The sequence below is a fragment of the Orcinus orca genome, chromosome 16, assembly GCF_937001465.1.
Source record: "Orcinus orca chromosome 16, mOrcOrc1.1, whole genome shotgun sequence".
In the NCBI taxonomy this organism is placed as follows: Eukaryota; Metazoa; Chordata; class Mammalia; order Artiodactyla; family Delphinidae; genus Orcinus; species Orcinus orca.
Genome location: NC_064574.1, coordinates 77,834,577 through 77,970,522, shown reverse-complemented (window position 1 = coordinate 77,970,522; position 135,946 = coordinate 77,834,577). Strand labels below are relative to the sequence as shown.

Below are 135,946 nucleotides of genomic sequence, written 5' to 3'. Positions count from 1 at the left end.
TTTTGGCTGTGTTGGGTCTTCATTGCTGTGCACAGGCTTTCTCTAGTTGCGGTGAGTGGGGACTACTCTTCATTGCACCGTGCAGGCTTCTCATTGCGGTGGCTTCTCTTGTGGCAGAGCACGGGCTCTAGGCGCACAGGCTTCAGTAACTGTGGCTCTCAGGCCCAATAGTTGTGGCTCGTGGGCTCTAGAGTGCAGGCTCAGTAGTTGTGGCGCGTGGGCTTAGCTGCTCTGCGGCATGTGGGATCTTCCCGGACCAGGGCTCGAACCTGTTTCCCCTGGATTGGCAGGTGGATTCTTAACCACTGTGCCACCAGGGAAACCCAAACCTCAGTTTCTTGATGGTTGTTGGACAGCAGCTTCAGTTTCCCAGCACATAGGCCTCACCTTAGGACTGCTGACAACGTGGCAGCATGCTTCCCCCAGAAAGAGTGATTCAAGAGAGAAAATGAGCACCAAAGACAGAAGCGTCAGGCTTTTTAATCCCCTGAGATCATCACTTCTGCCTTCTGCTGCTGATCACACAGCACACCTAGTACAACTTAAGAGGACTACACAGGGTGTGAATCCCTGGAGGCAGGGAACGTTGGGGTCCATGTTCCCCCAGTGGCTGGCTACCAACTTATCTGTTTTTTCTCTTGTTGCTTTAGTTGTCATATCTAAGAAACCACTGCCTAATCCGAGGTCACAAAGATTTACGCTCTTCTGAGACTGAGTTTTAAGCTCTTACATTTAGGTTGATGTCCCATTTTGAGTTAATTTTTGTACATGGTGTGAAATAGGCATCTAATTTCATTCTTTTGCATGTATATATAAAACTCTACCAGGGCTTCCCTGGTGGCGCAGTGGTTGAGAGTCCGCCTGCCGATGCAGGGAACACGGGTTTGTGCCCCGGTCCGGGAAGATCCCACGTGCTGCGGAGCGGCTAGGCCCGTGAGCCATGGCCACTGAGCCTGCGCGTCCGGAGCCTGTGCTCCGCAATGGGAGAGGCCACAATAGTGAGAGGCCCGTGTACAGCAAAAAACAAAAAAACAAAAACAAAAACAAAACTCTACCAGTCCCATTTGTTGACAGGACAATTTTTTCCCCATTGATTGGTCTTGGCACACTTGTCAAAGATCGATTGACTAGAAGTGAGAGTTTATTTCTGGGCTGTCAATGCTGTCCCACTGATACAGGTATCTCTCCTCATGCCAGTACTGCACTCTATTATAGAAGTTTTGAAATCAGGAAGTAGTGAGTCCTCCAACTTTGTTCTCCTTTTTCAAGATTGTTTTGGCTATTCTGGGTCTTTTATATTTCCATATAAATCTTAGGATCAGCTTCTTAATTTCTGCTCAAAAAAGCTAGTTAGGATTTTGATAGGGATCACTTGGAATCTATAAATCAATTTGGGGAGTATTATCATCTTAATAACATTGTCTTCTAATCCATGAACATGGGATGTCTTTACATTAATTGAGGTCTTCCTTAATTTCTTTTTTTAATTAACTAAGTTATTTATAACTTTATTTATTTACTTTTGGCTGCGTTGGGTCTTTGTTGCTGTGCACGGGCTTTCTCTAGTTGCGGTGAGTGGGGGCTAGTCTTCGTTGTAGCATGAGGGCTTCTCATTGCAGTGGCTTCTCTTGTTGCAGAGCACGGGCTCTAGGCCTGTGGGCTTCAGTAGCTGTGGTACTCAGGCTCAGTAGTTGTGGCTCGCGGGCTCTAAAGCGCAGGCTCAGTAGTTGTGGTGCACAGGCTTTCTTGCTCTGCAGCATGTGGGATCTAACCCCATGCAAGGCTGGACCAGGGCTTAAACCCATGTTCCCCGCATTGGCAAGCAGACTCTTAACCACTGTGCCACCAGGGAAGTCCCATTCCTTAATTTCTTTAATAATGTTTTATAGTCTTCAGTGTACAAATCTTACATTACTTTTTAAACTGTTATTCCTAAATATTGTATTATTTTTGAGTTTGTTATAAGTAGAATTCTTTTTTTTTCACATCTTTATTGGAGTATAAATGCTTTACAATGTTGTGTTAGTTTCTTCTGTACAACAAAGTGAAACAGCTATATGTATACATATATCCCCATATCGCCTCCCTCCCACCCTCCCTATCCCATCCCTCTAGGTCGTCACAAAGCATCGAGTTGATCTCCTTGTGCTACGCAGCAGCTTCCCACTAGCCCTCTATCTTACATTTGGTAGTGTATATATGTCAGTTCTACTCTCTCACTTCATCCCAGCTTCCCCCTCCCCTGCTGTGCCCTCAAGTCCATTCTCTATGTCTGCATCTTTATTCCTGCCCTGCCACTACATTCATTAGTAACACTTTTTAAAATTCCATATATGTGTGTTAGCGTTATAAGCAGAATTGTTTTCTTAATACCATTTTTGGATTGAAATGCAATTGATGTTTTTTGTATACTGGTCTTGTATCCTACAACCTTGCTAAGTTCATTCATTTGCTCTAATTGTGTGTGTGTGTGTGTGTGTGTGTGTGTGTGTGTGTGTGTAATGGCTTCCTTAGGTTTTATATATACATGATCATGTCATCTGCAAGTAGAAGTAATTTAGTTCTTTCATTCTGACCTGGAAGCCTTTTATTTCTTCTTGCTTAATTGTCCTGGCTTGAACGTCCAGTACAAAGTTGAACAGCGGGACTTCCCTGGTGGTCCAGGGGAACACCCAATGCAGGGGGCCCAGTTCAATCCCTGGGCGGGGCATCCCAGATGCATGCCGCAACTAAGAGTTCGCATGCCACAACTAAAGATCCCACATGCCACAACTAAGAAATGGCACACCCAAAATAAATTAATTAGTTAATTAACAAAAAAACAACCAAAGTTGAATAGCAATGGTGAGAATTGCCGTTGTCATCTTGTTCCTGATTTTAGCTTTTTAGTCTCTGACTATTACGTGTGATGTTAGCTGTGGGGGGTTTTGTAGATGTTCTTTATCAGGTTGTGAACCATAACTTACACTTAAACGGTAATTTTCATATAAAGTCATTGGTACAGTGTTTGGCACAGAGTAAGCCATGAAGAATGTTGGTTATCATTCTCATCATCAGCATCTAGTTAACTATCCTCCTACTGTGGGACATTTAGATATTTCCTCTATTTGACCATTATAAATAACCCAGCAATGAACATCTGTGCTGATCCCTCTGCCCTTTAAAAACCAAATAATATTTCACAATATATGTAAGTCAAATCATTATGCTGTACACCTTAAACTTATACAGTGCTCTATGTCAATTATATCTCAGTAAAACTGCGAAAAAAATAGTAGCCCCCAAATCTTAAATACTATATCACATTGGCTTCAACTTCACCCACAAAGGTTAAGAATATAGCAATTCTACCAATCCTCTAACAGTAATATCTTCAAATCTTCTCCATAACTGTTATGGGTTGAATTGTGTCCTCCCAAAAAAGATATGTTGAAATCTTCATCCCTAGTACCTTAGAATGTGACCTTATTGGGAAATAGGGTCATCACAGAGGTAATTAAGTTAAAATGATGTCATTAGGGTTGGCTGTAATTCAGTATGACTAATGTCCTTATAAAAAGCGGAAATTTGGACACAGAAACAGACAAGCACAGGGGAGGACAATGTGAAGAGACACAGGGAGAATGCCACGTGAAAGCAAAGGAATTCCAAAGACCACTGGTAAACCACAGGAAGCTAGGAGAGAGACCTGTAACAGATGCTCCCTCCTCACCCTCAGAAGGAACCAACTCTGCTGACACCTTGATCTTGGACTTCTAGCCTCCAGAACTGAGACAATAAATTTCTGATATTTTTATTTTTAGTTTATGGTATTTTATCACGGCAGCCCTAGGAAATTAACTAAAACAGAGGGGAATATGGAGATATGGGGAGGCAACTGGAGGTATCTGCAGCTCAGGGTCTGGAAAGGAAGCGTTTCTTCCCACGCTGGGCTTCTGACCCAGATGCGTTACCATCATGTGCACAGGTTCTGTTCTGGGCTGCGTGTTAGCTGATGTCAACTTTGCGTGCCTGATGGGACTTCCCTGGTGGCGCAGTAGATAATACTTCGTGATCCCAATGCAGGAGGCCCGGGTTCGATCCCTGGTCAAGGAACTAGAGCCCACACACATGCCACAACTAAGAGTTTGCATGCCACAACTAAGGAGGCCGCCTGCCACAAGTAAGACCCAATGCAACAAAACAAACAAATAAATAAATATTAAAAAAAAAAAAATGAACTTTGTGTGCCTGAGGCTGCCTGGAGCTTGCCCTCTCCTAAGCCTGGTGTAATGTATACAAGTTAGAACTAGACTTGGAATGGGGGGCTAGAACATGCCCGGGCAGGGGAGAGAGAGCTCCGGCCCCAGCGCACACACACTCCCTCAGAGATCACCATTGTGACAATATTTGTGTGGAAAATGAGCTTTTAAACATCTCATTTGTGCACACCTGCATTCACCAAACACAACTGAGCACTGCTTGACTCACTTTGTTCTAAATGGAAGAATCAGAGATGCAAAAGGCCTGTGCTTGGGAGAGACAGACCTGCACATGGGGTATTACAATGTGGACAGTAGCAATGAGAGTTCACACTTCCAGAGGGTTGCCTCTGTGCCAGGCCCTGTTCTAAGCGCGTGACGGCTATTAGCTCATTGAAGGCTTATAATAACCCTTTGAGGTAAGACTATAATTATCTTCCTTTTGCGCCAGAGAAAACTTGCTCACGGCTCCACAGCTAGTAATAGGCAAAGCCAGGATTTGAACCCGGAGTGGGAGCTCTCAGCTCTCACACTATTCATTCCCTCTACAAAATTATGACAGTAAAAGGAATAAAGTGCTACAGCAGTAAATATGGTAACAGTAAATATGACCCTAGCAGTGGGCACAATTTCCTGTGGAAACAAAGAGGGAAACATGACCCACTCTGCCTGGATGAGCTGAAGGATGTTTCCACGGAGGAGCCATTCCTTAGCTGAGCTTTGAAAAAAGAATTCACCCGAACCCAATGCTGGGAAGGTCATTTCACGTATGTGCAAGACCAGGCAGGCATGAGCTACAGAGAACACATTTCATCATTAGGTCCTCTCTGCTCATTTCAACTACAACTGAAATAATATTTATTTTAAAAAGAACTATTTATAAATTAAAAAATTTTACATTTAAAATATTTTAAGAATAAGTATTATTACTTAATAGCTAATCCCATTGTTTCTATGATATGCTAACCATTTTCGAAGCGACCTCAAAGGATATAAAAGCTGCAGTTGGGTCTTCCCTGGTGGCGCAGTGGTTGAGAGTCCGCCTGCCGATACAGGGGACGCGGGTTCGTGCCCCGGTCCGGGAGGATCCCACATGCCGCGGAGCGGCTGGGCCCGTGAGCCATGGCCGCTGAGCCTGCGTGTCCGGAGCCTGTGCTCCGCAACGGGAGAGGCCACAACAGTGAGAGGCCCGCGTACCGCAAAAAAAAAAAAAAGCTGCAGTTGGCAGGCCAAAGATTCCCAGGGGTTTTGGTCCCAGGGAGTGTTACACAGTAGCAGTGACTAGAAGGCCTTAGAAGACAGCAAACATGGATTCTTGCCTAAACTGGAAGTTTATAAAAATTTTCCGTGAGGTGGCAGCAGTTCTTCAAGTAGTTGTGGAAAATAATCTTGCTTGAAAATTTTTAAAAAAATTTTGCCAATAAAGTGATCTCTTTCCTACCCTTGAATTTTGCCTGCCTTGAAATAAAAGCTGTGATTTACAAGTCCTTCAGCTTAAAAATGGAAACTGTTCAAGTGTCGCTATTCTCTTGACAGTATTTTCTACCAAAGAACAAAAGTTGAGGTTCTTCTATCTTTCAAGGTCATTTCCAAAGCGTCTAACGAAAGATGCAAAAATTTAATTCCCATCCCAGCTACTGGAAAGCAGTATTTAATTTTAGCCCTGCCAAAGAAAGTGAAGCGGGCAGTAAGTGATTTGGGCATCTGGAAGTGTTTCATGCTTCAAGACCGACCAACTGTGTCCCTTACTTTTCACTCTCAGGATGGCTGCCCTGTTAATTTCTAGTTTCTCAGAAATTAACACTGATCTCAATTTACACTGTAAGAAAAAGAATAAGAAAAGAACTAAGCTAGCTGGATTGCAGCAGAGAACAAAAAGTAGAATGGATGGGCCCTTACAGAAGAGAATTGTTTCAGCCTCAGAACAAAGGGGCAGATGGATTAAGCCAGTCTGAGCCCTAGCTCCGCCTCTTGCCAGCTGGGCCCCTCACCTGATCTCTCTACACCAGTTTTTTTCAACCATAAACATAATGACAACAATATCTATTCACGGGATTGTAGAGTGCAAAGCAGAGAACATCTTTGAAAACACTTTAAAAACTCTTCACGTGCCATACGCATTAGCTGGAGCTAGAGCAGACATTTACCAGGTCACCAAAATATTTTATCCGCTGGCTTTTTCTTCTTCGCTAGTCTCCCATGCAGGACAGACAATGGAAGTAAGACCAAAGTCATCATCCTCTTGTCAGTCAATTCTTGGCTGGTTTTCATCCCCAGCTGCACATCAGAGTCACCAGGGAGCCCTCACCCCAGCCTGGGGCAATCACCACAGGCCCTCTGGGGTGGGGCGGGCGTGGACATGAAGCAGACACTTCATAAACCTCTGAATGTCCTTGAAGGGACTTGGCCTTACCCTGAGTGGTCACATGGTTTCCTTGCTGAGGACACTGCCAGCCAAGAAACCAAAGCTTTTGCTTAAATGAGTCTGTTAAACAGCTGCTTCAAATTCAACCTAACAGATCCCTTGGGGGCTAAAGCCAGCCTGACCTCACTGAGTTAAATGGACATCCTTTCGTTCATTTTAAATAGCATCTTTATAGAATTATTCAACATTGAAAGTGGATATCTGTGGCCTATAATTTGAAAGATCTTTACTATAATTATAGAGACACTTCTGAAATTAATGTCCAAATAACCAAAGGCACTAGATGACTACCCTCATACATTATTATTATTATTTTGTCTACATTAATTTTTTAAAATATATTTATTTATTTACTTAGGCTGTGCCGGGTCTTAGTTGTGGCACACGGGATCTTCATTGTGGCATGAGGGATCTTTAGTTGCAGCATGCGTGCGGGATCGAACCTGGGCCCCCTGCATTGGAAGCGCAGTCTTACCCACTGGACTACCAGGGAAGTCCTGTTCATACATTATTTTAACACCTTCCTTCCTCCATTCCCCATCTCTTCTGCAAAACGATACTTAAATTCAGAGTTTTTAACTAATTTTAAGTACTTCATTTATTGCGACCAAGTTTATTAAGCCCCTCTAGTGAAAATATTAGCAGTTTCTGGTTAGTTTTAAATCAGAGGGACTTCCCTGGTGGCACAGTGGTTGAGAATCCGCCTGCCAAGGCAGGGGACACGGGTTCGAGCCCTGGTCTGGGAAGATCCCACATGCCGTGGAGCAACTAAGCCAGTGCACCGCAACTACTGAGCCTGTGCTCTAGAGCCTGTGAGCCACAACTACTGAGCCCACGTGCCACAACTACTGAAGCCCACACGCCTAGAGCCCGTGCTCTGCAATGAGAGAAGCCACCGCAATAAGAAGCCTGCGCATCACAACAAAGAGTAGCCCCCGCTCACTGCAACTAGAGAAAGCCCACACGCAGCAATGAAGACCCAACACAGCCATAAATAAATAAATAAATAAAATCAGAGGCATTCATTAATAATCTTCAAATATGAATATTCCAGGGAATTCCCTGGCAGTCCAGTGGTTAGGAATTCACACTTCCACTGCAGGGAGCACGGGTTTGATTCCTGGTCGGGGAACTAAGATCGCGCATGCTGCAATGCACAGCCAAAAAAAAAACAAAAAAAAGAATATTCCAGAAAATTTCTCCATGCTATCTGATCAAGATTAATTTGCTATAAAATTACCTTTCTTTGGAAGGTATCAGCACACATTTGAATTCAACTCATCATTTTTCAAAATAAGTCCTAAATTTAAAAAAAGAAAAACTATTCTGTAATAAAACCAGAATAATTTCATACAACTTTCCTTTCCAGGAATCATAGCAAATGAAACAAGGCCTTGTAAAATGTGGTCCTGACATGCCATGGTGGAAAACAAATGTGCAATGAGCTTCACCTCTTCAAAATAAACTCTGTCTTGCAGACTTGGAAACCAAGGAAGGGCAGTAACTTCTGGCCAAATGCAAAATTCAGGCTGCTGGGGTCCAGGTATTTCTCTATTAGGGGCCACACATCCACTGGGATGTAGCCAGATTGCATATCTCTAACGCCTTCATTACATCATCCTAACCACAGCCATGGCCCATCATAACTACTTCTTTTTTTTTTTTTTTGTGCGGAACGCAGGCCTCTCACTGTTGTGGCCTCTCCCGTTGCGGAGCACAGGCTCCAGACGCGCAGGCTCAGCGGCCATGGCTTACGGGCCCAGCCACTCCCCAGCATGTGGGATCTTCCCGGACCAGGGCACAAACCCGTGTCCCCTGCATCGGCAGGCGGACTCTCAACCACTGCGCCACCAGGGAAGCCCTTCTTTCTTTTTTTTTATTAAAATATAGTTGACATACTTTTATGTTAGTTTCAGATGTACTACATAGTGATTTGACATTTGCATACAGCATGCAATGATCACCACGATAAGTCTAGTAACCATCTGTCCCCATACAAAGTTATTACAATATTATTGACCATATTTCTTATGCTGTATATAAATAAGCCACATCCCTGTGGCTTATTTATTTTATAACTGGAGGTTTGTGCCTGTTAATCCCCTTCACCTATTTTGCTCCCCTTCCCCCCAACATCATAACTTCTGATTCATACTCTGGGCCTGCAAAGTGCTTATATCTGACAACTCTCACTATACATAAAGCCATCCACTCTTGGGTCTTACAAAGCCATAAAATATTCATGATCTTCTGTAGGCCAAGTAAATTGAAAACAAAATTTTTATTGAAGTATAGTTGATTTACAATGTTGTGTTAATTTCTGCTGTACAGCAAAGTGATTCAGTTACACATATATATATATTCTTTTTCATATTCTTTTCCATTGTGGTTTATCATAGGATACTGACTATAGTTCCCTGTGCTATACAATAGGACCTGTCATTTATCCATCCTATACATAATGGTTTGCATCTGCTAATCCCAAACTCCCAATCCTTCCCTCTCCCACTCCCCGCAAATTGTTTTTTAATTGTGGTAAAATGCACATAACATCAAATGCATCGTCATAATCATTTTTAAGTGTACAGTTCAGTAGTGTTAAGTATATTCACGGTATTGTGCAATCCAGCTCCAGAACTGTTTTCATCTTGCAAAACTGAAACTCTATACCCATTCAACAACTCCTCTTTCCCTCTACCTCTCAGCCCCTGGCAACCACCATTCTATTTTCTGTCTCTATGAATGTGACTAGTCTAAGTAGTGCATACAAGTGGAATCATACAGTATTTGTCTTTTCGTGCAAGCAAATGTTTTTAACCGTAATTGTGTCTGTCCCATCGAATTCATAGCCAGAAAGCAGAAGATCTGAAAACTTGAACTTTATGAATAAGTATGTAAAACACACTACACATACACACAGACTCCAGACACATGCTTCCCACAGCACTGACCTTGGGACAAAGTCCATCTGTGGGGGCCACCGAAGGCCTGTTGTGCAAGACTGCTGCCCCAGGTGTTTCATCTGAGTGAGCAGAAAAGAAAGGTGTGCTTGTGGCAGCCGGGAAGGGTCAAGGTCTTTCAAGTTATACAAGAATGGACATGCAGGGGCTTCTCTGGTGGCACAGTGGATAGGAATCTGCCTGCCAATGCAGGGGACATGGGTTCGAGCCCTGGTCCAGGAAGATCCCACATGCCACGGAGCAACTAAGCCCGTGTGCCGCAACTACTGAGCCTGCGCTCTAGAGCCTGCAAGCCACAACTACTGAAGCCCACGCACCTAGAGCCCATGCTCCACAACAAGGGAAGCCACCGCAGTGAGAAGCCCGCACACTGCAACAAAGAGTAGCCCCCGCTCACCACAACTAGAGAAAGCCCGCACGCAGCAACGAAGACCCAACACAGCCACAAAAAAAAAATTCATACTGCTGAAAAGGCTCCCTCACACACACACACAAAGAATGGACATGCAGAGAGGGTTCTCAGGACACCACCTATAGCTGAAAGTTGACATGAAACCAGTGGCAATGGCAGGAGGGAACAGCAGCCGCCTCTGAGATCAAACCCAGGGCCAGGCGTGCAAAGAGGCCTTGGGGCTCAGAGCTCTGGCCTGGGAATTTCACAGAAGCCTCATCTGGTTCTGCAGTTTTGGCTTTGAGGCTGTGTTCCTAGGCCTCCCAATGCTATTTGCATCTCCTGGGCCAACTTGGCCCAGCGTCAAGGTAGGCTGGATCCAGGAGAAACCAGAGAGCAGGTGCCCTGACTATGGAGCCAGGAAGCCCATTGGGAGCACTTCTTACTGCCTCCACGCTGAAAACCACTGTGTTCTTGCTTCATAAAAGGTTCTGGCAAATTTGCTCAGGGGTGGAAGCCATTGCTGGCTGCTCTGCTGGTGACAGGGTCAGAGTGGGGCGCAGAGGCCGGCAGCCTTGCCAGGGACGCGGTGCAGTGCGCCCGGCCTGTGGCTTCTCCCGCTTCCCAAGGTGAGGCGTCAGGAATGCGGGTGGGGAGGGGCCTTCACTAAGGGCTCTGCACTGTTATTCTTTCCCCCTCCCTTTGCTGCAGTTGGATCTCTCCGGAGAGTTCCTCCATCTTGAAGCGCTTGCAGAGAGTGGCCGCCTGTGCTGGCCGCCAGGTGGGCCTGAGCAGGCCGCTCCCGGGGCCTGGCAGGTGGGCTCACGGGACAGGCGCTTCCTCCGGCCTCAGGGCCTCCATCCTCATGCCTTTAGGGGGCCTCGGGAAGACCGGGTGGGCACCGCCTCGCCTCTCCACGAATCCCACCCTGCCAGCCCTCCAAGGCCTTAATCCCCGGGGTCCAGCCCGCCTCCGCTCCCAACTGCACGTGGTCTCAGGCTTCCGGGGACTCCTGGCGGCACCCGCTCTGGCTCTTTCATGGGGGCGCCTCGGGTTCCATGTACTATTCCGTGTGGCTTTACGTGTTGGGAGGAGAAGGGGCTTCCTCCGGCCGCTGCGGTGGCCATGCTGGTGGGGCCGGGACACAGATGTGGATGCGGGGCCGCCCTGCACGTGCCTCCCCCGGCCCCTCCCAAATAATCCGGCTGCTGCTTTCTAATCTTAATTCCCCCGCTGGCTTGAGAAGCTCGCACTGTCTCCTCTCTCTCTTTTTTTTTTTTTTTTTTGGCAGCGGCCAGGGCCATGCAGGATCTTAGTTCCCCTAGCAGGGATCCATTGACGCCTCCTCCCCTGCAACGGAAGAAAGAGTCTTAACCACTGGTCCACCAGGGAAGTCCCGCTCTCTTATCTGTATCTCTCTGCCCCCTACTTACCTCCTTCTCTTCTCTCTCTCTCTAACAGTTCCGCAGTTTCTAAGTTAAACGCGCAAATTACAAATACATACAATAGCATGAATTAATCTCCAAAATGCTAGGCTGAGTGAGTGAAATAAGCCTGACACAAAAACTACATGTTGGATGACTCCATTTCTATGAAGTTCTGGAACAGGAAGACTAGTGACAGAAAGCAGATCAGGTGAGGCCATGCCTGGAGTGGGTGTGGGTGGGATCAATGCATGCAGATGGGCAGGAGGCAACTTTTTAAGGTGATGGAAACGTGCTATATCTTGATGGTGGCAGGGGGTTATGTGGGTAAACACATTTGTCAAAACTCATTTAACTAAACACACAAAAAGGAATCATTTTATTCTGTGTAAATAAAATACTTGAATGAAGGTTTTGTTATTTGTTTAAAACCACTTAGTCCAGCTTCCCTGAGTGGGTGGCACAATTTTGCCTGGAAATGGAAGCTGGAATGACAGGCATCCTGACTAACGTGTCCAGCACAAACTTCTTAGGTGGCACAGAAGGCCCATTGTGATCAGACACAAGTCCCTCTGCAGCCTGGCCTGCTCCTGGCCCCAAGCCCCTGCCACCAGCACCCCCTCTGTGAGCCGTGTACATTGACACTTCCGTATCTTTTTTTTTTTTTTTTTGCCGTACGCGGGCCTCTCACTGCTGTGGCCTCTCCTGCTGCGGAGCACAGGCTCCGGACGCGCAGGCTCAGCGGCCATGGCTCACGGGCCCAGCCGCTCCGCGACATGTGGGATTTTCCCGGACCGGGGCACGAACCCGTGTCCCCTGCATCGGCAGGCGGACTCTCAACCACTGCGCCACCAGGGAAGCCCAACACTTCCGTGTCTTTGACACGCTCTTCTCTTTGCCTTCAATACCCTCCACCCTCCATCTTCTCTGCTAGAAACTTCCATGCATCCTTCAAAGCCTGACTCAAGGGTCCCTTCCCCACCTCCTCAGGGCCTCATGACAGTGTACCTGTCATACTGTGTGATTACCTGTTGATTACTCTGTCCTTTCACAAGTCTGTAGACTCCCTGAGGTCAAGGACAGGGCCATATTCCTTCCTGCATCCTCCAAAGCAGCTAGCACATTCCCTTGAATGCCTGTTAGGCAATATGGTAGGCCTAAATAAATTTGCTAAATAAACTCTCACAGCCTCCCGAAGAAATCGATGCTATTCTCCTCAACACACAGATGAGAAAAATGCAGTTCAGAGAGTTTAGGCAACGATGCTGAATATCTCAGAGGCAGGATGTGGTGGAGTTAAATCTAAGGCTTCGAAGCCTGTGCTCTTTACCTTCACTCAGTCAAAAAAAGCCAAAGGGGGCTTCCCTGGTGGCGCAGTGGTTGAGAGTCCGCCTGCCGATGCAGGGTACACGGGTTTGTGCCCTGGTCCGGGAAGATCCTACATGCCGCGGAGCGGCTGGGCCCGTGAGCCACAGCTGCTGAGCCTGCGCGTCCGGAGCCTGTGCTCCGCAACGGGAGAGGCCACAACAGTGAGAGGCCCGCGTTCCGCAAAAAAAAAAAAAAAAAAAAAGCCAAAGGCCTACTGTGTGTGTGAGGCACTGTCCTAGACCCAGAGGGTGGGAAAATAAATGAAGCTCAGAGAGGAGAAAAGTTCACAGAGAGTGCAAACATATATTCAAACATTGAATAAATGAATGAGTGAATACAAGCTACCTTTCCTCCTCTTTGCTGTCCGCACCCGCACGCACCAATATGTACAGCAGGGGCCCACCATTTCTTCTCTATGCACACCTCCACACACACCCTGAGGGACCTAATCCATGGAACCTTTGCACGCTCCCTCTCAAGGGCAGCCAGCTATGGATCTAAGGGTTTGGTTTGGCTAATGGATTTATAGTTCTTTGGTGGGCTTATAGTCACTGCTGTGTTGTGAAGAATCTGGTTGGTTTTATTCACTAGGTTGATGCTGACACTGCTTTTGCATTTTTGCTAGAATTTGAGTTTGGAGTATGTGGTCACCACACATGTAAGAGACCGAACATAACTTTCCCTGTCCATTTATAAACTTAATGGCTTTTCTGGTGCCTTGAACAGTGCTGAAATGGACTAAATGTCCAGATATTTGTTATAAGTTTTGTCCATTTCATTTGCTGAAACTTGATTTTGAGAGAGTGAACTTTCCTAGTCAGATTTCGAAAAAAAAAAAAAAAAGAAAAAATCTTTCATTTCCTATGTCTGCAGTATGTCAGGAAATAGCTCAGAGATCATTTCACTTTACTTGAAACAAAGTTAACCTCTGATTGGGGGCCGAGTGTTACTTGTTTTCACCTGCTTTCCAATTCCTTGGTGGAACAGATACATTTGTGCTAAATATTTTGCTACATGGTCCCACCGAGAATAATGCAATTTAGAAATTAGTGCCTATATTTTACTTTATGTTTTTATAAAAATTAAACCTATCATCAAGATATGATGAAACTAAAGTATTGCTACTTAGAACAACATGGATGAATCTCATAATATTGACGGAGGAAAAAGAATACAAAAGAGTATATACATGTCATGATTCCTCAAAAAGAGGCAAAATGGATCTGTAGGAAAGGAAGTAAGGGCTGTGGTTCTCACTGGGGGTAGTAACTGTGAAGGGGGTCCAGGGGGCCTCCTGGGATGCTGTCACTGTGCTATTTCTTTTTTTTTTTTTTAATTTTATTTATTTTTGGCTGTGTTGGGTCTTCTTTGCTGCGTGTGGGCTTTCTCTAGTCGCAGCGAACGGGGGCTACTCTTCGTTGCAGGCTTCTCATTGTGGTGGCTTCTCTTGTTGCGGAGCACGGGCTCTAGGCACGCAGGCTTCAGTAGTTGTGGCTCGCGGGCTCCAGAGCGCAGGCTCAGTAGCTGTGGTGCACGGGCTCAGCTGCTCTGCGGCATGTGGGATCCTCCCGGACCAGGGCTCAAACCCGTGTCCCCTGCATTGGTAGGCAGATTCTTAACCACTGTGCCACCAGGGAAGTCCCACTGTGCTATTTCTTGATCTGATTACACAGGTGTGCTCACTGTGAAAGTTTATAAAACTATTCAACATTTGTGCTCCTGTCTGTATGCATGGCATATGTCAACAAAAATGAAAAATGTGTTGAAACCAAATTTCAGCACCTTTTCTAGATAAAATGAGGGATTTTCCTCCCATTGCCCTTTATCTTCTGTAAACCAAGAAGTAGTGACAATAAGGTAAAATTTGTTTTGAGTTCTTAATTCTACTTCATTGAATTAACAGTTTCATTCAATTTAGTCAACATTTTGGACCTTTGTTCTAAGATAATCTATAAGATTATCCATATCTATCTTAATTGATTTATTTCTCAGGATTTTGCCCAATATGACCACTCCTTTTTTCTTTCTTTTTTTTTTTTTTGATGGCTTCAATGTATTCTTACTTTAAAAAAAAATTTTTATTGGAGTATAGTTGATTTTCAATGTTGTGTTAGTTTCAGGTGTACAGCAAAGTGAATCAGTTATACATATACATATATCCACTCTTTTTCAGATTCTTTTCCCATATAGGCCATTACAGAGTATTGAGTAGAGTTCCCTGAGGTATACAGTAGGTCCTTATTAATTATCTATTTTATATATAGTAGTGGGTATATGTCAATCCCATTCTTCCAATTTAACCCTCCCCTCCCTTACCCCCTGGTAACCATAAGTTTGTTTTCTACATCTGTAACTCTTTTTCTGTTTTGTAGATAAGTTCATTTGTACCCATTTTTTTGATTCCACATGTGAGCAATATCATATGATATTTGTCTTTGTCTGATTTACTTCACTCAGTATGACAATCTCTAGGTCCATCCATGTTGCTGGAAATGGCATAATTTCATTCTTTTTGATGGCTGAGTAATATTCCATACATTATTGTTTCATAAAGAAATAAATACCTTTAAAAAGGTACATGATGGGGCTTCCCTGGTGGTACAGTGGTTAAGAATCCACCTGCCAATGCAGGGGACAAGGGTTCGAGCCCTGGTCCGGGAAGATACCACATGCCGCAGAGCAACTAAGCCCGTGCACCACAACTACTGAGCCTGCACTCTAGAGCCTGCGAGCCACAACTACTGAAGCCTGCGTGCCTAGAGCCCATGCTCTGCAACAAGAGAAGCCACCGCAATGAGGAGACCGTGCACCGCAACGAAGAGTAGCCCCCGCTTGCCGCAACTAGAGAAAGCCCGAGCGCAGCAAAGAAGACCCAACGTAGCCAAAAATAAATAAATAAAATAAATAAATTTAAACAAACAAACAAAAGGTACATGATGTCCAGAAATAAAATTTTCCCCATAGTTCATTCCTACTTAGCACACCTCCTGATTTGTTTTGTTGTTTAGTAAGCGATGCTTAGGTGCTAAATGTGACAAGGTGAACACACATGAAAATGCCACTTTGGTAAATGAAGCCCAGGGACATTTTCAGGTTCCAGAGACCCCACAGCAGCCAATTCTGTAAGCTAAGCAGCTAGCACTATTCCAATACTAATGATGCTCATTTGAAAACTCCTTCCTCTTGTATTTATTTAATTTTTTTCCCTTTGAACTCTGAATATTTATATGATTAAAAAATCAATGGAGTTCCACCAAAATTCAAATTGTCTGGTTTCTCTTAATCAGAAAATTCGGTCACAAGAGACCTACGTTCCTGATTGGCAGCAACTGGCTGATTCACATTTATTTTGTCAGGTATCTGACATGTGACAGGCATTTGCACTGTGCCAGGATTGGGATCAAAAAATGAATGAGATGAGATCTTTGTTTTCAAGAAATCAGAATCGAAAATGTAAGAGAGGTATGCAGATAGTTATAATACAAACTAGAATGTGGTATGTGTCCTAAGAGATTTATAGAAAGCTATAAAATTCCAAAGAAGGGAGAAATCACATATCAATAGAGAGCTCACCAAGGCCTTTACCATGTTTTTCCAATTATAAATAAAATATTCTTATCGTAGAAAAATTAGAAGATTCAAACATATAAATGACTATTTAAAAAACACTCAACCAGGAGTTCCCTGGTGGTCCAGTGGTTAGGACTCAGTGCTTTCACTGCCGTGGCCTGGGTTCAATCCCTGGTTGGGGAACTAAGATCCCTCAAACCACGTGGCAGGGCCAAAAAACAAACAAATGAAAACAAAACTCAACCATAATACCTCCACACATTTTGGTATATTTCTTCCAATCTTATTTTTTTGTGTGTATATCTTAATAAAAATGACATATCATATTTATAGGCTGCTTTTAGTTGCCCAAGATATGGTGTGAGCATTTTCCATGTCATTATTGTTTCAGAATCCTGTTTTTTTTTCTTTAGAATTTTAAAAAATTAATTAATTAATTTATTTATTTTTGGCTGCATTGGGTCTTCATTGCTGCGCGTGGACTTTCTTTTTAGTTGCAGCAAGCGGGGGCTACTCTTCATTGCGGTGCGCAGGCTTCTCATTGCGGTGGCCTCTCTTGTTGCGGAGCGTGGGCTCTAGGCGTGCAGGCTTCAGTAGTTGTGGCGCACAGGCTCAGTAGTTGTGGCTCATGGACTCTAGAGTGCAGGCTCAGTAGTTGTGGCGCACGGGCTTAGTTGCTCCACGACATGTGGGATCTTCCCAGACCATGGCTCAAACCTGTGTCCCCTGCATTGGCAGGTAGATTCTTTTTTATTTTTTTTGGCAGGTAGATTCTTAACCACTGCACCACCAGGGAAGTCCCCAGAATCCTAGCTAAAATCCTGAGGCATTTTATCTCATAATATATAGATGCACCAACATCATTTTATCTAGTGCTCTATTATTCAGCATTTAGATGGTTTTTACTTTTCTGCTATTATGAATAATGCTAAGGTAAATCTATTTATTCGAAAATATATGTCCCAGCTACAGAAAATTATTTGAAGCAAGTGTCATTTGGACTTTGCAAAAGTTGGTAGAAGTTTTTACAATGATGCAGAGTATTACTTGAGGATAACCACTGAGATAGGTCACCAAAGGAAGATACCTTGAGAATTAACTAATACTATTTAGGGAATGGTTTTGTCCTAAAGCTTTTCAGGTATTTGTGTTCAGTATTTATAATTTTTGCAATATCTTTGTACCAATTGCACAGATTTATATATAAATATTATATATAAGTATTCATATAAAATATTAAGAATATTTATAATATATTCTAAATATTTATTAAATGACATATAAATATGATAACATAATTATATAAATTATTATAAATAAATGAGCATATTTAAGTTGATTTTTTTTAATTCCATTCTATTCTTAGCATACACACAGAGGTAACTATGTGAGGTGATGAATGTGTTAACTGACCTTATTATGGTAATCACCTCACAATATATACATAGATCAAATCATCATGTTGTATACCTTAAGCTTACACAATATTATATGTCATGTATATCTCAATAAAGCTGGGAAAAACATAAAAAATAAATTCTTATGACCAAAAAAAAAAAAAAGTCCATTCCAGTGTCACACAAGATGGTGGAGTAGGAAGCTCTGGGGATTAGTCCCTCCTCCATTGAAGCAAACTTTGAGCTGGAAAGAACGACTGTAATCCACTATTTCCAAACTCTGGAACCTGATCAAACACTTATAACAACCAGGAGAGAGCTTGATGAGGGAGAGGTGCTGATTCTTCACAACCGGTGTGCACAAACCAGCTACTATTGCCAATTCCTCAGTTCCACCATGACTGTAGGGATCGCAGCCTATGTTCCTGGAGCAGCTAGATTTGTGCCAGGGTGGGTAGTGGGGATCTTTGGGGTTGTGCGTTTTGGCTGGTCTGATGGTACCCTAAGGGACTAGTGCATATACTTGCCTTGGATTTGCCCCCCTTGAGCTACTGCAGGTTCCCTGGCAGTACTTATTGGAAGATTTGAGGGACCAGAACATTTTTTTGTGGAGGGGGGGGAGGTGGGACTCTTTCTAGGTCACTGGTTTTGTGTGTGTGTGTGTGTGTGTGTCCCTTAACTATTTATTGTGGATATAAATGCTTTTACTCCTTTTGTCTTCTTTATAAAATTATTTATTTATTTATTTATTATTTATTTTTGGCTGCGTTGGGTCTTAGATGCGGCACACGGGATCCTATTGCGGCATGCGGGATCTTTTTTTTTTTTTTTTTTTTTTTTTTTTTTGCGGTACGCAGCCCTCTCACTGCTGTGGTCTCTCCCGTTGCGGAGCACAGGCTCCAGACGCGCAGGCTCAGTGGCCATGGCTCACGGGCCTAGCCGCTCCATAGCATGTGGGATCTTCCCGGACCGGGGCACGAACCCGTATCCCCTGCATCGGCAGGCGGACTCTCAACCACTGCACCACCAGGGAAGCCCATGCGGGATCTTTTGTTGCAGTGCGTGGTCTCTTCATTGTGGCGTGTGGGCTTCTCTCTCTAGTTGTGGTGGGCGGGCTCAGTAGTTGCGGTGTGCGGGCTTAGTTGCCCTGCGGCATGTGGGATCTTAGTTCCCCCACCAGGGATCAAACGCGCATCCCCTGCATTGGAAGGTGGATTCTTAACCACTGGACCACCAGGGAAGTCCCTAGGTCACTGGTTGACTGCAGAGATAATGGAATATAAACTTCAGTGACCACATACAATAAATACATCTTATGAAAACAGTTTGGAAAAGACAGACAGTCCCAGCCCTCAACAAGCAAAATCAGCAATCCCTGAGGACTGAGAGAATCAGATTTTCTTGAGCTACCACATTATAATACTTAGAACGCCCAGGGCTCAACAAAAAATTACAAAGCATGTAAAGAAACAGGAAAGTATGACCCATTCATAGGAAGAAAAGAATTTGACAGAAATCATCCCTGAAGAAGCAAAGACACTGGAATTACTAGTTAAGATATTAAGTCACTATTTTAAATATGCCCAACATGCTAAAGGAAACTATGGACAGAGAACTAAAAGCAATCAGGGAAACAATGTATGAGCAAAATGAGAATATCAATAAAAGAGATAGAAATTATCAAAAAGAACCAACCAAATTCTGTAATGGAAAAAACACAACAACTGAAATGAAAATTTCACTAAAGGGGTTTAACATATACATACAGAGCCCCAGAATACATGAAGCAAAAATTGGCAGAACTGAAGGGAGAAAGACTGTTCTACAATAGGAGACTCCAATACCTGACTTTTAATAATTGATAGAACAACCAGATAGAAGATCAATAAGGAAACAGAGGACTTGAACAACAACACAAACCAATTAGACCTGATAGATATAAGTAACACTTCACTCAACAACAGATTTTCTCAAGTAAACATGGGTCATTCTTGAGAATAGACCACAAGTCTTAACAAAGTTGGAAAGATTGAAATCATGCAAAGTATCTTTCCTGGTCCCAATGGGGGTGAAACTAGAAATCAATTACAGAAGGAAAATTGGAAAATTCACAAATATGTGGCTATTACACAACATGTTCTTAAACAGCTAATGAGTCAAAGAAGAAATCATAAGGGAAATTAGAAAATACTTTGAGATGAATGAAAATAAAACATAACATACTAAAACTAACAGGATGCAGGACTTCCCTGGTGGCGCAGTGGTTAAGAATCCATCTGCCGGGCTTCCCTGGTGGCGCAGTGGTTGGGAGTCCGCCTGCCGATGCAGGGGACGCAGGTTCGTGACCCGGTCCAGGAGGATCCCACATGCTGCAGAGCGGCTGGGCCCGTGAGCCATGGCCGCTGAGCCTGCGCGTCCAGAGCCTGTGCTCCACAACGGGAGAGGCCACAGCAGTGAGAGGCCCACGTACCGCAAAAAAAAAAAAGAATCCATCTGCCAATGCAGGGGACACAGATTTGGGCCCTGGTCCGGGAAGATCCTACATGCCACGGAGCAACTAAGCCCATGAGCCACAACTAGTGAGCCTGCGCTCTAGAGCCCGAGAGCCACAACTAATGAGCCTGCGTGCCACAACTACTGAAGCCCACATGCCTAGAGCCCATGCTCCGCAATAAGAGAAGCCACTGCACTGAGAAGCCCGTGCACCGCAACGAAGGGTAGCCCCCGCTCGCTGCAACTAGAGAAAGCCTGTGCACAGCAACAAAGACCCAGTGCAGCCAAAAATAAAAAGATAAATAAATAAATAAAATTTTTAAATAAATAAATAAAACTAATACAATGCAGTGAAAACAGTGCTAAGAGGAAAATTTATAACTGTAAATATCCATACTAAAGAAGAAGAAAAATGTCTATAACCTAATTGTACAATTCAAGGGACTAGAAAAAGAAGAGCAAACTAAACCTAAGGCTAATAGAAGGAAGGAAATATTAAAGAATTGAGTGGAGTTAAAATAGAGAACAGAAAAACAATAGAGAAAATCAATGAAACCAACAGTTGGTTCTTTGAAAAGTTCAACAAAATTGACAAATCTTAGCTAGACTGACTAAGAAAAAAGAGAGGACTTAAATTACTAAAATCAGAAATGAAAGTAGAGACATTACTATCAACTCTACAGAAATAAAAAGGATTATAAGAGAATACTGTGAACAATTATATGCCAACAAGTTGGATAACCTAGATGAAATGCACAAGTTTCTAAAAACACACAAGCTACCAAAACTGACTCGAAAAGAAAAAATCACACACAAAAAAAAGAAAAAATCTCAACAGACCTTTAACAAGGAAGAAGATTAAACCGGAAATCAGAAACCTATCAACAAAGAAAATCTCAGGACTGGATGGCTTAACTGGTGGATTCTACCAAACATTTAAAGAATAATTGACACTAATCTTTCTCAAACTTGTCCAGGGTACTGGAGAGGAGAGAACACCTTTTACCCTATGTGATCAGCATTACCCTGATTTCAAAGTCAGACAAAGACACTGCAAGAAAAGAAAACTACTGGACAATATCCCCTATGGGTACACACAGATGCAAAAATTTGCAACAAAATACTGCCAAACTGAATTCAGCAGCATGTTAAAAGGAATATAGGGAATTCTCTGGTGGTCCAGCGTGGTTAGGACTCCACGCTTTCACTGCTGAGGACCCGGGTTCAGTCCCTGCTGGGGGAACTAGGATCCCACAAGCCGCATAATGTGGCCAAATTTTTTTTTAAAAAAAGGATTATATTCTATGACCAAGTGGGATATATCCCTATATCCCTGTATGTAAGGTTAGTTCAACATACAAATATCAATGTAACACACAGCATTAATAGAAGGAAGGGGAAAAAACTACACGATTATCTCAATTGATGGAGAGAAATAATTTGACAAAATCCAACACCCTTTCATAATAAAAACATGCAACAAACTAGGAATAGAAGAAAACTTCCTGAGCATGATAAAGGCCATATATGAAAAACCCACAGCAAACATCATACTCAGTGATGAAAGGTTGAAAGCCTTTCCCCTGAGATCAGGAACAAAACTAGTATGTTAACTTTTGTCACTTCTATGCAACGTAGTACCAGAAACGTTAGCCTGATCAATAGGCAAGAAAAGGGACTTCCCTGGTGGTGCAGTGGTTAAGAACCCACCTGCCAATGCAGGGAACACGGGTTTGAGCCCTGGTCCGGGAAGATCCCACATGCCAAGGAGCAACTAAGCCTGAGTGCCGCAACTACTGAAGCACACGCACCTAGAGCCTGTGCTCTGCAACAAAGAGAAGCCACTGCAATGAGAAGGCTGGGGCACCGCAAGGAAGAATAGTCCCCGCTTGACGCAACTAGAGAAAGCCTGCATGCAGCAACCAAGACCCAATGCAGCCAAAAATAAATAAATAAATATTTTTAAAAAGTTAAACATATTATTACCGTAAGACCCAACAAGTCCACTTCTAGGTCTATATCTAAAATAAACGAAAACAGGGACTCAAACAAATACTTGTACATGAATGGTCATAGCAGCATTATTCACAACAGCCGACGGGTGGAAATGATCCAACTGATGAAGAGGTAAAGCAAACATGGTGTGTACCTACAATGGAATATCATTCAGCCATAAAAGCGAATGAATTTCTGATGCGTACAACAGCATGTAATCTTAAAAACATGCTAAATGAAATAAGCCAGTAACAAAAGGACAAATGTTGTATGATTCCAGTTTTATGAGGTATCTAAAATAGGCAAATTCAGAGACACAAGGTAGAATAGAGGTTACCAGGAGAGGGGGGAGAGAAGAGAGTGGGGGTTGTTGCTTAATCGATACAGTTTTTTGGGTGATGACAAAAGTTCTGGAAACAGTGATGATGGTTACACAACATTGTGAATGCATGTAATACCATTGAATTTTACACTTAAAATGGTAAATTTCATGTTATACATATTTTACTGCAATAAAACAAAACCAAAATCCGGACCAAACTGAGACTGTCCCTTCAACTTACTTATAAAGATCAAAAGGACATGTTAAAGGGAAACCTTTTTCACCGTTTAGGTAACGTTGCCATCTGGCTGAACAGGACTCAGACGAGGATTGCGAAGGCTAACCCGTGCTAAGCAAGCTCCCGTAAACGGAACTATAAAACCAAAATACCTGTTTACCTATTCACAGTTTATAATGAGAAACAGAAATGTCCGACGGACCAAAGGGGCTTTTGTTCTAAGCTGTTTATGTTCTGTCTGCAAGCTATATGGAGAGGGAAATCCCTCCCTAGTTGGGGATTTTCCCGTTGCTCGGCAGCTGCCCGAGAGCGACTGCGGCAGGATTCAGCGGTATCCTTGGCCCTTTCTCCCACTTCCTCACCCAGGACCTAAGTACTCTACGAGACTTTCCTTCGGCCACGTGCTTCTGGGATTCGCAGGGACGCTCACAACCAGCGTGCTCGGGACCACCGTGGAAGCAGATAAGCCAGTGATGCGAGCCTAAGGGAACAGAAGGTCGACTTCCGCTGTGCCAGGAGAATGATGGCCTGGGGCCGCAAGGGAAGTGACGAGCCTGCGGGGTCGCCGGAGCCCTGGAGGCGGCCCCACGCCGAGAGGGGCGCGGGAAAGGATGACTCCAGGCTCCAACGCAGCCCACCTGGACCCGCGGGACCCAGAGGGAGAGGCTTAAAAGAGACCATGAAATGGAAAGCCCCAGACAGGCCAAGCAAAGGAAGGAAAAGATGAAAGAGACAGAGAAGTATAGAAATCTTGCTGTGGAGAGACTATGTGTGTGTATGTACACATCTCTCTCTCTCTCACACACACACACACACACCTATCTTGATGTGGTGGAGGCTTCTCTTACCATTGATTTATAACACTGACGACATGGAGAAAAAAATGGCTAACTTTGACCATGTAAAAATGAAACTTCAGTATGACAGCAACACACAAAAAATGTCACAAAGACAATCTGGGGAAATACTTGTTAACACTTTAAACAAAAGGAGAATTTCTTTCATTTAAAAACCACTTAAGGAGTGGGGAGCGATAAATTAGGAGTTTGGGATTAGCAGATAGAAACTACTATATATAAAATAGATAATCAACAAGGACCTGCTATATAGCACAGGGAACTATGCTCAATATTTTGTAATAACCTATAAGAGAAAAGAATCTGAAAAAGAATATATATTATATATTCATACCTATATCTATATCTGAATCACTTTGCTGTATACCTGAAACTAACACTGCATTGTAAATCAGCTATACTTCAATTAAAAATAAATAAATAAATAGCACTCATATAATAAGGGGAGAAAAAAGAGCAAAGACCTAATTGCAAAAATGCAAATGATTAGTTTGCAAAAACATAAATGTAAATGGCTAATAAAAATATGAAAAGATGCCCAACTTCGTTCACAATGTGTGCATTAGGACCACTAAAATAAAAAGTTACTTTCCACCAAAATTGGGCAGGTGTGGAGGAAATGGGCATTTTCACACCTTGTATGTATAGCAGTGCTATCTTTTTGGAGGGCAAACTGACAATGCGTATCAAAGTTTTAGGTGCACAGGTTTGTATTTTTTTAACATTTAAAAAGTCAGGGACTTCCCTGGTGGTGCAGTGGTTAAGACTGCGCTCCTAATGCAGAGGGCCTGGGTTCGATCCCTTGTCAGTGAACTAGATCCCACATGCATGTCGCAACTAAGAGTTCACATGCCACAACTAAGGATCCCGCCAGCCGCAACCAAGACATGGTGCAACCAAATAAATAAATTTTAAAAACTAAAATAAAAAGTCATTTAAAATTTTTATTGTGGTAAGAACACTTGACATGAGATCTGTGGTCTTGACAAAGTTTTCTTTTTTTTTTTTTTGCGGTACGCGGGCCTCTCACCGTTGTGGCCTCTCCCGTTGTGGAGCACAGGCTCCGGACGCGCAGGCTTAGCAGCCATGGCTCACGGGCCTAGTCGCTCTGCGGCATGTGGGATCTTCCCAGACGGGGGCATGAACCCGTGTCCCCTGCATCGGCAGGCGGACTCTCAACCACTGCGCCACCAGGGAGACCCTTGACAAAGTTTTAAGTGTACATCATTATTGACTACAGGTAGAGTATTGTACAGCAGATTTCTAGAACCTAGTCATCTTGCTTAACAAACTTCATGCCTGTTGATTAATAACTCCCATTTCCCCTTTTCCCCAACCCCTGACAACCCCCATTCTACTCTTTGAGTCTGTGAGTGTGTATTTTATCTCTTCTACTTTTTTTCTCATATTTTGGAATTAATTTCTTGGAAATTTCTTTACACGGACCTCTCACTGCTGTGGCCTCTCCCGTTGCGGAGCACAGGCTCCGGACGCGCAGGCTCAGCGGCCATGGCTCACGGGCCCAGCCGCTCCGCAGCATGTGGGATCTTCCCGGACCGGGTAACGAACCCGTATCCCCTGCATCGGCAGGCGGACTCTCAACCACTGCGCCACCAGGGAAGCCCTCGAGTGTGTATTTTAGATACCTCATATTCGTGAAATCATGTTGTATTTGTCTTTCTGTGACTGGCTTACTTCACTTAGCATAATGTTCTCAAGGTTCATCCATGTTGTTCCATACTGCAGAATTTCCTTCTTTTTTAAGGCTGAATAGTATTCCATATATATATATATGGATCACATTTTTTTATTTATCCATTTATCTGTGGATGACAAGTTTAGGTTGTTTCCACATCTGAGCTACTGTGAATAGTGCTGCAATGAACATAGGAGGGTGCACAGATCCTTTTACGTGATCATTTTGCTGCCAAGAATTTGCTTTAAAAACATGCCAATATAAGAAACAACCTAAAGGTCCATCGTTAAGGAATTGATTAGAAGAATATTCATAGTATGATCTCATCTCTATACATTTTTAAGCGATGTGTATACACCACTATAGGCTTCCATGCCCCCCCCCCCACCAGGATGACTTTGATTAGAAGTCTTAGAAGTGTCAATGAAAAATTAACCAGTCAATCTAACAAGGAAATGGAAAATTTTATTCGAGCTGTATTTGAGGATTATAACCTGGGAAGATCATCTCAGAAAGCTCTGAGAACTGTTCTGCCTGTTAGAAGTCAAGGCACAGTTATATAAGTTTTTTCAGGTGGACGGCTGTACATCAAATAATGTATTTTTTTAAGTTATTTTATTATTATTGAAGTAGAGTTGATTTATAATGTGTTAATTTCTGCTGTACAGCAAAGTGATTCCATTATACATATATACACATTCTTTTTCATATTGTTTTCCATTATGGTTTATCACAGGATATTGAATATAGTTCCCTGTGCTATACAGTAGGACCTTGTTGTTTATCCATTCTATATATAATACTTTGCATCTGCTAAACCAAGCTCCCAACCCATCCCTCAGGAATGTTATCTTTTAAGTAGTTGTCTTGTCCATGTGGGGAGAATGTTGTTGTTTATGGTTGAGCAGGTATTCCTGAGGATGGGGGAGGTCTGGTCGATGCATAATGCAAATACAAAATGCACACGATGGGGGGAGAGGAGGCCAAAGGGCAGAGAAGAATTTTTATGTTTAAATTTTTCTTGTCTTGCCATAAAATATGAATTTCATTTCACAGAAGGCTAAGAGAGTTCCTCCCCCTTTAAAAAAATTCATGTTATTATTATTTTTAAAATTCTATCCATCCTTTAATATTCATTGCAAATGCTGCCTCCTCCATTTAAAATTGCATGCTTTATCTCCACCCATCTTGTACTATCTGATGGTGTTTACTGGAGTGTACTTTGTATTTGATTCATGTGTCACATCAACCTGGATGAGATGACTGTAGCCTACAAATAAATAGACAACAATAGTTAAAAATTTAGACTTGGACACAGGCTGATTTAGATGAGAATCTGGATTTTTGCCATCTGTGTATCATTGGCCAAGTAACTTAACCTTTCAGAGCCTTTTTAGCATATGAGAAGGTGTTAAGCACCTACCACAGGGGGTAGTTGTCAGTGCAGTGAGATAACCTAAGTGTTGAGCAAAGCAAGTGGCATGGAGGGAATGCTCAATAAATGTTAGCCTTTATTATACATTTCTGGAGGACAGAAGCAGTCTCTCAGGCTTTCCAGAATTTAGTCGGTGCTCAGTCTCTTCCCTGTTGCTCACTTTGGGGTTAATCCGAGTTCACTGGGGATTGGACCACATAGTTTGCTGGAATGAAGTCAGAGGCGCCAGGTACAACACAGAGCCTGCCCAACCCCTCTCCTTAGATTCAGGGGGAAGAGAAAAGATGGTTAGCATACCTTCCCACTGCTGGGAAAACAATTTAAAGTAGTACTTGACTACTTGATGATGGCTAACTTCACATTTGAACAGCATCATTATTTTTGGCTTCTTTTTTCCTCCCTCTAACCCGTTGTTCAAAATTTCCCTTTATTCTTAGATGAAAACTTTCCCAATGTATTTACCTTAATTATAATAAACACAGGGCCAGGAGGGGGTTAAAAAGTTGTTTTGATTCACCAGAAAAAGAGTAAAGGCTTGGTAAATGCAAAGATAATAATCAAGCACCTGGACATAAGTTGATATTGGAAACAAAAATAGAAAAGGGAAAGAGGGACTTCTGTGGTGGTCCAGTGGCTAAGACTCCTCGCTCCCAATGCAGGGGGCCCGGATTTGATCCCTGGTCAGGGAACTAGATCCCGCATACTGCAACTAAAAGTCCGCATGCCGCAAGGAAGATCCTGAGTGCCGCAACTAAGACCAGATGCAGCCGAATAAATAAATAAATATTAAAATAAATAAAGGGAAAGAATGGGGCTATTTGTTTTCAGCATTAAGTCCAAATTATCCTTTCCTTGATTTTAGGAATGAAACGTTGCATGGCTATCGATTATGCATTTCGTTTGGAAGTAACTTTCCTTGATTCGATTTTGTACTCAAAGGTTTCTGAGTATGATATTCTTGGCAGAGATATATTCTGAAAGGATGTGTTGCTTATAATGCCAGTTATTTTATTAGTTGCATCACCTGATCAGTCAGATATGATAACAAGTCCACCTGAATCCAGTGATAAGTGTATCTGTAAATATATTTTCTTAAATCTTAGAACAAAAAGCATTTTTAAAATTCTTTAGTTAGAAAAGAAACATGAACATTTTGTTCATAAGATATTTTAAAATACTGTTTTGAATGCTAAATTATACCATTTAATATTTATAGAACACTTAACTAAGAGTCTATAAAGTATTTTCATTTACATATTGCCTGATTTCCCCAAATCCCTGAGGGAGGCAGAGAAAATACTATAGAGATTCTTATGTTTTAAAAATGAACTTACACAACAATTACAGCAATAGTAACAAAATACTAAATAGAAGATAACATTCATTTAAATCCTGTTAAAACAACAAATAAAACTGTTTATTTCAATTGACGTTACATGAATATTAGATTTACTGCATAGGGCAGATGTTTGCACAAAAAGGCATAGCAAGAGCTAGAAGGTCTGTTTCGGTTACATCTACATTATTAATTATTATGAATAAATTATAACTTGGATTTAGTTGTTTTTTTTTTCCGCCTTTGGAAGAGTTCTCTAAAAGGTAATTTACTCAGGATTCGAAATATTCAAATTGTCCAAACAAAAACCTGCTCAAAAAGAGTGTTTTATAAGCAGTTAAAAAAGCATCCTTGTAATAACAAAGGAGTTATCTGTTACAGGGCAGACACCCATGCAGAAGCTAAAGATGTCGTTTTTGGCCCTACCCATGTGATCTGGACTAGGTATGCAATTCCCAACTGGGATCCCAGATCTAAAAGATCAAACTGTTATTTTACACATGATAGATATGTTACATCCCATTCTCTCTCTATACTGTACTATGTATATACTGTAAAGAAAAACCAAGAAATTGGACCCAGAAGTTTGGGTCCTGCATGAAGCAGAGTCATGGGGAAAAAAAGACCTTTGTTTAGTGTTCATCAAAAGACTGATGTACTTCGGAAAAAAGGGTGTGTCAAGAGCGTTTCAGCTTGAGGACTTCCCCGGTGGTCCAGTGGGTAAGACTCGAACTCGCAACGCAGGGGGCCTGGGTTCGATCTCTGGTCGGGAACTAGATCCCTCATGCCACAACTAAGACCCGGTACAGCCAAAATAAATAGGTAAATTAAAAAAAATGTTAATGAAAAAGAGTATCTCAGTTTTCGCTAGAGTTACGGTTTTGAGCAACCTAAAATATACGACAGGGTCACAAAAAGATTAATTATTCAGTTTGGATTTCAAAGAGCATCTTTTTAACACTAGGGAATTCCTTGGTGGTCCAGTAGTTAGGACTCGGTGCTTTCACTGTTGGTACAGTTTCGATCTCTGGTTGGGGAACTAAGATCACAGCATAACCCGCACTCCTCCCCGAAAAAAACCCCAAAAAACCCCACTAAATAATCTCAACCACAGTGACCTTGACCAAGTGGTGTAAGTGTGGTTCTGTCAGCATAGGTAGCTGATAGGGGTTTCCTATGGGGGTGGGTCCCATGATAATGGAGAGAGCAGACTCCTGATACCAGTATTAAAAATCCAAGAAGAAGGTGATTATTTTTCAGGACTAGTGAAGACATTCAAACATTGCCACATCACTTGCTATTTAAAAGCAATTAACAAGTCTGTAAGTGCTCAGAGACTGTATGAAGATGCATTTAAGTTGGTGGAAGAGCTCACACTTGGTTTAGATCCTTATCTATCCTGGCTGTGGCCCTTCTGACTTGGCTTTTGTCTCCCACAGTACAGTAGACCCCCTTATCTGCGGTTTCACTTTCCACGGTTTCAGTTACAGGCATTTGGAAAATATTACAGCCGTCCCTTGGTCTCGAAGGGGGATTGGTTCCAGGACCGCCCCGCCCCCCTCAATACTCCCCAGATGCCAAAGTCTGCAGATGCTCAAGTCCCTTATATAAAATGGCTGTAGTATTAGCATGCAACCTACACACATCCTCCCCATTTACTTTTAATCACCTCTGAATTTCTAATACCTAATACAATGTAACTGCTATGCAAATAATTGTAAACCAATGTAAATGCTATGTAAATAGTTGCCGGGCACCCAGCCAGCAAATTCAAGTTTTGCTTTTTGAAAGTTTCTGGCATTTTTTTGTTTGTTTGTTTTAGAATATTTTCCATCCATGGTTTGCTGAATCCGCAGATGCAGAACCCGCGGATACGGAGGGCTGACTGCAGATGGAAAATTCCAGAAATAAACAATTCATAAGTTTTAAATTTCACGCCCGCCCGCTCCGTCCTGCCTGGGTCGTGAATCATCCCTTTGTCCAGCGTATCCTGCCCGGTAGTCACTTAGTAGCCGCCTGGGTTATCAGATCAACTGCCAGGTATCGCAGTGCTTGTGCTCAAGTAACCCTTATTTTACTTAATAATGGCCCCAAAGCGCAAGAGTAGTGATGCTGGCAGTTCGGATATGCCAAAGAGAAGCCGTAAAGTGCTTCCTTTAATTGAAAAAGTGAAAGTTCTCGACTTAGTAAGGAAAGAAAAAAAATCGTATGCTGAGGTTGCTAAGATCTACGGTAAGAACGAATCTTCTATCCGTGAAATTGTGAAGAAGGAAAAAGAAATCCGTGCTAGTTTTGCTGTAGCGCCTCAAACTGCAAAAGTTACAGCCACAGTGCGTGATAAGTGCATAGTTAAGATGGAAGAGGCATTAAATTTGTGGGTGGAAGACATGAACAGAAAACGTGTTCCCATTGACAGCAATGTGTTGCGCCAGAAAGCACTGAGCCTGTACGAAGACTTCAGCCAGGGATCCCCAGAAACGGGTGATACCAAGCCATTTACTGCAAGTAAGGGATGGTTACACAGATTCAGGAATAGGTTTGGACTGAAGAATATAAAAATTACTGGAAAGGCTGTGTCTGCTAAGGAAGAAACTGCTGCCACACTTCCAGCAGAGTTGAAGAAGTTGATTAAGGACAGAGAATATTATCCAAAGCAAGTCTTCAATTGTGATGAAACTGGGCTCTTCTGGAAGAAGATGCCCAATAGAACCTACATTCATAAAAGTGCAAAGGAGGCACCAGGGCATAAAACATGGAAGGACAGATTAACTCTGGTGCTACCTGGCATCTCACATCATCACAAGAAGGGTAAGTACAGTATAATAAGACATTTTGAATTTTTTTTTAATTTTATTTTTTGGCCTCACCGCTCAGCATGTGGGATACTAGCTCCTCAAACAGGGGTCGAACCAGCACCCCCTGCATTGGAAAAATGAAGTCCTAACCACTGGACCACCAGGGAAGTCCTAATAAGATATTTTGAGAGAGACCACATTCACATAACTTTTATTTATTTATTTTAATTTTTATTAATTTTATTTATTTTTGGCTGCATTGGGTCTTTGTTGCTGTGCGCCGGCTTCCTCTAGTTGGGGTGAGCGCAGGCTACTCTTCGTTGCGGTGCGCAGGCTTCTCATTGCATTGGCCTCTCTTGTTGTGGAGCACGGGCTCTAGGTGCGCGGGCTCAGTAGCTGTGGTGCACTGGGCTCAGTAGTTGTGGCTCACGGGCTCTAGAGCGCAGGCTCAGTAGTTGTGGCGCACGGGCTTAGTTGGTCTGTGGCATGTGTGATCTTCCCGGACCAGGGCTCGAACCTGTGTCCCCTGCATTGGCAGGCAGATTCTTAACCACTGCGCCACCAGGGAAGTCCCCACATAACTTTTATTGCAATATATATAGTTATAATTATTCTATGTCATTTTATTTTATTTTTTTAAGAAGATGTTGGGGGTAGGAGTTTATTTATTTTTGCTGTGTTGCATCTTCATTGCTGTGTTGCGTCTTCGTTTCTGTGAGAGGGCTTTCTCTAGTTGTGGCAAGTGGGGGCCACTCACTATCGCGGCCTCTCTTGTTGTGGAGCACAGGCTCCAGACGCGCAGGCTCAGTAGTTGTGGCTCACGGACCTAGTTGCTCCGCGGCATGTGGGATCCTCCCAGACCAGGGCTCGAACCCGTGTCCCCTGCATTAGCAGGCAGATTCTCAAACACTGCGCCACCAGGGAACCCTCTATGTTATTTTTTAATGAATACTTTATCTCATTGGAAATTTCTAGGACATGATCTTTTTATTTTTTACATATTTATTTATTTGGCTTCGCTGGCTCTTAGTTGCGGCATGCAGGATCTTGGTTGTGGCATGTGGATCTAGTTCCCTGACCAGGGCCCCCTGAATTGGGAGCACGGAGTCTTAGCCACTGGACCACCAGGGAAGTCCCTATTCTATGTTATTATTAATCTCTTACTGTGCCTAATTTATAAATTAAACTTTATCATAGGTATGTACATATAGGCATATAGGAAAAAACATAGTATATTGAGGGTTCAGTATTATCTTTGGTTTCAGGCACCCACTTAGGGGTCTTGGAATGTATCCCCCGCGGATAAGGAGGGGTTACTGTATGCAGTAGAATGGAGTGTCATGTTATTTGGACACTCATCTGCAGGACTGCATCCACTAAGTTAAAGATTAAAAAGAGAGAAATATTTAAAATAATTTGAAATAAGCTGCAAGATTCTGCCAACTGTTGGCCTCCGTGTACTCATGTCTCACGTGAGCTGGAGCCAAGAGCTGGGAATCTTCTTTTCCTGCAATCTCGGTCTCGGTACACACATCTTGTTATGTTGAATGTCATTCTAAACAAAGTTGAGTGTGATTTAAACAAAGGATTCCACACGAAATCATCCCTAAATACAAATCAATGATTTTTTTTTTTTTTTAAATTTCTTGCTCAACCCAAAAAACAGCAGTGCAATCCTGTGCTGGAAAAACAACTGGCTGTACTGAGCTGGTATCCAAGTGGCTTGTAACTCTGGTCACCGTTAACATAGCATCTGTACCAATGAGGTGAGGGAGAAACTGGCTAACAAGCAGCAACAAGTGTATCACTAGCAGCCGAGGTGGCAAGCCAGGCCTCAGGGAAAACTGAAATTGCGTGAGATTTATGACTGTGAGACATGAATTTGAGGGTTACACCTGCCAACAGCCATACACTGGGCAAAAAGCTTGGTCTCTACACACTGTTCACACCACATACCCTTCCACACACTGTTCATTGTCCCCAAAGGGCCAGCTTTCTGTCCAGAGGCAATTCAAAGCCAGCTAAAGTTTTGGGACCTGCGTTAGGATTTGATAGTTTTAGGAACAGCTTCAACCTCCAAGGAAGCTGGAGTTGTTCATGAAGCAGCAGCAAAATTTCACACTGAGCTGTTCAATTCATAAAAAGTGAAGGGACTATCTCCTAAATAAGTCAATGGCAAGGGTAATCTCGACTAAGTGAACTTTTGCTTTACTAACTCACTTTGTGACACCCTTCCAATGCTACTCCATGGCTCCACCATACCCAGTGCATCCTCCCTTCACTGTCCTCAACCTCCCAGTCTTCCCAAGAATCCGTTCAGGACTCCAGTCCCTCTATAAAACATACTCACTGATGCTCACAGCAGCTGAGTTTGCAGCTCGTAGGCTGGCTGCTCTTAGCAGCTGAGTTGTAGGCTTCTCAAGAGTTAATGTTTGTTCCTAAATATGTCAGTTGTACTTGGTATTGGGAAGACGGAATTTAATTAAATATTCCAAAATGTTAAGAAATATGAGGGCAAAAATTGTCCTTAGGGAAAACTAAACGCTGCGGAGAGACTTGACAAAGGAGAGTTCTAATCGATTTAGGCGAAGACAAAATTACTGTAAAAGATTGCAAGGGAAATGGGAAAAATGTGGAAGTCTTCTGTAATCAGATTGCTTCGCAGGGACCTTTAAATTCTCCATCTATTTTAAAGAAATCCAACATGGACATTCTAGACGAGGCATTATGGGTGCGGTCGGTGGAAGAAAGAAGATGGGGAACGCCAATCTGTGAACCCAAATTCAAAGGAAAGGTTTTGGACCTACATCAAAAGACTAGCTGCTCGGAAAGTTTTCTTGCGAGCGACAAAGGCTGGAAAAAGCGCCGTGGTCGCCACCTACCGAGGAGGAGGGGGAGGGGGAGGATGGCCGGCGGGCCCCGAATCTCCGGTGGGGAGAAACATCACAAAATCACTCGATTTTGTTCTTTACATAAACATCTAAAATCTCTGGGCTCGAGTTTTTTGAACTTCTAACTTGGGTGAACAGTAACGTCTCACCATTTTCGAAATTCACGAGCTAATGAAAGTTGAGATGCAAAAAATTATCGGGGGGAGGGGCTTGAGTGAAATTGCCTAGCGGTTGACAGAACAAAACGGGCTGCAAACCACGTTTTCTGTTCCCCTCCATGGCTTTTCCACTTTAACTTTCTAAATGTTGAGTGAAAGTGAGCAAAGCCTGGGGGTTGGAAGGTGAATAAAAACAGAAGGGTGCCTTTCCCTCGCCCGTGCAAAGTTGGGGCAATAGTCTCTTTTGGCCGATTTTGAGGCAAGCTTTCAAAACTAACAGGAGTTCTTTGTGTTCCGGAGGGTGGTGCAGGGCGGAGGAGGTCCCTTGGCGGAGCATGGAAGGCGGCAGGCCGTCCTGGGACTCTCCGGCCTTTGCAGTGGTCCGGCCTCTCAATTTGCAAGGAATCTCGGGTGCAAGAGTGAGTGCGAGCCTTGGACCGTGGCTGAGGCCAGCTGCAGAGCGGCAGGGAGCAGGCTGGAGCTCTCCTGGCCTGGATTTTCATCCCTGCGCCCCGGCTCCCCTCCCCCACCCGAGCAGCAGCGCAGGCCCCAGGTGCAGCCATGTTCCTCGCTCCCACCACCCGCGCCTCCATTGACAGTCCTTGCCCGAGAGGGCCGGGCGCCGCGCTCGCCGCGTCTTCGGGCTCTGGGCTTGTTGGCGCGAGGCTTCCTGGGAGTCGTAGTCCACTGCCCCCGCCGTCGCGTTGGTGGGGACGAATCAGAGACTACAACTCCCGCTGGGCGGTGTTGCGGGTGCGCACGCGCAGCGCGCCTTCGAGGAACAAAAAAAAAAAAAAAAAAAAGAGGAGGAGGGTGAGAGAGAAGCTCGGAGAGCAGAGGAAAGGGGCCGCCGATCGCCCCCCCGCTTTCCCGCACGCGCTCTCTAGCCGTGGCTGCCCGCCTGCCGCGGTTACCCCGGCCTATCCCTCGGTCCCCTGTGAGCGGATCTAGGCGCTGAGCGAGGCCCTGCCGGGGCGGCCATGCGGCGGTGACAGGAGCTCGGCCGAGACGCTCGGGCCCCTCGCCCTCTCACCTCCTGCCCGCTCGCCAGCCAGCCTCAGCCCGAGGGTGCTCCGCCGCAGCCGCAGTTCGCGCGCGGCCCACACTCGCTTCCCTTCAGCACCCCCGGCCCCGGCGCTGCCTGGAGGCGGCTGCACTCGGGTGAGTCCCTGTCGCCTCATCTCCGGTCCCCCGCCCCGGTTGCCATCGCGAGCACGGTCTTTATTTGAGACTCGCTCCCTCCGGGGCCTGCACTGACAGGGGTCCGGGGACCGTCGGCGGCCGTGTTGGGGGCCACAGGTCCCCCCCATCCCGGCCCGCCGGCGTTGGGGGTGGGGCAGGAGCAGACGCGGTCGCGGGGGACGACAGTTGCACGCGCGCGCCTGGGTGCGTGGGGGAGGGGCGCGCGCGCCGGCGCGGCGTGGGGGGGCCCCTCACGCGTGAGGCCCGCGCGCGAGCGAGCCTGCGGGCTGCGCATGCCCGGCCGCTGATTGGCCGGCTTCGGCGATGCGGGTGCGCGCGCGGTGCCAGGCCCGAGCCGTGGGGTCGCGCTCGGCCTGGTGTCTCCGGGGCTCGTGCGCCCGGGCAGCAGACGCGCCGGATTGGCCGGCGGGCGGCGGGGGCGGTGCCGCGCTGCCTGGTAACTGCGCGCCGGCGGGCGGGCCCCGGAGCACCGCCCCTCCTCGCCGCTGCCCCTGCCCGCCCCTACCCGCGCCCAGGTGGAGCCCGGAGTGGGCTTTGTCCCCGGCCCGGCCGGCGCGCCTGCCCCACGGGGCCTGCTCTTTTGGGGAAATAAACACAATGACCGGAAGGAAAACCTCAGCCTGCAGGCTGTGAAAATAAGCCGTCTGGATTCTACCAGCACCCGGTCGGGGGTTCAGGGAAGAAGACAAAACTGCCCTCTTTCCCCGCTACTTGTGCTTATCCAAGTTTTGCCTTTTAATAGCGAGTTTCTTTTTTGTGTTTAATGTTACGGTTTTGCGCTCATTTGCGTCTGAGAATGTTCAGATGTTGGGTCCTGTTGGTGTGGTGCTCACTCTTCGGAATGCGGGGCTCCGGTCAGACTTCTCACCTTCCTGCATTCAACTTTGCTGCAGACAATGGCTTGATCGTCCACTGCATAAAAGTGGTCTCCGGGAGTTAAGGAAACAAAAGGGGAAGTTTGCAAATGAGAGTGCCGTAGAGTGCCCTGAGGAGGCCGGGTGTTCCCCCCGCACTCCTCCCCGCTAAGCCCTAGGATTTGGGATATCCGATTTTATTTCCTACTACATATTTTTGCTTTGTCCGTTTTCCAGCCACTGTAGTCTACTGCCTTGCACTTCAGTTTCTCCCGCTTCTTGGGATCTTGGCTCACACCTGTAGGCTGGAATGACTTTTTTTTCGCTTGAGGCTGTGGAACTCTTTTGCTCACATGCAATTACTTTAAAGCCATATCTTTTAACGTTGGGTCAGAATTTGTTGCTTCTTCATACAATCAACTTGTTTGCCCCTCCTAGGCTGGCGTCTTTATTTCCTCTTGGAGTGTGTTTGGTTATGCTTTAGATACACGTGTCTGACCTAGACACTAGGTATTAAACTCCTGGAGCGGGTAGGGATGAAGCCTTTTCCGTCTTTGTCTTTCTCCCCCTTCCAGTCTACAGCCGTCAAAGTGCTTTGTTTATATTACTAGCGACAGCTAACGCTTGAATAATGTTTATATGCCTGGCATCGCTCTTAAGCACTTAAGGTATGTTTTTCTTATTTAATATTCATAACAACCCCGTTCCTATAGATGAGGAACAAGACTAGAGAAGCTGTGTAATTACCTCTTGGTTACCCAGCAAGTAAACCTTGAATCGAATATTTGAACCTAGGCAGTATGACTCTTCACCCCTGAGCCAGTGGTTCTGAAAACCCAAGCAAGCATCATCCTCCCCTGGAGGGCTTGTTAAAACACAATAGCTGGGTCCCACCCCAGACATTCTGATTCTGCAGGTCTGGGGTGGGGCCGGAAAATTTGCGTTTCTAACGAGTTCCCAGGTGCTGCTGCTGCTCCCAGGACAGACGCTTTGAGAGCTGTTCACTACCGGAGGAAGTTAAGTTCTGAGGGAAGTTTATTCTAGATGCTTGCTCTTCATTACTTTAAAATGAGATCTTAAAGAACCAAAAGTAATTCGTACTGCTTACTGTAGATTGCTTGGAAAACTGAGAGGTAAGAATTTTTCATAGTGTTGGTTACAAAATTAAACAGGTCTCCAGTTTATAAAGGAGCCATGGATTTGAGTACAGAATACAATTAGAAATCTAATCTCGGCTTTTTCTCCCTCTCATTCATTTATTTTTTCATGGCACAGGCATTTATGTCTTTCAAGTGATGCCTAAAGCATCCTATCCCCACCAGAGTCTAAAGATAGGGCCTGAGCTTGGAACTGAGGTAGGCTGGGCCAGGCCGGGGCAGGCAGAGCAGCTGGGGCTCCCTAACTCCACCCTCCCGCCAGTTCCATGCACCAAGGATTTGGCTAAGTTTTAAGAAAATGGCTACAAAGACTTTGTCATTAAAATGTAGGCTTTGGGCTTCTTTTTCTTGGGGCACAAGTCTTGGTGAGAATGATTTTTAGTTTTTTTGGTGTAATGGATTTCTGTCGGAGGAAAGTGAGTAAGCTCAAATCAGGTAGGAGTGGGATTAGCTTACGGTAATCTATCATTTTTAAAATTTTGTTTATTTATTTTTTGGCTGCGTTGGGTCTTCGTTGTGGTGCGCAGCTTCTCATTGCGGTGGCTTCTCTTGTGGGGCGCGGGCTCTAGGTGCGCGAGCTTCAGTAGTTGCAGTAGGCGGGCTCTAGGGCGCGCGTGGTTTCAGTCGTTGTGGCACACGGACTTAGTTGTTCCGCGGCATGTGATCCTGGACCAGGGATCGAACCCGTGTCCCCTGCATTGGCAGGTGGATTCTTAACCCCTGCGCTACCAGGGAAGTCTCTCATATCATTTTTTTGATGATCCATAGATCAGTGGTGTGTTCCAAAACATAAAATATAAAAGACGAGGTCCCTGCTCCGGGTTGTTATTATCTGAAGGAGCAGTAAATAAAACACTTAAGCTTTTCTGTTATTACTGGTGTGTAGCTATTTGCATTGCATTCTACCTAATTCAGTTCTACCATTGTTTCTTTCTTCATTGAAAACATGAATTTTTAAAATATTGCAATCCTTTTCATATAACTGCTGTGGTATAATTAACATGAACTTGTCTTAATCACTGGCTTAAACAGATGCTGATAAGTAATTTTTATGTATATCTAAGGGAAAGCATTTTTTGAAGAGTTGTTTGAGAAGTAATACCCTTTGAGCATGGTATTTCACTTTTCCCGAAATGCATTAGAGGTAATCTACCTGAAAGATAAATACCATGAATTTTATTAATAGCAGTTTACCAAAGGTCATTGGTACCATTTTTCTTCAAAAGTTGTCTACATTTATTTGGGTTAAGCTTATTCATTGTTACTAACTGAAAGAAAGTAGGAAATGCAATTAATCAGTTGTTCATTATAATTGTAGAGTTGAGTTTCCTTGTAATCAATGGGCTTTAAATGGCAGCAGAGCAATATGAAGAATAAAATTTGGTTAAACAAAGTGTAACTGAGGCTACCTGCCTGGGAGAGTAAAATTAAGAATTAGTATTTTAGAGGATGTACTAAAAATTATGGGAAAATTACAGAAAAAATCACGTGGATAGATCAGAAGCGCTGAAGGTATTATCTTAATATTCTTCATTTTCCATTCTTTCCTCTTTCTTCCTTTACTATTTACCCTCTTTCTTGTCTTTCCTTTACTGGAATGCTCAACGATGCAGTTTCCCTGTTTTTTCTTTTTTCCTCTTTGTTTCTACAATCCTTGTCTTCATATCCCATGCCTGTCTCTGGCACTACTCCTTTGCTTTAAACACTTAGACCTAGTGGGAAAGTAAGAAAGTTCCATATAACCAGGGACTGTCAGAGTTGATGGCGGATTGACTCATGTTCCTTGGTTTAACTTGATGAAAAATTATAGAGGATTTTAAAAGAATTAGTTTATTTAAAAAGCAACTTGACGCAAAATGAATTTATAATTGAGAGAGAGGGAGTATGGCTTAGTGGGTATAGACATGGGTTCTTTTTTTTTAATATTTATTTATTTGGTTGCGCTGGGTTTTAGTTGCGGTAGGCGGACCCCTCAGTTGTCGCTCACCGGCTCCTTAGTTGCGGCACGCGTGTGGGATCTAGTTCCCTGACCAGGGATTGAACCCGGACCCCTGCATTGGGAGGGTGGATTCTTATCCACTGCGCCACATGGGAAGTCCCTTTATAGTGATGTTTTAAAAATTGTGGTAGGGACTTCCCTGGTAGTCCAGTGGTTAACACTCCGCGCTTCCACTGCAGGGGCCGCGCACACCATGTGGCACGGTCAAAAAAAAAAAAGTAGCAAAAAATTGGTAAAATATACATAACACAAAACTTAACACAGTGTTAAGTGCACAGTTTGTACAGTCACATTGTTGAGCAGCCATCCCACCATCCATCTCCAGGACTTTTTCATATTCCTAAACTGAAATTGCCCGTTAAAGAGTAATTCCCATTCCCTCTTCCCTCCAGCCCCTGGCACCTGCTGTGAGGCATGTGGGATCTTAGTTCCCTGACCAGGGATGGAACTGGTGCCCCTTACACTGCAAGCGTGAAGTCTTAACCACTGGACCACCAGGGAAGTCCCAAATTTGACTGTTTTAGGTACCTCATACAAGTGGAATTATTTGGACAGTATTTGTCGTTTTGTGATTGGTTTATTTCATTTAGCGTAATGTCCTCATGGTTCATCCACGTTTTAGGATGTGTCAGAATTTCCATCCTTTTTGATTGTTATAGTGATTTTTAAAGTTTTTGTTTTTATAGTATGGCAAAGGAGGTAATTTGTTTAAAGTACTGTGTATGACTGTATCATGGTATAATTATAGAAGTGGAGAGTAATGAAGAGTTTGATCCTATTTAGGGTATTTGGTTAAAATCAGCCCTCGTTAGACTGAGCCTGTGAAGATTTCTGATTGTATAGGTCCCATACTTTTGAAAATTGATGTGTGTTTTGATTCCATTTGCATACACTGTCTCTAGAGACCATAGTATTTTTTATTATATGTTAAAAATTATTTTCTGATTATGTATTTTTGTTGTGTTGATTGCTTCTGTAAAGCTTTTAGAGTACTTTTTCTTAGGGTATGTTGTAAGTGGGGTAGTCACTTTACCCAACTAGATACTCACTTCATAATTTTTTTCTTTATTTGTAGTCTTACCTATAGGAAAATTAGTTTTCTTTATAATAACAAAATGAGTCTTTGAACTATTGTTCACTATTCATTGTCTATGTTTTAAGCTTTGGAAAAGAAGAGATCCCTTACCACATTTGGAACAGTACTCATTTATCTACTTACCCAACATATTGAAGGCCTTCTGGGTGGGTTAGGTATTGTGTGATGCCCTCAGAACACAACCCCCAGAACACAGTCTATTTCTAGGAGAATGCTGGTATGGGCAAATTCTGTTGTTTGTTGAGAGCTTCACAATAAAGACTCCTTAGTTCAGTTTGTATATTCAGTCTAGTTTACTTTTTTTGGTATTTAGCGCAAGGTGACTTTTAAACTTAAATTGTAAAGCAATCTTTGAGGAGTAGGTTTGATACAAGCAAATTTTTATGCTTGTTGGATGTATGCTTTAAAAGGTGCACATACTATATTTCAAAGCAGTGATTTGTTGTTTATCTTAAATTTACACAATATTATAGGTCAATTATATCTCAAAAATAGCTGGGAAAAAAATAAAAATAAATGGTTAAAAAAAAAGCAGTGATTTATTTTGACAACTTATTATTTTTCCTGCCCCATCAGAAAATAGGTTATTTTATTTAGCAGTATTAATTAAAGCAGCTAGTTGGGAAATTTTCATTTGTCAGGCTTGGATTTGGAGAGTTTATTGGTAGATAAATAGGTATTACATATATGTGTATTTTAAAAATAAGTAACTAAAAATTTTTTAAATTTACTTTATTTAAATTTTTGGCTGCGTCAGGTCTTTGTTGCTGTGCGTGGGATTTCTCTAGTTGCGGCGAGTGGGGGCTACTCTTTGTGGCGGAGCACAGGCTGTAGGTGCACAGGCTTCAGTAGTTGTGGCGCATGGGCTCGGTAGTTGTGGCCTGCAGGCTCTAGAGCACAAGCTCAGTAGTTGTGGCGCACGGGCTTAGTTGCTCCGTGGCATGTGGGATCTTCCTGGACCAAGGGTCGAGCCCATGTCCCCTGCGCTGGCAGGTGGATTCTTAACCACTCTGCCACCAGGGAAATCCCTAATTAAATTTAAAGTTAAGTGCTGGGACTTCCCTGGTGGTTCAGTGGCTAAGACTCCACGCTCCCAGTGCAGGGGGCCCAGGTTCAATCTCTGGTCAGGGAATTAGATCCCACATGCCGCAACTAAGAGTTTGCATACTGCAACTAAAAATCCCACATGCTGCAACTGTGGATCCCGCATGGATCAACTAAAGATCCTGCATGCTGCAACGAAGATCCCGTGTGCCTCAACTAAGACCCGACGCAGCCAAATAAATAAATATTTAAAAAACGAAAATTAAATGCTTACTCAATTTATTGAATGCTTGTGTTAAGCGCTCTGCCAGGTACTTAATAGCTTCTCATACCAACTTGTGAGGTAAGAACACATATTATTGTCATTTTCCGGATTAGTATATTTGGGATTAAAGAATCCCACAGTCAACCATATCTAATATTGGAGCTAGGACTTGAATTCAGAATTTGGCATGATTCCAAAGCTGCCATTCATAATAGCTTTGCTCTGTTGCCTGCTTTCTGTACACAATACATTAAAAAGATAAAGATGGAACTTTTAGGTCACAGTTACTTGATTTTCATTTCCTCTTCCAATTCATACAAAGTTAGAAAAAGAACAAGTGAGCCAGCTTATCAACTACCAAATGTTTTTTAAATTTGAAGTAAGGACAAAGGGGCACATTCTTTGTGTATTGGCAGAGAAAGCTGCTACTTTTAAAAAATCTGCACTATCAATTTAAAAGTATAACTTACACATTTGTGAAAAATTTCAAACTAGTGCCAAGAAAAGTTGTGGGTCTTCCTGAATAGTTGATAAGGTGTTTGTTTGTTTGTTTGTTTCAGAGACAGTGTTTTGGCTACTGTGACACTCAGTATTGAACTTCTTTGATCCACCTTTGGGCAGATTCTCTTTCCATGCCTTCATTTTAAAAATTTTATCATTCTTCCCTTCACCTGGCTTTTTAAAAAAAGATAAAATTTAGCTATTTTTGTTAGCTGTCTCAACAGTATTTTGGAAATGGGGTGGAGAGGGTATAAAGTTTTAAGTATAAAAATAAACACACTTGGAGATCATTTCAAATCTTAACCTTTCAAATGTATTTTGTTTCTTCTCGAGAGATCACTTGGTGTTTACTGATAAAATTACCAGCTTTATTTCAGCAGAAAGAAAAATTTTAGTATCTTAAAATGTAAGCATAGCCTGCTATGAAAACTTAAAAGCCTTGACTTTTAAAAATCAATCTTGATCAAAGGTTTGTTTTAGGGATTTCTAATTTTCTTTCTAAATGGTCTCTTTGGCTCTATTTCTCTTGTTTGCTGAGGTGTATATGTTAAATATATGTGTTACCATATTAATATAAATTGTGATACTTTGTATTCTTTTATTAAATGTTTGTAAAATGGAACCTCTGACGAAACACCAACCTAATTTATTCCCTTTGAAAATTCCTATTAAGCCTATAGAGATAAACTCTTAGAGATGCGTATTAAAATATTCCTCTGTGTTAATAGGCAAGGAATAAGGAAATTCTGGGAGTTACAGGTTCTAGTGTAGTCTCTGGCAAACTGATCTTATCCAAAATATTCTGTCCACTTCTGGGACATTGCCTGGACAAACTAGAGAATATCTTGAGAATGGTGCCGCTGAGGAATATTTTGGAAATCGTGTTACAGGTAAAGCACAGGACAAACTGGGGATGCTTGGTTTGGAGAAGAGAATTATGGACCACGATGCATTGAAAGGGCTCTTGTAGAAGAAGGCTCTTTTAGGAGGCAGCAGTGGCTGAGACAGATTTGTTTATTTGTTTTTAATATTTATTTATTTGGTTGCACCGGGGCTTAGTTGCTTCAGGTGGGCTCCTTAGGTGCGACATGCAGGCTTCTTAGTTGTGGCATGCGAACTCTTGGTTTTGGCATGCATGTGGGATCTGTTTCCCTGACCAGGGATCGAACCCAGCCCCCTGCATTGGGAGCGTGGAGGCTTAACCACTGTGCCACCAGGGAAATCCCTTGAATTTTCTTCTTTATCTAAGATTGTAAGTTTTGAGATTGAAATGGAGAAATGTTTGTTGCAAATAACAAAATAATAACACAAAAAAGAAATAAGACATAAATGGAATAAAAGAAGCAAGATCAGTGTTATGGGTCCCCACCCACCCCCACCTCCCACGGACTGAAGTCTGACCTGAACCTTAATTTGAAGCAGAAACACGTTGAAAATTTAGAATATTTTAGAAATCAACATAATCAGAAATATTGAGAATCTCAATTTTTTGTTAGAGTGATGATGGCCTGTGTGAAAGTGTTCTAATTTATTTATCTATTTTTGGCTCCCTTGGGTCTTCGTTGCTGCACGTGGGCTTTCTCTAGTTGTGGCGAGCCAGGGCTACTCTTCATTGTGGTGCATGGGCTTCTCCTTGCGGTGCCTTCTCTTGTTGCGGAGCACGGGCTCTAGGTGCGCGGGCTTCAGTAGTTGTGGCTTGGGGGCTCTAGAGTGCAGGCCCTGTAGTTGTGGCGCATGGGCTTAGTTGCTCTGCAGCATGTGGGATCTTCCCGGACTGGGGCTCGAACCTGTGCCCCCCTGCATTGGCAGGCGGATTCTTAACAACTGCGCCACCAGGAAGGTCCCTGAAAGTATTTTAGAGTTCTCTTTGACTCACTGTAAAATTTCTTTTTATTGTTTTGCTGTTCAGCATTAACGGCAAGGATCAATAAATTAAAAGCAAAAGTGTGGTCAAATAAAAACACTTACGTGGAATTAATTATGGGCTTATTTTGAGGTAGAATGGATCAGTGCAGTAAGGACACAGATGAACCTAATTCCTGAAATGGATCTCCAATAAGAAACACAAGAGGATTTTAAAGAATGGCTGGAGTCTGTTTTCAGAGACATAAAAGAAGGCATTGCTTCTATTAAACAGTAGCTGACAGGATAAAAGATAAAAAGATGAAACAGCAACAGGCCAATTAAGTTCAGCTTTGAACTTAAAGGAGAATTAAAATCAAATCAGGGAGACAAAAGATGAAGTCAAAAAAAAGTTCAGAATTGAAGAATTAAGGAAATTGAAAAAATGGGAAAGAAAATGGAACGGACTCTGGTAGCTATTATTTTTGTGTACTGGCACACTTTATCAACCCTTTTCTCCTGATAACAGTGTCCTGCTTTGCCTTTTAACTGCTTACCTTCCTATTCCACGTGGTTCTGGCTAGACTGCCAATAACAGTGTATCCCAGGTAATCTTGTTCTGACTAGCCACGTGGGCTTGGGATAGGCTCGTGGCACAAATCCCCAGAACTTTTGTGCAAAAAATATTAGGAAGATATGATAGTACGCTGCCTCTAGGATCACAGTATAGGTGTGTGGTAAGCATAAAGATGCGTGTGGCCATCATTGTCTTAGGAAAGAAACCCATCTGCTCAAGAAGTGAGGCCTGCAGGGAGGGAATAGAGAGAACTCTTAAGGATATCTCTTGTGTTCCTTGATCCAGCTGTGTATAGAATCAGTGCAATGTTTAGGCTGAATAGTTAAATAAAACAATAAAAATTCCTTTGTTCACTTGCGGTGGTTTGAATTGCGTATTTGTAACCTTGCAGTGTAAGATAGTTCTGGCTAATTCATAAATTGTTCTTGCAAATAGAAGACTATTATAAGTCAGTTGTGGTTCCCAGAGTTGGTGGGACTAATAAGAATGTTCTAGAATTATAAAACAAAACTTTTGTAAAAATACCAAGAAGTTGATAAGATAGGAATTTTGAAGAGCTATTATGAGAAGCTAATATTAAAAGGAAAATGAGGGAGTTCCCTGGTGGTCCTGTGGTTAGGACGCCTCACTTTTCTGCTGCAGGGGGCATGGCTTTGGCCAGGAACTAAGATCCTGCAAGTCCTGCGGCGCAGGCAAAATTAAAAAAAAAAAAAAAAGGAAAATGAGAACTAATGGTAGAAGTGGGAATCTCTTTTGCCCTAAGGGCATCTGCCAATTTCACCATATGAACTTGAGTTTTGAAAACCATGTGAGATGAGAGGCTGAAATCAAAGCCCAGAATCTGCACAAAATTCAGGGGACAGATAGACCCTTCCCCTCAATAAGTTGAGACCTCAAATTGGTTAAGGCTGATTAAGAAATAAGCCAGCTTGCATCCCTATTTGTGGTCTGGGTTACCATTTCTGGGTGATTCGAGGAAACTGAAGCTTTGGATTATGGTGATCCCAGGCAGGTATTGTTCCCAGATAATAGGTCTCATATTTAAAACAGTGTTTTAATGTAAAACGACCAGCATACAGTAAAAGACAATCAGGCATACATGGGAACGAGAACCGTGAGTTTGAGCTAGAACTATGAGAAACATCAGAAATACACCTGCAAAGACTTGAGATTTTTGAATTATCATAGACTGTAAAACAACTACCCATACTATGTTTAAAGAAATATGTCAAGCTTGAAAATCTTTAGGGAGTAGGAAACTTTAAATGTGACGTGGCAACAAATAGAAATTGTATAAATGAAAATTATAAACAAAATAAAAAACCTGATGGGTGGTTTTAACCACAGAAGAAGGAATTAGTGAAATGGAAGATAAGTCAGAAGAAAGATAAGTCAAGAAGGAAAAATGAGAAAAATTCAGAAGAGGGTCAGAGATTTAAGGATTAGCATACATTTAGTCTGCGTCTCTGTGTAGGATAGGAGGTAGACAATGGGACAGAGACAATACCTGAAGAGATAATAGCTGAGAATTTGCCACTACTGAAAGATGACAATCCTTAGCCCAGTGAATGATAAATGTACTGAATAAAAGGAAATGTACACTACACACACACTATACAGAGTGAAACTGTAGAAAGCCATAGACAAAGAAAACATCTTAAAAACAGCAAGGATGAGGATTGGGATTTCCTTTAAAAGAGATTCTAGATGACTTCTGACTAGCAACAATGGAAGCCAAAAGATAATGAAATAACCTCAGTGTGCTGACAGGAAGTATTTGTCAACCCAGATTCTTATCCTAGTTGAAAGTATCTTCCAACAATAAAGAATTTTTAGCAAACAGTAAGTTTGCCATTAGAAAGAAACTGTAAAGGATTAACTTTAGGCAGAAGGAAAATCTGAGGTGCAAGAAAGAATGAGCAAAGAATTTCATAAATATGTATGTGGTTAAATCAAAATGAAAATTAAATTGTTCGAAACAAATAATATTGCATTTAAGAATACAGAATTAAAATACACATACACAAAAGCTGAATAATTAAGGAGCTATATCCACATAATAATTATCAGAATTCTGACAGTTTATGCAATGTGTAGTCATCATCAGAGGTCAGTTTAGTAATGGGCATAGGACCCTAAGCAGATGAGTCACTCAGGAAGAAATACAGATGATAAAACTATGAAAAGTGTTTCTTTAGTAAGCAAAGAATTTCAGCTGTTTTAGTAATAATGAGGTATTCATAGTGATTAGGTCATAGTTCTCCAATATGTTGGTGAGACTGATGAATTTAGTGTTTTTAAACATTTCTGGTAGCAATGGGAAAATTTTAGCATTATGTATTAAGAGGTATAAAGATTTTCATGCTATATTTCAGTATTAAATTTTTAAAATACAGAAATAAAAAGGCAAAAGCCAATTTTATGAAGATGTTGAGAGAAATTGTATGATTCCATTTCGATGGGCTATTATGCAGCTATTTAAAGAACTTGTTCTGTAAGAATATGTAACATGACAGGTAGATGATGCTAGTTGATCATTAAGGCAAGGTCACTGTACTCATAGTGGGTTAGGCTCTTTGTAATTTTACTAATTTATTCTGAGAATCTGCATCCCAGATGTCTTGTGTATGCATTTTAACTTTACTATATCATAAAACTGTACTTCTCTGTTCCTTTTCTGTGTTCTTTTTCTCAGGCAGGCTACATTGGTACTCTGTTCTATGGGGATACTCTTGTAGCAATAATCCTTGGAGATTGGGACTTCCCTGGTGGTGCAGTGGTTAGGAATCTGTCTGCCAGTGTGGGGGACACGGGTTCAAGCCCATGTGGTCCGGTTGGATCCCACATGCCGCGGAGCAGCTGGGCCTGTGCGCCACACTACTGAGCCTGCGCTCTGGAGCCCGCGCGCCACAACTACTGAAGCCTGCGTGCCTAGAGCCCGTACTCCTCCGCAACAAGAGAAGCCACCGCAATGAGAAGGCTGCACCCCGCAATGAAGAGTAGCCCCTGCTCGCAGTAACTAGAGAAAGCCTGCGCACAACAACGAAGACCCAACGCAGCCAAATGAATAAATTAATTAAAAAAAAGAATCCTTGGAGATTGGCAGTGAAGAATGCACACACAGTTGGGATTGGCCTTTGTATCCTGGCTCATGTTCCCTTAAGTTTCTTTTCCATTTATTAGTTCATTCTTTTGCTATAGCTGCTACCGTGGTGGCTCAAGAGGTCATGAGAATTTAAAAGTTTACTCAACATAGTTTAATTTCTATAGCAATATAGTTTTTGTGATAATGGAAAAGTTCTGTATCTGTGATTCTTCACTACAAAAGTCGCTAACTACATGTGGTTGCTAAACACTTGAACTGTGGCTAAGACTACTGAGGAACTGAATTTTCAATTTTACTTAATCTCGATTAATTTCAATTTAAGTAACTACCTGTGGTTATTGGCTACCATGTTGGATAGCACATCTCTGGAGGGATACCTTCCAGCTGTTTCCTTGACTGCGGATTTTCTGCCTTGGATTATGGCCTCCTTCCTTACAAAGAGAGATCCCCATTTCTTTCCACACCACCCCTCCTTTACCAAGACAGCATCAGAGATAAGAAAATCGGGAATAAATACATTGTGGTACAAATCCCAGAAGTCGTTTTCTTGTCTAACATTGGGCTCATCTTTTTTTTTTTTTAAGTTAGTTTCCTGTAGTGCGTGTGTGTGTGTGTTTCTTTAGTATTTACTTATTTGTTCATTTTTATTTGTTTTGGCTGCAGTAGATCTTAGTTGCGGCACACAGGATCTTTGTTGGGGCACGCAGGATCTTTGTTGCAGCACGTGGGGTCTTTTTTTTTTTTTAACTGTGGCATGCGGACTCTTAGTTGCGGCATGCAGACTCTTAGTTGAGGCATGCATGTGGGATCTAGTTCCCCAAACAGGGATCAAACCCGGGCTCCCTGCATTGGGAGTGCGGAGTCTTACCCACTGGACCGCCAGGGAAGTCCCTGGGTTCACCTTCTGAATTGTCTCAGTTCAGTTTTTCTTCCTTCTCTGTGTTTAAAAAGATTAAAAGGGATCTACCATTTTTATATTTACTGTTTTATGAAGGACATGATCATTTTGGTCATTTTCCTTTTTGTTCTAAAGAACTAACTGTCCCATTTTAGGTACTTTACATTTTTGTTTCATGGTCACTTTATTTTTATTTTTTTTTATTTTTTATTTTTGGCTGTGCCGCGTGGCGTGCGGGATCTTAGTTCCCCAACCAGGGATTGAACCCGGACCCTGGGCAGTGAAAGCGTGGAGTCCTAACCACTGGACTGCCAGGGAGTTCCCCATGATCTATCTTTCTTTTCTTTTCTCTTCTCTTCTCTTTTCTTTTCTTTCTTTTCCTTCTTTTCTTTCTTTCTTTTTTTTCTTTCTTTCTACCTACCTGCCTATCTATCTGTCGCTGCATTGGGTCTCAGTTGTGGCACGTAGGATTTTCATTGAGGCAGGTGGGATCTTTCATTGAGGCGCATGTGGGCTCTCTGTTGTGGCACGCGGGCTCTAGTCGAGGCCCGCGAGCTCAGTAGTTGTGGAAGTGAAGGTTATTATGGAAAAATAATACGCCTTGTCCATTTTGACTGAGCCACATTTTACTATAAGTTTACTTAAAACTTATTTATCCAAGAGAAAAGAATAGGACCTAGGCTGTTACGGAAAATAATTTCTATCATCTAACCATTCTCTTGCTTGATACTGCCTTTTCTGTTTTGGGAAACAAAATTCTTTTTGTTAACAGATACGGGGATGTGTCAATTTTTTTTATTATAAAATTTTATTTCCTAAGTATGTATACTTCATTAGTTTTTTGCGGTACACGGGCCTCTCACTGTTGTGGCCTCTCCCGTTGCAGAGCACAGGCTTCGAACGCGCAAGCTCTGCGGCATGTGAGATCTTCCCAGACCGGGGCATGAACCCGTGTCCACTGTATTGGCAGGCGGACTCTCAACCACTGCACCACCAGGGAAGCCCACTTCATTAGTTTTTGATGCCCAAATCTAGCCTAGCAGTTAATTCACATGCTAACACATGGTGGAGCTAGATCACAGTTTCATTTATTTATTTATCTATCTATCTATCTATTTATTTATTTATGGCTGTGTCGGGTCTTCGTTTCTGCGCGAGGGCTTTCTCTAGTTGTGGGAAGCGGGGAACACTCTTCATCTCGGTGCGCCGGCCTCTCACTATCGCGGCTTCTCTTGTTGCGGAGCACAGGCTCCAGACGCGCAGGCTCAGTAGTTGTGGCTCACGGGCCCAGTTGTTCCGCGGCGTGTGGGATCTTACCAGACCAGGGCTCGAACCCGTGTCCCCTGCATTGGTAGGCAGATTCTCAACCACTGTGCCACCAGGGAAGCCCCACAGTTTTTAATAATAGGGAAATCATCCTCTTTTTTTTTTAATTGAAATTTAGTTGATTTACAGTACTATATTAATTTCAGGTGTACAACATAGTGATTCAGTATTTTTATAGCTTATACTCCATTTAAAGTTATTATAAAATATTGACAATATTCTCCTGCGCTGTACAATATATCCTTGTAGCTTATTTAATATAGTAGTTGGTACCTTATAATCCCTTATCCGTATCTTGCCCCTCCTCCTTTCCCTGATGATCTTTAATAATAGGGAAAAGGGGGCTTCCCTGGTGTTGCAGTGGTTGGGAGTCCACCTGCCGATGCGGGGGATGCGGGTTCTTGCCCCGGTCCGGGAGGATCCCATGTGCCGTGGCGCGGCTGGGCCCGTGGGCCATGGCCGCTGGGCCTGCATGTCTGGAGCTTGTGCTCCGCAACGGGAGAGGCCACACCAGTGAAAGGCCCACGTACCACAAAAAAAAAAAAAAAATAATAGGGAAAAGATTTACATACATTTTTAGCCAAAACGATTTTTCATGCTAACAGCTCAGCATGTTCTCTAATATTGGGCCTTCAGTTAAGGAACACCCAGATGTCTTTAGTAACTTAACTTATATACACAGATTTATTTTTAGAATTTCTGTTTATGCTTCCAGTCATTAATTTTTTAGTCATCCTTTCATATTAGTTTCATTTGATTATTTGGTCTCTTGCTAAAACCTAGAATTAACCAAATTGAAAAGGGGTACTTTTTAATAGGCATCTAATTTGCATGCTATTTATAGAAAGACAGTTCTTTTAGTATTAGAATTTTTAAAAATTTGCTTTAGGGGCTTCCCTGTTGGCGCAGTGGTTGAGAGTCTGCCTGCCGATGCAGGGGACGCGGGTTCTTGCCCCGGTCCGGGAGGATCCCACGTGCCGTGGAGCGGCTGGGCCCGTGGGCCATGGCCGCTGGGCCTGCGCGTCTGGAGCCTGTGCTCCGCAACGGGAAAGGCCACAACAGTGAGGGGCCCGCGTACCGCAAACAAACAAACAAACAAAAAATTTGCTTTAGGTTTTAGCTTCTTAGAATGTCTTTATGGGATGTATTTTTGCCTTTTAATTTTTAAATTTTGATGAAATATATATGACATAAAATTTACCATTTTAACCATTTAAAAATGTACAGTCCCCCTGGCATTGAGTACATTCACATTGTGGGTTTTTTTTATTCTATTAAAAAAAATTTTTATACATCTTTATTGGAGTATAATTGCTTCACAATGCAGTCTTAGTTTCTGTTGTACAACAAAGTGGATCAGCCATATGCATACATATATCCCCATATCCCTTCCCTCTTGAGCCTCCCTCCCACACTCCCTGTCCCACCCCTCTAGGTCATCGAAAAGCACCGAGCAGATCTCCCTGTGCTATGCTGCTGCTTCCCACTAGCTAGCTCTTTTACATTTGGTAGTGTATATACATCAATGCTACTCTCACTTCACCCCAGCTTCCCCCCCACCCCTTGTCCTCAAGTCCATTCTGTATGTCTGTGTCTTTATTCCTGCCCTGCCACTAGGTTCATCAGTACCATTTTTTTTAAGACTCCATATATATGCGTTAGCATACGGTATTTGTTTTTCTCTTTCTGACTTCACTCTGTATGACAGACTCTAGGTCCATCCACCTCACTACAAGTAACTCAATTTCGTTTCTTTTTATATCTGAGTAATATTCCATTGTATATATATATGCCGCATCTTCTTTATCCATTCATCTAGGTTGTTTCCATGTCCTGGCCACCATAAATTGTGCTGCAGTGAACATTGTGGTACATGTCTCTTTTTGACATTCACGTTGTTGTGTGACCATCATCACTATCTATCTCCGGAACTTTTTTGTCATCCCAAACTAAAACTCTGTATACGTTAAATAATAAATTGTCATTGCTCCCTCCTTCTAGACCCTGGCAACCATCATTCTACGTTCTGTCTCTATGAATTTGATTATTATAGGTAATCTCATGTGAGTGGATTACACAGCATTTATCCATTTGTGTCTGGATTATCTCATTTAGAATAATATTTTTAAGGTTCATCTATATTGTAGTATGTATCAGGACTTCATTCCTTTTTAAGGCTGAATTACATTCCATTGTATGGTTAATATATTTTGTTTATTCATCTGACAGTGGACACTTTGGTTTCTACCTTTTGGCTGTTATGAATAATGCTACTGTGAACTTGAGTGTTCAAATATCTGTTCAAGTCCCTGCTTTCAGTTCTCTTGAGTATATACCCGGAAGTAGAATTGCTGCATCATGGTAAATCTGTTTAATTTTTTAGAGAGCTACCAAACTGTTTTCCACAGTGGATGTACCATTTTACACTCCTAAGAGCAGTGCACAGGGGTTCTCATTTCTCCACATCCTTGCCAGCACTTACTATTGAATGGTCTATGTGTTTGTATTTTTATAGTGCTTGAAATTCAGCTGAGCCTCTTTGCTGATGCAAAAGTATCAGACAGTCTTTTCCAAAGAGAATGTATTATAAAGGAATCTTAGCTCTTATTTGTCCTGTAGCCTATTTACTTCTTAATAAGAAAGGAGGAATTCTCTTCACCCAACCTCAGTCTACTTAACCCACTCTTGAGTAATCAGTGTGCGCATGGGAGAAAGGGGAGGTTGTGTCTATTTCCTATGTGGAACTGTGATAAACTATCACTGGATTGTGAAGTGCATCACCTCTTCCTCATTGGGAAATTTTTAAACTGGTTCTGGGTGACACCTAAATTTATTTTGGGAGGTGATGCTGACCTAGTTTTATGGAACTAAAACTAGATGGAAAGTTGGGGGTTAGATTCTCTATCTTATAGGATAACAGGAGTTTGGGGCAAATATTGATAGATTACTTGGTTTTTAAGTCTTATTTTTTCTCTTAAGCAAGAAAACTGTAAATTAGGCAATTGATGGAGGACCCTCACAGCTCTAAACATATGTTGAGCAAGACACTGAATTTCTACCACTCACTTTCCTAATACTTCTCTTTCCTAGGGATCATGGCCCAAGTAGCAATGTCTACCCTGCCCGTCGAAGATGAGGAGTCCTCGGAGAGCAGGATGGTGGTGACATTCCTTATGTCTGCTCTTGAGTCCATGGTGAGATGGCTTTGCAGTTCTATAAAGTTTTCCGTAGTTGGATAAGATTGGGCTTGTGAATGAGATTGATTTGTTTTTGGAAAACACACACTGTGTCTATTATTTTTAATAAATACATACTGTTTTTGCTTGAGTAATAGTTATGGATTTAAGCCTTTCAAATTTTATTGCATGTTTCAGAATGTTCTTAACTTATCCGAATGTGTAATTTTTTACATTTAATTTCAATTTTTTACCTCCCAGTATCTTAGGCAATCCCTTGTTTTGTAAGCATTAACTTTGAATTTAAGTGTAATATTTGAAGTTACTCAGAATGAGTTTGTATGTTATAGTGTGGTGCTGGTGTCTTATTGTATCTCTGTAAAGAACATTACCACAATTTTGGGCCGTAAGAGCACATTCACTATTTTACATCTATTCTTTATTTTATTGTGCTGTGCTTCACAATTGTCTGAATTCTGTGACCTTCTACCCAATATGTAGTGTGTTAACTCTTTATTTTTAAAAAAACTTATACACATAATTGCAAAATATTAAGTAGTATTCTTTTGCTGTACTTTTATATTACTATCATGGTAGTAATTCAGTTGGCTTATCATGTTTTTCTGAATATGTATTTGAACTCATAGCTTTAAGAAACATCAGACTTAAGTATTTTCTGACACAATGAAATTATATATTCTAATATATAGAATTATATATTCTAATAGAAATAATATATTCTATTATATATTCTAATTATACATTCTAAGGAGGATGCTGTGTATTTCCTGTCTTAAGCATTGACTAGTATTATATAGCATCTAACCTCACAGTTCTCAATATGACATAGGTCGTGGAATCTTTTTTGTTTTTCTGTTAGGGCATTTTTTTTTCTTCTTTCTGCTGTATAAGAATTAAAAAAATTATCTCCTTAAAGAAAGAAATTTTAGAATGGTTAGTGGCTATATATACTATTACTTTTTTTTTTTTTTAAGTATTTGTTTATTTGGCTGCACCAAGTCTTAGTTTCATCATGTGGGCTCTTAGTTGCGGCATGTGGGATCTAGTTCCCCGACCAGGGATCGAACCCAGGCCCCCTGCATTGGGAGCATGGAGTCTTAACCACTGGACGACCAGGGAAGTCCCTACTATTACTTTTTTGTTTTTTTTTTCCTACTATAACTTTCTGACTGTGACTTATTTCTTGCTTTTGGTCATAAAGTTAGCCAAAATTTGTGGCTGTAACGTTAAATAATTCAGAGATTAAATCCTATTCTGTTGATATTAAATAATTTTCTTTAATACTACTCTCTATGTAGAATGAAATAGGGTCACATAGGACCCATTCCCTTGCTTAGAATGTCTTTATAGTTTCTCATCTTTGGCAGAAGTAAGAGGATCTCTCCTCCTGTTCCCAGTTGTATACTGTGAAGTATAATTTATAGGTGTATAGGTCAGCTTCATCCTTCTTCCTTTGGCCCATAGATTTCTTTGATCTAATCCTTAGACAGTACATGAATCTTGCTTTACTGTTTCGTAAATACTGCCTTTGGAGACAGGGTTGTCCAACTAAGAGTGTGGATAGTGCAGCAAGAATGCACTGTCATTTATCACAAGGTAAGTAAATAATAGTTCCTTACAAGTGAGCAGCCATGGTACATCTCAAAGGTATGTACCGTATAACATATCATAGAAACGTCATATAACAAAATTACAGTACAGCATTGTTTGCCATGCTGGGAACGATTGTTGGCTCACCTCGGTCACAAGTTTTCTACTGTGGCTTTATTACAGTTCAAAAGATTTCTGATCGTGACAGTAGGTATAAAATTATTTATTTGAGATACTGTTTTTAAGCGATATTATTCAAGTAATTTCCATGTAAGAAATTAGGGGCTTCCCTGGTGGCGCAGTGGTTGAGAGTCCGCCTGCCGATGCAGGGGACACGGGTTTGTGCCCTGGTCCGGGAAGATCCCACATGCCGCAGAGCGGCTGGGCCCGTGAGCCATGCCGCTGAGCCTGCGCGTCCAGAGCCTGTGCTTTGCAACGGGAGAGGCCACAACAGGCCTCTTTACGCGTACCGCAAAAAAAAAAAAAAAAAGAAAGAAATTAGAGGGTGGTAATTGTACAAATCAAAAACAAATGGAGGGGGCTTCCCTGGGTGGCGCAGTGGTTAAGAATCTGCCTTCCAATGCAGGGGACACGGGTTCGAGCCCTGGTCCGGGAAGATCCTACATGCCGCGGAGCAACTAAGCCCGTGCGCCACAACCACTAAGCCTGCGCTCTAGAGCCCGTGAGCCACAACTACTGAGCCTGCGCTCTAGAGCCCACGAGCCACAACTACTGAGGCCCGCGTGCCTAGAGCCCGTGCTCTGCAACAAGAGAAGCCACCGCAATGAGGAGCCCACGCACCGCAATGAACAGTAGCTCCCGCCCACCGCAGCTAGAGAAAGCCCGCGCACAGCAACCAAGACCCAACGCAGCCAAAAATAAATAAATTAAATAAATTAAAAAAACAAAAAACAAATGGAGGAAGCTGTAGTTTTCAACAAATGATGCTGAGAACATAGGTTCTTTGGGGGGGAAAGTCTTTATTGTGCAAGTTAAACTCGAGTAAACATTTTTTAAAATTGTCATATTAAGATAAACTAAAAGACCAGAAGAAAATATGTATAATTATGTATTTAATTATGTATTCCATAAACAGCTTTTCTATGCCTAAAATCAGTGAGGCACTGTTATGCATTAATAGAGAAACACTTAACATAGTAGAAAAATAAGCTAAAGTTAGCCTAATTTACAAAAAACTGTCCAAGGTACAACACTCTAATTTATTTTATTTATTTTTATTTATGGCTGTGTTGGGTCTTTGTTGCTGCACACAGGCTTTCTCTAGTCGTGGCGAGCAGGGGCTACTCTTCGTTGCAGTGCGTGGGCTTCTCATTGCAGTGGCTTCTCTTGTTGCAGAGCATGGGCTCTAGGCACGTGGGTTTCAGTAATTGTGGCACGCGGGCTCAGTAGTTGTGGCTCGCGGGCTCTAGAGTACAGGCTCAGTAGTTGTGGCGCACGGGCTTAGTTGCTCCGCGGCTTGCGGGTGGATTCTTAACTACTGTGCCACCAGGGAAGTCCTAAAGTATCCTTTTTAAATGGTTCTGGGAAAGTTGCACAATAACATTTGCTAGGATATTGTGAGTTAGCTCTTCTAGAAGTGCAGATGGGAGTATCAACTGATAGAAACTTCTTAGAAAGCAATTTTTAGTAGGTTTTGAGAACCCTAAAAGTATTTACTTTCAGAGTCAGAGTTTTTTTGGCTATGTTGTTTCATGTCTCTGACTCTGTTCTGAGAAAGTCACTCAAGATACACGTTGTTCCCAGATTAGTATTTCATTGTTATTCTTAGGAGTGATAATTAGAATCAGCAACATTTTCAGTAAGGTTTGCACTAAATGAATTATTGTTTATCCATAAAATGGAATGGTATATACTCTATTAAGAGTTTAAAGAATATTTAATCTCATAGGAATATACTCAGTAAAAGTAAACTCATCTAAATGGAATTCCTGGTGTACACATATGGAGATACTTCTGGAGGTGGGATTATGTGATGGAAGTTGTAGTGTGTCTTCCAGACCCCACCTCCCCCATTCAGGACTGATGGCACTAATCCCCCAGTTTCTATGAGTGTCAGAGGCTCCCTTGCCCAGGGTCTTTCCCTTTCCTTGGGGAGGCCTGTCCCAGCTCCAGAATTTCTGCGGTGCATCTGTGGCAGCTGTTGATTCCCCCTTTGCAGAATCCTGCCCCCTCACAGCGCACAGCTGTTGTTATTGGGAGTGCTTGCCATAAGCCTGTGTGCAACTCTGAGTCTGTTTCTTAGGTATTTGACCTATAACAGATTACAAAGGATTTCTGCCTTTTTTCTTATAAATTGTGTGATTTCTTCTGTTTAAAATCAGGGTTGTTGGGACTTCCCTGGTCGTCCAGTGGGTAAGACTCCATGCTCCCAATGCAGGTGGCCTGGGTTCGATCCCTGGTTGGGGAACTAGATCCAGCACGCATGCCACAACTAAGAAGCCCCACATACCACAACTAAAAGCCCTCATGCCGCAACTAAAGGATCCCAGATGCTGCAACGAAGATCATGCATGCCGCAACTAAGACCCGGTGCAGCCAAAATAAATAAATAATAAATATCAAAAAATAAAATAAAATCAGGGTTGTAAACTATCTGTTAGAAAAGAGAGGTGCCTTAAAAAAAATGGGGACTCTGTTGTGTATATGATAACTTAAGGTCAAAACTAGGAACTTCACCTCGTCCACATTAGGTATTAATGCAGGTCAAGTGATAAGATTTTTTATTCATCCAGCAGAAACAGTGCTTTTAAACATCTGTACATAACATAAGATTTCCTATTTGTGTGTTTCAGTGTAAAGAACTGGCCAAGTCCAAGGCGGAAGTGGCCTGCATCGCAGTGTATGAAACAGACGTATTTGTTGTTGGAACAGAGAGAGGACGCGCTTTTGTCAACACCAGAAAGGATTTTCAGAAAGATTTCGTAAAATACTGTAAGTATTGTATTTTTATCTTTGGTATTTCATAAATATTAAACCTAAATATTTATAGATAGCACATCGTATTTTCTTCTAAAGCTGAATGAGATTTATACCCAAAAAGACTTTCTGAAGTCCATGGAGACATTTCAGAATGCTCAAAGTGAATCACTGACATGGTAACGTATTAGGGGAAATACTGAAGAGCTTAAGAAAAATGGTAAATGTTTATTGTACTGTGCTCTTAGCTTGACATTACTCTGGATTAGTGAAACATGTTAGAAGGTAGAGAAATGTCAAACTTATTAAAATTTCTTATTCAGATAAGCAGGTCTTTCCCTGATAGATGTTTGGTGGGTTGGGGAAAAAAAAAGTTTTTGTCTGTGCATTAAATTTGAGTAAGCATGAAGCAAAGTTAAACAGGTCTTCTTGACTCCCTCAGTGGAATCATCTTATCCTCTGTCCTCAGTCAGTTTTGTGATCCTCCATCAGGAGTTCATCCAAGTAGTGTACTTATTTGATACCAGAACAAATGCAGTAGAGAAATTTACTGTAGGGTGTTAATACCTAGGACTTCTCGCAGTGTGACAGTTTTCGTATCTGTGTTTAACCTAACACTCTCCATAGGTTTTATGTTAACTCAGTGATACAGCATTTTCTTAAACATGTCTATCAGCATATAATATGTATGTCTTTAAGATCCAAACTTAAATTTCCATTATCCAGTTAGATCCAATTCATAATACAACAAGCAGATAATGGGTGAATAAAACTAGTTTACTTAATTCATTAATTTCAATTCTCAATTGTATTTTTTTTCAATTTTTTTTTTTTTGCGGTACGCGGGCCTCTCACTGTTGTGGCCTCTCCCGTTGCGGAGCACAGGCTCCAGATGTGCAGGCTCAGCGGCCATGGCTGAAGGGCGCAGCCGCTCCGCGGCATGTGGGATCTTCCCAGACCAGGGCACGAACCAGTGTCCCCTGCATCAGCAGGCGGACTCCCAACCACTGCACCACCAGGGAAGCCCTTCAATTGTATTTTTAAAAAACATATTCCCTCCACTGTGAAACATCCCTCCTCCCCGCCTCCCCACCCCCCCCCCCCCCCGCTATAATCTTTTAAGCTTTATGGTAGCAATCTGTTTAAATTTTTTCCATTATTTCTTATCATTTTGAGAATTTTTAAGACTTTGATTATGTTTATGTATTTAAATTTATATTAATAATGTTGCTTTGATTATGTGTATATCAGTTGCCATCTGTCCTATGAATACTGTAATCCAACTGGCAGCTGTGTTTACATTTCAGTTCCCTATACTGTCTTGCTAATGTGGTTCTTCAGTGGTTAGAACTAAGCATTAGGGGAATTGTCCTCAGTTGCAAATTGTAGTCCCTGCCTATTAGTATTCATTCTTTTTTTTGTTACCAATAATTTGATGCCACAGAGAATAATCTTTGGATATAATTCTTAAGTTCCTAATATTTGTTTCTATAAATTATTCTGCAGACAAGGATCAGTAGTTGTCTCCTGCAACTAAATCAATAGGTGTATAAGTCAGTTGTTTTTTTTTAAAATTTATTTATTTATTTTTGGCTGCATTGGGTCTTCGTTGCTGCACGCAGGCTTTCTCTAGTTGTGGTGAGCAGGGGGGCTACTCTTCATTGCAGTGCGCGGGCTTCTCGTTGCAGTGGCTTCTCTTGTTGTGGAGCCTGGGCTCTAGGCGCGTGGGCTTCAGTAGTTGTGGCACGTGGGCTCAGTAGTTGTGGCTCACGGGCTCTAGAGCGCAGGCTCTGTAGTTGTGGCACACGGGCTTAGTTGCTCCGTGGCATGTGGGATCTTCCCGGACCAGGGCTCAAACCCGTGTCCCCTGCATTGGCAGGCGGATTCTTAACTACTGTACCACCAGGGAAGTCCCTATGAGTCAGTTTTAGAAATTCTTGGAAGAAAATTCTAAGCTCTCTTTCAGAGTTTTGAAAAGCACTGTCCAATAGAAATAATGTAATGTAAATCACTTAGGTAATTTAAAATTTTCTAATAAAAAGTAAGGAGAAACAAATAATTCATTTTAGTCGTTGTATTTTAAACTGGTGTCTAAAACATCATTCAACATGTAATCAATATAAAAAAATTATCAGTGGGGTATTTTGCACACTATTTTTTGTACTGAGTCTTCAAAATCTAGTGTATATTGTAAACTTACAACACATCTTAATTCGGACTGGTCACATTTCAAGTGCTCAGTAACCACAGGTGTTCAGTGGCTATTGTGTTAAACTTTGCAACAAGAATGTTTTTTGTGGTGATAATCTCCCCATATTTAAGTTTGTAGTTAGTCTTAAGGTATCTTTCTATTTTAAAACTACTGTTACCTAATTTTTACTTTGTAGAATGGTTATAGCTACTCTTATTTCAGAGATAATCACCGTTTCTTATTATTTCCATTCAAGTCATTTATGTCTTTTAGGTGTTTATTTATGTTTTATATTTTAATTTTTTTTAAATTTTATTTATTTTTGTTTTGGCTGCGTTGGGTCTTCGTTGCTGTGTGCGGGCTTTTTCTAGTTGCGGCGAGTGGGGGCTACTCTTCGTTGTGGTGCATGGGCTTCTCATTGCGGTGGCCTCTCCCGCTTCGGAGCACAGGCTCTAGGTGTGCGGGCCTCAGCAGTTGCTTGCTGGTGGGCTCCAGAGTGCAGGCTCAGTAGTTGTGACGCATGGGTTTAGTTGCTCCGTGGTACGTGGGATCTTCTCAGACCAGGGATCGAACGCGTTTCCCCTGCATTGGCAGGTGAGCTCCCACCCACTGCGCCACCAGGGAAGCCCCTAGGTGTTTATATTATTTATTTATTTATTTATTTTGCGGTATGCGGGCCTCTCACTGTTGTGGCCTCTCCCGTTGCGGAGCACAGGCTCCAGACGCGCAGGCTCAGCCGCTATGGCTCACGAGCCTAGCCGCTCCGTGGCATGTGGGATCTTCCCGGACCGGGGCTCGAACCCGTGTCCCCTGCATCGGCAGGCGGACTCTCAACCACTGCGCCACCAGGGAAGCCCTTGGTGTTTATTTTTAAAGTTCCTCCTCCTCCCTTTCCTTTCTGTCAAATCATAAATGTTAGTATTAGGAAAAAATATTCTTAGTAAAAAATCAAATATTGAGATAATGGATATGGACCTTATATATCATTAATATTTTACAGGTGTTGAAGAAGAAGAAAAGGCTGCAGAGATGCATAAAATGAAATCAACAACCCAGGCGAATCGGATGAATGTCGATGCTGTAGAGATTGAAACACTCAGAAAAACAGTTGAGGACTATTTCTGCTTTTGCTATGGTAGGGTTATACACTTGAATTTTCTAAAAGATATGTTATACAGTTGACTTTTCTAAAGGGCAGATCACATAATTGACTTAACATTCATGTAACATACTTTTACAAATGAATGGGTTAATTCCCAAATATTGGGTTAACATTACAAATGACCTTTCTTCCTTTTTTTTTTTTTGGATAATGTAGATTTCATGGAAATGACCTTACTTTCTAGTTCCAGTTTGTGGGAGCCCAGAAATAAATGTAGCTGTTAGAGGTTTTGTTTTGTTTTTAATTAAAGAGCAGTTTTAAGGTTCATAGCAAAATTAAGAGGAGGGTACAGAGATTTCCCACATGACCCTGCCCGGCACATGCATAGCTTCCCCACTGTCAGCATCCCCACCAGAGAAACTACAGGACACATCACAGTCACCTAAAGACGGTGGTTTATGTTTGACATGCGTGCTGGTCTTACCAAATCCCTGGGAAAAACCACCTTTTGTTAGTCTAATTATGCAGTAAACAGCTCTTTTTAAGAATAAGGGAAAGAGCGGGAGGATATAGGTTGCACTGTGAGATTGTAGGTAAAACTCAACTCTGGGGAACGGAGTTTCTAGCATGTGTGGGCTCACTGATACAGACAGCTGACAGGATATATTCATTTGTGAATGTAGCATGTGTTTATCTAATAAGTTTTCAATGAGAATATTAGCCAAAAACTGCCTGGTATGTTATGGTAACACTTGGGTTTGTCAGGGTTGCATGTTCTGAGGCTGAATTGCATATGAAAAGATTGTGTTATACCAGGGTGGGGCCGTTGTTCCTTTCCTTTTGCATGGATTTTATATAAGTGTTTTATATCTTTTTCATTTTGGCCTTTTGAATTCATTTCAGGTTTAGACTTCTGCTAACATGGGAATAGGGCCCTATAGTATTTGAATGTAGTTTTGAAATCAGATATTACAAAAATATGAATGCCGGGGAATTCCCTGGTGGCCTAGTGGTTAGGACTTCGGGCTTTCACTGTCGTGGCCTGGGTTCAATCCCTGGTTGGGGAACTGAGATCTTGTAAGCCACGTGGCCAAAAAACCCCCAAAAACCAAAAACAAAACCCACGAATGCCATCTATTAAGCCATGATAACTAATGTTGGTTTAGTTTTTTCAAATCTTAACCATTTAATGATTATCCTTTTTTTTTTTTTACCTCATCCCTGTCTCTTAACCTCAGGGAAAGCTTTAGGCAAATCGACAGTGGTACCTGTTCCATATGAAAAGATGCTACGAGATCAGTCAGCTGTGGTGGTGCAGGGGCTTCCAGAAGGAGTATCCTTTAAACATCCTGAAAACTATGATCTTGCAACCCTGAAGTGGATTTTGGAGAACAAAGCAGGGATTTCATTTATCATTAAGAGGTGAAGTACTTTTTCCCTTGCCCTCAACAGTTTATTCCTATAAAGTTGAATATTTAAGTTATGTTAATATGTTTTAAAAATTCTTCTTTACTGTAGAAGCCATTTAAATTTATGCTTTATGATAATTTTGTATATTTACGTATAGTTTTTTGTTTTGTTTTAATGCAGACCTTTCCTAGAGCCAAAGAAGCTCCTAGGTAAGTGATTGTTTTGCTTACATGATAACAGGATGGATTCCTAAACCTGTTGTGTCAAATTTAATACATTTTAATGATTTCTCCTTTATTTTCTTTTTTTTTTTTTTTTTTTGCGGTACGCGGGCCTCTCACTGTTGTGGCCTCTCCCGTTGCGGAGCACAGGCTCCGGACGCGCAGGCTCAGCGGCCATGGCTCACGGGCCCAGCCGCTCCGCGGCATGTGGGATCTTCCCGGACCGGGGCACGAACCCGTGTCCCCTGCATCGGCAGGCGGACTCTCAACCACTGCGCCACCAGGGAAACCCTCCTTTATTTTCTTTGAGAATATGTTGTAAGGCGTTTTGGAGTGGAGTGTTATGGTGTTTATATAAAACCAGTGAAAAGTCATTGAGCTGAAAAACCAGAGACTTGTTTTTTGTTTTCAACTCAGCTGCTTGCTTTATGATGTATTCAAGGTTTTATGTTTGCAATGTGTAAGGTCATATCCTGGATCTGCCCTCATTTCCCAGAATTATGAGTGATTTAATTTACATAGTGTTCACTGAGCAGGCACGGAAATATTGGGGATAAGATTGGGTGAAGAGGGGATACAAAACCATGTATAAGCATTAAAGCTTTTTAGTGCTGGTAGTCTAGTGGTGGAGATAAAAACCTGTAAAGTCACCACAAGGAGAGCACAGCGTACACATTGTAGGAATGGTTAGTGGAAGTTCGTTGGAGGAAGCCCAGGAAGATGTTTATGGGGAAGAGTGCACTTAAGATGGGTCCTTGAAGAAAGAAGAGAATTTCAATAGGACTTCCTTCTGGGAAGGCCAGACATTCCATTTGAAGGGAAAAGGGATATTTAGAAGACTAGTACCCTTTGGAGCCAGGGTTATTTGAGACTTTTAAAAGGAAATAACCGTTGTCATTGGCAACCCCTTAAGCAACGTAAACATGAAAGGGCAAAATAATATATAAACACCCAAGTGTATATTGTTTTCTGATAAGTAACCTTTGTTATTTTCACCATGATGGAAAGATTTATATATATATATATATTTTTAATAAATTTATTTAATTTTTGGCTGCATTGGGTCTTCGCTGCTGCACGTGGGCTTTCTCTAGTTGCAGTGAGCGAGGGCTACTCTTTGTTGCGGTGTGCAGGCTTCTCATTGTGGTGGCTTCTCTTGTTGCAGAGCACAGGCTCTAGGCGCGCAGGCTTCAGTAGTTATGGCACACGGGCTTCAGTAGTTGTGGCTCGCGGGCTCTAGAGCACAGGCTCAGTAGTTGTGGCGCACGGGCTTAGTTGCTCTGTGGCATGTGGGATCTTCCCGGACCAGGGCTCGAACCCATGTCCCCTGCATTGGCAGGCGGATTCTTAACCACTGCGCCACCAGGGAAGCCTGAAAAGATTAATAGTTTAGAAGCTTTGTTGAGGTATAGTTGACATGCCATAAAATTCACACATTTTAAGTATATAGTCCCTGTAGTATATGGAATTGCTTTGGCAACTTAGTTGACCCTGTTTATTTCTGGACTTTCTACACAGTGAGTCATGTTGTATGTAAATCAAGATAGTTCACTTTGCAATCTGAATGCTTTTTATTTTTCAATTTTGTTGCTCTGGCAAGGATGTCCAATGCAGTATTGAGTAGAAGTGGCCATAGCATATATTGCCTTGTTCTTGATACTAGGTGGAAGGCATTCAGGCTTTCACCATTCTGATGTTAGCTGTTGGTTTTTGTATATGCCCGTTTTAAGATTGAAAAAGCGTAGATTTATTTGTCATATTTAAATTAAAATTCACTTTTTTGTGATCAGTATTTTTTTCCCTGAAGTACTCTAAGTATACTAAGTAAACTAAGTATCCTTAGTTTGCTGTTTGTATTTTATGAGGTCTTTGATTCTAGAAACTTGTTCTGAAACACTGGGGCCTGGTGGTTAATTAAAGAATATTTCTATAGGGTGTTTTATAATAATGAGTTGTCCAAGTGGGTGGGTTTGTATGACTCAGGTCTTTTGCCTTACCAACTTTCAAAGTAATTGAAAAGTTGCAATTGTAATGGGATTGTATTTTCCAGTGTAAAAATTTTTTAGCAGGCTTATTGAGATACAATTGACATACAGTAAACTACACTTATTTAAAGTGTACAGTTAAGTTTTGACACATGAATATTCTGTGAAAACCATCACTGCAATCAGGGTAATGAAACATCCTTCACCCACAGGCTTCCTCACACCACACCCCTTGGTAATTCTTCTTTTCTTCTCTCTGCCTCGTCCCCAGGCAATCACTCATCTTCTTGTCATCAGCATAGATGTGTCTGCATTTTCTAGATTTTTTTTTAATAGAAATAGAATCTTACAGTATGTACTCTTTTTTGTTTGTTTTGCTTCTTGTTTTGCGATTTATCCATGTTTCATGTATCGGTAGTTATTTTTTTTTTTTTTGCTGATTAGTGTTCACTGCATAGATATACTACAATTTGTTTACTCATTCACTTGCCCATGAATATTTGGGTTTCCATTTCTTGGCAGTTACAAAGAAAGCCACTATGATATTTGAGGGCAGGTTTTTATGTGGATATATATTTTCATTTCTCTTGGGTAAATACCTGAAAGGGAATAGTAAGATCATATGGTAGTTAGTTACATATTTACCTTTTTAAGACACTGACAAACTGGTTTTCAATGTGGTTGTTCCAGTTTACGCTCCCACCAGCAGTGTGTGAATTCTAGTTGTTCTACATCTTTGTCATCATTTGGGCGGGGTGGGGGGGGTCAGTCTTTCCTCTTTTATTTTCACAAACATAAAATTCCCTATTTTATGTTGTGTAATTCAGTGGGTTTTAGGATATTTATAAGACGTACAACTATCACCCTGTCTCATCACCTCAAGAACACTGTATCTGTTAGCAGTTACTGTTTTCCAGTTCTTCTGATCCAGATCTACTCTTAACAGAAATCTGGCATCATTTATACATCGGTATTGTCTTATTCAGTAATAGTGTATTGGTGTATTTGTTTCACTGATAAGAATAAGAGCTTTCTCATTAAAGGGAGGGTTCTGGAGAGTTGAGGGGATAAAAGCTGTTAGATGATTATCATCCCTATTTACCTTCCTTATAGGGGAGAATGAAGGACACTCTTAAACTACCACCATACTCATTCTGATGACCCAGAGCTGTGAACTCCCTTCCCCAGGTCATTCTGTATTTAGGACCTTTGAAAATATTAGTCATACTTCAAGTACTGGAAGAATCTAAATCTAATTTTCTTTGTACATAGGTGCTCGAGTGACGGTAACAGATGCTGAAAGGTCAATGCTATCTCCAGGTGGAAGGTAAAGCATATCTCATCAGTACTAATGAACCTCTACACCTCAGCAAGTTTTAGTGTTTAGATTATTGAGGTATTAGAATATTAAAAAACACTGTGTCACACATCTCAATGTTTAATAATGCAGTCGAATCCTTTGGAGGTCCTGTGAAAATGTACTTTTTGACTTAGTTTTGAATGGTAATAGTTCCTGGGTGAAGTTGATGTGATTGGTCTGAGGGCCACGTTGTGAGTAGGAAGGCCTTATAGTAAAAAGACGGGATTTGCTTTGTTGTTTTATTATACTTTTCCCTCCCATATGGTTGATTGGAATTAAAGTACTAAATTCAGTTGACAGGTTATTTATGCAAGAAATAAATATGTAAATTTTAAAGTGAGTCAGTTTTGCATTGAGCTTGGTCAGGTGAATGAGTTTATACAGTGAGTTCCAGGACATGTGAGCACTGTGTGAGTGGCCCTCACAATGCAGAACTTCATCAGGGCTTCTTTTCCTTTCAGTTGTGGCCCCATCAAAGTGAAAACTGAACCCACAGAAGATTCTGGTATGTACTTGTGCTTTTAGACTCAATTATGAAATGTAAGAAGCCTTTTCCTTAATGTAGAAGGTTGTATTTTGACTCATTACTTATTGCTTTGGTGAGAAGTAGACAGAACAAATTTATTCCAAAGGTGACGTCGTTAATGTTACTGTATTATACTAAAACCCCAAGAGAGTAATTTGTTTGACAAAGTGGTAGCTAGAAATTCATTGCTAATTACACATTTATAGACAAAATTTATTAATAGTTTTTTCCAATTACACAGGAATAATAATAATAAATGTCATCTAGTCCTATAGTGCTTTTTTTTTTTTTTTTTTTTTTTTTTTTTGTGGTACGCAGGCCTCTTACTTTTGTGGCCTCTCCCGTCGTGGAGCACAGGCTCTGGACGCACAGGCTCATGGGCCCAGCCACTCCAAGGCATGTGGGATCTTCCCAGACCGGGGCACGAACCCGTGTCCCCTGCATCGGCAGGCGGACTCTCAACCACTGCGCCACCAGGGAAGCCCCCTATAGTGCTTTTTACAATAATCAATATAATATCGTCTTGACTCTGCCTTTTCCCATTGCATTCCCATTTTTTTTTTTACTCCCCAGGGAAACTGTCTTTAACTCTAAGCTGTTTTTGGTATTTAATTCTTTATTTTCATTTTTATTATTTATTTTAAAAAATTTTATTAGCGTATAGTTGATTTACAATGTTAGTTTTAGGTGTACAGCAAAGTGAATCAGTTATAACATACACATATATCCACTCTTTTTCAGTTTTTTTTTTTTTTTTTTTTTTTTTATGGCTGTGTTGGGTCTTAGTTGCGGCATGCAGGATCTTTTTTGTTGAGGTGTGCAGGCTCTTCATTGTGGCGTGCGGGCTTCTCTCTAGTTGTGGTGTGCGGGGTTTTTTTTTTTTTTCCTGTCTCTCTCTAGTTGTGTGTGGGCTCTAGTCTGCTTCACGCGAGCTCGGTAGTTGTTGCACGTGGCCTTAGTTGCCCAACCAGGGATGGAACCCGCATCCCCTGCATTGGAAGGCAGATTCTTTACCACTGGACCACCAGGGAAATCCCGTTTTTTAGATTCTTTTCCCATATTTAGATCCGTTCCCATTACAAAGTATTGCTTAGTAATTCTTTATTTTTATATGTCATGCTCATACTATTTCATATACTTTTCTTTTTATAAATTTATTTATTTTTGGCTACATTGGGTCTTTGTTGCTGTGTGCGGGCTTTCTCTAGTTGCGGTGAGCGGGGGCTACTCTTCATTGTGGTGCGCGGTATTCTCATTGTGGTGGCTTTTCTTGTTGTGGAGCATGGGCTCTAGGCGCGTGGGCTTCGGTAGTTGTGGCGAGCAGACTCCGTAGTTGTGGCTCGCGGGCTCTAGAGTGCAGGCTCAGTAGTTGTGGCGCACGGGCTTGGTTGCTCCGCGGCATGTGGGATCTTCCCGGACCAGGGCTCGAACCCGTGTCCCCTGCACTGGCAGGCGGATTCTTAACCACTGCGCCACCAGGGAAGTCCTGTGGCTTTTCTTTTCTTAATGATGTCCTTCGAAGCCTAGAAGTTTTTAATTTTGATCCAGTTTTCCAAGTTTTTCTTCTGTCACTTTTTTTTTTTTGTGGTACGCGGGCTTCTTACCGCCGTGGCGTCTCCCGTTGCGGAGCACAGGCTCCGGACGCGCAGGCTCAGTGGCCATGGCTCACGGGCCCAGCCGCTCCGCGGCATGTGGGATCCTTCCGGACCGGGACACGAACCCGTGTCCCCTGCATCGGCAGGCGGACTCTCAACCACTGTGCCACCAGGGAAGCCCTCTTCTGTCACTTTTGCCTTTGGTGTTACATCTAGAAAATCTTTGCCCAACCTAAAGTCATAACGATTTTTATACTTACGCTTTCTTCCTGAATTTATAGTTTTAACTCTTATATTTCGGTCTAAGAGCCATTTTAAGTTAATTTCTGTGCATGTTGTGATGTAAGGGTCTAAATTCATCTATCATTTATCACATTTATCATGTGAATATCCTGTTGTCCGAGCATCATTTGTTGAAAAGATACCCTTTCTCCATTGGATTGCCTTATTGGCATGTTTGTCAAAAATCAATTGACCAAGTTTACTTCTGCACGTTCAACTCTATTCCCCTGAACTCTAATGCCTATTCTTAGGCCAGTACCATACTGTATTTCATGTAGGTTTTTTTAAAAAAATTATTTATTTTGTATTTTATTTATTTTTGGCTGCATTGGGTCTTCGTTGCTGCACACGGGCTTTCTGTAGTCGCGGCGAGCGGGAGCCATTCTTTGTTGTGGTGCACGGTCTCCTCATTGCGGTGGCTTCTCTGGTTGCGGAACACGGAGCTCTAGGCACGTGGGCTTCAGTAGTTGTGGCATGTAGGCTCTAGAGCGCAGGCTCAGTAGTTGTGGCGCACAGGCTTAGTCGCTTCGTGGCATGTGGGATCTTCCCAGACCAGGGCTTGAACCCGTGTCCCCTGCATTGGCAGGCTGATTCTTAACCACTGTGCCACCAGGGAAGCCCTTCATGTAGTTTTAAGGTTTGGTTTAATTTGTTGCCTATTAACATGGAAAATGAGAATATACTTACTTTACCACTTGTTTCCAATACTTCTTCCCTTTTTCCCACTTTTATCATAGAGGTAAATTGATTTTTACTATTCAGGTTCTTTTAGAACTGAGCATTGTCTTGGACATTTAATGTTTGCTTTCTTGCCATGTTCCATTTCTAGGGCAGAGTATTTTTGCTTATTTTAAAAACATACAGGTCTTCCTGACTTGATTACAATTTCATTGTGATAATTTATTGTTACTCTGTTTCTATGATAAGAGTCAGAATGAAAGCAACTTCATCTTTTAAAAATAATATATCATTTTTAAAGGTCACCATATTATTACTAGGGATATATTTTTAAATTAGTCTTGGTGATTGGTAAGGAAAAAATGGATTTTTACAGTTTTTTCTTACTAAAGGCACATATAAACTATGATGTCTCCTGTTCGACCTCTTGCAGAGGATGGATGCCAATTGGTATTACGTTGTGTTACATCTGAATTCTCACTGTTGCAGGGCCTGTCACTGTGGGGCTTTTGCTGTACTCTTGGATTACTTCAGAAATTATCTTATGCAGTGAATTTCAGATTTAGAGTTCATCTAGGAACACGAGGATGATTTTATTAGAAAAATCTCTTAATTCACTTATGTTATTGCACTAATTACAAATAATATATCATTTAGGTAGATGATGAAAGGCAGCAGAAATTCTTAACATGATTGGGTGGAATATTATGTATAATTGTAAACGCCACCCCCTCGTGTTTAATAGTGAACCACAGGAAGCACTCCTCGTAAGACACTAGCACATTCTCATGTTTCTTACCAGCGTTCCAGATGACCAAACCATTACAAATAAGAGTAAGTAATTAGAAAATGCAGGGTACCATTAACTTTTACAGGTGATATGATTATGTATACAGAACACTAAAGAGAATCAACTAGAAAACTCCTAAAAACAAAACATCCATAATCTATTCTACTTCAAGAAGTGTTAAAAAGTCTGTGTTAAAGTGTTAAAAAGATAATAACAACTTAGATTAAAAGTGATTGAAAAAAAATTTAATAATCCTTTGAAAGCTTTCTAAGCAATAAAATTTGACTAGGGAAAAATTCTAAAAATTTTGTATGGCAGAATCAGCCAAAATGTATCAAAGGACATGTAAGAAACAGGGAATGGCTATTTGCAAGACAAATGACAAAGGGTTGTTTTACTTGACTTACAAAGAGCTAATCCAAGAAATAAATGACCAGAGATTCAAGAGAAAATGCTCAGTTTAGTTAAAGAAATGGAGATACAAGTCCAAGAAAGATAAAGTTTTGCACTCAGCAGATGGGCAGACATTAAATTCTGCTTATACCCAGTCTCAGTAAGGGTGTAGAGAAACAGGCAGTTTTAAAAATTCTTGATGTGTGTAATAATTATTGCTGTCTTATGGAGGATACTTTGGTAATATCTCTCATTTGGAGATGCACATGTTCTTTGACCCATTGCTGCTTTGCAAAAAGAGCAATTAACCCGCAACTCCATTAGTGAATTCTGTGTTGTCTTTGAACACAGTGAGGCAATAGGTCTGTATCCACTGATGCACAAGTATCTATAAGACAGACTACTTGTTAGCTAGAGAAAAGCTAGATGTGATGAAAGAAATGAACAATATCGTAATGCCTTAAACTTTGTATTTAAAAATGTTACATTTTGAAATTATTGCAAGCTAATAAAAAACCTGCATGTATAACATAAGGACCTTTTTCCTGTGCCAATGTGATACCCTATCTTTTTTTTTTTTGGTGAGGAGGGAAAAGCAAGAACACCAGGTGTGTTTAGTGTGCAGCAGGAACACCAGGGATCTTTCCCAAAGCAGTGTCTCCCCTGTCACTCTTTTAGCTACTTCAGCGTGTGATTCTTAGAAGCAAGGATATTGTCCCACATTACTACAATATAATCATCAAAATAAGGAAGATAAATTACTCCTAATTCTCAAACCCTTTTCAGGTTTTGGGTTTGTTGGTTTGTTTGTTTTCCCATTAATGGCTTCTTCAGCTTTCTCAGGCTTTTCTGGTCTTCTATGACCGTGACACTTTTGAAGGAAGTATCTGATAGTTCCTCATGATTAGATTCATGTAATGCGTTTTTTGCAAAAATAGCACAGAAACGATGCCGTGTTTTTTTTTCTCCTTTCATATCAGATGGAAGTTGTTTTCTATTTATCCCTTTACTGAAGACATTATTTATGTGACCAGAGTTAGTTTTTCTAGGCTTCTCCACTGTAATTTCTTTATATTAATTGTATTTCCTTTGTAATTATTATATTCATGGGAGTTTCTCTGAGACTATGGAAATATATACCACTCATCAAACTTCCACTTAAAATTAATTCATGTATATTAGAGTACACTCTTTCTATTTTATAGTATATTTCTGTCTTATTCAGTATATTACAATTCATTATTATCATTATTTATTTTGATTTGCAAATAGTCCTTGCTTTGGCCATTGGGAACTACTTCAAGATGTCCCCCGTGTCCTTCCTTGTTTGTAAATATCCCCATTGTTTTTAGAGAACTGTTAATTTTTTGCTAAGCAAGGTTGTTAGGGTTCATCTTATTCTTTCCCTAATCCAGCACTAGAGTCAGCCCTGGTTCCTCACTGTGGAGAGTGTTATTTATTAAGAAACCATAACCTAGGTGTTAGATGTTCTTATTGCAGTTGGGATGTCATTGCTTCTAAGTGGACAAAGCTAGGGTATCTGTTTATTTGTATTTACATACACATAATTATATACATACGTACATCCATTTACATCTATGTTTTTTTCATGCCCATATCTTCAGTTCCACTCTTGACACCCCAAGGTTTTTTCCCTCCCTTTCCTAGAGAGTATTCTTTGTCGCAGTTAGAATCATAGCAACCAGATATTCTCAGTATGTTTATGTACTTCGTTTAAGCCATGTCTTATTGCCAGCCTCCTTGCCTTGCTGACACTTCGACATTCTTTGTTGGGCTGTCACCACTCCACTCATGCTTGTCCCCCATTTGTCTCAGTCTCCCAGACCTGTTACTCAGTTTCCTCTCCCCCCTCATATAAATAGTCTCATTCTGCTATCCTGCTTTGGACCATCAAACCTCCCCGATGCAGCTGCCTATCTTGGTCAGCGTAATCTAATGGCATTTGGAATGAATTGGTGGGGTAAGGAGAAAGAGAACTCTGTGTGTATGAGTATATGTGAGTGAATGAATGAGACCTATTTATGTATGTTATTTTTAGGGAGGTCTGCAAGACAGGCATTGTTGAATTCTCCTTTTTGGGAATAAGTATTTGAATCTATTACTCTCTTTGTTTTACAGAAGTTTTTTTCTTTCCCCCCTTTTTTCCATGTCACAGGAAATTTCGATTTTCGGTTTAGTTTTTAGTTTATTGTGGTGAAATCACCGTTTCGCAGATCTTCTCCCCTTTATTTATATATTCCTTTCCTGAATAGTTTGCATCCAAAAAAAAACATGCTGACTGGAGAAAAATCATATTTTTGGAATTCTTTATCCATCTTAATTATAGATATAATAGTACATATCACTATCATAGAGGTTTATTTTTTCTGCCTTACACTTTGTCTTTATATTCCTTTGTGTGTATGTGTGTCTTAACTTTTCTTGCAGTTTCTTTTAAAATTTCCATTTTATTTTATTTTTTATATTTCTTGAGCATAACAGTTGTGGTCTATTTAGGAGAAAACAGCCATACCAGTTATTTGAACCATACCAGTTATTATTATGGAAAAAATTTACAGATTAATTAGTTGTAATAAAAAGGACTATATACTAAGGTATCATGTAAGTAGTGACTCAAGGAATTGGCTGTCACCCCTAAAACTTCGCTTCTGATTTCTAAGGTGGGATGCTATTTGGATGGTACTGGTGTTATGTGGGGGACATGTTGAAACTGGTTCTGGTTGTGTTGGGAAACTTGTAAGGTGGATCCAGGTGTTGCTATGGGAAGGGTCTGCTTTCACTAGATTAAAGGAATATACCAAGGAGTGAGTGACCCTGATGGGAACAGGATGCAGCAAGCCAAAAGAAAGATGCAAGTTCCTTTTCCGTCTTCTAGCCTTGTAGCCTCCTTACTCTATTCCCTTGTGGCAGAGATTCTCAAGGAACCAACTGTTCTGCAGTCCATGCGTCAGAAGAGTCTAAGAGGGCAGGTCTGGACCTGAGGCAGCAGCTTAATGACTCACGCAGGCTACCCCTTTGGCTACATGGCATCCACACACACCTCCGCATATTTAAACCTTCATGTAACAACTAAACAACGGTCCCATCTGACGGGATGCAACTTTCCCTTCCTACAGAGGGAACCGTTTTCGCCCTTGTTCTAATAGTCATCGTACCGTCTCTGGGAGACTAATTTACTACCCAGTCATGGGCTATGTTAATTACTCCTCAAATATACCCCCAACCTATTTATTCTCTTATCTAAAGGCTAACCGGCAAAGGAAACCTCCAACAAAATTTTTGTAAAATAATAATAGGAAGGAGAAGAGAGAATAGTTAATATAACCAAACATATAATATTTACAGAAACACACATACTCATAACAAGGAAGAAAACATGCAGTGTCCCCATTTCTGCAGCTTGTCACAAAAATTCATACCTTTCTTAATTCATTACCCATTATATTATGTTTTCTTTGCCTTCAGCCAGGACCCTATCTGGTAAGATTCTTTACCTGGTTGAGGTGACCCAAACCTTCATTCCACAATGGATCTGCCTTTTTTGTTTGCTTTGATTTTCTATTAACTTCTGCTAATGAGCATGGAAGTACTAGACACCCCACAGAATCCCAGGGTTTCCAGACAAGTTCCCTACCACCATCTTCTGGCAGCAGACCAACCTTCCATTGGTGATTGCTGTCCATAGAGTAACCCCCTTCTTTGCTTGTGGCTTCAGGGATAAATGTCCTTTATTAGTATATCAAACTAACTCTCTTTTTGAAGTATTTCTTCAGTTGAAAATACTCTGTACAAACCTTCTAAAGTCACATAGCACCAGCTCAATATTAAGTCCATGATGGGACTGGTATGATTATAGCTGATATCTTAGTCTGAACTGTGTACATACACCCATCCACTGTTGATTTCTTAAACTTGTCTGAGAGTATCATCTACTCCTGACATTGCAGATGAGAAAGAGAGAGAGTAGGAACTGCAATCATTTGGTGAAATCAGCCTTTCATTTCTGAAAGCCCCTCCTGTGTAACCCTTTGAGGCTCCCCAGCCAAGGGCTCTTTGTTTTTGAATATATGGGGAATATGTCTTTATTAGGAATTCATTAAAGAATTGGTTAAGAATCTTCTTTCTTAAAACTTTTAATTGAAGTATAATGTATGCAAAGTATAAGTGTATATATGCTCAATAAATAAAAAGTACACACGCCTGTAACCTAACATTCATTGATACAGAACATTAATAACACCCCAAGAAGGTCTTCCCCCTCTCATTACTCTCCTCCCAAAATCAACTGCTTGCCTGAGTGTTTTTTTTTTAACCTAAGGCTTGTGCATTTTAATTTTTCTTCAGCTTTCTTGAGGGATAATTGACATTACTTGAGTTTTAACAACATAAATTTCTTTTCTCTAATTTTGAACTTCCTCTACATGGAATTGTAAAATATGCACTCATTTATATCTGGCCACAAAGGTGTACGTCAAATTATTTATCCTCATTGTGGGCAAAGTGTTATGCTGAAAGGTATGGTTTGTTACCCTTGTTAAAAAAGGGATATATTAAGAGGGGGGGAAATTAATGTGTCTCATTATTAAAATGGTTATGCCATATTTACTCTGGAATAGCGAGTTATTAAAATTTATGTTTGCAGGTGATTTTCAGTGATTTATAAAAATATTTTTAATATTGAGTGAAAATAGGGTGTGACTAATTTTCTTTAATTGCGAAGATCAGAACTTGTTGGAGAACAAATTTAGCGTTAAATAATCCCAGAATATTAGTAGTGTGGTTAAAACTATGACACTAGTAGTTGGTAGTACTATTAGTACTACCACTAGTACTACTAGTAATAGTAGTCTAGGTTGGGTTTTAGGTTGTTTTTGTCCTCCTGACGACGCCTAGCAAACTTTTGTCTTTTGAAAGCCTTTAAAATATGTATGCATTATTCTGCATTATTAGGAGGGCAGAAGGGATTTCCCTATACTGTCTGAATGCCCTGAAGTGTAATTATATAATTTAATTTAAAAAAATAATTTGTTTTTACAGGCATTTCTCTGGAAATGGCAGCTGTGACAGTAAAGGAAGAATCAGAAGATCCTGATTACTATCAATATAACATTCAAGGTAATACTGTTTAATACAGTTTTTCTTTCCAGAAGTTATTGGTGGTTAAAATTAAAATTATTTAATTGCCCGAATTCCTTAGATACTATTTTATTGATTGGTCCTTTGGTCCTTGACTAGCATGTATACTTGTAATTTATCACTGAAATAAAATAGATTTCAAAAATGGGGCACTAAAATAAACTCAGTTTACAGGGGAAATGTTAAATAGTCATTCATATTCTTAAAAGGACAAGCAAAAGTTGTGGCACAATTTAGAATTCAATTTGAATTTTCAGTTATTTGCAAGGCATAAGAGGTCTTCTAAACGTTTAATATCTCTGTGCAATAAAAATAACTTTGCACTATCACTATGTTAAAAATCTATAAAAGATAAGACATTAATTTTAGGTATTTATCATCTTGTTCTGTAGCTGCTTGATTATCAAGAGGGAATTAAAGGTCATAATTTCACAATGCAGTTTGCTTTTATGCTTTGATGGGTTTTAGTTTAGAAGAACATCTATAGTTCATGGTAAGTTTAATTTTTATAGATGCATAAAGTATATTAAACATTTAAAGTATAAGATCTGATTGGTTTTATGTATATACCCATAAAACTATCTTCACTGCAGTCAAGATAATGTCCATAACCCTCAAGTTCCCTTGAGTCTCTTTGTAATTCACAGCCCTCCCCAGCCAACCACTGATCTCTTTTCTTTAATTTTAGATTAATTTGCATTTTTAAGAAATTTATGTAAATGGAATCAGCATAAAGTATGTACTGTTTTCTTGGGGTGGGGAGCTATGACTTCTTAAATTCCACATAATTGTTTTGAAATTTCATCCATAGTGTGGCATTTATCGACGGCTAATTCCATTTTATTGCTGTTATTCCATTGCTCGGCTGTACCACAATTTGTTTATCCCTCTGTCTATTGATGGACATTTTGGTTGTTTCCAGTTTGGGGCTATTAAAAGTAAAGGTGCTGAAACATTTGTTTGGAAATACGCCTTCATTTCTCTTGAGTAGATCCCTAGAACTGGAATAGCTGAGATATATGGTAGGTATTTAAGCTGTTCTCCACTGTGCTTTTACTATTGTACATTTCCATAAGCGGGGACAATAGTTCTAGTGGCTCCACATCCTTACCAGCACTTGTATGGTCCGCATTACTATTTTTAGCCACTTCAGTGGATGTCTTATGATACCTCTTTTTGGTTTTAATTTGCCTTTGCTTTATAGGTTTAGTTCATTTAAAAAGATAAGGCTTTATCAGTTCTGGAGTATTATAAAAAAGTTATGAATAAATTTGTTCTGTTTGTAATCATGTGAATATCTGTATACAGATATTTGAATTTCATAATTTTTATCTGTCAGATTTGAATATTTTATTGCTTGTGATGTTAGTAATCACATGGCTAAAAGGTTGGGTTAATTCTGAGGATTTTTAATTAAAAAGTTAAAAATTTGGGAAATATTTAGCCTTTATAGCAGTTGTTGGTACCTTACTAACATATATTTAATAAATATTGTTTAATAAAATCTTTTTAGCACATTATATTTAATTTTTAAAAGAAAATGTCTGCCTTTATCTTTGGTATTACCTTTTTTAACTTTGCTGTTACTAGGCAGGATTATAGAAGCTTTTTTTTCCCCCCTTTGAAATAGGGAGTGTGAGTGATTTAAGTAATGAGTGGAAATCAGATGTTTATAGAGGAAAAGATTGCTGAAATGATAATATTTTAAGTGCAGCTGAAGAAGGTGGGAGCCAGACTATTAGTTTTTCATCTAGGCTGAGAGATACAGTCCATGCAGTTTGGGTACTTCTCTTAATAATTAAGCTTTGGCAATTCTTTGTATATTCTGAATAAAAGTCCTTTGTGATGTGATTTGCAAATAGGTTAATTTGATGGTGTCCAACTTAGTGCTTTTTTTTTTTTTCCCCTTATATGAGTTGTGCTTAAGTATCATAGCTAAGAAATCTTGGTCTGACCCAGTGTCACAGAGATTTTCTTCTGTGTCATATAAAAGTTTTCATAGTTTTACATTTAGGACTGTGATTGGTTTAGACCTAATTTTTTATAGTGTGCAGAATACCATGTTCAAACTTAAGGCATACAGATATCCAGTTTTTCCAGTACCTTTTGTTGAAATGACTGTTCTTTTTTTTGTTTTGTTTTGTTTAATTTATTTTTGGCTGCGTTGGCAGGCTTTCTCTAGTTGTGGCGAGTGAGGGCTACTCTTCGTTGCGGTCTGCAGGCTTCTCATTGGGGTGGCTTCTCTTTGTTGCAGAGCACGGGCTCTAGGCACGTGGGCTTCAGTAGTTGTGGTGCACAGGTTTCAGTAGTTGTGGCTTGCAGGCTCTAGAGCATAGGCTCAGTAGTTGTGGCGCACAGGCTCAGTAGTTGTGGTGCACAGGCTTAGTTGCTCTGCGGCATGTGGGATCTTCTTGGACCAGGGCTCAAACCCGCGGCCCCTGCATTGGCAGGCAGATTCTTAACCACTGCGCCACCAGGGAAGCCCAACGACTGTTCTTTTTCTATTTTATTACCTTTACATCTCTGTCAGTTTTCTCGAGAATATTCTGTTACATTGATCTGTTTCTATCTTTTTCCAAAATTACATTGTCTTGAGGACTATAGTTTATATAATAAGTCTTAAAATCAGATTGTGAGAGTCCACCAAAATTATCCTTCTTTTTCAACATTATTTTGCCTATTTTAGCTCCTTTTCCTTTTCATATAAATTTTTAAAATCAGCTTATTGATTTGTTCAAAAAGCCCTGTGGGGACTTTTTTTTTTTCAGTACGTGGGCCTCACTGTTGTGGCCTCTCCCGTCGCGGAACACAGGCTCCGGACGCGCAGGCTCAGCGCCCATGGCTCACGGGCCAAGCCGCTCCTTGGCATGTGGGATCTTCTCGGACCGGGACACGAACCCATGTCCCCTGCATCGGCAGGCAGACTCTCAACCACTGAGCCACCAGGGAAGCCCGGCTTCTTTTTTTTTAAGAGTTTTTTTTTTAAATTATTTTATTTTTGGCTGAGTTGGGTCTTCGTTGCTGCGCGCGGGCTTCTCTAGTTGCGGCAAGCAGGGCTACTGTTTGTTGCAGTGCGTGGGCTTCTCACTGCGGTGGCTTCTCTTGTTGTGGAGCATGGGCTCTAGGCATGCAGGCTTCAGTAGTTGTGGCACATGGGCTTAGTTGCTCCACGGCATGTGGGATCTTCCCGGACCCGGGCTCAAACCTGTGTCCCTTGCCAATGCAAGGCAGGCGGATTCTTAACCACTGCGCCCCCAGGGAAGCCCAAGATTTTTATTTTTATTTTTTTTGATGTGGACCATTTTTAAAGTCTTTACTGAATTTGTTATAATATTGCTTCAGTTTTATGTTTTGTTTTTTTGGCCGGAGGCATGTGGGATCTTCTTACCTCCCCAACCAGGGATCAAACCTGCACCCCCTGCATTGGAAGGCGAAGTCTTAACCACTGGACCACCAGGGAAGTCCTTCCGCCTTCCCCCCACACCACCACCGTGGGGATTTTGATGGAGATTGTGCTGAATCTATAGACTAATTTAGGTTGAATATCTTAATATTGAATCTTCTGATTCATGAGCATGATATATGTATCTTATCTATTTAGTTCTTTCTTGATTCCTTTCATCAGTGCTTTGTTTTCAGCATACAGGTCTTGTACATATTTTGTAAGATTTATATCTAAGTATTTAATGTTTTTCAGTGTTATTGTAAATGGTGTACTGTTCTTTTACAGTTTCAGTTTCCAACTTTATTGCTAATATGTAGAACTACAGTTGGCTTTTACATACGGACCTTGTATCTTGTGACCTAGTTAAAATTCATTTATTAGTATAGCAACTATTTGGGAAAAAAATCTTTGGGATTTTGTAATAGACAGTATTATTTCTTTCCTTTCATTTTCTTGTGTTAATTGCACCAGCTCTTCAACATTCCAGTGTTACGTTGAATAGTAGTGAGAGTAGGCATCCTTACCTTGTTTGCAGTTGTAGAAGGAAATCTTTTCTCTGTGAAAGCTGTAGGTTTTTTGTAGTTGCCCTTCATCAGATTGAAGAAATTTTCTTCAGTTCAGAGTTTGTAAAGAGCTTTTATGGTGATTGGTTGTTGAATTTTGTGAAAGGTCTTTTCTGTATCTCTGGAGATGATTACATCATTTTTCTCGTTTAGTCTGTTAAAATGGTCATCAACATTAATTTTCAAATGTTGGTTCTGACTAATATCTCTTAAGAACATTTTCAAATGTTCTTAAGAGATACTAGTTAGAAGTTTCTTTTCTTGTAAATGTCCTTATTTGGTTTTGGTACTACTGGCCTAAGTGAATTGGGAAATGATATATTTGAAGAATTTTTTTGTAGAATTGATATTATTCCATTTCTGTATATTTTTGGTAAAATTTGCCAATGAATCCACCTGAACCTTGAGGTTTCTCTAATGGAAAGTTTAAAAATTTGCTCCATTTTTTAATTTTAAAATTTCTTTTAATCATTGTAGGTCTGCTCGGGTTACAGATTTCTTCTTAAGAGTCGGCAGTTTGTGTCTTTTAAGGAATTTGTCTACTTTGTCTTAAGTTTTCTTTCTTTTTTAAAATTTTAACGTTTGCAGGGTCTGTAGTAATTTAATTATAGTGATTTGTGTCTTTTTGTTTGTTTCTTATTGGTCATTCTAGCTCACTCAGGGCTTTGTCGTAAAACTTGGCAATGTTGACATTTTGATCAAACAATTCATTGTTGTCAGTATCTGTCTTATGGTCTGCATTGTAGGATGTTTAGTATCCTCCCTGGCCTCTTCCTGCTAGATGTATACCAGTAGCATCTCCCTAGTTGTAACAATCCACAATGTCTCCAGACGTTGCCATATGTCCCTTGGGGACAGTATCACTTCCAGTGGAGAACCATTGCTCTTGCTCTAGAACTTTCTCAATTTTTTTCTTTCTTCCTCAAAGATCTAGCTTTTACAAAATTTCAGTGATTTTTTGCTCTTATGTTTCTTTCTTTCTTTCTTTTTGGTTGCTTTAATTTTAATTTGGTTTTATTTTATGTTTCTTAAGATGGGAGCTTAAATCATTGAAATATTTTCCAATATAAGTACTTAATGCCGTAAACTTCCCTCTTAAGCATTAGTTAACTGCACCCTATAAACTTTGGTTATTTTCATTCATTTCAAAACATTTTCTAATTTCCCCTTTGTCCTCTGGTTTACATAGAAGTGTAGTCTTTTCTTTTCTTTTCTTTTTTTTTTTGGCAGCACTGCATGGCTTGTGGGATCCTAGTTCCCTGTCCAGGGATCGAACCCAGGCCCTCGGCAGTGAAAGTGCAGAGCCCTAACCACTGGACAGCCTGGGAATTCCCTGTAGAAGTGTAGTCTTAATCTCCACATACCTGTGGACTTGTCAGGTAGCTTTGTTACTGATTTTTAGTTTATTTCCATTATGGTTGGAGAACATTCTTTGTATAATTTCAGTTATTTCAGCTTTGTTAAGGTTGTTTGATGGTCATTCAGGCCTGCTATATCTGCACTGGCATTTCTCTTTACTTCTATCCACTACAAAAGTATTGAAATCTCCAACTGCCTCTGTCTATTTCTCCTTCCAGTTCTTTCACTTTGCTTCATGCATTCTGAAGATCTGTTGTTAGGGGTCACTATGCTAGAAGCTCCTTTTCCCTTGGACTCCTTTCCTGGCAGCCTCTTTCCAGTGCAGACCGTTGTCCTGATTTGTAATAACCTAGGTTAGTTTTGTTTGTTTTTGTAGTTCATATAAATAGAATCCGTCAGCATGTATCAGGCTTCTTCTGTAAACATGTAATTTGTGAGACATTTTGTTGGGTGTACTTGTAGGTCCATTATTTGCATTGCTGTATTGTACAGTCATCCTTTGGTATCCACAGGGGGATTGGTTCCAGGGCCACCCCCCCAGTATCAAAACCCACAGATGATCAAGTCCCTTATATAAAACGGTGTAGTATTTGAATATAACCTACAAACGCCCACCCCTATACTTTATTTAAATCATCTCTAGATAACTTAAATACCTGATACAATGTAAATGCTAAATAGTTGCCAGCATGCTGCAAATTCAAATTTTGCATTTTGGAACTTTCTGGGATTTTTTGTTCCCAATATTTTTGATCCATGGTTGGTTGAATCTTCAGATGCTGAATGCAGGGATACAGATGGCTGGCTGTATTTCTAAAATGCTTTTTTGAAATGTTTAAAACCCACAAACATAATATACATCTGTCCATGTTTACTGAATCTTACATGATATAACATGTTAACTATGTTATTGACACCCTTCTTTAGGCCCTTCCAATTCCCAGTTTTTTCTCTGTTCCTCCTGAGTTAACCATTTTCTTGAAATTGAGGGTTGTCCTTCCTGATAACGATTTTATATTTTAAATGCATATACATTCCCACGGAAATATCTTTGTATGTGTATCCAGGCACCTACATTTTATGTGTTACATTTTCTGTTTTTAAGCTTGACTCAAATGGTATCATACTGTATATGTGTTTTGTATATGTTCTTGTATGTCGTTCAGTACAAGTTTTTGAGATTGACCTATTTTTGTCACATACAAATTTAGTACTATCATTGCGACAATTACCTGTGTGATTATGCTGAAGTTCATGTGTCCATTCTCGCACTTAAAATCATTTATGTTTTCTTCCAAAACTTTCGGTATTCCAAAATAGGCTTGGACACATCTCTGTGTACCTGTCAGTTTTCCTCTAAGATGTTCTCAGATGTGAGCGTTGGGAAAGTGATTTGTCTGCAGTGACTGTTAGACACTCCCGGAGTTGTGCGGGTGAAGTGTGCTGCTGATCTTACGACAGAGTCCAAGTCATTTGCTATTATAACATGTATGGTTAAAAGTAAACAACATAATTTGGTAGTATAGTGATATGTGAAGGTATGCTGGGCAAATATTAACCAAAATAAACCAAGTTTAGTAATATTAATTTGAGGCCAAAAAAGAAAAAGATAACAAATATGAAGAGTAAGACTATATAATTTATATACTAATAAGTCATTAAGTTAATAGGATAATCATTAATTTGTATATACCTAACAATGTAGCCTCAAAAATCTAAATAAAGAATTGATATAATTTGATACAATTGATAAATTTGTAAATGGAGTCATGTGGGAGATTTTAACAAATGATGAATGCTTATAAATGGTAAATAGAGTATTTGAACTCTGAAATTTACAAACATAAGCTAGTTGTTGTACATCCAGAACTCTTTACCCAGCAAATAAATGTTTATTTACAAAACATGGATCTTTTACAAAAGTTGACTTTATAGTTGTTCACAGGTAGCCTTAAAGAATTCCCCGAATATAATGTAATTAGTTAACTTAGAAGTCAATAATAAGCATGTTATTTAAAATAGATATTCTATACAGTGGGAATCCTAAGAAATACACTTTTATTGACTTAAAGAGGACCTAATTAAAATAATTTAGAACAGAACAATATCGATAATGATACATAGCTAGACTTGTGGAAAAGCAGCTAAAGCAGTATTTAGAAGTCAGTTAGTACATTAGCTATCATTTAATTTATTTCTTCTGTATATTTTTACCCAGGATCACATGACTAGGAGGCAGTGAATCTGGCATTTGAATTCAGGTGTCTTTCATTTATCATCTTGCTCTTAGTTGAGATTCCAAATACAAATAATTTTTCTATTTTCTATGAAATTGTTTTCTTCTATGCTGTGTCCTTTAGTTATAATGTGTAGTTTTGTGCCTCTTCGTGAAATCCGTCATGCATTTGCAAAGCTTTTCAAAAGTCTTATTTTCCAAAAAATATTCAGAGGTAGTGAAGTGGTTTGTATTCATATTAATGCAAGGACATGTTTATGTTAAGTAGTCATTGAAAACACAATGTTTTGTTCTCTTTTAAATCTATTACTTTCACTAAAAGCATAATACATGCAGGTGTGTTGTCAAAATCTATAGTATTCTGTGAAGGTTTAATTAACAAAATACGTTGTATGTTAATAATTCGGAAAAACCATGTTAAGTTATTAAAAAGCGTTTATGGATCTTCAGGAAGGGAGGATTCTGAATTAATTGTCATGTTTCTATTTCAGTGGAGATTCAAGCTTATTGATAGGTTAATTGCGTTATTTTAGAGATTCTGAGGAAGGTGTAACAATTTGATTCTGCATTTTTGTTTAGTATGACAAAATATTAAGCCAAATATTTGGTAAGGAAGAAACAAATGCACCTTGTAAGATATATCTGCCCTTATAATCTGTATGAAGTAAAAGTTGCAGTTTGCTGTCATGAACATTACCCATATCCACCATTTTAGACATATTGTTCCCATTCAATTCATGTCGAGTTAGTCATTTTCAAAATTTCTTTTGACTGTCTATATATGAGTTTATCTGAATACACCTTTTCCATTCACTAAGACCATAAATTGACACCATTCATTTTGTCAGTCTTTTTTTTTCTTTTCTTTTTTTTTTTTTGCCTTTTTTGTTCATGAAAAGGCTGTATTATTCCATATCTCTCGCCCAAATTTGTTTGCTGAAGTGACCCAAAATACATTTTTGGGATTACTTTTGAAGTATTATCTTTGTATCCCAAAGCAGGCCCTTCTGAAACTGATGATGTTGATGACAAACTCCCCCTTTCGAAGTCTTTGCAAGGTATAACTTTTTCACTTCCATTTTCCCACATACTGTTCTTATTTAATGTTTCTTTATATTGGACAGACTGTGTTTTAGTATTTATATCTGTATTATTACTTTTCTAAATGGAAAAGGAAAAAGAAATGTATTGGCCTTTTTTTTTTTAAACATATAAATGAACTTCACAAGCAACAATTTTTCAAAACCAATTTTCCCTTTTGTGAATCTAGTAATGAATCTCGAAATGGGTACATGACACACTTTCATATTTAAGGTAAAGTACACATTTATACCTTATATCAGAATAGTCAGAAATAAGGCTTATATTGCATAGTTAGTAATGTAAATATCAATAAGGTCATGTTGATACTTAGTTTTTAGAAAGGTTGTAAGATATCATTTGTAAATCCCTAAGTTTATTGATTGAATACCTCTTTGGGAATTTCTGTGTAGTGTTCCCTAACTTGATGATCATAGGCTGTTTGTGATGGCTTTTACTTTACTTCTGTCTATTCTGGCTTTTAGCTCATAAGATTTATTTTATTTAGCTATACTTTTAATATAAATGTAATTGCTTATTTCAGATTTTTAAAGAACAAAAAGTACACGTAGAATCATTGTTTACATAATACTCTTGAAATATTCTGACCGGGTGGGACAATCACCTTAATTTTTCTTATTCTTACCCAATCTTGCCTTTTTAAGTACTGGCCTCTTCTCCGTTATCTCTCATTGTTTTGACCTCACATTTTTGTTTCTTTGGCATTATAGTCAAAGAACCCAATGCTCCATAAATTCAAATGTTAACGTTTAATTGGGGGGTGGGGGCTGTGTGTTGATAAAGTGTATTTAAGAAGTTAAATAAAGAAATAATTCATGGCTACAGATTTATAGATTTATCTAGTGTTTTGAGCTCAGGTGAGTTTTCAGAACATGAAATAAGTGGAAAAGAATCCCAAGATAATTATAGCAGCATAAAGTTAGACATTGAAAACCAAAAACATTTTGTCTTTGCATGGCACTTTAAATTCAGAGGTGCTAGGCACTGAGGGACAGTGTTTGTAGTCAGTGCTCTTTAAAAATCAAGATAAAGTGTATTTGAAACCTGTGTCTGGGAATTGTACCTTTAGTATAGTTTCTTTAATTAGTTACCAATGGATGACAAAATAGACCTGATTTTGCTTCCCCTCCCGCTTTGTGCTTTATTCTTCCTTATAGGTAATATATTTTTATTTATACACGAATGCAGTGATTTTTAATCTTTTCTATGTTAGTAGCTCAGACATTTAAGGACAGGATAAATATTCTGGGGCAGTTTGGGCACTTGTCCTAATTGGCTCTCTTGGGTTTTAGATTACTTCTTTCCTATTTATGAGTAAAGCTTCTTCTCTGGTAGGATGAGCCTGTTTACCTTTTGACTGCCTAACCTGATACATTGCTTTATGTTCCAGTTTTTAGAAGCAGGCAGATTATATTACCTGAATTAAAATGCTTTTGAGACTAAAGGTAGTATCTTAAGTTTTAACTTATGAGTTTCCTTTAAGTGCAACTTTGATTAAATAATGGGGATTGAGTTTCCATAGCTTCCACCATAGTAAAAATGGAAAGCAGGAAACATTTCACAGCCCAACCTGAACTTGTTTATCTAGCCTTGATAGAGTCTATGAGCAAAGAAGAAATTTACTCTGGTGTGTGTTTTTGTGTGTGTGTCATTGACAGATGAGCATGGCACTTTGAAACATACTATTCTACTTCTCAAATTCTAACATCTATCAGTAATTATATTGTGTAGTTCCAGTAACTAATAGTAAATCCCCAAACCTACTTCGGTTTAATCTATATATTTACGTTTTAAAATAATTTTTTGAGCTTTCATACAGAAGTGTTACATGTTTTTCTGAATTAGATAACATTGTTTGTATTAACTGCTAAGGAGTTAAGGAATCAGTTTGTATTCATGTTATTATTTGCATTGTTACCTAGTATCTCTTCTTCCAATATCAGTCTTTATTGGTTTATTATATGTGGTATATTTTCTTTTTAGGAAGCCATCATTCTTCAGAGGGCAATGAAGGAACAGAAATGGAAGTACCAGCAGAAGGTTAGATAAAGGGATTATTACTTTGCTGTATTTGTTGTTCTGTACTATAGAGAATATTATCCTTAAAACACCTTATTTGGAAATGAAATGATGATTGTTATGGTATGCCTTCTTAGCCAACAGGTTGTTTTTTTAGTCCTAAGATGATATTTAATATACCTCTTTTACTATACTGAATAATAGAGCATATGGGGAGGAAAACTTAAGTGGTAAGTACAACTCTTCGTGATGCAAAATGCTGCCCATTTTTTCTTGGTCATTTTTTGCCATATTTTGAAAGAATGGTTTTAATAGTTAGAATTAAGATTATTACTGGCTCTGTTCATATTTCATTTTAAAACATACTATTAGTACCATTTTTTAAGTAGGGTAATGTATTCTCCATACGATTAATGAAAGAAAGATCTCCTCTCGGCTCATTTTTATATCCACAGCCACTCCGTGGACTGCTTGTCTCTTAGCCAGCCATCCTCCTTTGATTGTAGGATTGAATGGATATTCAACTATGGTACAGCTTTTTTAGTTATTGGAATCTTGAGTTAAACGGTTACCATGCAGAATGGCTTCCTGTTGCTAAGCCGTTTAGATAGTTCCAAAAGAATTTTTGTAGATTTCTCCCAAGGAAAATAACTGGTTAAGGTAACTGGACATTGTTTTAGAATTATTATTTCTCACATAAACTGGTTGTGTCAAGCCTTATTTTTTTAAGAATAAAAAGGAACTCTATTCTGTACCTTTTTATTCCTTATATTTGCTTTTTTGTTTTATTTTTTTAAAATCAGTAATTTGATCGTTTACTTTCTTCGAGTGGAGGGAGTTCTGAAGGTCCCTGGAAAGTTGACTGATCTTTCCGAATTCAGTTGTAGAATTAGAGTATTCTAATTGGAATACATTTCTTGCAGAAGTATTAAAATGCTCATTTTAAATAATATTTTAAATTTCTTGTTGAGTTTTTTTAATAGACGATGGTGTGGATGAAATTTTTTTGTTTTCTTTTACTGTGTATAGGTAATTAGATATTTCCTCTGTAACAAAATCCTCTGTTTTGGATAGGCAGTATTTACAGCAAGGAGATACCTGTATACCAGACAAATTGTACTGGGGTTCATTGGGCAATGTGAATTAGATATTAGGCTTTGAACTACTTTATTTTTGAGGAAATTTTTATTGTCATATTGCAGTGTTAATAGAGTCGAATTGAAGTTCGGTTCTGTTCTTTATTCCTTTACTAACAAGTAAACATAATCTTTGGCAAATCAATTAATCTCTCAACCTTTGCAAAATGAAAAGAGAGTTGATGAAGATACTCTCTAGCTGAGCTTCCAGCACTAACATTCTGATGTACATTTGTTTTGTGTAGTAACACAAATATTCAATTTTGTAAAGTATGTTGCATATAAAGTTAGGTGATACAGTCCTGTGTGCATTTGTTATAGTCACTGTTTTGATATGAAGGTCCCCATTGCAAAAAATTTGATTGTGGTTTTATTTAACATTATAAGCCACTCCTAGGATTTCTGAAAGGAGAGGAGAAATAGTTTAAAAAGAATAATAAAACCTTTGTTTTTATCCTACTGTCTTCTAGTTACAGCAGGAAAATAATTGTGACTTCATTATAATTTTATTCCTCTAAAAATAAAAGTTTTTTGAGTCCATTAATGCAGGTAATTTGGTATTATCTAATAGTTTTCCAGAGTTTCTCTACTTTTTATTTTCTTTTATCCCTACTTACAATGAAAAGGGTCAGATATTTTAACTTAACAAATATGAGATGAATTAAAATGCCAGTAAAATTTTATAGTAGGCTGCTTTTGGAATATCAAATCAGTAAAATGTTGGAACATAATAGAAAGTGCTTTATAATGAATGTCATTTTAGAATTTTATTTTTTTCAAGATTCTACTCAACATGTCCCTTCAGAAACAAGTGAGGACCCCGAAGTTGAGGTGACTATTGAAGGTTAGTTATCTAAAAGCATTGATTCCAAAAGTTTACTTCTGGTCATAAAAATATTTGTCACATTCACATTGCTAAGTATGCATTTCATTCATTTTTAAAGGAAACTTGTGAAAAAAAACTGAAGCATATATGTGTATGTGTGACCAAAGCAGCCCATATCCCACCAGCACACCCAGTGCTTTGGGAGTTTTAGACAACAAAAGTAAGCCGTGAAAATGAGCAGTGGGCCAACCTATATACTTTCTATCATTGGGAATAGAGAATTTTTAAAAAGCGAAAACTATGACCAGACTGGATGCACACAAAAACAGATTTATAACCTGTTTATTGGGTGTGATACAAGAGACTTAATTAGTACTGGAACCCCTGTGTCTACCTTAGTGAAGTGGAGGAGAAGGTGTTGATAGTTTTCCCCCATAAAATGCAGTTAGAGGCTGGCATATAATCTGTCCTTCAAAACTTTGGAAGCAGCAGCTACAAAAATATTTGAAACTAATCTCTCTATATAGTTAAAGTTGCTTCAAATGTAGTTTTTTCTTCAAAGATAATGCATGAATGCAGATGAGCCAGTTTGTCCTGAATTATTTAAAGATTTAGCTAATTATTAACAGTATCATGCTTTATATTTAATAATTATTAAATGTGTATTGATTTTTTTTTCCTTTGAAGTTATCTCACACTATTCCTCTATAAGTTTTTTCCTCAAAGTAGGTTTCTCTAAGGTAAAAATACAGCTCTGTTAACCCCCGCCCTACTCCAGTGACCCTCGACTCAGTGGTAGATGTCACTTTATTGTTTATACATCCAAAAAGAATTTGATGTATATATACACCCATGCATATTTCGTTTTGCGAAAATATATGGGTGTTTTCAGCATACAGCATTATAATGAACAAATAAAATACACACATATCACATTTTCCGTAGTTTTTTTCCCCATAACTTTACATCTTGGTACTTCATCATTATTATTTTTTTTAACTGCTACATAACCTTTCTTGGTTTGCTATCTTTGTCTTTCCTTTTTTTTTTTTTTTTTTTAAAATAACCTGTCTCCTACTGGTGTCCACTTGGTTATTTATGGTGTTTGGCTACTTCAAGCTATTCAAAGTGTTTGTCTTCATTGCTTCTAAATTATAAGTTGATTGGTGGCTTTTACCTAATATCAGAAATTTTCTCATACTTTGTGTGTTAACATCTCAATTTAATATACATATTTTATCACTAACATAATTTTACTAACCTAAAAGCAGTTTTGAATTGTTTCTAGTCAAGTAAGTAAGTAAGTAACTAATTTGTCCACACTGGGCGGCATGTGGGATCTTAGTTCCCCAACCAGGGATCGAACCCCAGCCTGTTGCAGTCTTAACCGCTGGACTGCTAGGGAAGTCCACAATAATTGAATTCAATTGCATTTTAATTTGTAACTCAACTATGAGAAGAAAATCTATAAATATTATATTATGAACACTAAGAACCTTTTCCTTCCTATAGAGATAAGAAAAATTGATGATTAAAATTATTAGCATAAAGCTTTTAAATAGGAATGATAACCACATGGATTTATCTGAAAACAAATCTTAAAACAGATAAAGGCTATGTTAGAACTGTTTAGAAAATAAACACTTGTTTTTAATAGTATAAGACCTTTAAAGGGATGTCAAGATAATTATGAAATAAATGGCTTATAAACTTGAAATGTGTGTCAATCTTTTCAGTTTTAACTCTTTGGAGGGAGTGATAGATCCATTTCTTTTAAACTGAGACATAGTACCAGAAGTTTGATACATCATCCAAATTTGTCAACAAGTAGAATTTTGCTATTTAGGCTGCTGCCTTATGTTCAGAAGACCAGTGAAGTACCAGGTCTGTGTAACGTAATTACTTTTCAGGGTAGCATTTTCTGTGGGATATGTGTTTATGAACAAACTATTATATACCAACTAATTAAATTGCTAATTAATTGTTATCCATACATTAAAGGAAGGTAAAATGTAATCTGTGATACTAACAAGGCAGGTCAAATGAGAACTCACATGCACATCTTTTTGATAAGTATATTGTATTTTTTTCTGGAAAGATGATTATAAAATCCTAGAAACTAGGAAAATATCCATAGTTAGAAAATTAAATTTTGATACATTCTCATATTAGAAAAAATATATTGGCATTGAAATGGTAGCTTTTTTAAAAAAATATGCGATCTGAAAAAAGACCCCTAGTGTAATATGCTTAGTGGGGAAAAAAAAAAAAACCTGCCTTTCAAGAACAAGTCACCTTCAAAAGGAAAAGTGTATCTAGAGAACTATGTTAGTTTTGTTTAGGAAAATACTTGTGCTTGGAAGGAAATAAGATAATCCTGCTTGCCTGGGGGTGACTTTTGTTTTCTCATATTGTATCTTTCTGCATTTCCCAAAAAGTTCATAGAAAAGAAAAAAGAAACTTTGTCATCAAGTCAGTTTGTAAGATTTTCCACAGTACTTTAACCTTGATATCTTTATTTGCAATTATGTGACGTTATGAAGGGTTTAATTGAGATTGACGCAGACACGTTAAACTGCAGGAAATAGTCTATTGAGCTGAGATGTGCTCTTCCATTTGTGATGATCAATTTGTTATTGAAGACAGTGGTGCACATGTATAACTTTTGTGACTTAGGTTTGGGAAATACCCCTTGGAGTAATATGGCTGTGCGTGCCTTAATTTCATAAACATCATGACTACATTTCTGGGTAAAATCAGACTGTTGTCAGGTCTCTGACACATGCATGTCTTTGATAAGTGTAGAGACAGTCTTACCTAAGAGTTGTTTGAGGTCTGGCTGTCATGGATGTGCTAATAACGGGAAGTGTTTTGCTTGAGAAGAGGTCTCCTTACAGTGCAGTTCACTTTCAGTGCATTTTCCCCCGAACTTGAGTCATTCACACATGTTTATTCTGCTGTGGCCTAACCCCCTGATTGTTCCTTAACTTAATTTGTCTTCAAATTGATTTTAAAATTTACTTTATTTATATTTATTTATTTGGCTGTGTCGGGTCTTAGTTGTGGCGCGCGCGGGCTTATCTCTAGTTGTGGTGTGCGGGTGTTCTCTCTCTAGTTGTGGCACGTGGGCTCCGTAGTTTGCGGCATGCTGCCTCTCTAGTTGAGGCACACGGGCTCCGTAGTTGTGGCAGGCGGGCTTAAGTTGCCCCGCGGCATGTGGGATCTTAGTTCTCCGACCAAGGATTGAGCCCGAGTCCCCTGCATTGGAAGGCGGATTCTTTACCACTGGACCACCACGGAAGTCCCTTCAAGTTGATTTTAAATAGATTAAAAAGGTTAATTTTGTGTCTTCTTAATAAGTAAGACTCTTTTTGAAATTTAAAATTTTCTTTCTTAAATAAATTGAAAAATATACATAAATATTTACACACCGGAATGCAGTTCACAATACCACCTATATATGGACTATACTTTTTTGGGGTTTTTAAAAATAATTTATTTAACAGTCTAGGAAGTTTGCAGCCATCAGCAGTTCCAGTGCAATTTCAGGTGCAGTTGGAATTCAGGAATCTCCATAGAGCTGTCAGTGTAGCAAACCTTGTAGGTAAAATACATGTATACTTTTGATAGCACACGTGAAGGGATCTTTCTAAAATTGACTTCATTAGTTTCGTTCTCAGCAAACTGACCTGGGCCACTCAACATGGCTTTTATTGTTCCTGATGTTAGCGCGTGTTCTCTTTTTACAGTAAATTCGTGACCTCCCGAAGATATCAATTTTACATGCGTGGCATCAGGGCCCTCACAGCCACCGTAGGTTTTCTCTTCTCCATCCACTATGTTCTTATGAAATTCTGCTTTGCGTCCACAGGAACTTTAGTAGTTTCTCATCAGCTCCGCAGCAACCACTGTCACCGCACCGGGTCCCCGCACGCCACCACAGCCCTATGCCAGGGCCACTTTGGATAACACTGTTTTAGAGCTTGACTAGTTGGATTTCATCCTCTGACGGTGCCCTTTTTCATGAAATTTATGCTTAGGACATCCATAAATACTTGGCTGCTGCACAAAATTAAGGACTACACTATTCAAATGTTCATTTAATCAGTCCACAAACGCCAGGCACCTTGTATGTGCTGGGGGCTGTACTAGGTGCTAAGGTGTGAACGAGATAGGCAAGTCCATTGGAGAGTTTTGAACAGAGAAGTGATAAGTTCTGTCCTCCTTTTTGAAGAAACAGGGCTGCTGTAAAGACTCAGAGCAGACCATAGTGGAAGCAAAGCTATTGTAGTTATCCAGGGCAGAGAGGGAGGTGCTGTAGAACTGGATGGTGACAGTAGGGGTAAGGAGTGACTGAGTTCTGGGCATTTCTGAAGATAGAGCAATCGTCTTTGCTATTTGTCACTGTTTACTTATTATGCTTATCTTATAAATGTCACATGAGAGTTCATAGAATCAATGTAATTGGGTAGGTTATCATTTGAATACTTTGTATTTTCAACTTCATAGTTGCTGACAATCACTTAGTAAGCATCCAATTATTATGTAAAAAATAGACTTTTGGAGGATTTAGGACCTGGGTCCATGGGTGGAAAATGCCATCTATTAATTTGAAATGTGTAGGGGTAATTAATTAAGAGAAAGAGTGCCTGGTTTATTTTGATTTGTTTCTTTTACTTTGAATAGGTGTCAGATTATTTGATAAAACATTACCAATTTGATTATGTTGAAAAGAGTATCAGAAAAAAATTTTATATGCTATTAATGCATTCATCAAGAATTGGATGAGTTTAGTAACACATTTTAGCTCTGAGGTCTGTGTTATCTATAGGCATATTTGTAAGTATGTTGCAAAAAGGAAAACAGGATTTTTTTAGATAGTAATTTTGGGTTAGGGTCTGTTACTGCCCTTTTTCAAGGGGTGGGAGGCTTGTTTGTTTTTGGGGTTTTTTGCGGTACGCGGGCCTCTCACTGTTGTGGCCTCTCCCGTTGCGGAGCACAGGCTCCCGACACGCAGGCTCAGCGGCCATGGCTCACGGGCCCAGCCGTTCCACAGCATGTGGGATCTTCCCGGACCGGGTCACGAACCCGTGTCCCCTGCATCAGCAGGCGGACTCTCAACCACTGCACCACCAGGGAAGCCCGAGAGGCTTGGATTTAAGACTGAGGCATAGCTGTCACATATTCCTCACTGAATTGCAGCTTTTGCATGTTAAAATATCTTGAAATTCATTTTATAAGCTTTTAGTTTTGATGATGTAAATATTTTTAGTTTGGGCTTAAATTGGAAGTGTCCAGAGATATGTGTCTTTTTACACAAAAGTGGTTGTTTATAATGTTGAAGCACCATGATAGTTAGAAAACAGTGCTGCCTGCTGGACTGATTGTTAGAGGCAGACTGGTTTCTGCTGCAGAGAAATAATTTGGATCCTTTGTGAAAGAGATTTTGAGGTCAAGAGTAACAGTTTTTCATACTTTTTCAAAATCAGAGTTTTTTGCTGCAAGAGTCCAAAAAAAAATAGAAGGTGTGGTTGAGTTCATAGCTCTTCTTGATCTAATTCTATGTTTCGTATGAATTAAAACACTCTAAAATCAGGTAATAAATATATGAAATGGGTTAGTCTTTTAATAAAATGTATGTTGTGGTATTTTATCATCACACATGATTAATTTCATCTCTGTTTACATTTAATAGATTGACTTCATTATTTGTCACTGGAGAAAAATGTGATAATCACTTTTTAATAGTTTACAGTCTTTGTTAAATCATTTGTTATCTTGTTAAAAAACACTCTCCTAGATTTGTCTTTTTTCTATTTATGGTCGATGAGGTTACTTTTATAAAATATATTTATACTATTAAATCCTTTTGTTTTAAAATGTTAATCTGATTGAACAAATGAGGTCTTGGACACTAAAGAAAAGCTCTCTTGCCCTTTCCCCTTGGCCTCAATTTCAAACCGTTCAGATTACAATTGGGATGGATATAATAGAGCACTGACTTTTCATTACCATCCTAAAGCTATATTTTATTTTATACTCTTTTGGTTTTCATGTTATATAATTCAATTAGCAATAATTTTAAATGATAATCTATAGAGATATTTAGGCTGCATTAACCTGTAAGGAAAATACTTTTGTTTTAAATGTCATTGCTTAATGTTTGTAAAGAAATATTAATACTAAGCATTTAAAATGCTTTGACAATATTCATAGGTGAAATGAGTATATTTCATTTTACCCTTTGCAAATTAGCCTGAAAATACTCTCAGGCGTCTAAAAATCTATTTAGAAATTGGAAAGGGGGGGTTTTGTCAGCTGTGTTCAGAGTTGAAAGCCAGACGTTAGAGAAATACCTAATATGTTTTCCAAAATGTATCTACTTAGGTGTGAATCTAATTATTTAATAACCTATTTAAGAATCTTTTGACCATTTTTAATCCTTGTAGTAGTTTAATCATTATGAGCCCATGTTACATAGTCAAGTTTTATTTTACTGGTAGTTTGTCATTTTTAAATTGTTTTTTACTACAAATTTTTTTTTTGTTTTTTCTGGATTTGAACATGGGTTTCTACAGTGGAATTCAACGCGTGAAAGTTTTTGTAGTGTCGTAAGTTGTTTATATGATAACTTGTTCCTGAAATAGTATTCCCTTTCCCAGCACATAAATGGGTCCTAATATGACTTTATCTGGTATCAGTGACATTGATACCTTTTTCTCTTATTGGTTTGAATAGTCAGTCAGTAAATGATTTTAGGTAATCAGAATATCTGTTGACATTACAGTTGGCCCACCGTATCTGCAAGCTTTAAACAACTGCAGATGGAAGGTATTCAGAAAGAGTTTTTTAGAAAATTCTAAAAAGCAAAACTTGAATTTGCCATGTGCCAGACAACTATTTACATAGCACTTACATTGTCTTAGGTATTAGAAGTAATCTAGAGATGATTTAAAGTGTAAGGGAGCATGTGCGTAGGTTGTATGTGAATCATATGCCAATTTATATAAGTGACTTGAGCATCTGTGGATTTTGGTATCCACAGGCTTTGTCTGTAAAGGAAGAACCCAAAGTCAGTGAACAAGGGCAGCCATGTCTGTGTTCTCTGATGCTATGTAGGAATGAGATTTAAGTATTTTAGGCTTTAGTCAGATTTTCCCTTGATTAACATACAAAGTATATAAAAGTTATCCATTGCTGTCCAAGGCATCATTGTATATTAGGCTAAATTTGAATTTCTTATTGTTTTTTGAGAGTTAACCTGTTTAGCTGAAAGAATGATACCCATAATTTCATCTCAGCTTCACTGTCTATCATATGACATGATTAAGTCATATAGCATTCTCTGGTCTTGTTTGTTTAGCTATAAAATGAGAATGAAAATTATACTGAAAAGTGGAACTTAGTGTATCTTATGGTATCTTTTTGTTACTGCTGTTGCCTTTAACCCGGTGATTATTTTCTTCTTCATCCCACATTTTTTTAAAGTATAGATATCTGAAAATGGTATTTTCAATAATTTATAGATGGTGTTTGAGCAGAAATCTCAGTAATGTGCCAACTGATATTTTCAGGGACCAGAAGAAGATGACAGTCGATAGCTTTTCTTACTTGATCCAGTGTCCTTTATTCTAGCACCAGATGTATTGAAGTATCACGGCAGAGTTGAGTTGCAGGCATAGCCGCAAAGAACTCTTACTACAAACTCTTGGGTAGTCTATATTCTGTGATTAAATATATGATCGCTCATTTTCTCCATACATGGGTATTGTATTGGATGAATCAACAATACCTGTTTCACAAATAATATAATCTTACTGCTTTTAGTTTTGTTGGTTAAAAGTTTTTAACATACAGTTATCCAACCTCCTTTATGTATGCTTGAATTTTGTATAAGCTTAAATATTTTTCCATTCAAGATATATTTTCTCCCCATTTTCTTATATATTTGTATAGTTGTTGGTAGCTGTCTCCATTAAAACCTTTTTCTTGGAAGACTTAAAATACACTATAATTCTAGACAGCTGTCTGAGAGGAGTTAGGAGAAGGGGAAATTTGTATGACTTAATTCAAATTAAGCAAACTGAAAAAAAAGGAGCAAGACATAGGAAAACGAGGGTTATTCACTTGAGCACCTCCGAAAAGAGTAGGAAAGCTGGAGATGTAACTGGGGAAAATATACGCTGAAAATGTCAACACAGAAATAGCGGTTGCTGTCCCAGTCACATTTAAATCCCCCCACGTCTTTTGAATGCTGAGAATTTTACAGGCAGTGGCTTTTAGACTCACTCATTTAGACTGTTCCTCCAGTGATGATAGTTTTTTTTTTTCAAGATGATGATTATTCTCCACCTACCAAGAGACCAAAGAGCAATGAACCTCCCCAGCCGCCAGTCACAGAACCTGCCAATGCCGGCAAACGGAAAGTGAGGGAGTTCAACTTTGGTAAGTTGTCAGTGAAATGTGGTCCTCTTTTCTTTTTTTTTCCTTCCGAACTTTTTCTGTTACTGAAGAGTTACAGCATTCTTTGGGGAGGATGCCTTAAATATATTACTACCTTATAATCTAAGCTGAGGAAAGCCATGGACAGTTTGAAGTAACCTTGAAGACACTGCTTACACGTTTGTGTATACCAAAGCATAAGACATTGTATCTTCTGTTGTTGACTAGAATTGGTAGACTTAAGGGAATTTCCTGGCAGTCCAGTCATTAGGACTCGATGCTTTCACTGCTGGGGCCCAGCTTCCGTCCCTGGTCAGGGAAGTAAGATCCCACAAGCCGTAATGTGGCCAAAAAAAAAAAAAAAAAAGGGTAGACTTAAAAATCAGTGTTAATGACTTAGTAATTCAGTTATTTGTCTGAGATTTGGATCACTTCTTTATTTCAGATACAATTTTTATATTAATTTTTCTTGCTTTGTGTAACTGCTGGCCTCTAATCTAATCAAACCACAGTGGTATCCTTTTGAAGGGACTAAGTAAAATGTTAGTGGCAAGATGTGTTTGTGATCCATATTTTGAATAAATAGAACATTTAGCTTTATACGTTTTTTAAATAGTACTTTAATATTTTAAGTTGTCTTAGTCATAATTACTAAATATAAATTGAAGTTACATATATAGTAAGTTTATATATATTCTTTAGCATGCTATTATAAGTTGCAACTGTATATAAAGTCTTATTTCCGTGCAACTTAGACATGTTTTAGAAGGTTTCCTGCACAGTCTTGGGGACCTTTCTCTTTTTCGCCTCACTTTGAGGTGTTTAATTGACGGGTCTTTTCTGCCCTCCTGCTTTTCGGAATTTATAAGTTTAAAAAGAGGTACTCAGTGTGAAGTGTTCTGAAAATAATTTTTAAACAACCCTATAATCTCTCATTGAACCAATTATAAGAACCGCAAAAAAAGATAAAGTCCTTAGGAAAACAGTAAAATTATATAGACAGGTGGATTATTAAAAATCAGGATATGTTATGTAGAAAATAAGTCGTTAGATGTTGGGTCATCTTAAGAACGTTATTAGTGCCTCCAAACAGGGATTTATCATTGAGTTTTAACTTTCTCTCAATTTTCAGAGAAATGGAATGCTCGAATTACTGACCTGCGTAAACAAGTTGAAGAGTTGTTTGAAAGAAAGTATGGTAAGTCTAAACTCAAAAATTCCTGTAAGGTTTTGTCGGTAAGCTTTTTAACAATGGAAATACTGTTCATCTAATGTGAGCAAGTCCCATTCTACCAGTGTTTGTGCGTTCCTTCCTTATCTGTCGCTGGAAAGGTAGTGGATAGTGTCTGTCCAAATATTAGAAATTTTCTTTCCAGATCACAACAAAGCTTTAGAAGTTTCCTTTCTTTAATTATCAATTAATATTTCCGTTAAACTTCCAGCATGCGTGTTTGGGAGTTTATTTATATATCTGTTGCAAAATCTTGAATCTTGGAGATTTAACTGAAGAGTGTTTTCTTAAGCAATAGTCTTCATTAAACCTGATGTGTTAAATCTTGTATTCATCTAGGTGCCCTTATTTTCCCTACTCTCGATAGATACCTGAGTTTGTTAGATCTCAAATTCTCTTTTCCTTTTATTTTAGTATTCCGTCCTATAGCTACCTTTATATAGTAATCAGAGAAACAAGATTTATTATCACCTGGTATCAAATGCTCACCTAGAAATAGCAAAAATTGTTTAAAAATATCTGTTTTGTTGGGTTTTCTAAATGTGGAGAATTCTTTGCAAATGACTGGCGAAGCTGTAAAATTGTATAATACACTGAATTGTAACTTGAAAGTCTGTAGTACTATCCTGCATTACTGAGCTTCTCTAAGTGAATTTTTAATTTAATTTTATTTTTTATAAATCTGTTTTATCCATTTTTACTTTTGGCTGCATTGGGTCTTCACCACTGCGCGCAGGCTCTCCCTAGCTGCGGCAAGCGGGGGGCCACTCCTCGCCGCGGTGCGCTGGCCCCTCACCGCGGCAGCCTCCCCTGTTGCGGAGCACGGGCTCTAGGTGAGCGGGCTTCAGCAGTTGTGGTGCGTGGGCTCAGTAGCTGTGGCTCACGGCTCTAGAGCGCAGGCTCAGTAGTTGTGGCGCACGGTCCCAGCTGCTCTGTGGCATGTGGGATCCTCCCGGACCAGGGTTCTAACCCGTGTCCCCTGCATTGGCAGGCGGACTCCCAACCACTGCACCACCAGGGAAGCCCCTCTAAGTGAAGTTTTTAAATGATAAACCACATTGGGCTTATTTACTTTAAGTAATTTGAACAGTTCCCTATCACGGATTATAACAGTCCTCAGTGAAGATCTAGAATTAGAGTAGACTTCATGAGGAATTCAGTAACTTTTTCTTTATTTTTTTATTTCTTTATTTTTTTTTTGCGGTACTTGGGCCTTTCACTGTTGTGGCCTCTCCCGCTGCGGAGCACAGGCTCCGGACGCGCACGCTCAGTGGCCATGGGTCACGGGCCTAGCTGCTCCATGGCACGTGGGATCTTCCCGGACCGGGGCACGAACCCGTGTCCCCTGCATCAGCAGGCGGACTCTCAACCACTGCGCCACCAGGGAACCCTTCTTTAATATTTTCAGTTATTTTCTTAAGGTTCTCAGTATTTTTCCCATGTTTCAGTAGTCAGAGTCTACTGCCTGTGATTTTGTTTTTTTTTTTTGTTTGTTTGTATAAATTTATTTATATTTTATTTTTGGCTGCGTTGGGTCTTCGTTGCTGCGTGCGGGCTTCCTCTAGTTGTGGTGAGCGGTACTCTTCATTGCAGTGCGCGGGCTCTAGGCATGTGGGCTTCAGTAGTTGTGGCTCGCGGGCTCTAGAGTGCAGGTTCAGTAGTTGTGGCGCATGGGCTTAGTTGCTCCGCGGCATGTGGATCTTCCCGGACCAGGCCTCGAACCCATGTCCCCTGCATTGGCAGGTGGATTCTTAACCACAGTGCCACTAGGGAAGTCCTATTGCCTGTGATTTTATTTAGACCATTTCAAAGTAAAAACTCACAACATATTCTTTCTACATGGAAGCACTATATAACGTGGTGGTTAAGATTACAGGCTATGGGGACAGACTGTCTGGCCATGTTCTCTTAGTCCTCTGAGCCATTTGTGAAAGGCATGAGAACTATAGCTCTACTCTGAAGATTTGATGAGATAGATGAGATAGTGCTTGTGAAGTGCTTCCTATAATACTTGGGATGTAAGTACGTAAGAAATGCTTGCTGTTTATATTTTTGTTATTGTATTCTTAATTTAGTACTATTATGAATAAAAGTAATTTACTTATCACAGTTTTATAAATTTCTGTGTTTCTCATAGAGAGAAGCAAAGGTTATGTTTTTACTTCTGTTGTGATGATGATATATTTATTTGATTATTTTGCATATAAGAGAATAATGTTTACCAATCATTGTGAAATTATAATAACAATATTCACATTTCATAATTTCAAAGCATCTTTAATGGTAATTGCCTTTGGGGAAGGTATTTTCATTGTTAAATGTGAATATGATTTTCAGGTGTAGTATATCAATGAAGGATATTAAATCTAACTCAGAATTAATGTGTAATATGGTACACTTGAAACTTGAATACAAAGATTAATGTTTAGCAAATAAACTTCTACATAAAATACCAGCAAAAAAGTGGACCTGTTCTGAGAGGTGATTCCTGAGGGAGCAGGGGCTGAGGGGAGTCCACCGTAGTCATTTTTTGCTTTGGAACCTTTCTGGCAAGGTCAGTAGCATCTGTGCTGTTCTGTTCACTGGAAAGCAGTTTATATAACTGTGCTATATGTTAATTACATGAACTAGAAACCTTTGAAAGAATTAGTGGTGTTTGCTATGTAGTCATGGAGAATTTGGCATGGCTTTACTTAGTATCAAAATGTTTGCAATTTTTAATGCTAGCTAAAAATGTGCTTGTGTTGTAGATGAACGTAAATTGATGCTTTTTGAAACTTTTTATTATGAAATTCATACTTCCAAAGACCCTCTATTTAAATATCCATCACCCAAGTTCAACAGTGTTTAATATTTTATAATATTTTCTTTCTTGTCCTTTCCTGTCCTCTTTGTGATACAAGAACATTTTAAAACTCTGATGTCCAAGACATCATGTCATTTCACCTCTCAAAACTCTAAATTGTAAAATTCCAAGTTGGGTGAGAGGAATGCATTGTCTTAATCTCAGTTCCATTGTCACACCTAAAAACATTATACTGTTTAATACCCAGTGATATTTAAATGTCCCCTATTGTTTAGAAAAACTGACTCTTTGTAGTTTGTTTAATAAAACTATCAAAGTCTGTTCATTGTATTCGATTCTTAAGATTCCTTGTGCATTTGGCTTGTTGCAGTTGTTGTATTATTTTACTCTCGGTAAATGAATCTTAGAATTTTTACAGTTCAGAAAAATGTTCTGCTTCAGTTATTTTATTAAAAAATCCTTTTTACATGAACATTTATGTTTTTAAAATATTACTTCTCATTATATGCTGTATGTATTAGCTGAAATTAGCTGGTATATTTTTCTGGGGTCATTTATGGTTCAAATTTGAGTAGAAAGTCTGCCTATATCTACATTATTTCAAAATAATATATTATTTCATTGCAGTTTTGACTAAGTAGAGTGCTGGCATCTTTGGTGGTATTTTCCTCTTAGTTCTTCTGTACTATTTTGCTTCTGATGCAGTGATAATAAAAGTTACAAAGCAATATGTATGTATTCGATTATTATTCTTTTCTACAAACTGTGCTTAATCCTTGTCATTTCATAATTTTCCCTTTCTCTTTTTACCCTTAAAGCTCAAGCTATAAAAGCCAAAGGTCCTGTGACGATCCCGTACCCTCTTTTCCAGTCCCACGTGGAAGATCTTTATGTAGAAGGACTTCCGGAAGGAATCCCTTTTAGAAGGCCATCTACTTACGGAATTCCTCGCCTTGAGAGGATATTACTTGCAAAGGAAAGGATTCGTTTTGTGATAAAGAAGTAAGACTCTTGGACTTTGGTCTTTGTTCTTGATTAGTGCATCTTTTTATGTTGTTGACAAATATTCACTAACCACTAGGGCTATATTTAAATTAAGTTTGAGTTATTATATGTTGTTTTATTTCTACTTTTCAATGTGTCTGTGTCAGTTATGCCAGGGTTGGCTTTTGGAGTATGAACACCTGTCCATGCCTGACTGGCGTACCACTGTTATTTTCTTTTACAATTTTTCTCTACGTGTGCTAAAGAAAATACTGAAGTATCAGTGTCTTATTGTTTTAGGCCTGAATTTTAAAAACCATAGGTGGAAATAAAGTCGATTATAAAATAAAAATAAACAATAGAAGTAAGAATGAAAAGAAAAAAATAGCAGAATGCTATAAATTCTTTAGCACTGACGTAAGGGTTGTAGCAAGGAGCTTTAAACAAAAATTTATGTGCAGCAATTGGAAGTGTAAATGCTTGCATTTAAAAATGGCAGCCACATCACACATTTCCATAATTTCTACTGACTAAAATTCTATTAAGATTACAATAAAAGTTTAAAAAAACTAAGAGGGCATATAACAACATTTCAGCAAATGTTGATATATGAAAACTTTCCAATTAGATGCATGAAGCAAGATGCATTTGTAAACAGGAACAATTGGAGAATAGTTGTCTAGGAAATTATCAAATATAATTGCTAAACTAAAATTTTCAATGCAAGGGCTAAAAGATTGTTAGTATTATAAATTGTAAAGATGATTGTGTATATGAGACATGAGAAAGGATATGAGAAGAAAACAAAGATATATGCCTGGTCACATTTCATAAAGTTTCAGTGTCCTAAGGATAAAGGTAGAAATCATTAGGTTCTAGAGAATAAGACCATGTCATCATAAAGAATGAAAATCACGCAGATATCATATACTTGATTTGAGTAGTAATGGATGTAACGCTATTAAGTCATTCTTTCCAAGTTCTAATTGAAAATGATTTGAACCTTGAATTCTGTAGCCAAACACGCTTGAAAGCAAATAGAGATTGCAGCATGAAAGAGGTTGGGTAGCAGTTGGGATGTCTCCAGCACAAGTAACAAAAACCCTTATTCAAATTGGCTTGTTACAGTAAGATTCTTATCTCACGTAGCAAGGGGGTTAGAGATAGGATGATTAAAACAGTGATACTTGGCAGTCCAGTGGTTAAGACTGTGCGCTTTCACTGCAGGGGGCACAGGCTCGATCCCCCGTCAGGAACTAAGATCCCGCATGCCGCGGCCAAAAAAAAAAAGTTAAAAAAATTAGAAAATAAATAAAACAGTGATACTTGGGGCTCTGCTTCTGCTCCTTTCCAGATTCTTCCTTCCTTGTGTTGATAGTTTCCTTAGACTAGTGAGCTGGATGCCATAGTTCCAGAACTCACAGCCGGACATGTCTACTAGGAGGGACAGTAGCTACCTGTGTTTCTCTGAGAGAAGGAAACCTTGGAATATGGCCTTACTTCTCTTTGGTTAGGATTATGTCAAGTGCTTATTCCTCAGCCAGGCACAGGCATGGGAAAGATGGCACCATGATGGGTGTAGACCACGTAGTACTCACCCTTCAGTGAGTGGGGGCGGGGTTCACTTCCCCTGAATTACGTGGCTTTCATTTTAAGTTCTAATATGAATGGATCTTTTTGAGTCACGTGCATCTTATAACTGATTTAATTTTTTCCCACATATCTTTGGGCTATAAATAGTAAAGTCAATAACAGCAGAATGATAGTCATTTGCAGAAGTATTCGTGTTCATTTTTCTGGCAGTGCTCTGATACTGTTGAGAAAGTGGGGAAATTAACAAACACCTTGATCAAAGATTATAACCAAGCAGACTTGCCTCTGTATTGGTATTAAATAAGGGAATGATAGGATTTAACTAAGGATAAAAAGGACCCAAGAAATACCATAGGTAATAGGTGAGCTGTCCTCCACAGAGAAACTTGCTGCTAAGAGATATTTTTCTTTCAAATAAATTGTAGTTTGAAAGATTTTGTCCTCCATTTTTCTGTGAGCAATTCAAGTGAAACTCTCCTTACACAAGACAACGTGGTAGGCAGCCATGCAGACTAGCAGCATTGGCATCACCCGGGAGCTTTCAGAGACACCACATCTTAGATCCTACCTAGATCTACTGGACCCATCCTGCATGTGATGAGGATCCCAGATGATTCCAGTGCTCATTAAAGTTTGAGACACCCTGGTGTGGAGAACAAGCTTTGAAGTCAGAATAATAATAATGGCAATTCAGCCCGATGTGTCCAGTACAGTCAAGCACTTTATAAATCACCCACACTTTTTTTTAACAGATGAGGAAACAAGGCAATGAGAAGGAAGGAAGGAAGAAAGAAAGAAAGAGAGAATGAATGAATGAATATTTTGTAGTCTCTCATGAAATTGAATGGTAAACAAGAGAGGCTTGTTATAAAACCCTGACACCAGTCCTAGTCAGGAATCAAATAACCACTCCTTCCTCCCTACATATTGATATATTAATAAGCCTGTTCTAAGAACTCTTGTACTGTCATTTTCTTACAGTGCTTGCATTTTAATTTGTTAGAAGTTTTGAAAAAAATTTTTGAATGACTAAGGAAAACATACAAATAATTTTATAGATTTTGCTCATGGTTGCTCATCTTAAAGCATATAAAACTCTATCTTTGTGTATTTAAATGTTTGTGCAAGCTCACCACAAGGTACTCATGCTGTGCAGGTTCTGTTCAAGTCCTTTCGATGTCCTTATTTATGGGAAGCCATCTCTCACATTTGGAAGGGACTTTGTAAGCCTTTCCCCAAAGGTTAATGTGGTTAGTCTTGATAAACAGAAACTAGGATGTTTACTTAGAAGGGTAATGCTATACTTCAGCAAATGTTTTATTTCACAGCTCTTCCATTGACTTAACCCTATATTAGTTTCTAACATTTTCAAGATTATGGTTAATATATGGCCATGATTCTCTGTGATCTCAGTCTCCCCCGCCTTCCCTGTTACTTCAGGATATTACAACAAAATAGAGTGAGGCGGGATACATACGTTAGATTGTAAAAATTCTGTGGGGTGTTTGTGTATTCCGAAGAAGTTTTTAAAAGCATGTATACCGTCCTGCAAATGTTAATTTTGAAATATATATGGTTTTTATAACCAGATTATAGATGGGGTTTTTTTGTTGTTTTTTTTTTTTTTTTTTTTTTTTGCGGTACGTGGGCCTCTCACTGTTGTCGCCTCTCGTGTTGCGGAGCACAGGCTCCAGACGCGCAGGCTCAGCGGCCATGGCTCACGGGCCCAGCCGCTCCGCGGCATGTGGGATCTTCCCGGACCGGGGCACGAACCCGTGTCCCCTGCCTCGGCAGGCGGACTCTCAACCATTGCGCCACCAGGGAAGCCCCTATAGATGTTTTTAAGTAAGGTGGTCTTGAATGTTATGTAAAACTGAAGACTCCCATTTAAAATTTTTGCAGTTTGCTTCCTTTGGTATTATGCTTTTTTTTTTTTTTTTTTTTTTTTTTTTTGCGGTACGCAGGCCTCTTACTGTTGTGGCCTCTCCCGTTGCGGAGCACAGGCTCCGGACGCGCAGGCTCAGCGGCCATGGCTCACGGGCCCAGCCACTCCGCGGCATGTGAGATCTTCCCGGACCGGGGCACGAACCTGTGTCCCCTGCATCGGCAGGCGGACTCTCAACCACCGCGCCACCAGGGAAGCCCTGGTGTTATGCTTTTTTTTTTTTTTTTGGTACGCGAGCCTCTCCCTGTTGTGGCCTCCGCTATTGTGGCCTCTCGCTATTGTGGCCTCTCGCGTTGCGGAGCACAGGCTCCGGACGCGCAGACCCAGCGGCCATGGCCCACGGGCCCACGGGCCCAACCGCTCCGCGGCATGTGGGATCTTCCCAGACCGGGGCACGAACCCGTGTCCCCTGCATCGGCAGGCGGACTCTCAATCACTGCGCCACCAGGGAAGCCCCTATAGATGTTTTTAAGTAAGGTGGTCTTGAATGTTATGTAAAATTGAAGACTCCCAGTTAAAATTTTTGCAGTTTGCTTCCTTTGGTATTATGCTTTTTTTTTTTTTTTTTTTTTTGCGGTACGCAGGCCTCTTACTGTTGTGGCCTCTCCCGTTGCGGAGCACAGGCTCCGGACGCGCAGGCTCAGCGGCCATGGCTCACGGGCCCAGCCACTCCGCGGCATGTGAGATCTTCCCGGACCGGGGCACGAACCTGTGTCCCCTGCATCGGCAGGCTGACTCTCAACCACCGCGCCACCAGGGAAGCCCTGGTGTTATGCTTTTAAGAAATATCTTTGATTTACAAAGTTTACTCTGTGTGTGTGAGTGTGTGTGTGTATGTGTCTGTGTGTACGCGCGCACGCATACACACACTCCGTGAAGCACATTATGAAGCCATTTGCAGTTACCATTTGGTTTTATTACTCTGGAAATCTCAAGAAATTAGGATTTAGTTGTGCTCAAGAGTTCAGGCTGTCTTTTAAAAACTGGCTTTGATGACTGAATATGACATAAGTACTAGTAGTTATTACTTTTGCTGAATATTATCTGGTAAATATTTAGTAATTTTTCTCACCTTTCAGACATGAACTTTTGAATTCAACACGTGAAGACTTACAGCTTGATAAACCAGCTTCAGGAGGTAGGTCTCCAGACTTGTGTCAAATTGTATGTCAAATCAGAACATGATGTACAAGGAATATTGTCCAGGATTCTCTAGAATAATAAACCCATTTTGTTTTTAATAACCCATTATAAATAAATGTAAACATCACATTTCCGGATAAACTATAAAAGGACCATGTCTGTTCTATGTTTGAGATACAAAATTTTTCTGGCATAATGTATTGAACAGTTTATTATCCTAGTCTGTAGTATCCTAGTCTGTATTAGTATCAGTTGAATGATCATCCATCATTATACCCAGGAGTTAAAAAGACTTATTTCTTAGAGTACGTAGCCATGGGCATCATCACTTGTTGGTTAGATGTATTTTGAAGGAAATCCAATCATGATCTGTTCTCTTAGTTGCTTTTGCTCTGGAGTGGAGGGAGTAGGGTGGGGATATAAAATGGAAATTGCATCACTTAGAGTTGGTGTAATGAAAGGATTGCCAGCATTATTGTGGCCCCAAATTTATCATCACAAAAATCACCTGCTAGCTGATCTTGAGTAAAATGAATTCTATTTCCTAGCTTCAGTGGTGACACTTTCAATTTATCTCTGTAAAATCACTATTGTGAATTTTCATTTTGTTATTGTTTTGTTCTTACACATTTTATTCAATGTCAGCACTGTTTTAATAAACACATTCTAAAATCTTAGAAGTAATTTTAGTTAGAACAGAAAAACAATACCACCTATTTAGTAACATTTAGTAATTTATTAATGTCATCAAATTGAAGAATTTGTGTATATTACCCTTACAGTAAAAGAAGAGTGGTATGCCAGAATCACTAAGTTACGAAAGATGGTAGATCAGCTTTTCTGCAAAAAATTTGGTAAGTTTAATTTTCCCCCCTAGCTAAAGTATATTACAGAATAACTTTTCCAGATTTTGCTTTAAGAAAGTAAATACAATGGATGACTCATTTCCAGTTTCCTTTATTGTTGCTTTTTTAACGTATACTATGAAAAGTTTTAAATCTGTACAGAAGGGAAGAGAATACTGTAATGAAAACCCACGTACTCTTGACTAAGTTATTTATACCGTGTACAGGTTATTCGGCACAGGGCATTTCACAGTTTGGGAATCCTTTTGTCTTCGTACCTTTTAATGGTGTACCACAGTGGCATCTAGGGGACCACCAGTAGCAGTGTGTCCCTGGAAGGCAGGCTGCTGCTTAGCAGTGTTTCGGTTGTCTTGTTTGTAGTGCTTGCTGTGCTTGCATCCCTAAACACTTAAAATACTCAGGTTTGGTTTATCATTGCAACATCTTTTGTTACCAGAAGTAACTCCCTTGCTTTATTGTACTTTTCAGCAGTGTTCAACATAGTTGTCTTATTTTTTTTCTTTCTTAAGCTTTTTTTTTTTTTTTCTTAAGCATTTTAAACTATTCTTACGGAAAGTTTCAAACGTTATTGACTCTTGGTTTGTTCCTGGGTTTCTTCATGTCTTATTGGCTGTCCTCTTCATTCTCTTGTTGGTACCTCCCTTGAGTCCATTCTTTAAATCTTGGGGTGCTACTCTACAGCTCAGTCCTGAGCCCTCCACAGATAGTCCCACTCTATCTTAAAAATAGAGTGTTGTCTATATTCCCGATGACTTTCACATTCAAGTTTCTAGCCCTCTTACACCACACCTTTATATTCACCCAGCCGTTTGACAGCTCTTCAGACTTCACGGGTCCTAGATAGAGTCCTTGATTCCCCCTCCAGCATGTTCCTTTCCCAGTCCTCCCAGTGGCACCACACTCTACATAGTCTTCCAAGCCAGACCCCCTAGCGGTCATGCTTGATTTCTTCATTTCCACAAGGCCTCCTGCTGACTCTACATTTAAAACACACTGCAAATCCATATCTTTTTCTTCTTCACTGCTGTCTGTCACTGTAGTCAAAGTCAATGCCCCAAAGCAGCCAGATTTTACTGCCTACCCTTCTAACATAAACCACGAAGCACACTGTATGTCATCACCCTTTAATTTTTCTTAAAGCACTAATGGCTACCTTTTTCCTTCCACTACAACACAGTTCAAACAGCAGCCCAGATCTTGTCTCTCTTGGCTATTAGTAGAACAGTGCTTGGGCAGATACTCAACAAATACTGAATGGACCAGTGTCATTAAAAATTACTCAGAAGGGGGCTTCCCTGGTGGCGCAGTGGTTGAGAGTCCGCCTGCCGATGCAGGGGACGCGGGTTCGTGCCCCGGTCCGGGAGGATCCCACATGCCGCAGAGCGGCTGGGCCCGTGAGCCATGGCCGCTGAGCCTGCGCGTCCGGAGCCTGTGCTCCGCAACGGGAGAGGCCACAGCAGTGAGAGGCCCGCATACCGCAAAAAAAAAAAAATTACTCAGAAGGACTTCCCTGGAGGGCCAGTGGTTAAGACTGTGCCCTTCCAAAGCAGGGGGCACGGGTTAGATCCCTGGTCAGGGAACTAAGATCACACATGCCCCTCGGCAAACAAACAAATAAATAAAAGTGTGACTCAAAAAAATTTTTTTTAATTAAATAAAAATACATGGAACAGTTTTTAAAAATTACTGAGAAATTCCTGAGCCTTGAGAAGAAGTCAGAGTGTAAGTTTTTCCTCATCAATATTCTTGACCACCGAACATGAATGTAGGACCTTAATGAAAATGTATCTCCTCGTACATCTGGTCAGAAATCAGCTAATGAACAATAAACTAGAGAATCTTCACCACTTTAAAAATCATTATATTTCCAAGACATTTAGTGAAATAAGATTATGAACCTTATTTGTCATTTGAGATGCCACCATAGTGTCGTCATAATCGTAATTCATGAGTAGCTGACATAGGATAATGTGCATCTGCATTAACAGGCTTAAACTTTGGCCTCACATTTAGTTCTAGAAATTCAGCCTGGGGTAAGAAACAGCCAATCCTATTAGATCATGGGTGCCTGCCAGCCAGCCATGGCACCCATGACTTTTCCCTCATGGAAGGAGAAAGCTGTGTGTGAGATAGTGTACTCATAGAAAGAAAAATTGGCCTGTAGAAAGTATTTTCTCATTGTATCAGAGCTAAGAAAATAGATAACTCCTATGTATTGTTACATTACAAACAGCAAAATCCTGCTTGTGGCCTCAGGTGGGTCATTTGGGACTGGAGTCACTTTAGAGAGTGAGAAGCCAGCAGATTGGTGCTTTCTTTAAGGTTACTGAAAGGGAAAGAAGAAAACATAAGATTGTCTGTCATATCAGACACAAGTCTTGAAAGTTGTATAGCAGCAGCAGCAGAGTCATTCAGCACCTGTGAACCCCCTAAGTGTCAGGTGCTAAGAACTCAGCAGCACAGAGGATGGTGAATGCTTCCCCTGGGAAGCATTCATTTATAACTTAGGGAAATATGCATAGCAAAGCAACCAGTAAATATGCAGTATATTAGAAGGTGTTAAGTGTTCAGGAAAAAATTAAGCAAAATGAGGGGGATAGGGAGACAGAGGGTTGGTTACTTAATATAGGGGAGACCTCGTAGATGATGTGATGAACACTAATGCACTTGGCCTTCCTCTTTTCTGTAACTTGTGCTGTTTCTCTCTCAATTCCAACAGTTTGGTTCTTTTTTATTTTATAGAAAGTTTGTTAGAATTAGGATTTTGTTCTTTTTTGTTATATTTAACAGAATAATTACAATTAATATTACTCCCAGGTGTGAGTGTGAAAGCCTTTACCATATTTTAAAAGAGAATATTTCTTTTCACAGCCATGATCTAAATTACATTGTATTTGTTTTTTCAAATACACACTCCTTACTATTATCAAAGAGATCCTATACTTGAGCCCTTCAGATTTGGTGCTAATGAAATGAAGGAAGAAATTAAGACAGAAGGCCTTTGAATTTGAGAGGAAAGTCAAACTAACAATCAAAGAAATGCAGATGCTTCAAGGAGCCACTCTTTTTTCAACCATCAGATTGTAAAATGTTTAAATGTAACTCAGAATACGAGGGAGACCATAAGTGCTGATACTTTGTAAATTGTTTGGATCTTTCTTCTTACAAGCTCTGTTTGGATGTGGCTTCATAGTGGGGGTTAGTAATTACATTTTTACATTTTAAAATTTCAATGCCACACCTATTCAAAAGTAGAAAAATAGTACAATGCATTCCCATATACCGATTTTTATAATCAGTGATGTTTAAGATTTTCCACATTTTGTTCATCCTTTCCTCTTTCATTCCCCTTGTAGGAATTTAATAAAGCATATCACAGGCATGGTGTCATTTTCCTTGTTCAGTGTGCGCCATTGAACAACACTTTTATTTATATTATTTTATTTTTGGCTGTGTTGGGTCTTCGTTGCTGCGTGTGTGCTTTCATTGGTTGTGGCAAGCAGGGGCTACTCTTCGTTGTGGTGCACAGGCTTCTCACTGTGGTGGCTTCTCTTGTTGCAGAGCATGGGCTCTAGGTGCACGGGCTTCAGTAGTTGTGGCACACGGGCTCAGTAGTTGTGGTGCACGGGCTTAGTTGCTTCACAGCATGTGGGATCTTCCTAGACCAGGGATCGAACCCGTGTCCCCTGCGTTGGCAGGTGGATTCCCAGCCACTGCGCCACCAGAGAAGTCCCAACATTAACGTTTTAAATACAGTCACAGTGTCCTCATCACACACTTGACAGAATTAACAGTCTCTTTGCTCTTATCCAGTCCTTCATTGAGTTTCCTCATTTATCTGAAAAGTATCTTCTAAGTTTTTGCTTCGAACCTGGATTTAAACAATAAAGTTTTGTGCCTTAATTTTGCTTGATATGTCTCTTTTAATCTAAACCAGCCTCTGCTTACTATTTTTATTTGTCATTCCATGAATTATTTCCTTGGAAAATGGTACACTGATGAGGTTTGAGGGGTAAAGAACAGTAATCTTATGGTTGCAATACAGATAGAAGTATAGCCTGAAGTAAGTTAGTGTGCAAGAGCCATAAAAAGTTTATTGTACTCATGAAGCATTAAGTAGCAAAATTCTGCCTCCGGATATTTGAAAAAGTAGTATTTAAGTTGCACTCTTTATTGTTGGTCATGATTTTCTTCTTTTTATTTATTCTCAAAGATACTGAGAATTTTAAAAATAAGATCTTAGAGGGACTTCCCTGGTGGTCCAGTGGCTAAGACTCCACGCTCCCAATGCATGGGGCCCGGGTTTGATCCCTGGTCAGGGAACTAGGTCCCACATGCATGCTGCAACTAAAGATCCCGCATGCCGCAACTGAGACCCAGCGCAGCCAAATAAATATCTTTTAAAAAAGAATACATAAAAATAAGATCTTAGAGCTATTACAATGGCCTTAGTATCAGGAAACTTAAATTCACCAAAAGTTACTTCTTGATCATGGGTCATTTAATATTTGCATTTGCTGTATTAAGTCTATTTCAGTAGTTGCTGTTGATATTTTCAGAGTATACTTTGCTTTTTAAAAAGTTGACATATACTTTGCTATGGATTGTAATAAAATACGATTTCAGCAGAAACTTAATCTCCAGTCTTTTGTATTGCTTTTCTTCTGTAAAGCTGAAGCCTTAGGGAGCACCGAAGCCAAGGCTGTACCTTACCAGAAGTTTGAAGCACATCCTCATGACCTCTATGTGGAAGGACTACCAGAAAACATTCCTTTTAGAAGTCCCTCGTGGTATGGAATCCCAAGGCTGGAAAAAATTATTCAAGTGGGCAATCGAATTAAATTTGTTATTAAAAGGTAGGATTATAATTTGCAGAAACAAATTTAATGTTGTCATTAAGAAAAAATTAATTTTATAAAAATGGGCTTTTCCCCTTCCCAGTTGGACTTACCCTCCATATTTAAGATTAAGGTATTACATTTAGATTCATTTTTTGAGCAAGTGTCTATGCAGTGCCAGGCACCAGATGTACAAAATTGGGTGCACCAGGAATCCTGTCCTTGGGAGGCTTATTATATAGATCAGTGCAGTAAAGTGCTACTTGAACACTTTAGGGGAGAAGGCAAGGGTGGCATGCAGTTTGGTCACTTGTGCATAGAGAACGCAAGAAGGGGGTTCAAATAAAGGAAGTAACATAGGTAGGTAGGCGCAGGGAGGTGTCAGATGTACTCGAATGTTCGGCTAACCACACCATTCTGTATGGAAGGATTGATGACCTTGAGGGTATAGCATGATAGACAGACTGAGGTGGCCCAGTGGAGGAAGGCTTTCTGTCCTTTGCAATCAGCAGAGTATTGAAGGGGTTTTAAAGCTGATTCCTCTTAAAATAATTTGAATTGGACCTTAAGAGGGTTATTTTGGCTTGAGTTTGAAGGCTAGCAGAATGGGTAATTTGAGGGCAGGGAGTGGGAACAGAAGGCCCATTTAATAAAGAAGAATTATCGTTGGGACAGAATTTGTTTGCTGTTTGGGGGTTGTGCATTTGTATGTCTGTTTGTTGGGACATGCTTTAGGGTGACATAGCTAGATATATCTACCTGTATTGTGCTCTAGTTCATCTGAAGTTTCAGAAACAGGAGGTCGAACTGCTTTGGGGCAAAACACAACTGTTTTGCACAAGTTAAGCTTAAAATTCCTTTGAGGACATACAGGTGGTTCCACCTGAATCTTTGTAAATTGCTACTTTAAGAATAATTAAAGTCACCAAAATGATATTGTCACTGCAAATGAAGGTGGAGTGAACCACACTGGAAATTAAAGTGGGCTTAAATGCTCTCATCCTGATGTCAATTGTATTTTTACAGACCAGAGCTCCTGACTCACAGCACTACTGAAGTTACTCAGCCAAGAACGAATACACCAGGTAAGATAGTTGTGAAATCCTTCTTAAAAGCTTAAGTAAGTAGTTTCTAAGCTTTTATTAATCTTTTAAAGCCATGGAATTCCACCCACAAAGTCTTTTGTGGAAGGTCAACACAGGCACTCCTTGATTTATCCACGTGAACATAAGCAGTCTGGGGGGAGCTCGAGCTTTGGATTTAGACCGGTGGTATTTAGTAGAAATAGAACGTGCGTCACAAATGCAAGCCATATATGTCATGTAAAATTTTCTAGTAGCCAAATCTGTTTTTCATCCTGTAATCAACATAAATACATGATGAGTTAGTTTACATTTTTCATTTCATTTATCTACATTCTTTATTTGAAACTCTGGTGTGTATTATACACTTACAGCACATCTTAATTCAAGTAGCGACATTTCAGGTTGCCCACATGTGGCTAATGTGCCAGACCATGCAGATGTAGGCCTTAATCTATTCACAAGGACCTTGCTTTTAAAATGGCAAATGCTGTGATTGCAGCAGCTGTGCTGACATCATGCCCAATAGAAAAGAACTTTTTAAAAGTCTCGGTCTCAGTTGTCTGAATGGTTTTATTTTCTTTGAGGTATACGTGTGCCTTTATTTCTTTCCCATCTTTTTGTTTTCCATTCCATAATGTCAGAAAAAGTGACCACAACTTGTAGATCTTCTACAACCTTAGGAACTTCTATTGCTAAGAACCAGTGGGTGTTTCTGAATTGTTGCAGTTAATCTTTTCCCTCCCTCTCTCCCCTGCTCCCTCCCTCCCTCCCTCCCTCCCTCCCTCCCTCCTTCCTTCCTTCCTTCCTTCCTTCCTTTTCTTTCATTTTTTGCAGTTAATCAATTTTGTAAATGCTAAGGTGAACTACTGTACAGGAGGGGTTATTTGTCTGAACTGTAATACTGATTCTTGAGCTTTTAGGGTACCTGGAGGCAACCGGTGAAGGTCACCAGTATGCCAAATAGATTGTATATAATCTTTTGTTTATCATGGCATGAGAAGTATTTGAGAAATACTGTACTAGGGAAACAGACTATCTTGTGCCCAGAATCCTGCCGGGGAGAAGACAGAGTTGAGGCTTAACTTCTCAGGCTGAGCAGCAACATTAACCCAGCAAACTCCCCAGAGTGCTTTTGATCTAGGCAAAGAAACAAAATATTGGCGACAAATTGAAGATTGGACATGACAGACTTTGCTAAGCAAAATAATGCAAAGAAAACTATTCCCAAAGGTAGTGCTTTAACATGCATTAGTCTGAGTATGATGAAAGTCTATGTAGGAGTCTTTGTTTCGCAAGACAGACCTCAAGTTCAAGCTTGTGATTAATGTGATCACTGCTTTTATTAGGAGCAATTCTAATAATGACTGCAAATTGAGGATGTGAAACATGTATTATTGGAACGATCTGTAGGCACCATACAAGTTACTCCGAGGATTTAGTAATATTTTCAGTAGTACTTGATCTGCTGTTTTCTAGCATAGATGGTTACGGGCCTATTATCAAAAGACTCTCCATTCTCCCAATTATTAACAATGCTTGGCCTTCTACCATTCGTAGAAGACCTTGGAAAGAATCAAAGGTTGTCCTTCTTCATTGCAACAAAATGTTACTGGGTCTGCCAGTCACCTAGGCGTTAGTCTTGCTGGGCCAGTTCAAGTCCCAGCATACCTGACAGAAGAATTGTGTTAGTCCTTGCCATCAGAGACGTCTGCTTAACTCTGAGGTAACAGTTGTATGCTTAAACACACGTGGGTGCACTTTGTTCTCAATTTGGTAAAAGGTAGATGTCACATGTGAGAAAGTTGGGGCACTAGCCAGATAGCTGAGCTTTGAAGGGGAAGAATGAGAAGGTACTTGGTTCTTGTGTAGAATGGTACAGAGATCTTTTTGTATTAGAGCAGCAAATACCAGAGAAGGAAGTGCAGGGTGAGGCAGAAGGGCTGACTGAGCACCAGGTTAACAGAAGCCCTTTACCTCGGAGAAGGAGAGTGTAGATATTGTTATAGTAATATTCAAATTTGGTTTATACCAGACTGACTTCGTCTGGTCGAATGGCCGAGTTACCATATTAAACCCTTGAGATGCTGGGTTTTCTTTTAAAGAAAAGGTTTTAAAGTACTTTCACAGTAAAAGTAAAGTGGAAATGAAAGATTTTCTGAGGCTCCCAACCTTTAGCAGTATTTTCAGAACTTCTCCAACATTTCCTGTCGCCTTGTCCACAGACACAAATGGCTTTCACACGTGGTGCGATTCTTGCACTCTCTACCCTTTCCTCTTACTCTCTCTTTCCCTCCTTTCCTTATCCAATACCTCCAACCATCCTCCATTGTCTCCAAGTCTACCTCCGTCCTCTCCATCCTCAGCTCCAACAAACAAGCCCCGATTATCTGTCCAAGTAAGTGCCACCCTACGTGTCTTTTATAATAGCTTATTTTTTCTTTATTTTTATGTTGTATTTAAAAGGGGATGCTTATCTTATAAATGAGGGGTAAGGAAATAAACTGGATTCTGGATGTGAGTAGTGCTGAGTGACAGCTCCCTAATCACTTTATCATTTATTTCTTGCTGTGATTAGTGAAGTTTTCCTTTGTGTAAATCTGTAGGCACACGTGTTCGATAAAACAAGGAATGCCTGTTTAGAAAGCAAATACAAGTGAAGCTCCTCTGGTTGAACCTGGTATAGGAGGCCTGGATCTTTATATAGCTGGTCCTCCCAACCCTGAGGGTTCTTTGATGTACCTCCAAGAAAAAGTGTTTGAAAACCATTCATTCTAAATACTTACGAACAAGTTCTTCTTTATTTACAATGTAAACTTAAATTTGAATTCTATCTCCCGGTACTTCTGATATTTGACAAGTGCAGGAAATCCTTCTTTTCCTTATCTGAAGTTTTTGCTTTTAAGCAAAATTTTATTAAGAGTGTCACTGGATTGTACATCTAAAACTAATACAGTGTTATATGCCGATTATCTCTCAAGTTTTTAAAAAATAGCATCACTGGAAAGAACAGCGTCCAGTCTGATTTTGTGTCAGCATCCATAAGGGACATTGTTGATTAGGTTTATTTTTCCTTTCTAGTCAAAGAAGATTGGAATGTCAGAATTACCAAGCTACGGAAGCAAGTGGAAGAGATTTTTAATTTGAAATTTGGTAAGTAAAACACAGTGATTATGTCTTAATTTAAAAACATTAATGAAAGACAGTGTTTTGAATGAATATTATAGCAGTTCAGGACCTAAAGAAAGAAGGTCCCAGAAACTGGGTTTGACTTTCTGCTACTACATTCACTACTTAAACTGAGCGAGTTACTTTCTGTCTCCTGGACTCCGTTTTCTCGTGTGTCAGAGTGGGAAAGGAAGGGAGGAGTTGGGAAGGAGTCTCAGTTCCGCTGTCTGTACTTGTAACCTGGCTAACACCTGTGGCAAATAGGTTTCATCGTCTGTTTCAACGTAGATTTGTTGACAGCGGTTTCCTGGAGCGCTGTCTTGAGGATTCTGAGGAGGCTCAGCAAGAGTGTTTCAGTTGATTGGGTGTGTCTGTCATGGAGAAGGAAGTAAGGAGTGGAGTGATATCAATATTCCTGGGGCGTTGCCATCGTCGTTTTAATAACTGGTATTGACGTTTGTGTCCTGGATCAGGAATCTTCAGTACTCTTGACCAGTTCTGCTCAGATGCATCTTATGCACCTCTTATCTTTTTTCTTTTTCTTTCTTTCTTTTTTGTTTTTTTTGGGGGGGCCATGCCCCGCGCAGCTTGTGGGATCTTAGTTCCCGACCAGGGATCGCACCCTGCCCCTCGGCAGTGAAGGCACAGAGTCCTAACCACTGGACCACCGGGGAATTCCCTCTGATCTTTTAAACAGCAAACTTGCACCTAGATGATAACACAAGGGCTGGATAGTTGCCATTTCGGTAGTATGGCAGTGAAATGGCTGTAGTTCATTTCTGCCCAGAGCACAGAGACAATTTTGATTAATTATCCCTTTGCTTTGAAGTGGTAAAATGTTCCTCTTATATTTTAGGCTTCTTCGTCAACTTTACACAATATACTAAGCAAAATACCTATATTACTAAGTGGAAATTGCTAGATTGTTGGGAACTTTTGCACAACGTATTTGAGAATGCCCAGATGTCAACTACACTTAGTATGGCGATCATTTGACAATACATACAAATAGCAAATCATTATACTATACACTTGAAACTAATATAATGTTATATGTTCATTATATCACAATTTAAAAAATATATATATATATATTAAAAACATAAACAGAGACTGCTATCAGACAAAACTAAAAGACTATAAAATTTTACCTTCCATAAGTTATGTTCTCTTACACTTTCAGCTCAAGCTCTTGGACTCACAGAGGCAGTAAAAGTACCATACCCGGTGTTTGAATCAAACCCCGAGTTCCTTTATGTAGAAGGCTTGCCAGAAGGAATTCCCTTTCGAAGCCCTACCTGGTTTGGAATTCCACGACTTGAAAGGATTGTCCGTGGAAGTAATAAAATCAAGTTTGTTGTTAAAAAGTAAGTTCTCTTTGCCAATGTAGCCCTTTCTGGGATTAGAACAATCAAGGCATATTTCTATTTAAATTTTTTTCTAGCTTCAGGTTACGGCTAAGGCTTTGAAGTCCACGATGGAAAGCGTAGCATTGAGCTGCAGTCCTGGCCTTGTCCATTGCCTCCCATCCTTTAACTTGTCCTTGATTTTCTTCATCGGGACAAGGAGAGTTGTACCTGCCTCACATTGGTGGAGGTGAAGTTTGTTAAGAGATGCTATGTTGTCTCTTACTATTGATAGATACTTGAGGGCAGGATGAAAGTGCTGATTCTTATGTGCTCTGTTATTCCTGCTTAAACTTATGGGCAACTGAATTTCAGTGATTAAGTTTCTCATTTATATGTCTGCAGAATTTCAGTAGTTGAAGAAACTAAACTAGTGATAGTTAATTTTCATTTTCATGAAAGAGGTCATTTACTCTTCATAAAATCATTTAGCAGGCATTTGTAGGAAGGAAAAGTGAGTTTTTTTGGTCCATAACGAAAGAAGCTGTTGTTACATTACAGAGTTATCATTGGTCATCACACTGTTTTCTAGCTGTGAAGACCAATATTATACTGGCCACTGTAATGCTTCTTGGTTTTTTCTCTAGACCTGAACTAGTTATTTCCTACTTGCCTCCTGGAATGGCTAGTAAAATAAACACTAAAGGTAAGAGATTACGCATACCTTCATTATACTTCAGTGCATTAAAACATACTGAGTCGTTGGCACATATCTTTTGGGGGCTTTCGGTTTGTTTCTTTGCTTTTTAAGGTATTTTGTTTAATGAACCCCCCTCCTCCCTCTCCCTCCCTCCCTCCCTCCCTCCTCTCTGTCTCTTAAAAGTAAACATTTCATTGGCAGTTTCACGTTTGCAATCCTCCTTCATTCATGTTTCCACAGCTTTGTTGAGACTCATGTGGACGATTACACTACCAGTTTAATTCTTCAGGTTTCTTTGAAAAGAGCCAAACTGTATGAATTTTAATACTCTGCTTTTATAAAGCATCTCCTTCTGGATTTTTTACAACATGCAAAAGAAATTATATGCTTACTTTACAGCTTTGCAGTCCCCGAAAAGACCACGAAGCCCTGGGAGTAATTCAAAAGTTCCTGAAATTGAGGTCACTGTTGAAGGTGAGGTTGCTCTGTGGCCCGTTCCTGTCCGTTCTACAATTCACTAGTTAATCTGTTGCTTCTTCACTTTACTATTTATATTTTTACGCAAATGAGTTTTTATAAAACTTGTTTTAGGTGCAGAACACTTAACTGCGATAAAGCTAGATTTCTTTTTTTTTAATTAATTAATTTATTTTTGGGTGCATTGGGTCTTCGTTGCTGTGTGCGGGCTTTCTCTAGTTGCAGCGAGTGGGGGCTGCTCTTCATTGCAGTGCAGTGGCTCCTCTTGTTGCGGCGCACGGGCTCTAGGTGCGCGTGCTTCAGTAGTTGTGGCTCGCAGGCTCTAGAGCGCAGGCTCAGTAGTTGTGGCGCACGGGCTTAGTTGCTTCGGGGCATGTGGGATCTTCCCGGATCAGGGCTCGAACCCGTGTCCCCTGTGTTGGCAGGCGGATTCTTAACCACTGCGCCACCGGGGTAGTCCCAAAGTTAGATTTTCTAAATGTTTCTAATTAACGATTTCAATTACAAGGTGGTATTTCTCCACAGCCTCGCCACCACGTGTTACTTTCTGCTTTTTAGATAATATCCATCCTAATGGGTGTCCGTTCCTTTTTCTTGATGACTAGTATTTCATCGTGTGGATATACCATATTTTGTTTATTCATCGATTGATGGACATTGGTTTGTACTACTTTTTGGCTATTTATGAGTAATGCTGCTCTGAACATTCGTGTACAAGGGCAGTGATGGGTTAATGAAAAATGGTTTTGACCTGCCTTCAGATTAACAGAGAATCTCTTTCTGTTGTCTTACCCAAGCCACGGAGGACCTTGTCCCACAGTAGCTTTCTTTTGCTTAACCAGGGCTATAAATAGACCCCAAATTTAATTTATATTTGTTAAAATACCACAAAATAGTTGTTAGTGGTTTAACACTAACTAATTTGAGTAGTAAAGAGCTGTGTCCATGTTCAGGGACTTTTTGTCAAGAGTGTGATAGCAAGGAGGGACTTTTTTTTTTTCCCACCATACTAGTGTTTTCTTTTAAATTATACATCATGCTTGTAAATGGATTTTTTTATTACTTTAAAAATCAAATTTATTGAGTACACTTTATATGCGATAAAATGCACGCATTTTAATTGTACAGTTTGAGTTTTGAAAAATGCTTGTAACACTGCTTTAGTCAATGGATAGAACATCTCCCTCACCCTAAAACGTCTCACACACGCTCCTTGGCAGTCACTCCCTCACAGGCCAGGCCACAGGCAACCATTGATCCGCCTTTTGTCACCATGGAACACTTCTGCCTGTTGTAGAATTTCATATAAATGGAATCATGTTGTATCTTTTCTTTTTATGGTTGCCTTCTTTTGCTTAGCACAATGTTGTTAGATTTATACTTGCTGCATGTTTCAGTATTTTTTATTGCTGAGTATTACTCCATTGTATGGATTCACCAGAATTAATTTATGCATTTGTCAGTGGGCATTTGGGTTTATTTCCTGTCTTTGTCTAGTAAAGATGCTATATGAACATTTGTGTACGAAACATGGCATGTGCTTTCCTTCTCTTGAATAGATATTTAGAGTGGAATTACTGGGTTTTTAACTTTCTAAGAAACAGTTTACCAAACTGATTGTATCGCTTTACACTTCTGCCAGGAATGTATGAGAATTCCAGTTGCTGCACATCCTCACAGTACTTGATATTGTCATTCTTTTTATTTTAGCCGTTCTAGTGGGTGTGTAGTGTCATTCACTTAAGCATAAACCAGAATGCCAGTTTATTGATTTTTGAATCGCAGGTAGATATTTCAGTCAGCTTAATTCTATCAGGTGATCACAAGTCTCTTCCTGTCTTTCCCTGTGATTATTAAAAGGCTGCTTTATGAACATGGAGTATAAAAAGAGATGTTAGTTGAGTGATCTTATAGTAGCCTGTTAAAGAAGTATGGTAATAGGATGTACTGAGTTCCTCTGTCTGGTTATTATACCTGCCAGGTCAACCAGGCTGCTAGATCCAGCTGGTCCAGAAATACTTTGCTTTTATCACTATGCTCTTTAAGGAAGCTGTGTTTTTTATTCGGGAGTTTGAAGTAATTAAAGATTAGAATGTTGAATCTTGATATTTTTTTCGATTCTGAGGCCATAGTCAGGCTTTTAATGGAAAACAACTGATAACCCATAACACTGTTTCTGTATATTACTAAGAATTCAAAGAAAGGATATGTCAGTGTCAGCTAGAGAATCCAAAGGAAAGCTTCATATAGGGGAGATGATATAGTTGTATCTAAAGTCGTGTTTATGTTCAAAGGCCGAAAGAAAAACATAAAAGGCAAGATAGGTAACCAGTGGCTTCAAAATGGCGTAATGAATCATTAAGTGAATTGAAAGTTCCTCAGATCAGCCAGAAAGCTAGATGTGTTTTGGGGGGAAATGCCTGATTATAGGGATGGAAGTAGGAAGATGGATGGAGGTCTGTAACACTGACAGCAGTGGCTGTTTTCATTGCAGAGTGCTTGTATACACACTGAACTGAACTTCTCCAGCACAGGTTGGACCTCAAGAGCATGTCCTAGAGAAATCACGAGCAGTACGTAAGGATGACTGAATATATGTGCTGATTATGTTTTTTGTTTAATTCTTTAGGCCCTAATAACAGCAACCCTCAAACCTCAGCTGTTCGAACCCCTACCCAGACTAATGGTTCTAATGTTCCCTTCAAGCCTCGAGGGAGAGAGTTTTCCTTTGGTAAATACGTGTTATGTTTTTCTTTATTTCATTATTTTAAATAAAAGGAGTTAGTAAAATATTTTACTAGTTGAATTGTTTTCTTTTTTTTATTTGGTGAGTTAGTATATATTAGCAATTCAAGGCACAGATTAGAGCCAGACTGAATTCAAATCTGGTGCCAGGACTTTATAATTGTTTGACGTTGAGCAGGCTGCTTAACCTCTCTGTGCCTCAGTTTCCTTATCTATGAGTGGGGATAACATTACTTCCTGTTCCATAGGGTTATTATGAAGATTATAAATACCAGATCATTTAAAGGGTAAAACCGTATCTGGCACGTAGTAGATACTGTAATTGTTTTTTGGGGGGGTATTTTGGTTTTCATTTGTTTTTTTATTTATTCGTAGCCAACATATTAGTAATATAATAAAACAGTTAAATAATGCATCAGGATTAGAGTAGTTATCAAGACATGCCTGTGTTTAAAACCTATATATTTTTTATTTTGTATTGCTTAAAGATGCACAATAAAAGATGAAGAAGTTCCTGCCATTGGATGTATACTAGTAACTGTTACTAACATCTTAATCGCTCTTGTTTTTTTTTTTTTTAATATGCAGAGGCCTGGAATGCCAAAATCACTGACCTAAAACAGAAAGTTGAAAATCTTTTCAATGAAAAATGTGGTAAGTTTATTTTGAAATACTGTTATTAAAATATGAGGTAGCTTTTTTATAAAATAGAAAAATGTGAGCATAGTAAGATTGTTCAGCATTTAAATATTACTGTCATCAGAAGTGTGTGGGTTTTGCAGGCATGAATTTTATAATTTCTTCCACATTTCTGAGCACCAAGAAATTGAAGAAATTTTTCTAAAATTAATGTGATTTTTTAAAAAGAAAGGTTTTAGTAGCTGCAAAATGTAATTTAAAATGCGTTTTTTTAAAAAGACTTAGTTTTTTTTAAAGTTATAGATATGAGAACCAGTAAATGTGTTTTGTTTTTGTTTTTTTAGGTGAAGCTCTTGGCCTTAAACAAGCTGTGAAAGTGCCGTTTGCGTTATTTGAGTCTTTCCCTGAAGACTTTTATGTGGAAGGCTTACCCGAGGGTGTGCCATTCCGACGACCATCTACTTTTGGCATTCCAAGGCTGGAGAAGATACTCAGAAACAAAGCCAAAATTAAGTTCATCATTAAAAAGTAAGGAAATGAGATGAAACAAGATTGCCATGAGTTGATACAGTTTGATGCCGGGAGATGGCACATGGATTCTACTTTGGAGCTCAGCCAAACCTTAGGGTCAAAGAAGCTCTTTAAGCTGTACCTTTGTATATATTTTAAATTTTTCGTAACTGGTCAAGAGAGAGAGGGCTGTGGCTTATCAGGGGGATAACAACTTGGTTTAGTGAAGTCTATGCACAGTGACATATATATTTTTTAATATAAATTTTTAAATTTATTTTTGGCTGTGTTGGGTCTTCATTGCTGCGCGCGGGCTTTCTCTAGTTGCAGCAAGCAGGGGCTACTCTTCGTTGCGGTGCGCGGGCTTCTCATTGTGGTGGCTTCTGTTGTTGCGGAGCACGGGCTCTAGGTGTGAGGGCTTCAGTAGTTCTGGCGTGTGGACTCTAGAGCATAGGCTCAGTAGTTGTGGCGCATTGGCTTAGTTGCTCTGTGGCATGTGGGATCTTCCCGGACCAGGGCTGGAACCCGTGTCCCCTACACTGGCAGGTGGATTCCTAACCACTGTGCCACCAGGGAAGCCTCACAGTGATATCTTAATGGTTAATACTACTGGAGTCTAGGCAGTGGTTCAGTTGGTTTTTTTTTTTTGCGGTACGTTGGCCTCTCACTGTTGTGGCCTCTCCCGCTGCGGAGCACAGGCTCCGGACGCGCAGGCTCAGCGGCCATGGCTCACGGGCCTAGCTGCTCCCCAGCATGTGGGATCTTCCCGGACCGGGGCACGAACCCGTGTCCCCTGCATTGGCAGGCGGACTCTCAACCACTGCGCCACCAGGGAAGCCCAGTGGTTCAGTTTTATAAAGCCCGTTTATTTCTCCAGCTTACAGAATATTTTAAATTTCTCTGCTGTTTGCTTGGACATCTGTGAATTATGCCAACACAATTGAAGTAAATGGAAATAATTAGAGTTAACAAAATACGTTTGAAATGAATTGAAAGGAATTTTAGGTTTTATTTATTAAAGGTTACTTCTGAGTTCCCTAAGGATGCTGTCAAATAATCAAAGCTGACATTGCCAACCATAATGGCCTCCCTCTGTACCTTCAGCCAGGTCTGTAGAGGCTAAGGCCCCTGCTTCTGCTTCCTAAGAGAGACAGTCTCTTGTGTTCAGGTTTTTACCGCCTGTCTTGTTTCCATGCTACCTGCATTTGGGTCTCTTCCTGTTTCCTTCTCCAGTCTAGCATACACTCTTTCCAGGATATATTGAAACCACAGGAAGAAGCTGTTTATACTAGATGGGGCTGGGGTGGATGTTAAAATCACAATTATAATTAGTCTTTATATGTGTGTTCCTTTAGAGATCCATGTTACTTCTGTTCTTCCATTACTAAGAATGTGTATTTATAGAAAGTTGCTGGCTTTTTAAATCTCTTACTTGTTTCATTTTTAATGTTTTACTATTGGAATGTTAGCCCAAAAGTCTTTTCTCTTTTCTTGTTCTTAGGCCTGAAATGTTTGAGACGGCAATTAAGGAGAGCACCTCCTCCTCTAAGAGCCCTCCAAGTAAGCATTTGCTGCAGAAAACATGCTGTTAGACACTTACTTTGCAGCACTAATTTAGAAAACTGTTGAAAGAGTGGCTACTGAGACAAAACCAGGAAAGCTCATTCAAGGTTGGGGTTTGGACTAGTTTACGATTTTTAAGTTCTTTAATACCTAAGGATCTCCACATATCTGATGCTCTACGAAGGAAGCACCACAAGGAAGAGAAAAAAGTGAAAAACGTCTTTCAGGAAGCCTAATATCACAGAACAACAAAACATGACATGAAAAGGAACAAAGTTGGGTTAAAATACTATCTTTTGTAGTCTGAATTGTAAGCACTTTATTAGGGAAGATTTAATTACATCTGTATATGTTCTAATCTCAATTCTCTGTTTTAAGGAAAAATAAATTCATCGCCCAATGTTAATACTACTGCATCAGGTGTTGAAGATCTTAACATCATTCAGGTGACAATTCCAGGTATGATCTCTCTGCCTTAATCATAGTTTGTGGGGCTTCATGGATGTTGAATGCACTGCACATTGTATGCTGTCCCCACAAGCCCCTGCGGAAGTTGTTAACCAAATACATCAGCTTGTCAGTTTATCGCTAAACAGCTCTTGGCAGTTATTAGACTCGGTATGAGCTAAAACCTGTAGGCCACCCAGATGCCTGGGGTGTTGTTTAAAAAATTTGTATAAGTCGGCAAGCAAAGCTCTTCATAACTGCAGCATTGTCAGTTTGGTGTTATTATTAAATTGTTTGGTTAAATCATTTCAATCTTGATTCGTTTTTTAAAACATTCCAAAAACAGAAAGTGAAGTTACATAAAGCACTTAAAAATTTATCTGGTATTAAAATCGCATTATTAAGTTACAACTTTCTCTTAACCTTTTTAGATGACGATAATGAAAGACTGTCAAAAGTTGAAAAAGCTAGACAGCTAAGAGAACAAGTTAATGACCTCTTCAGTCGAAAATTCGGTAAGTTTTGCATTTGCATAGTATAGCTTGCAGTAAGCAAGGAAATTTTGTCTCAATAAGATCTTAAACGTAAATCATGCTCAGGTGGTTTTAATCTGTGCTTTTACAACACTCAGCTAAGGCGCCAGGTTCATCTGTGCTTTTATGCCGTTTGTCTTGCTATAGGTGAAGCCATTGGTATGGGTTTCCCTGTGAAAGTTCCCTACAGGAAAATCACAATTAACCCTGGCTGTGTGGTGGTTGATGGCATGCCTCCTGGAGTGTCATTCAAAGCCCCCAGCTATCTGGAAATCAGCTCCATGAGAAGGATCTTAGATTCTGCTGAGTTCATTAAATTCACAGTCATTAGGTACGTGAGAGTTCCTTGCTTGGTCATAAGAATGAACCTGCAGATCATTGAGGCTGAGTCATCTTCCAAAATGTAGTCATATGTAGTAAGTTTACTGTGTAATGAAATGAACTATAGTGAAATTCTTTAGTTACTGTACTATTGGATTCTTTCTTCCTTGTGCTGACTCAGTTCTCTGGTTTTTAAGGCAGGAGATTGTTAGCACACCATGGCCTGTGGACCAGCTCCAGCCTGCCATCTGCTTTTATTTTAGTTTTATGTCTTATTATAACCCAGTCACATCCGTTTGTTTACATATCGTCTGTGGCTGCTTTCATATTGCAGTGGTAAAATTAAGTAGTTGGGACAGAGACAGTGTGGTCTACAGAGCTGGGAATACTTACTGTCTGGCCCTTTACAGAAAAATGTTGCCAGCCTCTGCCTCAGCATCTCGTCACAGGCTTTGGATCAGACAGGGATTCGATACTAAGTCACTTCTGTTTCCTTGTCTGTCCGGTGAGATTGTAGTTGTTTCCTTTGAGAGTGTTAGCTCCTTATCCACAGGGTAGGAATGGTGGTTACACCTGCCCTCTAACGGCATTGTGCGAATTACAGTCTTTGATGTGTGCTTGTCACAGTAAGTCTTACGGTATCCTTTTGTCATCCACCTAAGCAGAAGTCCCAAGTGCCCTTCACTCTTTTCTTCCACCTCCCCAAACTTAGCTGTTACTAAATAACACCCATTCATTGTCAAGTTCCCACTGTCTGCATAGGACCAACACTCAGACAGAGCTAATGTATTACCTTCCCAAGGCCTTTTCCTCATTTCACTAAAATTACTCTATTCCCTTTGCATCGTTCCTATTCTTTTCCCACCATCTTGGTGTAGCATTTTCTAATAATGTGCCATATTAGTTATTCGTATATCTGTCTGTCTGTAGCTTAAAAACTATAAGATTAAACAGTAGTGGACAGCTTTTCTCATTCTAGCACGTAAGCGACATGGGCTAAATGTTAGTTGAATACACTGAATATACATGTGAACTCTTGTAGAGTAGAAAAAAAACTTGTGCAATTTGTTTCTCTCTTTAGACCATTTCCAGGACTTGTGATTAATAACCGTGAGTATTTCTTGAAGTCTTCTTGGTTTTGCTCTTTTCTGGGATGTGAGAAGGGGGTGGGTGTGTGGGTGTGTGCACTTGCACGTACACTTACCTGAGAGTGTAACATTTTATTACTTCGCCTACAGCAGTAATCATTGAAAGTCATCGTTTTAGCCCTCAGTGTGCGAGGCACCAGGCACTTTCTAGATGTAAAACTGGGCGAGTTGCTTCACCTTTTTTAAATCTCAGTTTACTTATCAGGAAAATGGTAATGATATTAGTACCCATTCTGGGAGTTTTAGAGCATTTTAAATGACACATTGTGTGTCAGGCCTCTAAAACAGGGACCAGCAAGCGGCGGCCGTGTAAATAAAGTTTTATTACAGCACTGCCAGGCCCATTTGTTTATGGCAAACTGGACTGACCTGCAAAGCCTGAAATACTTACTGCCTCTTTGTAATAAAGCTTGTTGACCCCTGACCCTAGTATGTGCTCAGTAAGCAAAATCTATATTTGTTACTGTTTTTACTACTACTGTTATTACTTTTACTATTAGTTTGTAATTACTGGGCTGGAAAAAGTAAGTCTTTTAATGTGATTTAGCTACTTCTGTTGATATTTAGGCCTAGTGTCTGGCAGCCACTGGGCCCTCACATACTGTTGCATGAACAAGTGTAAGTGTTCTTCCAGCTCCCTGATGTTCGTATCAGTTTAAACAGTGCTTTTTTTCCTAGCAAAACTTAATTTATGCTAGTATGTTTTATGTTCTTCTGTTAACTTTGTTAAAAAATTTCAAAAGTGAGAATTATCCTTAACTAATACCATTAGCGTTTGTCTTTTTTCCAACTGGTATTATTCCATCTCTTTAAAATCCATCTGTATTGAGTATTCAATTGTATACTTTATTTGTTGGGAAAGTATTCAGGAGTTTTCAGTGGTCACTGAGCAGCTGAGCCTCGTGAATTGCTGGTTTGCCCCCTGAGCTGAGAATTGGGCCGCTGTTGTGCCTGCCCCCAGCCCCCTGTTCTGCTTCACACTATTGATGCTGTTTTGTGGCCACCACTCCTTCAGTGTCACGGATTTGGTTATACCTCTTCTGCCTCCAAGTTTCGAGTTTCACTTTATCACAAAATATATTTATTTGCTTTTTCCCCCAAACCATGAGTTCTTTTTTTATAGAATCTGTTTTTATATATTATACTGTCTATCTTGGCCAAGTATGTTAGTATCTGGGGATGTCAGTAATGAATGAAAGAGAGGTAAACCTTGCTTCATAGATTTTCGGTCATCTTTGGCATTCAGCTTTAACTACACCCGGGAACTTTGTCATTTAAAGAAAGCCCATGATAAGGTGTGGGGTTTCTTTGGGGGGAAAAAATTTATTGATCCCAATTCATCTACCTTCTGTGTAATTTTTAGTTTCAAAAGACACTGTATTTTATGCCTCCCTGCTCCTTTACCTTATGTTTAAAATGTTCAGTTTTGTTCTTTTCCTTGTGCCCTAGTCTGTTATAGAACTTTACGGTAATTACTCTGAATTAGTTACTTTGATGGGACATACTAGAATTTTTAATATTTGTTCCCTTCTTGTCATAAGGAAGATAGTGCCTGTTATAGCAAAGTTGGAGCATCAGATTAGAGAATGTATGTAAAAGATGCTTTTCAAATATAACAACATACCATTAAATTATTACTTAAATGAATCTGCTTTCTTTTCAGAGTTGGTTGATCAGAGTGAGTCAGAAAGCCCAGTGATCCAAGGTAAATTAAGCATGGTACAATACAGAAGTATTCCTACTTAGTCAATAAAACAGGTCACATAAATTGTGTGGCCTCACATGCTTACATTTACCTAACTTCAAGGGAAGTTAATTCCACAGCACACACGTACACACATATGCACACACTCGTGCACATGCAGACTTGTTTGCTTAGACTCCTTTGTCTGAAAGCCTATATAAGCTCAAGCCATAGGTCCTCACTGAGAACTGGACCACATGCCATTTGTTCCCACCGTCCCAGGTCAGGAACCCTGAGACCAGTGGCGAAGAATGCAGTTGTGGGGTGATGGGGGGAGAAGGTTGTTTTTTAACTTGGCTTCTTATGCCATTTGTTTCCAGTGGTATAAACCAAAATTATGTTGGGCGGAAATGCATGCATTGTAGTTTTAAAAACTCCTTAGAAACAAAGTGTTGAGACCTGCTGTGTGATTCATTGAAAGTAACAAAAGGCTTTTATTAGAAGGGAGCCCACAGAAGAAAGGGTGGAAAGACATAGAGAAAGAAACTCCTACTTTCATGTTAGAGCTATGTTAATTAAGATTGTTATTTAAGATTTCGGTTGTGTAGGCAAATTTAACAGGTTTCAGAAAAGCAGGTTTTTGAGAGTCTGGTTGCGTAGCAGTGTATTTAATCCCAAGAATCTGTGGCTGCTGTCTCACCTAGACCTGGGCTTTGTGTACAACGTCTAGAGAGCTTTCTCCCTCTAGGCTCTTTAAATAACTGAAAGCAACTTTGGAAAAATGTTAAAGTAAAATCCTTATGTATTTCTCTTCAGAATCAGCTGAGCCGAGCCAGTTGGAGGTTCCTGCAACAGAAGGTAAAAAGAGTAGTCTGGTTGTCACAAATAAAGTGCCAAAGACAAAGGATTAATTGTGTTTCTAAAGCTGTTTAACTGGACCTGTGTGGTTGTTTTGTTTCTGGGTGAACTGGATTTGTAGTTTATGCCCAGAAACATTGTGTTTAGAGGTGACTCATGGGTTCTTTGCCTCCATTTTCCCCAGTGACTCTTAATGAATTCTGAAATAGTTGAATGACTGCTATATAACCTAGATACGGCTATTGTGGGTCCTTTACATGCATAATTAATAAAATGTTTGTTACTTTGAAAATCTTAAGTAACAAAATTTAGAACTTACTGCTAGAGAACAGTCTTATCAGTTTTAGTATCTTATAATTCCTGTTAAGTCATTGTAATGAATAGTTTGGTATGAGTAGATTTATAATTGGACAGATTTGCATTAATAGTGCAGTTAATCGGTTCCCTTTTGTTTCACTTGATAGAAATAAAGGAGACTGATGGAAGCTCTCAAATCAAGCAAGAACCAGACCCTACGTGGTAGACCTCTTCCCTCCTAGGGTAAATCACCTTCTGTGTCCAGGATGCCATGTGGTATCTATCTGAACCCACCTGCATATTCATAAGCTGAAGTGTTTCCCCTGCTTCAGCCATAAATGGCGGCCCCGCCTTCAGGGCACGTGAGGACAAAGTACAAGCATACTGGGTGGTTTGAGCTAGAAGATTCAAGCAGAGAGATTTTCCTTGGATCAGTGTATGTCAGGCAGAGAAGGTAAAGCGCTTTGCCTCAAATGGAAAATGTTTTGTTTCTAATCTATAGGTTAAATCTTGTCCTTGCCGTTGGAGTTCACTGTGAGTCAGTGTGAACAGACTGACTTTTCCCCCTAATCGTAATAACAGTATTTGCAGAGACTGCCTGAGCTGCACAATCCATCGTGCATCTTGCATAATTAAGTTATAAGCCTGATCCAGTTCTTCCGAACATCTTAAACTTGGCCAGGTTACTAGCCAGGAGGGGCAGCTCTAGACCAGGAGTCAGTGAAACTTGGTTTTCATGTCATATTGAACCACATAAGCCCCAGCTGTTGAATGTTTTCATGATAGTTAGAGGATACAGTTAGCTCTCATCTGTACCTGACACTCCAGAGACTTTTTTGGTCATGGAATTGGCCATGTACTGTCAGTCCATGGATTTAAGTGGTAATTAAGTTGAGATATTAGTGAGTCACAAATTCCTATAATCAGATTAACCTGTTTTCTTGCTTGTTTGTTTTCTCTCCTATTTTAGCTTAAAGTATCAGTGGGTGAGAAGAGCTTTTCGGACCTGTTACTGCCCCAAGCTGTGTAATATACTTGTATAACAGAAATACCTTCTATACAAACCTTTTTTTCTACTTTTAGATAGAAATGTCTACTTTTTCAGCAGTTCTGTGAATTGAATTAAAGAGCAGAGTGACTGTAGATTTGGAATGGCTGGTTTACTTTGGAATGTATTATAAGGATTTTACAGCAGTGCTGGAAAAACGACAGGGAAAATGACAGGGATGAATCTCATCAGATTTTTTACGTATTCAGCAGAGCCTTCAGCTGTGGTGTTTGTTTCCCAATCAAGTGAAGATCTCTCCTACTGGAACATCTCAGCTTCTGCAGTGAAGAAAATAACCTGTGATAGTTCAGCTCTTTAGTTTTTCTATTTGAAAAGTCACTTAATTGATCCTTTTGTTCACGGTTCTCCTTAATGACTGAGTGAACAGTTAGTATCTGTATATTTGACTAAACCTTTTCCTAAGCTCTCTATCATGGTTCATATGTTTTTTATCGTAATTAAAAACCAACCATCTGGATCACCTAACAGCCAGTAAGAGGTCAGTATCTCAGCGTGTGGCTTATAGATGGAGTACAGAGAACCTCTTCCATCCACATTTACTTTTCATCCAAATAAAATGCATGGTGTAGCAGAAGTTCCAAATGAGGTATAAGTGTTTGGGCAAGCCGAATGACACTAAAGCCTCACAGTCGTGTAACCCGTTGTGGTGTGGAATTCTTTGGAACACTATTCCAGCTCGGATCAGACTCAAGGGCGTCTCATTGCCTTCATTACTTTACAGTTCTGCTTGTAACACTGAGGCTCCAGTGTGGGGAGTGAGGGGTCAGCAAGCTGACTAGGCACCCTCGGATATTCTGCGCCATTTGTAGGAGAATCTTACATGTGTTGAGATTTCACAAACAGTAAGAGTTGTAAAATACCAGCTATATGAAAAGCTAGAGTATGTGATGGCATAGAGTTTTCATTAGCTTTATCGCAATATTCACGATGGAGAATTATATTACATGGTAGCAGAAATAGGCATTTTTATGTGTTGCTTATATTTTACCTCAAATTAAATTGTAGATATAGGGTAATAAATAAAATCCATCCATGCCTTTCACACACTAATTCATTTCTTTCTAAGGTGTTTTCATGACTGTGTGGGGAAACCTGGGGTGGCTCGGTGGAATGCAAGGCGAGCTTAGGTGGGCACGGTCCAGAGGCTCAGTCCCTTGTCAGGACACCACTGCTCACGGTGTGTCTGAGACTGCTGTGCCTCTGGGCTGAGCTGGGGCTGGAGCCCCCTAGCTTTTTATCTGTGACATGCCAACTGTATGCAGCAAACGCATGATGTTGGAGGTCAGGGTCCCTCCCCGGGTAGAGCCCGTATGTCAGCCCCTCCCCCATGAAAACCACACACTGGCTCCAGGTCTTCTCTGTCCCTCTCCACCATCACCCTCTGCCTCTCTTTTACAAGTGTGACCTCAGGGAAAGCCAAACTGGTTTGTTCCTAACTTACCAACCGACATTAGGAGGAGACAGCTGCTGCAGTAGAATCTCAGGGTTCCTTTCCCGTGTTCTTAAGGTGTTCACAACCTTGCTGCCTCCACCCACGCTTCCCATCCCAGCCACTGGAGAACCGTAGTCATCCAAAGGCTGCTTTTAAAAGGAGTTAAGCTTGTACATGTAACTCTTTAACAGAAAGTTTGCGGGAGCACAGACTTACAAGGAGATCTGTTTCCCAGTGCAAGTGTATACATCCAGTATGAAAATTCTGTATATATGCATACACACGTCTTTTGTTTTTATATATACTATTAGAAAGCTGCTTTTATATATATATAAGTTTCTTAACGTCTAGCAAGTGCATCCGTTTCTGTACTGCGGACAACAGCACAGAACCAGTGCTGCGTCCTCCTCGTGGTGACACGCAAAAGGTTTAAGAATGCTGTCCTGTCCCGTTCTGCCTCTCCTCTAAACAGGCTTATTGGTTCCTTTAAGAAATGTTGAACCTCAGGCAAGAGGTGCTGTTCCTGCATCTGTCTTTGAGTGGAAGAGCCTGGAGGTGGAATAAGTCATTTTTATTTATTAACTCACTGTCGTTTTAACACACCTCATTAACCCTGCTTCCCACAGTCGGGCGTCTAAGCAAAGCCTTCCGTAGGACAGCATTGTTTCCTGGCGAGGTGACTGGCTTAGCAATTTGCCTCCTTACCTGCGATGGTCAGATTAGCCCTGGTTTCAGCACCGTGGGCTTGTTTAAAGATGGCTGGAGTGTTGCCCTGGCTTGCTCATTCGGAGCCCAGGAATCACCTAGAAGACAAGCCTTCCACCGCCTGTGTTAGTGAACAGGTGGTGCATGCAGAAATGAGACAGTGGATAGATAACGTGATTCCTCACGGGGTGAGGGGTGTTAAAACTTGGCCAGCAAGGTCTTCATTAGATCAGTAAGGACCGGACTGAAAAAACAAACGACAGTCCACACAGGTCTCATCAGTAATTCTAATGTGTTTCTGGAACACGTCCTGATTCCATGATAGTTGATGGTTAAACCTTATTTTACCAGGAAATGCAGCAGAACGACTGGGAACATAGGCCTTGTGACCAAACCCAAGCTCTGCTTTTGGACAGCTGTTAAGATTAAGATTGCCAACAGAAAAACGGTGGAACCGAAGAAGTGTGTCCATCGCAGGATTGTATGCGTTAAACCCCTCTTGGTGGAGTTAGGCCAAGTGCTAACGACCCCGTGCCCAGCTCTGGGCCTTGGGTGGCGGGGAGAGCTGAGCTCTGTTCATGGGGCAGCCTCTGCCCTCGGGCAGTGGGCAGAGCTGCTGTGGGCACGGCTGTCGGCAGTGCTGAGAGAAATCCCTGCATTTGCAGCCTGCCACCACTCAGACTGTGCGAGTGCACATAAGCTAACCCTGTTGAGCAGTCAGCACGTCCCAAGAGACCTTTTTATCTTTTCATTGATCTGAATCATCTGCGATGCGGGAAGTGAGGTTCGGCTTATTCACTGTGCATTCACGCCCTATGCCCAGGTCACCTTGGGATTTGAGAGATGAGGAAATAAAGACAAGAAATGAAGTCATTGGCACAGTCTTACCTCCGAGACTGAGGGACGAGACTGGGCCCGGGTCTGTAGCGCCCAGTGTCACCAGGACAGAGCTGCCTACTATGGCAGGCAGCCAGTGCCCCTTTGAAGTAGGCTGGCTACGTGAGCATCCTCTAGCTTCATTTCTGCCTTTTCTCTTTCCTCCCCACCAGGAACCGGAAAGGTCCGTTGGAGAGGGAGATTGAGAGACCAGACCTCTCCAGTTTCCACACCCCAGGCCCCAGTCTAAATAAACTCAAGATCCTGGTTGGCTTAACCGTTAGTGGACAGGTAACTGTCACAGTCTGGTCTCGCCTTGCTAAGTGGAAGCCCCACTTTCTGGACTATGTATTTTGAAAGATGTGGTGGTCTCCCAGGGATGCCTCGGTTTCCCTATGATAGGGAAGAAGAGGGAGACAGGATTTGGGGAATTGAGGCAGTCTCTGAGGTCCCTGTTCTACGCAGCTCTGAGTCCAGTAGGATGAGCGCAAGTGGGGCTGTGTAGCCTTCTGGTTAGACCCCCGTAGAGTTGCTCTCCAACCTCTGCAGTTTGGGTTCTGTTTTACTCCACTACCTACTAAAGGGATGGTTAGCTCTCTGTACTTCCCCTCACGGCTGCCAGCTTTCTTGGCTCAGAAGGCAGATAGGAAAGCGGCTTGTAGCAGGTTGTTGAAATCACAAGTTCCTCAGGGTATGGTGGCCCGTTGACGAGTCACAACGGGTGGACCTAGCTGCTGCTCCAGAGGGGCTTTGTAACCCCGGATGCTGGGTGAAAAACGGCAAAGCCCCTTGGCTTCCCAGCTCCCCTGCTCTGGTCAACAATGGTCTTGTGTGTCACCTCCCTCCTGTCCTGTCCCACCCCCCAACCCCCACCCCACCCCGTACCTTGTGGTTTTATTTTGAGGAAGTATCAGGAAAGGTAGCACTGAAAACAAGCTATGATACAATGCCCATTTGTAACAGTGTTTCCTGCCGGGTTTCCTTCTCAGAAGCAAGAGCAGGTGGTTGATGGGCCTTTTGTAGCATCAACTTCATGCATGATCTCAGGATGCCTGTTTAAAACCCACAGTGCCTCAAGTTGTAGAAAGCAATAATGAGCCTCACCAAAGACCATGTGCTTGGCAGTGCCTGGGGGAACCTAGTGAGAGCTGTTCCCACTCGTTTCAGTAAACGAGTAGCCCCGACTCATTCACTGAACGATCCCCAACCAGAGGCAGCAGAAGCGAAAGCCCACCTCCAAGGCTCCTAAGATTTAGATAAATCCTGAAAGGATCTATAGATCTGCATGCTCTGTAATGTAGACAAGCTGTCTTCTCCCTGACAACGACCCATCTATCAATATATCCTCTAGGAAAAATAATCCCTAATGAAAAATAGCAAGTGCAGGTTTCCAGAAAGGCAAGGTCAGAGCAGGCACCGTGTGGCATGTGGTCGAAAAGCCGGAGCAAGTGTTGGCTCTTGGCCTTCAGAAGAGGAGCTTTCTGTCTCGGGAGCGGCATCATTACCCCTGGTGCTTGAGGCAAGATGGGACCCTGCCAGGAACCTCTGTAAGCAAGCCATCTGTCTACAGGTGACAAGCCTGTCACCCCAGGCCTGTGCGTCTTTACTGTTCTGCACCGCTGGGCAGTAGCAGAGGTACCGAGCCCTGGGCAGGTCCCAGACGGGCTTCATCACGCCACCAGCTTGCTCCTCTGCGCTGTGTCTGGGCTGGGGAGATGTGGAAATGGCAGCCCAGCCCTGGTGACTGGATTTAGGCGGGAGTTCTCGTGACTGGAATTAGCTTCAAGCTCTAGACAAATCACCACAAACCCCCCTGAGGCGGCAGCACGCTGCTGGATTTAGCCTTGATGGTCGGTAGGTGAGCTTCAAATAGCTCTCGCCGTGTGACACATCAGGCCCCCGGGAGGAAGTGGGGCGGGAGGGTGGGCACAGGCAGTCCCTGGGGGCCGGCGTTGGGCTCCTGGCTTTGGAGTGGGACCAGCTTGCAGAGTTCCTGTCCACCTGGTATTTGTTAAGGGCCCTCTTGGTGTCAGGACCCCTGCCAGACGCCGGAGTGCAGAGGGGACAGGCCCAGCCCTGCCCCCCAGAACAAACTGCTGTCCTCCCCAGCCTGGTCTGGGAAGTCCCCGTCCCACGCCCACGGCCCCAGGCACTGCTGAGCTCTCCCAGGGCCAGGCCGCTGGCTGCGCCACGCACTGACGGCTCCCGTGGCGGTTGCGGCAGAGAGCACAAGCCTGCCCTGGGGTCTGAGGCTTGCACAGTTTGCCCCAGCAGCCTGCAGTGCCAGCTCTCATCCGTGAGACACTTCCCTCCTTCAAGGCCCGGTTTAAACGGCAAGAAACTGCCTCGGACCTCCCTAAATCCTCCCAACAGTCCATGGAGTAGGTACGGTTGCTAATGCCATTTTACAGATGAAAAAACAGGCCCGGAGCTTGCCCAAGGGCACACAACCCTGTGTGGGAGGAGGTCAGTGTGGGCTGGGTTCCGGGCCATGTGCTCATAACCAGCGGTTGGCGTGTACGTGGCCTCCTACAGACCA

At 40.3% G+C, this 135,946-nt stretch overlaps 1 protein-coding gene and 1 pseudogene across 10 annotated transcripts; one reads left to right on the top strand and one right to left on the bottom strand.

Moving 5' to 3' along the window:
- The first annotated feature begins 35,018 nt into the window (after positions 1-35,018).
- GTF2I (general transcription factor IIi) lies at positions 35,019-131,436 on the top strand. 10 transcript variants are annotated; one of them, XM_004268770.4, is made up of 35 exons: positions 35,019-35,153; positions 52,951-53,054; positions 57,461-57,599; positions 60,776-60,910; positions 62,116-62,299; positions 62,468-62,496; positions 65,766-65,820; positions 66,315-66,358; positions 75,176-75,253; positions 83,876-83,935; positions 85,962-86,018; positions 87,915-87,977; positions 96,294-96,404; positions 97,534-97,599; positions 101,257-101,440; positions 106,040-106,098; positions 106,886-106,957; positions 111,642-111,825; positions 112,834-112,892; positions 115,971-116,042; positions 117,241-117,424; positions 118,051-118,109; positions 118,503-118,577; positions 121,210-121,311; positions 121,914-121,979; positions 122,309-122,492; positions 123,976-124,034; positions 124,416-124,496; positions 124,916-124,999; positions 125,165-125,348; positions 126,420-126,448; positions 128,150-128,191; positions 128,987-129,028; positions 129,493-129,568; positions 130,296-131,436. In XM_004268770.4, exons 2-34 carry the CDS (start codon positions 52,956-52,958, stop codon positions 129,549-129,551), a joined length of 3,000 nt encoding a protein of 999 aa, XP_004268818.1. In that variant the 5' UTR covers positions 35,019-35,153; positions 52,951-52,955; the 3' UTR covers positions 129,552-129,568; positions 130,296-131,436. The 10 variants fall into 10 exon arrangements, 8 of the variants coding, with proteins under 8 accessions (XP_004268818.1, XP_049555807.1, XP_033282197.1 ...); XM_033426306.2 differs by lacking the exon at positions 35,019-35,153 and having other exon boundaries at positions 83,879-83,935; XM_049699846.1 differs by lacking the exons at positions 35,019-35,153; positions 83,876-83,935.
- Positions 91,459-96,252, bottom strand: LOC105747944 (elongin-C-like; annotated as a pseudogene).
- Positions 131,437-135,946: the final 4,510 nt, after the last annotated feature.

What these genes read in the sequence shown, in the direction of transcription:
- GTF2I (XM_004268770.4), top strand. Translation starts at nt 52,956, where the DNA reads ATGGCCCAAGTAGCAATGTCTACCCTGCCCGTCGAAGATGAGGAGTCC. An exon ending in ATTAAATTTGTTATTAAAAG is followed by an intron (nt 111,826 to 112,833) that starts GTAGGATTATAA and finishes GTATTTTTACAG; the next exon opens with ACCAGAGCTCCTGACTCACA. An exon ending in ATTAAATTCACAGTCATTAG is followed by an intron (nt 125,349 to 126,419) that starts GTACGTGAGAGT and finishes TTCTCTCTTTAG; the next exon opens with ACCATTTCCAGGACTTGTGA.